Source organism: Sturnira hondurensis, unplaced genomic scaffold, assembly GCF_014824575.4.
Source record: "Sturnira hondurensis isolate 20B ecotype Veracruz unplaced genomic scaffold, ASM1482457v3 Scaffold0008905, whole genome shotgun sequence".
Classification (NCBI taxonomy): domain Eukaryota; kingdom Metazoa; phylum Chordata; class Mammalia; order Chiroptera; family Phyllostomidae; genus Sturnira; species Sturnira hondurensis.
The window spans coordinates 31,068-145,351 of NW_028081536.1; the positions used below are offsets into that span (position 1 = coordinate 31,068).

The 114,284-nt window shown below is 40.0% G+C and overlaps 2 protein-coding genes and 2 long non-coding RNA genes across 10 annotated transcripts; 2 read left to right on the forward strand and 2 right to left on the reverse strand.

Moving 5' to 3' along the window:
• Positions 1 to 17,822: 17,822 nt before the first annotated feature.
• LOC118993793 (uncharacterized) lies at positions 17,823 to 22,058 on the reverse strand. Its single transcript, XR_005067945.1, has 3 exons — positions 21,904 to 22,058; positions 21,532 to 21,590; positions 17,823 to 17,920 (listed from the first exon to the last, which is right to left on the reverse strand). It is a non-coding gene; the product is annotated as an uncharacterized LOC118993793 (long non-coding RNA).
• Positions 22,059 to 32,820: 10,762 nt separating this feature from the next.
• On the forward strand, positions 32,821 to 36,444 carry LOC118993797 (uncharacterized). The gene is made up of 3 exons (XR_005067946.1): positions 32,821 to 32,893; positions 33,989 to 34,144; positions 35,093 to 36,444. It is a non-coding gene; the product is annotated as an uncharacterized LOC118993797 (long non-coding RNA).
• Positions 36,445 to 42,329: 5,885 nt separating this feature from the next.
• On the forward strand, positions 42,330 to 64,938 carry ZRSR2 (zinc finger CCCH-type, RNA binding motif and serine/arginine rich 2). The gene is made up of 12 exons (XM_037056307.1): positions 42,330 to 42,495; positions 42,672 to 42,740; positions 43,155 to 43,234; positions 45,233 to 45,320; positions 48,984 to 49,092; positions 49,302 to 49,388; positions 52,665 to 52,703; positions 53,298 to 53,416; positions 58,507 to 58,720; positions 61,451 to 61,506; positions 62,259 to 62,368; positions 64,426 to 64,938. The coding sequence occupies exons 2-12, from the start codon at positions 42,700 to 42,702 to the stop codon at positions 64,923 to 64,925; spliced, it is 1,443 nt and encodes a 480-aa protein (XP_036912202.1). The 5' UTR covers positions 42,330 to 42,495; positions 42,672 to 42,699; the 3' UTR covers positions 64,926 to 64,938.
• A 2,735-nt stretch (positions 64,939 to 67,673) lies between these two features.
• AP1S2 (adaptor related protein complex 1 subunit sigma 2) lies at positions 67,674 to 96,330 on the reverse strand. 7 transcript variants are annotated; one of them, XR_005067947.1, is made up of 6 exons: positions 96,103 to 96,329; positions 93,754 to 93,932; positions 86,375 to 86,483; positions 85,625 to 85,762; positions 80,940 to 81,034; positions 67,674 to 68,906 (listed from the first exon to the last, which is right to left on the reverse strand). XR_005067947.1 is itself a non-coding variant. In XM_037056309.1 (6 exons), the coding sequence occupies exons 2-6, from the start codon at positions 93,930 to 93,932 to the stop codon at positions 68,859 to 68,861; spliced, it is 483 nt and encodes a 160-aa protein (XP_036912204.1). In that variant the 5' UTR covers positions 96,103 to 96,328; the 3' UTR covers positions 67,674 to 68,858. The 7 variants fall into 7 exon arrangements, 6 of the variants coding, with proteins under 6 accessions (XP_036912204.1, XP_036912205.1, XP_036912203.1 ...); XM_037056309.1 differs by lacking the exon at positions 80,940 to 81,034 and adding an exon at positions 69,731 to 69,739 and having other exon boundaries at positions 96,103 to 96,328; XM_037056308.1 differs by lacking the exons at positions 67,674 to 68,906; positions 80,940 to 81,034 and adding exons at positions 71,620 to 73,046; positions 73,738 to 73,787 and having other exon boundaries at positions 96,103 to 96,330.
• Positions 96,331 to 114,284: the final 17,954 nt, after the last annotated feature.

Sequence of the window (114,284 nt, forward strand, 5' to 3'; positions counted from 1 at the left end):
CTTTAAAGTTTATTATGAAAACGAGAGCATCTAACAGAAGTGGCCCAATGCCCCCAATGCCTTGTTACCTGTTTATAAAGGGTGGCAGACAAAGTATACATAGGCAAGGCTACACACCTTGGGGCAAACTACAATAGGCAGCCTATTAGGTGATTAAAGATCAAAAGTTCTACTAGATTTTTCTAGCGGCAAGGCTTTTAGCTTAGAAAAATAAGCATTGTGTGCCAACACCATGGAAAACTTTCAATGTAACATCCAAGAAGCATTGAGTGTAAATATTTAAGCATCTATGTGGAAATACCAGAAGACTTGTTGTGAGTCTTGCTTTTACTACATGGGAGTCATTACGATTTATTGGTCTTCATTCACAGGATGAGACACACAGACAGGCACACGTACATCTCATTTAAGTGACTGCCCTTTAAATCCCCACTTTGGGAATATAACGCTGGCAAAATTACACTTAATCAGTTTGTGTAATTTTTGTCTCCACATGATAGTGATTAACTTTCACTGAAGTAAAAACATGTTACCCTGTGAAATATAAGCCAAAGTTCCTAATGGTTATGGCTGTTAATTAACCTGCAAAATTAACCAGAATACTCTAGTTTCATAAGATTTGCTCATCTTAAAATAGACCATAAAAGATCAGGATAAGGACAAAAATATTTCAAAAACTTGTTTATGGTAGATCCTGAAAGTGTTTTTTTTTCCTTTTTGTTAAGGAATGAGAAAAAATATAGTGTGCCTCAAGATACTTCATTTATAACACTTTTAGGCTTCTTAGAAATCCAGTTTATGATTATGATTAGTCATTTCAGTTATATTCAACAATCCAATATTGATGGGCCATGAGAATGCAACTCTTATATTATTAAGAATTTTTAAATCCAGCCCTGGCTGGTGTGGCTCACTGGATTGAACACTGGCCTGTGAACCAAAAGGTTGCTGTTATGATTTCTGGTCAGGGTACATGCGTGGGTTGTAGGACAGGTTCTTGGTTGGGGGCGTGCGAGAGGCAACCAATTGATATGTCTATTGCAAATTGCTGCTTTCTCTCCCTCTCCCCCTTCCCCCCTAAAATAAATAAATTATTCAAAAAATTTTTAGATTCTATAATAATTTATTTTTACTTTCCAGCTAGATCTTTTGGAATCATGTGATACATCCAAAGATACACAAACTCCACTTTCGTAATTTAACATTATTATTTAAAAGCAACCTATAAGTACTTATCAAATGCAAGGGCTAAGCACTAGGTACTGGTGAGTGTAATACACGGTGATATTGGCAGTATACATGCATTTTAGTTAGAGGAGTTTTTAAATAGCACCAATGCCATAAACTAGAGGAAAATGAGGGCCTGCAGGACCTCAGTGGGGACACAAGGAGAAAAGAATTGGCTTCCTCCATAAACAGCCTTTGTGGGAATCAACTCATTGGTCCCAAGAGGAAGGTGCTGCAACCATGTAGTCTTTTCTTGTAAACAATTTTCAGCCCTGGCTGGTGTGGCTCAGTGCACTGAGTGCTGGCCTGTAAACCATATGGTGACGGGTTTGAGTCCCAGCCAGGGCACATGCCTGGGTTGCCATATCTACAATTGGCAACCCATTGATGTTTCTCTCCCTCTCTTTCTCCCTCCCTTTCCCTCTTTCTAGGGGTAAGGAAATGAAGTCTTTTAAAGAAAAGAATAGTCAATATTGTTACTTAATACTAACAGTTAAATGTTTACTCAAGAAGGGGATATGTAAAGGCGATAAAATTGAGTATAAATTAAAGCAAGATTTTTTCTTTTTTCCTTTTCTTTTTGTAAATGTTAATCATTTTTTCTTTTTTCAATTAGTTTACCTACCATAATATATTACCTTCAGGTGTATGCCCCAGTGATGAAACATTGTATAAGTTACTAAGTTATCATCCTGATAAATCTAATACCTTCTGACACCATACATAGTTATTAGAATGGTATTGACCACATTCCCTGTGCTGTACTTGACATCCCCATGACTATGCTGTTACTGCCAATTCGTACTTCTTAATCCCTTCACCTTTCACCCATCTTCCAAATCCCTCTCCCATCCGACAACCATCAAAATGTCTAGATTTTTTTCTATAAGTCTTAAACAGAAAAATAAAATGAAATTTTGATTGGACAAGTCAGATAAAGTAAATAAGGGAGGATAACATTAATCAGTTATGGTGGTAATGATCTTGAGATTTAAGTAGAAATAAGATAATAGACTTGATTATTTTACTCTATAATTAGCCATCTTAATAAGATAAATGAACTTATTATAATAATAGATTCAAAATTTAGAGAAAATGATAAGTAATAAGTTTACAATATGTGTGATGAAAAAATTATGTATTATGTATATATTAGACTCATCTCTCATTTAATTGGTATCCCATAAGTTTATTAAAGGGTAATCTTTAGAGAAACATTAGTCCTTTAACTTATTAGCCCTTTCTTCGTACTTATTAGTTGTGCTCATGGAAATAACCTCAAATAAGAAGAATGGGAGTCAAGAAAGGGAGAAAAGATTGATGAAATTTGCAAGTTGAAAAGTTACACAGATGGTGGCAATGTGGAAAGAAACCTTCATAAATATAGAGCTTTGAACAGCTGAAATGCTGTAGTCACCATAGGGAAAACAGTTTTAAAAGAGAAGAGACTTGGGGCAAAATCAAACTTCACTTGCACAAGTAGTGTAAAAAGTTGATTAAAATCAAACTTACTGCATTCTTTCAATATAATACTGGTGTGTCCAAGTTGAGAACTCTTCAAGGTAAACTGCACTCCTAAGTAGCTTCTATACAACGTTAAAGATTGAAACTGATCATTGGTACCTAAGCTGGTAAGGAGAAAACTCACTACACCTACAGCTAGGAGGTTTTCCACGGAATATGACATGTGGCTTATTTATTCATACATGTGAACAATAAGAGTAATGATGTCAATATTGTCACCACCAATTATTGTCTCCAATATACTAGACTCAAGGTTGTTGTTTCTGATATTGGGGAACCAGGAATATGTGGTCCCTGATCCAAAAGCATCTGCACAATGAAAGTAGCACCATTTATTACCTTAAAACAGGGTTCCTCGGACTCAGTGCTCTTGACATCTGTGCCTGGACAGTGCCCTCCTGGGGGGGCTGTACTGTGCATTGCAGGGTGTTTAGCAGAATCCCTGGTCTCCACCTACTGATTAGGTGCCACTGAACTCCTGGCCCCCTGAAGTCTTACCAAGTGAAAATGTCTCTAAACATTCCTAAATGTTCTTTGAGGGGGAAATTGCCTCTGATTGAGAACCACTAGGATAAAATATAATAGGTTTGCTTGCAAGGCAAACATCTTTTATTCACCCAAACGATTATATCTTAACCTGATAATAGCTTAAAGAGAGTAGAATCATGTGTTGCCTCTCTAATTGTTCTGAAAATATTGGGGTAATTACTATAAACCTCTTCAAATTGTTTATTATATATCCATTTAATTCTAATTAAATGGTGAAGAATCAGATTTGATTAATACTCTAAAACTTCTGTTCTAGAAAATTAGTGAGTGGTGCTAAATAACTGTAGTAGATGCTAGTTTTCAAAGTGCAGGGTTTTTAAAATCTTATAAAAAGTTTCTGCCCTGGCTGGTGTAGCTCAGTGGATTGAGCACGGGCCTGCAAATCAAATGATCATGGTTCGATTCCCAGTCAGGGCACATGCCTGGGTTGCAGGCCAGTTCCTAGCAGGGGATGCATGAGAGGCAACCATACATTAATAGTTCTCTCCCTGTCTCCTTCCCTTCCCCTCTAAAGATAAATAAATAAAATCTATTAAAATTTTTTTAAAGTTTCTATATTTAGCTATTTTAATTTCTTTTAAGGTGTCTCAGCCAGATATATTTACAAAAACATAAAAATGTACAAAGTAACATCATATTTTAAATTATTTCATGGTCTACTGTAGTAGATTTGGGTGCTATATGTTTAGTCAATTTTTGTTTGTAATAATCTGGGTTGAAATTAAAAAGCAACATTGGTTCTCATTACCTCTTGTTTTATTATAGGTAAATGAAACCTACATATATGCCCACATGCTTTTACAACCCTGATGAACTTTAAAAGGCATCTTGAGTGAGTAAAAAGAATGACTCGTGTGTTATCTTTTTGGGTGACCTCATATTTAATTTACCCTTCAGAGCAGTAGCTCAATAGTCATGTGCCAAGAAATTGCTCTTCAATAGTGTTGTGGAGGATGAAAAAACATGGAAAAATCTACTTCTTTTTTCTGTCTCAGGAGACTCAATGCCTTTCGTATTGCTCACTGCCACAGTAATCTCAACTTTTTATCTGTGTTCTCTGAACTTGGAACATTGGAAGTCAATAGTAACATGTTCAGAATGATTGAAACTGCTTTATTTGTCACCATTACCACTGCTACTAATGAGTTATTAGGCTCCTATTTGTGGAGTTGCTGAAATGAGCCTTGTAGGAAGAAAGTTACAAGGATATGAATCCTGTGGATATTCACTACTTAAAACTTGTACATCAAAACAAACACTAATTTTGTGCAAGATTTTGAAAAGTGAAAGGAAGTAAAGACAGTACATTGAGAGGCAAGAATTCTAGAATGCAGGTCCATTTTCTATTTATTAGGTTGAGATTTCCATCAAGCTATTTAAAAATTAATTCATTTTTTGTACTTTCTTTTTTTTTTTGTATTTCTAAATGTGCATCCTGACTTTTATTTTTTTATTTAATTCTTATTCAAGTACAGTTTTCTGTTTTATATGTACTTTCTACATGATATGTAACATATGGTATCTCTGGATTTGAAGTCAAGTTATTGACAGTGCCTCATGTTTGTCACTTGAGTTTTTTTCTTTCTATTCACCTGACAGGAACTATAAAAGTTGATATTTTGAGCCCTGGCTAGTGTAGGTCAGTGGATTAAGCACTGGCTAGCAAACCAAAGGGTCACTGGTTAGATTCCCAGTCAGGGCACATGTCTGGGTTGCAGGCCAGGTCCCCAGTAGAGGGTGTGTGAGAACCAACCACACATCGCTGTTTCTCTCCCTCTCGTTCTCCTCCCTTCCCCTCTCTAAAAATGTGTAAATAAACTCTTTTTAAAAAGTTTATATTTTGAATCATGCCATCTTGGGCCACACATCTAACAATTTCTTTTGTTATTGTCAAACAAATCCAAACACATACACATCAGCCCATCACCAGGAATTTGCTTTATCCTAATATAAAAATCTTATACCTTGAGAAATTTTCCATTTTATACTTCTTTCATATTATGATATATGTATATTAAAACAATGTGAAATAGTCACATATAATGCTATTATAAGCATTAGAAATTTACTCTAATGGTGTAGTATTCATTCATGATTCCTTTAAAAAGAATATTAGTAGATGCTTATTTGAAGTTTTTAATGAAATATATTTGAAGATAATGGGCAAACCATATAAACTTCCTCTTATAAATTCTAAGATGAAAAATGTATTAATGTATTTGAGACTAATAAGAACACTATTTATTAATTTTTTATCCTCATCTGAGAACATGATTTTTTCACTGCTTTTTTTGTTTTTTGAGAGGAAGGGAGGGAGACAAACATCAATATGAGAAGGGAGCATTGACCAGTTGCCTCCCATACACACCAGGACTGGAGATAGACACAACAGTTGGGGGGGGTCACATTCGCCCTCAATGAGGGATCAAACCCACAACCCAGGCATTATGTGCCCTGACTGAGAATGGAATCTGTAATTTTGGGGTTACAAAACAACGCTCCAATCAACTGAACCACAACAGCCTGGGCAATGAGAATACCATTTAGAATATAACATATACATATATATTCATAGTTAAATCTCAAAAGTACTTAGAAATTTGGAAAACACTTTTCTAAGTAATTACTGGGTTACAAAAAAACTGTAATTATAATTATTTTGATAATTTATAATAATGAGATCACTGTACATTTTTAAATATTTTATTTATTTATTTTTAGAGTGGGGGGAGGGGAGGGGACAGAGAAAGAGATGGAGAGAAATATCAATGTGTGAGAGAAACATTGATTGGTTGCCTCTTGCACACACATGCACTCTGACTGGGGACCAGACCGTAACCCAGGCATGTACCCTGACGTGGAAAATACCCAATCAACTGAGCTACACAGGTCAGGCTGAGAACACTGTACTTCTATAGTTCTTACATCATGTGGCCAGACCAGTACTCAGAGGAAAATTAATAGCCATAGATGTTTCCATTAGTAACTAAGTCTAAACATAAATGAGCTAATTACTCAATTAGTCAAGAATTATTAATATAATAGCAAAACAAGTTTAACAATTGGAGGGAGGACATAGTAAATGTAAATAAGATTGATAAACCAGAAAACAGAAAGAATAAAAATAAAAGATTAATCGAAGAACACATTCTTTGATAATACAACAACAAAAAATAGCAAAAATTCTGGGAAGTCTAATGAAAAATGAAAAAAAATAATGTATTCACTACCAACATAGCAACAAGTAAACTTTATGGCAAATATTCTATAAATCTCACAAGAATACTGGAAAATCCAAATGAATTAAATAATTTTCTTAGACATTATAAGGAGTTTAAATGGCTTTTAAAAGAAGTGTAAAATCTAAAATGACTAACAGTGAAAAGTTTTCAGAAAACTCCTTGCACCAAATAGGCAAGGTCTAGAATAATTGCCTGTACAGTTTTTATTTCTTATGCTTTTAAAGTATTTCTCTATACCGAAAATGTTGGAAATATGTGCATTCAATTTTCAAGATGGTAATATAATGACAAAAAAGAATCGTCAAGAATTAGCACCTGAAAAGGAGCCCATATGCTATTATTCTTACAAAAATAGATCCAAAAATCCAAGGGAAAGAAATAGCAAAATAAGTAAAGTAGCATGTTAAACATTGTCAAAATGAACTTTTCTAAGGGTTGGATCAATGTAAAGAAATGTATTAGTACAATGCGCCAATTGGTAAAAACCCAATGATCATACTAATACATACTGAAAAGACAAGTCGACAAAATTCAACATCAATTATTGAGAGAAACAACTTTGAGTAAACTAGGGTTAGTACACACTTTTATCTCAAGACACATCTTAATGAAAGTGAGTCACCAGACCCTGTGGAACATCAGCACTCCCATTAGAGTAGAGAAGATGACAAGGCTCTTCACCATTACCTTGTAGTTCTGATAGGGCCACTACAATGAGACAAAACAACAATGACATCACCAGTTAGGTATTACTGTTGAAAAGCAAGAGAAAAAATTAAAAGGATGTGTAGTTGATGTGAAATATAGGATTACTTACCAGGAAAATGCAAAACAAATCATATCGAATTGAAAGGGGGAGCTGATAACGTACAATGTCTGTACACACACATATTGGTGCAAAAATTTTGAGAAAAATGAACACTTTGGCAGAAAAAAGGACAAAATATCACTAAGCTATTTACAAAAAAATCAAATGACCATGTTACATATAAAATGTTCAGCTTTGCATGAAACAAAAAATTTCAAATCAAAGCAATATTTGTGCGCTGCTATACCATTTCTTTTTGAATTTTTTAATCTTTACAGAAACAAGGAGGGAGGGAGGAAAGAGAAAGAGAAATATTAATGTGAGAGACAAACACCTATCAGCTGTCTTTCACATGCACCCCAACCAGGGACTGGGCCACAACCCAGGCATGTACCCTGACAGGGAATTGAACCAGTGACCTTTTGGTTTGTGCCCCTTTGAACCACAGCAGTCAGGGCTCATATATTTATAGTAAGACTTAGGCCAAATTTATTAAAACAGCTTCACAGGATTTTTACAAGTTGAAATATATATAATATTGTATAAGTTTAAGGTGTACATTTTTAAAAAGATTTTATTTAATTATTTTTAGAGAAAGGGGGAGGGAAGGAGAAGAGAGGGAGAGAAACATCAATGTGTGGTTGCCTCTCGCTTATCCCCACACTGGGGACCTGGCCTGCAACTCAGGCTTGTGCCCTGAAGAGAATCAAACTAGCAACCCTTTGCTTCACAGTCCAGTGCTCGATCCACTGAGCTACACCAGCCAGGGCTTAAGGTGTACATTTTTAATCGACATATTTATATATTATGGTTGTCATAGCATTAGGTAATAGTTCCATCATGCCACATAATTATCACTTCTTTTTTGTGGTGGAAACAGACTTAAGAACTAGTCTGTTACCAAGTTTTATGTTTACAATATTGTTGGGAACCGCTCTGCCTGGTTTCAGGAGTTGTAACTGCCCCCCACGGCTAAGGCTGAGTGAGCTACCTCCTGAATTCAAGCCACTAAGCAGACAAAGTTTGTCTCTGCTTCATCCCCTGCCCCCAACACTTGGTCGGTTAGTCTCTGATGGGTAAGACCCCTCAGAGGAGGGGCAACCTAAGCCAGACATGATCACTTGGGAGGCCATCATGGAAGGACTGGGGTGGGGGCTACAATAAAGACGGAGTGATGGACCCTCGCCCCCTGGCTATTCTGACATAGCCCGAGTCCCCATTTCCATCTGGGAGAAGCGCTTCCTGACTCTAATCCACTTAAGCCTAAAAACCTGTGATGGGGGAGGTGGTGCAGCCCCTTGCCTGACTAGAGCGGGATCCGGGTGATCGGGCCTAAGAAAGAATATGTAAAATCCTGTGAAACCTGCTTTGTTTAGAATGCTCTCATTTAAATGATAAGGGTCCAAGCAAGAAGTTGGCTCCTTGAAGTTTTATGGCTCTTTAGCTATCTGACCCTGACTGAGAATAAGCCCTCACAGTTTTTTGGATGCTATCCATTGTTTGATCCTTACCTGTATTCTTGTGCAAACGAACCCAGTAAAAGCCCCTTGAGGAAAAGGCTCATGGCCCTTCTTTTTTGAGAGATCAGCTACCTTTCCTCCCCAAGCAGATCATGTCTTGGTAGTTTCACTTTCATCTGTGGCGGATGGGGGGACTTTGCGGGAAAAGTTGCCCCCACACAATATACTATTGTTGTCCATCATCACTGTACTTTTCATTAGATCTCTGCTAATTGCTGCTACCAGCAATTCTCTTACATGGAGAGAGAGAGAGAGATGCTCTCTGCTGAACTCTCTATCAGAGCCGACAGCTGGAACAACCTCAATGCCCATCAGCAGGGAACAGAGCAAGTCAATTTGCTCTGGGCTGTCAGGTGAGCACTAGCCCACAGGTTCAAGGGAAGAGAGCCCCGTATTTCTAGACTGCTGGGCTATTGAGACAAATAAATCTGTGCTGGGCAGATGTGCTGTGCATTTCAGGATGTTTAGCAGCTGCCCTGGCCTCTGTCAAGTAGTTGTCATCAGGCCACCTCCAGGAGTGACAAGCAAAAATGTCTCCTAGCATCGCCAAATATCCCTTGAAGGACAGAAATCATCCCCAGGGGGAAGCTACCGAACTAGAGCTACCCATTTTTTTTTATAAAGGGATACATGTCAAAAAACGCATTCTTAGCCCTGGCTGGCGTAGCTCAGTGGATTGAGCACGGGCCTGCGAACCAGATGATCGCGGTTCGATTCCCAGTCAGGGCACATGCCTGGGTTGCAGGCCGGTTCCTTGCAGGCTAACTACCAGCAGGGGGTGCACAAAAGGCAACCATACATTGATGTTTCTCTCCCTCTCTCCTTCCCCTCTAAAGATAAATAAATAAATAAAATCTTTTAAAAAAAACAAACGCATTCTTGAATGGAAAAGGTGGGGGTGGAGTGTCATGTGTAGCACTTGCCATTTACATGAATTAAACGATACAAAGTACTTTTGCTGGCACAAGGGAAGAAGCAGCAGACAGGGAAGACGCCATTGGAACACTTGGCCTACATGTCTCTTTCCACCTCAAGCCCCTTTAAATACTAGTCAAGCATGAATTTCATGGTACGTTTCTTTTGAGAGTCAGAGAATGCGCCATAAGCCACGCAAAGTCCCTTGTCCCATGGAGTCTGATTTGTAAACAAGTGGAGACAGAAGACAACCAAGTACATAATGTGCACACTGTGAAGTGGGCAGAAGCACGATGAAGAAAAATAAAACCAGAAGAGGAATGCACGCCCTCCCTGGGCAGCACAGGGGCCCCAGCACTCTCCTGGCTTCCCCTCAGCATGGCACTACACTGCCGCTTGCCAGGAATTCAGATTCGTTACTCTGGGTTTCTTAGCGTGGCAACTCATGCTTTCATGAGCACCTCGGCAAATCAAATCATAAAATATAAATATCGTCTCAACTTGGAAATAAAGATTTCCAAAAGATTAAAATGTAATGCTGAAGACACTGAACCCAACATTTTCAATGAAGTCGTTACTGTTAGACACAAAAAGCCTTGCACTGAAACTCTACAAAGGAAGCTTTGATTGTGAAGATTCCTTCTTGTCATTTGCTCGACGGGAGACAGGGCATTTCATTCTACAGGAGTGACTAGAAAGGGGCTGAGATCTCAGCGTGTCAGTGAAGGCGCTGCTGGTGTTTTGAGTAGGAAATCCCTCCTTACGTGGAAACGTTCTGAGATTGGCGCCACGTTGATTATCTCTGACCCCCACCCTTTACGTGCCAGAACAGTGTCCAGTCACAGATACAACCCAGCAACGTACACATTTCCATTTGCTGCAATACGTGGCCGGGGTCAGTGCCATACCCAGGCGAGAAACGCTTATAAATCTCTTCAGATGTGTCAAGGGCGTGGAAAACCAGGGAAGATGGAGAGACTGTCAGATTGGATCAGCCTAAAGAGGAATGGGTTCTAGAACAGAAAAAGAACATGAGTGTAGAAAAAGGCAACCTGAAAGCGCTACGGTTTACTATTATTGAGCCAACGTCAATTTCTTAACTGTCACGTATCTGTCACGGTTACTTCACATTGCAACATTGGGAAAATGGGTGAAAGTTCTACAGGAGAATTTCTCAACCTCAGCGCTACTACATTTCAGGCTGGCTGACTCTTGCTTGTGAGAAGCTGTCTGTTCTTGTGAAGGACGTATGGCAGCGTCCCTAGGCTGCGCACACTAGATGCGTCCAGACATTTCCAAATATCCTTGGCAGCAGCAGAGGCACCAACGAGCCCCAGGTGGAGGACTACTGGTACCCAGAATCTCTCTGTATCATCTTTGCAACTCTTCTGTAAATACACTTTTATTTTCAAATGAAATACAAACATTCACAAATACAGGAGCATGGCAGTTATTTTTAAAGTTCCCCAGGCACACCGTAATGATCTACAAGAATGAAACAAGGCAATGGATGAATAATGGTTCTTACTGGCCTCATCGATAAAGACAGGAGATATATACATGTGCTTAGAACAATAAGGAAGAGCTGAACCCAAATGCAAAATAACGGGGACAGTCAATGTAAGGGTGTTCTTAATACTTGTTAAAACTTGCTAAAAATTGGTTCTGTTGTACATTCAACTGCACCAAGTATTTGTTACAATACCTCCCACTGTACTAGTGTCCCAGGAAGCAGCATTCCCATCATTTACCCAAGATCGGTATTAGCAAAAAAAAAAAAGGAATGGTTCTAGCTGCTTCAGTTCTTCTTCAGCAGAAGGAAGGCAGCATCCCTCCTTCATGATGCTTCTGCCAGGAGAAGTAAGTCTAAGACATTAAACAAACAAAAGTCAATCTAAGACATTAAACAAACAAAAGTCACTTGTGCTCACCAAACAGCAACCGCAGAATGCTAACTGCATGCACCTGTTTATATTTTGTTCCGATGCAGGCCGTTGAACCAACCCTGAGGAAGCACACCTCCTTCCTAACCTAGCAAGTGGGAGGGGAAGGGCCAGGGGAAGCACCCCACGGCTTCTGGAGGCGGCTGCAAGACCGAGGCCATAGAAGAAGATGGGGACACACTCAGGGACTGGGGCTTCCTCCTGCCTTGCATGATGCTCTGAGAAATCAACTGAAGTCCTGTCTGCCCCCAGAGTATGAAAGCGAGGCTCAAGGAGACAGAAAACCCAGGCAGCGGGGAGCTACTTCGACTATGGCCATTCTCAGTCTTCAAAGATCCAGCACCAAAAAACTCCTGTGACTGTGTATGTGACAAATGCTAACTAGACTTATTGTGGCAATTGTTCCCCAGTATATGCAAATGTTGAGCCACAGTGCTGTGTACCTGAAGCTGGTACAGTGAGGTATGTCCGTTACACCTCAAAGAAACAAACTGAAATGCCATTAGCACAGCTCAACAGAAAATCTACGCTTTGGGGCTACAAACAGAGATGGGTCTGCTGGAGTTCTTTAAATTTACCTCAATGACCATTTTGACCAATTGGTTTTACCCCCCAAAAGAGATTATAACACATACAGGACCAACTTCCTTCAGCCAATCACTGAAAAGGAACAAGTGCCCACGGCCTTGCCTCAAATGTGGGGAGCCCTGGTCTGAGAGGGGGTCTGTGAGAACTGGCTCCCCTCCCCATTTCTCTCCAATGGGCCAGGCGGGGCCAACCACATTCAGCGGCTGCTAAGAACAGGCTCTTGTTTCTGGGAATCAAAAGTACTAAGTAGGAGCTGGGCCATGTCTCTCCAGCACAAGACTGCTAATCCCCTTACCGTGGATACAGGGCTATGTTGTTCCTTATCCCTCATTCAGGGATAAGATCACAGGATTTATCCCTGAAAAACTCGGCAGAGGAGGAAATTCATTCTCTGCCCACCAACCACCATTTCACTCAGAGACAAAATGTCCTCCCCAAATTAGACTTCTACCTCTCTTGCTAAAAAATGACAAATTATCTTAAGGCCAATAATTGAGTAAAGTTTATCGATAAACTTTCCAGTTTATCTGGGAAGTACACTAAAATTGAACCTTAGATTATATTTTCCATAGAAATGACTTTCAACATTTTAAAATTCCTGGGAGACTATTTTAATAATAAACATGGCCTAAATCTTTTTTTATTTATTTTATTTTGATTGTTGTTCAAGTACAGTTTTCTGCCTTTTAACCCCATCCCAGCCCACCCCCCAGCCCTCCTCCCCTCCCTTCCATTTCCACCCCCCCTTGTTATTGTCCATGTGCCCTTTATACTGGTTCCTGCAAACTCTTCCCCTCTTCCCCTGAAATTCCCTCCCCTCACCTCTCTGGTCACAGTCAGCCTGTTCTCAATTTCAGTGTCTTTGGTTATATTTTGCTTGTTCGTTTGTTTTGTTGATTAAGTTCCTATTAAAGGTGAGAGACACTTCTCCAAGGAGGACGTACAGAGGATCCAGAGACAGAAGGAAAGATGCTCAGTATCACTAGCTGTCAGACAGATGCAAATTAAAACCACATGGCCTAATCTTATTGTAAAATCTGGAAAACAAGTGGTTGCTGTTTTCAATTGAAGTTCCAACTTCAAGTACCCTGACATAATGAAACCGAAACTTCCTATCATTAAAATTTTTTTATCCATCTTCCATTCTGCTTTTAAGAATTTCCAAAAATAGCATGCAAACCACTTGATATGAGGATTTGTAAAAACCACATTTAGTTCACCCTCCTATAATTTCTACCAGGGGCAGCTTCTTGGGTGTGGGCCCTGTGCTGTGTGGAACATGCTTTTATCCATCATTTAAAGGACACAGTAGGCTTTCAGTAAAGGTCACTGGATCCTGTGGCCACAACCACAGCAATGCGGTTGAATAGGCTGGCCTCAGTAGACTGTAATAAAGGAAGAGCTCCGTGTTTCTCACACGAATGCCTTTGGAAGCTGCGTCAGCGCTCATACCACCATTCCTTGACAGCATCTGGTGTAGCTGGGGAGCTTTCCTGTCACTTCTGGCTATTAAAATTTCAGATCAGTCTGATCAAACGTCAGATCAAAACTGTCTTCCTGCCTCCGACACACAGCTTCTCTTCCAGGGGTGCTGGCCTGAGGGTCTGCTCCATTTTTTTACTCTCGGTGCTCCATTTCCTCCTGCGCATGGCCCCTCACCACCACCCGCTTCATTCTTGCTCATTTAGGGATGAAAAAGGGAAATGGAGATGGACAGGGCGGGCATCAGAGAAGAAAAAGGCAAAGTTCTTTTTCTAGCCAGGACTCAGGGTGGCCCCTCTCGCTGTTATATACTCCAACTTGGTGGGCGCCTTCATGTTCTCCATCCAGAGTGCGCTTGTGGGGCCTCTGGGGACTTGTTGGGGATCTCTGTACTGCACCTTCCCGGCGTGGGTGATGCACTCTGGCCGATCTGCTCCATTTCATCCTCTGCTCTGCCTCCAAGGTGACTTCCAGCCTGGACCTACCACCTTCTCTCTGCCCTGCAGTTGGTTCTCAGCCCCAGCAGGCACTGGCTCCACCCAGCTCCTGTTGGCAGCCTCCACTTGGCCCCAGGAACACCTTAAGTGCAGGCTGCTTACAAAGCTGCCCTCTGTCGCTCCACTCCCAGGAGGCTCAAGCCAGTCTTGCACCTTTAGACTGGTCTGGCTTAGAGACAGGCACCAGGTTCCACCCCACAGCATACTCTCAATGACTGGGGATAGCCTCATAATCTCTAGAACTGCAGGTGCCGCTACTCGGGTGGTAGCTTGAAGTGTGCTAACAATGTCTCCAAGGAGATAAAATGCCTGTCCCTCCCCTCACAGACAACACTACTCTCTGTGAGTGGTTCTCTACCTGACTTCAGGCTGGCCGGGAAAAGAGTAAGGTTGTCACTCTTATATACAACCCATGGTGCGGCATGGGCACCAACTCGTCCTCATGAACCCAACTGTAAGCACCCTGCCTGGCTGCATGGTGTCTGTGCACCAGAACCCCTCCCTGCCCCTGTGCTATGGGGAACGGGGTAAATGCCACAGCCAGCCTACACCCTCTGCCTGCCGGACCCTCCAGCCTCCTCTTCCACTGCCTGCCTGGGGTAGCGGTGACTGCACCAGTTCAGCTCTTTAGAGAGGCTCTTCTCCTTGATCATCAGTCACAGTTATACTGGATCAAGAATATGCCAGTCATAAGTTTCCATATATGCGAGGACATCCTCAAGAGATACTGAGCTCTGTCACTGAGGGTGATCAAGCTTCAATAGAAGAGATACTGTAGTAAGGACCAGACAAAAGGTGGGATAAAAATGAGAGTATTTATTATTCTGTTTATTTCTTGGCTATCTTTAGTGAGTTCATGTTACATTTTCAATGCATCTCAGTATAGTCAGGTTTCCCGCAACACTCATGGAATAAGCAATAATGGGGTAGACAAAACAATAGACAGCATAAGATCCAGATGGGAATCCCTGAGGCCATCCCAGAAAGGGCTATTTCCCACCCCCAGCATTCACTCTGCCCCACACTGGCACCTAAAGATCTCTGGAAGGCAGAAGGCTTAAAACCTGTCCAAGGTGCCATGCTACTAGTATCTCCCATCCACCCACCACATTGGATGTGGCCGCCTCTCTGCAAAGTCATCTGCAATCCCATCTAGCATTTCGTGATGCCCTTTGCTGCAGGGGAAGCCTCTGCGTGTAAAGATGCAGCCTTTTTTATGGCAGCACTTGTACAAGTAGGCCCGGCATTTGAACTGCATTTTAAACACACCCCGATTCATTAAGCAGACTCCATCACTCAGCCCCTGGCAGCAGTGTGGCTGGGACTCATCCTGCCTCAGCCTTTACAGAAAAAAAGGTTGTTGGTCCTGATCCAGTTCTGCACTTTTTGATTCTTTCCACTGATTTTGGCAACAATACCCTCTGTGTAGCTTGTGCACCCAATTCCAAGGGAAATGTTTTTGTAAGTAAGTCAGGTCAGATATTCCCAGACTCCTACGGTGCCCCATATTCCAAAATTTTTTTTTCTAAAATGAATTCGTGGAAATTAATGTGAAATGTTTAAATGAACTTTCCCTAAGAATGGAACCACCTGATTTAACACAGTCACTTACAAGGTGAAATTTAGGCACTTGAAGGAAATAACTGTACAATGAACACAGTAACCTATAAAACCTGCTGAGCAAGAATGACTAGAAGATGAAAGACTAGTTGAGGGATCAGCACTGTGAGATGACCACTAGCTTTCTTATATTTTTTATTTAGAATTTTTTGTAATACTATAGTCTAATTTTATTTTTAAAAGTTATTACGAATAGCTGTGGAAAGAATGTGTAAGATAAAATATTTTTTTTCTAAAACATCTACAAAATAGAAGTAGAGCTCACTTAGGGCAAAACTTTATTTTACTATAGACCTCATTATTTTGATTTTTTGAGTCATGTGAATATATCACCTATTTTTAAAAGATGTGTGTGCATATATGTATATATATATATACACACACACACACATATATACACATGTGTACACACAAATATATGGACTGTATATTTACTTTGCTCCCCCCAAATTCCACTCTTCCTACTTCTTTATTACTTATAGTCACAGCCCATGCATCATATGCTGTGGGTGTGAGGGAGACCAGTAAATAGCAATCCTCTTTGCCAGCTTCTGAAGCACTATAAAATTAAGACAAAAGAACGAAGGCTGCGATAGAGGATATGACTTTAATCAGCACACAAATTTCCTTTCTAATTTTTAAAAATAATCCTGAAATGAGGTCAATTCCTCTACAGTGTCCCATGTGGAATGGAACTGAGGCAAGTGTGGCCTCGTACTGTAGTAGTATGCAAGATATCGAACACCTTCCGATGTTCACCTACCAACCTAAACAGTCCTCCGCTGTAGCCAGCACACACGGCCTTTCAGGTGTGTGTGCCTGCCCATGCAGGGCCAGATTTGATACTTGCTATAGGGAGCAGCAGAGAAAAATGGCTGCAATCGAGGGCAGGATGGCTCTGAAAGAGAAGGGAACCTATTATGCCCACTCTTTCCTTCCAGCCCACCAATCAGATCAGTCATTTTACCTCTCAAGGGGAAGAGTGTGGGATGGATGAGAGAGGAACCAGGAGTACTACCCTAATCACAGATAGAGATGGTAATAAGCATCACAAGTAGAGAAAATTCCTCTGGAAGAATAGATAAAAAATGAAAAACTGTTAAAAATTGTAGTAAAGCTTTGAAGAAAATAAACAAGGTGCTATGACAGATACCAACAGTGGGACAAAGCAATACATAGTTAAGTTATTTTCAAAATGAGTGCTATGGACTTACTTGTCCCCCTCCCTCCAAATTCATATCTTGAAGTCCTAACCCCCAATGTGACTGTATTTAGAGACAGGTCCTGTGGGAGTTAATTGTGGCTAAATTAGGTCATATGGTGGGGCCCTGATAATACAGAATTAGTATCTTCATAAGAGGAGAAACCAGAGAAGTCACTCTGTCCCCCTCCACTTCCCCCTTAATGAAGAAGTCACATGACCACACAATGATCTGGTGGCACCTGCAGGCCAAAAGAACAGCCCTCAGAATGAAACCTACCTTGGCAGCAGCTTGATCTTGGACTTCCCAGCCTCCAGAACTGTGAGGAATAAACTTTTGTTGTTTAAGCCGCCCAGTCTGTGATACTTTGCTACAGCAGCCCGAGCTGACTGATGCAATGAGAGTAGAGTTCTTACCTATCCTATCTATCTATTCATCAGCAAAAGATATATATACACAACCAAAATGTAGAAAACTTATGACATATGGCTACATTGTTTTAATATTCATTTTCATAGTGTCCACTGAATGAAAAGCATTGTTAAAACAAGATATAAACTGTAAACTAAGCTAGATGAAGCATTTAAAAATGCTAAACAACAATGTAGATTCCTTCAAATTAGATCAATAAATTATTTTCAAGGTCACATTTTAATGATTGCACTATCTCCAATAATACTGCAAATTGTCCATTAAGATTTTTCACTGTTTACTTACTCTGTAGTTCCTCTGTTGGGAACTTTTCTCATGGAGAAAGCTATCATTGCTTTGAAGAGATATTCTTCACTTGCATCCCAGGTATACTGGAAGAGAAGTAAAAGAGAAAATGTAACATGAAGAGCCGCGAGGTTAAAATGATGCATTGGGTTCTCGTTGTGGCCATAGTTTGTTCTCTCTCTCGTTCTCTCTCTCTCTCTTGTTCTCTCTCTCATTCTCTCTCTCTCATCCTTCTCCCACATGCAGACTGGAGACTATGATGAATTATGTCTCCATGATGCATACTGCTCAGGATAGAGTTTCTTGGATAGTCTATCTTTCCAAGTACGGTATGTTTCCTTTTGCATCTTCTTCAGAATCTGCAGTGTTCGTAGCCAGTTCATAAGTAGCACGTTTGGACATCTCATCCTGGACAAATACAGTCAGTTCCCTCCCTCTCTTTCTCCCTTCCCTTAGAACCTCATTCTCCCTCTTGGCTTCCTTTCCTTTATCAACAGCAGTACAATTTTTCTTTTTTATTTTCTTAGCTGGGAACTTGAGTGTATGTGCATGTTATGGGCTGAATTGGCCCCCCCCCAAAATGTATATGCTGAAATCTTATCCCAGAACCTCAGGATGTAATCATATTTGGAGACAGTGTCATTATGGAAGTGATTACGTTAATATGAGATCAATAGGGTGGGCCCTAGTCCAATATGACTTGTGTACTTACAAGATGAATTTTGGATATATAGACACACTGAGGAAGACACGTGAAGACACAGGGAGAAGACAACCCCTATACAAGCCAAGGAGAGAGGCCCAGAACAGATCCTTCCCTTGGGAACTCAGGAGGAGCCAACACTGATGATCCCCCGTCTTGGATTTCTAGCCGCCGGAACTGAGAGAAAATAAACTGCCACTGTTTCGGTGACCCATTCTGTGGTCACCCGTAAACTAACGTGGCTGACCTCACATTACAGGTGAGTGGTCGAGTATTACCGGAGAAAGTCACAAAAGAGGGTTTGTTGGCTTAACTCTAAATTCATGATGACTGACTTTCAAATTGCCTGCAAATCCCTTAGGTTTCTCCATCAGTTTTCTCTGTCTCTCGTGGTTCACAATGATGATTGCAAGGCCCCTTCAGGCCCCCCAGAATCTCTGTGCTTTCCTTCACATCTCACTCTCACGAGATGCTCTTGTTTCATAATTTATAGATACATCTCCAGTCATCAAGCCACACTCCACCATGCTCCCATCACCAAATACAAAAGTTCCTCCAGAGACACACCCTATCCACACCCTTCCCTGAAGGGAAAGCTGTGATCTCTCCCGCCCCAGTGATGGCTGTTCTACCCACCTTCATTAGGAAGACTTCCGTCTGCCTTTCTCAACATTATCAGGATCTCACCAGTATCACTTTTCACTGCCCTGCTGTTCAATGCTGACGAGCCTGTCCATTGACTTTTAGCCACGCTCAACTCTTTCCCACTAAAACGACACCAAAACCAAATCGCTTTACTCAGTCCTCCTTCTTCTACCTACTTCTGTCTCTCTCTGGCCCTCCACAGCCAAAATTCACAAAGGACATATCCATACTTCTGTCCTCCTATGTTCACCGCCCACTTCTTAACCCCCTTTGCTGTCTGCCTTCCGGTTCTGCCATTCTACAGAAACGGCTTTCTCTAGAGTCACCAGTGACCTCCGAGTTGCTAAATACAATGAGCACGCTTCAGTTCCATCTTGCTGGGCCTCTCAACAGCATTTGCCGCTCTTGAAAACTCCCTTCATCTTGAAGCACTCTCTTCCCTGCTGTGATACAAGGGTTCCCTGATTTTCTTCCTGCCCCTGCCCCACTTGCAGGTTCACCCTCTTCGCAAGGGCTGCAAGTTTGGGGGAAACTCTAAGCTCTCTGCTAGGCCCCCTCCTCTTGGCACTCTGTACTCTCCTCCTCAGTGCTGTTATTTACTTAAGCCTTCCATTATCACCTTCGAACAAAAGACTCAGGAATGTACATCTAAAGCCAGCTCTGTCCTTGCCTCTTTGTCAATAACAGCTCAAATACAGTCCCAAACTGAAGTCTGTTCTTATCTGTACCTGGCTGCCTGGCTCATAAATAGGACATCACCCATCCAGCTGCAGAATTAGAAATAAAAGCTTCATCCTTGACCCCTCATCCCTTCCTTGTCATACTCATACCATCCCAGTTGCTGTTGAATCCCTTCACTACCTCTGCCCACCAACACTGTATTTCAAATGGACATCACCTCTCACCTACACTAACTACTCCTATCACCTCTTAACTGCTGCCCCCTTTCTACTCTCATACCCTCCGATCTGTCTTGCACTGCAGTTAAACTGCCTTTCAACACTAATTCTGTCATGACATCTCTTCTGTAAACCCCCTACTTGCTTTAAAGACAATACCAACCCCCCCACTGCCGACACCGTCCACATATTCCTGGCCTGACCCCTCCTTTCTCTCTAAACTCATTGTGTGCCCTGTTCCTCCTCACTGCTCCAGTTCCAGAGACACCTCAGTCTTCCTTCCACCCCCGCTCTCACCAAGATCCTTCATGCAATAACTCTCTGAACGTGCTGTTCCTTCGGCCTTTTGTTTTTGTACTCTCATCTGATGAGAACAGAATGAATACCTGAACTACCTTCTGAAAGGGTTGTTGTGAGGATTAAATGAGCCAGCTGAGCAAAATGCTTGGAAGGGTCCCAGCTAGAAAGTAAAATAGGTTTTCAATAAATGTTGGATAACCTAATAATGATTACTCATTGAGTGAATAAAATCAGATACTGGTAGAGTGGCCTCCAGAGTACCTCTAAGTTTCTTTAGTGCTCCTTTACTGCTTCTAGCCCGGCGCATCTTAATAACACACTATGGGGAAAGCTTTTCACAGACTGGAAAACGGAAACTAGAATTACAAAATACCTTCTTATTAATTTGACACACTATCCTGTTCCTATAACAACATGAGCTCCATGAGTATTTTTAATTTCAATTACATGAGCATATATTTCATATTGTTCTTTTTTAAACCCCACCCAAACTATCTTTATTGATTTTAGGCAGAGAGGAAGGGGGAGAGAGCGAGGAACATCAACGTGAAAAAAACCACCAACAGATTGCCTCGGGTGCGCGCCCTGACTGAGAATCAAACCCATGACTTCCTGGTGTACAGAACAACGCTTCAACCAAGTGAGCCACCCGGCCAGGGCTCATGTTGTTATTTTGATATTTAAGAAGAATTAAAGAAACTTCATGTTAGGATTTGACAATTTTGTGCTATGAAAGATCTCATGTGGGTGTAATACGACCTCTTTTCAATGACTGCAAAGGTGGGGCTAACAACATTCAAGTGACCACAGTGGTAAGGCACACAGCCCAGCCCAAACCTGGCTGCCTGACTCAGGCCCCTCTGCTCTACTGTGCAGGGTTGAAATGCTCAAGGATGTACAATTGTCCTGTGTAATACAAAACTTCACATTTTCTAGCATATACTGTAGATAAAATATTTTAGGCAAAATCATTTTATTAACAATTTCTATTTTAACTACAACTTTTTACTTTAAGAAAATATCAGATGCAAGGTCTTTAGAAGTAATCTATACAACTTCAAGGCAACTATGCACAGAGAGTTATAATTACACAAAGCACAGTGTTATTAGTAAACAAAATTTAAAATGAACATGTAGGATCTCCACTTACTGCTTTATCTCCCAGAGCTGTTTTGATACTAAGTCTCACTTTAAAAGCATTTTTTGCATCTGCCAGGAAGAAAAAAGAGCAGTATAAGACAAAATCTGCCAAAACAGAGTCTAATAAATCCTAATATTTAATGCAAATCAAATAAACAAAACACAAAACTGCAATTATTCTGCCCCCCCAAATTCCTGAAAGTTTAACTGCAATCACCTTAGGTGCTTAATTTTTTCTTTCAAATTCATAAAACAATCACAGACTCAACTTTTAAGCCACAACACGTCTACAGATTTGGAAAAATAAAGAAGCCTTTCAGTTAAAGACTTATCAAACATTAAAAAAACATGAATCTATTTCTTCAGTTTCAAGGCTACATACCTGGTTGACAGAGCTCAGCGTGAATAGCAGTCACCAGAAAAAAGAGCAGCCACAACATTCTTTCAGAGAGGCAACCACAAGGCAAACCAAGGGAAAAATAACCCACCCTCCACTTAAAGCTTCCTTAGCCATTCTGTGATCCGGATTAGAACAGAAGAAAAAAAAGCAAGCCACCAGCTAGAAGGATTAATGATTAACCCCCACCGCTTGGGTTAATACTTTGATAGAAGCAGCCCATCTCCTGTCAGTTATTTACAAAAACCTGCCTGAAAAACAGGTTAGTTGTTCTTTGCAAACTACCTTGAAAGAATGTCTCCTCTGCTGACTCAAAGGCTGAGCCCGCCCCCGCCCCCTTTCTTGTCTTCTTCAGTGTAGGGTGGAAAGGACTGAGTCCTCTCTGGAAGTTTTCCTTGGCACGAACTGTCCATCTTTTCAGGCCAAAAGCATCTGGCTGACACATGAGCTCTCTTAATTTGGCAAGCTAATATCACTCCTTTCTATGTCTGGTGAACAAAGGCCTTGCGAGAATGCCCTTACCTGACACACTTCTGCAGATGAGCAACCTAGCAGAGCTTCCCATCCAAAGGGAACGGTTCTGGTCAGCCCTTAGGTGTGGCACTTGCGTAACATCACAGCTGATGATACAGAGCAGTGCTGTCCAATGGGACATTTTCTGGTGATGGAAATGTTCCATAGCTGCGCTAGGCCACAGGGTAGCCAGTAGACAGGGTGGCCATCGAGCTGTTGCAATGGGGCTAGTGCTGCTGTGAAATTGAATTTTTTATTAACTCAAGTAGCCACATGTGGCTAGTGAGTACATTGGTCAGTGAGGCTATGGAGCAGTAACTAAGAGCTACCTACCTACCATGAACTAGGCCTACTGGGTTCTTGCTGTAATCCTCCAAAGAGCAACTCACGGGTGCTGTTGTTATCATTATCGTACCATGAGGAAATCAAGGAGCTGGCGCTCCAGGCATTGGTGGCCATGGAAGGAGTGGATAGGCATCACTTGAACCCTCTCTCCACCACACTGAGTCACACTGCATCTCGGGTCATCACTGGTAAAACTTAAAATTGCAGCCGAGCCTCAGAGATGCTTGAGGAACACAGTGGAAAAGAATCTTTCCCTAGTGGGCACTCCCTCTAGAGGCCAACAGAAGCCCCCACAGTGGGTTGATGTCGGGGCTTTCCTCTTTAGTCCATTTTTCCTACCATGCTGCCTCCTCCCGAATTTGGCCCCCAGATTGCAATGGGTGCTTGAAAACCATGAGTGCAAAAATTAGGTTGGGTGACCCTGATGCTAAATAGAAAATTTGGAGTATTAAAGCAATAATGAGAAAAATGTCAGCAGCAACAGTTTGACAGTCATATTATTTCCCCCTCCTAGTTAAGGTGCTATTTTAAAATAGAGGACCCACTTCTGTTCACTACCACCACCTGAGGAAGCTTTCCCGCATCTCCTTCACCTTGGTGGCAAGCGCACAAAGTCAGGAAAAGCTGTGCCAGTGGGAGAGACAGCCCAAAGTTAGCCCACTGGTGGCAATGGGAGGAGTGGAACAGTTGGCACTTGAACCTACTCTAGAAATTTCACTATTAGGTAAAATGGAAATTTCCTAAAAGGAAGAGCTCACATAACAAACCCCTGCAAACAAAGTCATACTAGATGAAATTACCTTGTTAGACAAGATGAAGTCATCACAGGAAGGAAGGCCAGTAGATAGACTGTAACCAAACAGATTATTGGCATCAAGGAACAATGCCATGTTAGAGACAGAAACCTGAATTGACTTTCCTTTAGCCTTAAACTTCATAAAAGTATCAAATGTCTCCCTTTCATTTTTACTTAATCACCTATGCAACCAGGATTGTAGACCGTGAAATGTCGAATTGTAGTGTAAGCCATTCATTTGAAAAGAAAATCTTGTACCTTTTGGATAATGATTTTTCCATGTTTGCTGTCTCATTTTGAAAACAATCAAAAAAGAGCAAAAGAAGTTCTGTACAGAAAATACAAAGAAGCAAAACAGAAAAGTACAAAACACCCATAATGCCACCAGCACAGATGACCAATGTGAACATACTTAAACAGTTGAAACTCACCTTCCTTAGCCTTGGATCTCCTTGTGTGACCCTGCTGTCATTTTGTCTTATTGTAGCAGCACTATCAGAACCAGGTGATGTGACAGAGCAACACGGACCTTGTCGCCTTCCTAACTCTAATGGGATTGCTCCTGTTCCACAGGATCCAGTGCGTCACACTAAATTTGATGTGTCATAAGCTAAAGTCTCCTCTTATTTCACTTTGCTAAAAATTTCTTTTAGCGATAATTGATGTTGAATTTTATCAACTGTCTTTTCAGCATCTCTTAACATGATCCTAGACTTTTTACCATTTGGTGCATTGTATTAATAAATTTCTTTACCTTAATCTGTTAGAAATACTCATTTTGATGATTTCTAACATACTTCAATAGCTAATTGCTGCATTCTTCCTTAGGTTTTTAAATCTATTTTCATAGAAGAATATCATGTAGGTCCTTTTCAAGAGCTGATGCTTTTTAAAAATATTTTTTTATTTATTTTTAGACAGAAGAGAAGGGAAGGAGAAAGAGAGAGAGAAACATCGATGTGTGGCTGCCTCTCCCACACCCCCTGCTGGGAACTGGCCTGAAACCCAGGCACGTGCCCTGACTGGGAATCGAACCAGTGACCCTTTGGTTCGCAGGCCGGCGCTCAATCCACTGAGCCACACCAGCCAGGGCAAGTACTGATTGTTTATTTTCTTCTTGCTCCTATATTACCATCTTGAAAGTGGTATAGAAAGATTTCTAGCATTGTCTACATTTACAAATACTTAAAAATGCAGAAAAAAACCCCACAAAACTCAGAGTTGAAGAATGCGGACCATACCCATTTTGGAGGAAAAGTTCTTTACAAATGTTCATTTCTTACATTGTCATTTATTGCAGGTTTCATATTTCTTTCTGAGTCCATTTTGGCTATTGACAATTTCCAAGAAAACCATTCATTTCATTAAGGTTTTCAACTATTCTTGTGGACTTTATATATTTTCCACAAAATATCTACTTCATTGCTTATATCCCCTTTATATTTTCTGGTATGTACATTCTTTCTCATTTTCCATTATCTTGCCAGAGGTTCATTTAGTGTTGTTGTTTAATAAAAGAACAACATCTTGCATTAAATTTTCAATTCTTTTTTTACTGCTTTGTGATTCATCAATCTTATTTACATTTATTTATTAAGTTCTTACTCCTGTTGTCAGTACAGTGACTTTCTTGTTCTTTTTATAACTCTTGAACTGGCTAATAGGCTTATTTATTTTTAATGTTTCTCAGTTAATAATGAAAATATCTGCAACTATTAATTTTCCTTGGAATACTCTTCCGGCACATGGCATAAGAAGTATAGATGTGCCCTGGCTGATGTGGCTCACTAGATTGACTGCCAGCCTGCAAACCAAGGGTTCGTCAGTTCAATTCCGTCAGGGCACATGCCTGGGTTGCAGGTCAGGTCCCCAGTAGTGGGTGCTCAAGAAGCAACCAAACACCGATTTTTCTCTCCCTCTCTTTCTCCCTCCCTTCCCCTCTAAAAATAAATAAAATCTTTTTTAAAAAAAGAAGTATAGATGTACAGTGATCTCATTCTTCTTTTCTAAAAAGTCTATAATTATGGTTTTAATTTTTCTGTACTCCAGTATTTGCTTAGAAACGCATTTGACAATCGCGAAAGAAACAGCAGCCCAAAATGAAATGATTAAAAATATCATTTTTATAGGTCCTGTCAGGTGAATAGTAAGAGGAAAAGTATAACTATAAAGTAAGACATTCACTTAAAATGTGAAAACTCTTACAAGGTATGGATCACTTTGAACGTGCTAAAAATGATTTAACAAAGAACTTGATAGCTCGACAGAATAAGTGGAACACAGAATTAAATACTATTGTTTTTGCCTCTTTACATACTATCTTTACTTTCTTATACTTTTCAAAATATTGTAGCAATTTAGTCTTTATTTCCATGCACAATTTTAAGTATTAAACCTCCAGAGAATTCATATCAAACTTGTTCCATACAAGGCTCATTTTAGCAACTCCACATATGAGAGCCTAATAACTTATTAGTAGCAGTGATAATGATGACAAAGCAGTTCCAGTCATTCCTAATATGTTACTATTGACTTCTGTTCCTAGTTGAGACAATGTAAATAAAGGGCTGAGATTACTGTTGCCCTGAGCAACATAAAAGGCATCCAGTCTCCTGAGACGGGAAAAAGAAATTGATTTTTCTATGTTTTTACATATTCCACAACAGTATTAAAAGCAGTTTGTTGGCACATAACTATTGATCTACTGCTCTGAAGGGTAAATGTGAGATCACATGAAAACATGTGAGTCGTTCTTTTGATTCATGTGAGATGCCTTTTTAAAGTCCATGAGAGTTGCAAAAGCACGTGGGGATATGCATGTTCCATCTAGTACCTTCAATAAAACAAAAGGTAGGAAAAACCAGTGTTGCTTTTAAATCCTGACCCTGATTATTGTTTTATTGTCACATACAGGTATTTCATAAACCTGTAACACCTAAAACTAGTAAACTGTAAAACCATTTCAAATACAACTTTACTCTATAAAATTTTTATCAGGTTTTGAGAAATGTATCTAGATGTGATATTAAAAGAAATCAAAAGTTTAATAGCTAAACATGTAAATTTTATAAGATTTTATAACCTTGTACTTTTGAAACTAATGGTCTACTCATTTACAGTATTTTCTAAAAGAGAGGTTATAGAATTTTAAATAAATGCGATTATTCCTCATTTAAACTGAAATGAAACAGATATTCTATAAAACATCAAGATGTTTATAGTAATTAGTCTAATTATTTTCAGTATAATTAGTAGATAAAAAATTATTCTATTCTCTCTAAATTGTCAGTGTTAAGATGCATGACAAGATAAAGTATTGTGAAAAATAACTATATTTGAACTCAGTGGTTCTCACTGGGGGTAGATTTTTTCTTCCAGAAGACACTGTGGCAATGTCTGGAGACATTTGTGGTTGTCACCAGTGAAGGAGGTGTGCTACATGCATCTAGTGGGTGGAGGCCAGGGTGGGTGCCAAACATCCTACAAACGTTGGAAACATTATTTAGGCCTTCATATGGTACCTTTTTTCTCCATGTATCTGAGTTCATGGAAATAACTTACAAAAAGTACAGCAGGAGATAAAGGCAAACCACATGTGTGTATGTATATGTGTGTAAAATCAAGCATACTATAAGATTTTAACATCATTTGTTCCATATTCTGATATCAGTAAAATGAACTCATTTATCTTTTATTAAGACAGCTATAAGAAAATATAAGCCTGGTTACTGGACCCAGTCCAACAGCCCATGATTAATAAGCATAAACACATCTAAAACTCGCTGTCATCGAATGATGTTTCTGCATTCCTTTGTCCTTCTTCTCCCTGTCATTTACATCGAAGTCATGTCCACATTAAAATCTTCACTAACAACCCAGGGCCTATGTCAGAGCATCTAAACTCTTGAACCTGTAAGATCTGAACCTAATCAGATCTTACATACATTTGGGCTTTCCGGATGTATCAACACTGATGCCACTGCCCCATCTTCCTCTGGGCCACTCTGCTGGCTAGTCTGTGCAAGTGGGCCAGGTCCTACCTCTGTTCTTTGTGTGTGTTTGTTTTCACACTATTTCCTTAACTTGGATACTGTGAGCTTTCCCCTTTTTTACCTTGAAACATATTAGCCATTGTTACAGGCCTATCTCAATATCACCTCCTTTGAGAAATTTTTTTTTGTTTTTATTATAGCTTTTTATTTGCTTTAAACTTGTCCGATCTACTAACTTTCTATCCTCTCCTTCCCCTGCATTCCCATAGCATTTTGTTCACATTCATACAAGCATCTATTGCTAACATGACTTAACTTTTCTATCCCTACAAACTTCAATTCCTGAAGGGTGGGGATTGGTTCAATTCTGCATTTTTCATGGCTCATGAATATTTGATAATTTCATAAAACTGAGTTAACTTACATGAATTATAAACTGGCATTCTAAGAAGCTCAAGGCTGTGGTAATGAAGTATCATGAGGCATCATTGCAATTTTTTTTCCATTCCTAGCCAGAGAAAAACAACTTCCCTATCTTTAATAAACAATCCAGGGCTTTGGAATGTTTTTGTCTGTTTTCATACCGTATGTCCTTTCTAAGATGAAAAAAACTGAACATACAATACTCAAGACAGCTCATCACATTTCATAGGTTAATCAAAAGCCATGGCCACTGTGTACTTTGTCTCCTTTTTTCACAGGGTAACATTTTTCTAGCTCAGAGAAAGTTAATCACTGCTGTGTGGAAATAAAGATTAATTCAGACAAACTGAGTGAGTGTAATCCTGCCAACTTAACATTCTTAAAGTAGGAATTTAAAGGACACTGTCTTCAACGGAATGCATGTGTGATTGTTTGCATGCTTCATCTTGTGCGTGAAGACCAACACGTTAAAATGAGTCCCATGTAGTAAAAGCAAGAGTTCACTGACATTTCTTCCCAGACGTTTCACTCTTTCCAATGTTGCCTGATTGTTACACAAAGAGTATTCTCACAGTTTTGGTAAGACACGATTTTCTTCTAGGCTAAAATTATTGCAGCCATGCTCTCTGGCGTAGCACTTGTCATCCTTGATCTTCTATTTGGCTGACGGTTAGTGTCGCCCAGTCACGGTTAGCCTTGCCTGTAGGTACTTCCTTGTCCAACCTCTTTAAAGAGGTGGAGGGGCCACTGGGCCACGTATCTTTTAGGTTAGATGCTCTTGTTTTCATAAGAAAATCTTAAACTCACCTTGTTCCAGTTGATATGCAAAGCATATGAATGAATCAACATATCAAAGTGTCTGCCCTTAAGCTTCATCCTTCTACTGTCTGAAAATCCTAACAGGCTTACAGTGAAGAAAAGTTGTTTTTGAGGACTGCCTAAAAGACATGCATGCTAGACGTCTATGACTACAAATCTGAAATGTCAGGCAGGTTGTTGCAGTCACTCATTCATCCTGCACCCACCACAGACCTTGTTACTCCATTACAGAACTTTTTCCTTCTCAGCATGGACTCAGCCACAAATCTTCCACAGGCAGTTATTTAACCAGATGACATGTGAGTTGAGACTTAGTTGCCACCATGGGGAATGGTGATCTAAATGCTGTCCCAAAGAAAGCCTGTGATCTCAAATGCAAAGGGAGTGTAGGTGCTTTGTGATTTGGGCAACAGTTTCCATGGAGGATATCTATACAAAGCTTCTTACAGTACTTGGTTTCCTGCTTTGTTCACAGTATCATGCTAAAGAATCAGGATTTCACTATAAGTCACACACACACACAAACTGTGCTTCTCAAAAACAAACAAACATGAACCTGGAGGGTATTATGCTAACAGAAATAAGACAGAGACAAATAACATATGATCTCACTTATATGTGGAATCTAAAAAACACTAACAAAAGCAAAAAAAGAAAAACTCATAGACACAGAACAGATTGGTGGGTTTCCAGAGGCAGGGTGAGGGATGGGGGTAAAATGGGTGAAGGAGGTCGAAAGCCAATTCCATTTATAAAATAAATAAAGCATGTGATATAATGTACAGCACAGCAACTATGGTGAATTATACTGTATTGCAGATTTGAAAGTTACTAGATTTAATTTTAAAAGTTCTCATCACAAGAAAAAAGAACCTGCAACTGTGAGTAATGATATATATCTACTAGACTTAATGTAATCATTTCAACATATACACAAGTACTGAATCATTATGTTGTATACCTGAAACTAACGTTATGTCTATTATACCTCAATTTAAAAAAAAAAAAAAAAACGGCACTTACCAAGTCCTATTCCACCTATTAACCCACCCTTCAGTACCACACCTTCTTTAATTGTCTCATCAATTCTTGTCCCATACAAACTCAAGTAGGGTAACTTTAGGCTGTAAGCTCCTTCTGGTTTTCTTGTCACTAGAGCATAGTACTGCATAAATGCAATTTAAACAAATGAATAGCTGAATGGCTACTGGAAAGTGCCCTGCCCCCAGGAGTGCCGGTTCAGAGATTTCAGGACAGGAAAAGAAGGAGGGGGGGACTGGTAATAACCGCTTCACTTTTTTTCCATTGGACCCAGAATTGTAAATGAAGGAAGTAAAGAAGATTAATCTCGGGGCAGGGGACCATAGACAGAGGTCTAAGTATGGTATTGAAGCCACAGGCCCTAGACAACAGGAGGGCACTAGGTTCCTAGGAAGTCATTTTGAGAACACAGCAAGAAGTATTGAAGCGTGACTGGAGCACTCCGTGCAGCTGCCTAGTAAGTACTAAACGTCAGCTGACGGACTGGTGGGAACGCAGTTCCATTATGTTCCCAGTTATGTTTCCTATCCAGATTCTGCTCGTAGCTGTGGTGTTTGCAGCTGGGAGAAATATGAAGAAAAGTGAATTATTAGACGAAGATCTAGAATCTACAGGCTTGTTCCATTATATACCTGCTGCTGACATCTAGCTCTGAGACCTGGACGGTTTTCTTTGGAAACTCGTGGGCTCTGCCCACTCCTCCGAGGCTTCCCAGGACCAAATTCGCCTGGGGAGGCAGAGCGACAGGCGTGGACTTGGTCTGCAAGGAACAGAAAGTGGGTGGCCTGGGAACCCAGGGAGCGGCCACGACCAAAAGCAGAAAAATAAGCAGGAGTGAGGTGAGCCTGGCCATCGGGTCTTGCCGGGTATCGGAGGCAGAACATCGCAATTGGCCAGGACAGAGGAGAAGGAACAACCTCCACGGGCGGGGCCTGGAACCGTGGGAAGGAGCGCCCACGACTCCGTTGCCAGTAGGGGCGTGGCCTAGGCGGGGCCCAGAGGCAAAGTTGGTTAAGATGGTGGGAGGAGTAAACTCAGGCAGAGGAATTATCTGAGTTAAAATCAGGAACTAGAGCACAAGGGAGAGACCTAGAGTCAGCAAAACCAGGGTGGCTCGAGGGAATAAACGGGAGGTGAAAAGATTCAGAGCCGGGACAGAAACACCTATGGGGAGGCGGAGCCACGGGGAGCGTACCAGACGCTAGTGACGTAACAGAGAGGGGCGTGGTTGAAAGTGAGGGCGCGCCCCTTCCGTGGGGCGTAGCTTTGTCCCTCACAAAGGCGTTACAAGGCTGGTCCCTCTGGAAGGAGGGTTGGACCCAGGCGGAAGGCTGGGGTGCGGCCGCTGCAGAAGCTCGGAGCGACCTAACCAGAGGTGCCATTAGGAAACAAGGCCGGAGCGGGGGTGGGGGACTGCGTAACGTGACTAGCGAAATGACGCAATTGGCGTGAGGGGCGTAGCGAAACGCAAAGGGGCGGAGTCAAGATGGCCGCGCGCAGGACCCTCTTCTTCCAGTAGCCAGCGCAGGGGTTTTCACTCAGAGAAACGTTCGGGGAAGTTTCCACGGGGATGTGGAGCGTGGACAGCAAGAGAGAATAGCTTGCTAGAGTTGCACAGGGACCTTTCCACATATACGACCACACTCTGCGACGCGTCCCGGAGTCGGAACAGCTGTTTACCTCCTTAGGATGGCCGCATTCCGGCCGGACTTCGGAATAATATTAGGAAGGGGGCAGGTAATCGTTTCTTTCCTACTTTAATCCCGTTCCTCCACGCTGAGTGTCACGGAACAGCTACACCCCCTTGGCGTTTGTCCATTTCAAAGTAGAACAGCTGTCCCAAAGGATTTGGGAGCGTGGGGTTGCAGTTCCAGAAACCGAGGTGCCTCAAGCTGGATTCATTCAGACCTGTATTGTTGATCTTTCCCCTGTATAGGGGGCTATGGAGAGATTCACAGCCACCCCCAGGGCGGAAGGTCAATAGCATAGCTGTGTCTTTGGGACAGTTCTGAGCCTTCTCTACTTCTGAATTCTTTCTTTTCTTTTTCTTTTGTACCCCGTCCCGGGAGCTGGAGGGGAAGAACCTACAATATACAAACTTTGTTCGTGGCTGTGATCCTTTGTGGTGTGAGTTAAAAGCTACTGCTCTGAGGCTATTGGGCACTTGTTTTAATAAGTGTAATTCCCCTCGTTCAATTTTGCTGAGAAAGCTTGAGAAATATGGGGAGATAACGAAGTTGTGTACACTTTAATTTGGGTAGGATTTATTCTCTCAGTGAAAACCACGTTGCCTTTTGTTTTCCTTCTTCCTTTACTTACAATCGGGCTATCTTCACTTTGCAATTTAGAGTCGTTGGAATATGAGGGAAGGTCAGAAATCAGTGATGGGAAGCTGCCCCACACTACCCTGAACATCCCTCAGAAAGGTTACTGTACTGAGCCTGCCTTGGCATCTACAGTGAACCAGAGTTCATCCCACCCACCCTTCCTCTCTTCTTTTCCGGCCCTGGTAAAGAGCTGCACTGTTCTTGAATATTTTGGAAATGAAAACCTGCGGCTTTCTAGGGCTCTTCTCCTTTACTCAAAAATTGTAGACTCCGTACCAGGACTAAAATTCGCCTAAAGGCCAAAATAGGACCAGAACTCCATTCCTGTGCCTGTGTACATATACCATGCAAAAGGCTAGCGTCACTCACAGCTGAAACAGTAAAGGTTGTGAATTGTGGCTGAAGATGAATATTTGCAAATTCTGATCGAAAGAGGGAAGTGCATTTCACCTGTCAGCAAACAGCCTGCTCATTTGTTTTGTATCTGCTTTCATTCAATAATGTTTATAACATCCTAAATTGTCAGTTTAGGTGCAGTTTCAGTACTGGGGGTTGTTTTTAGCTAGTCACCAGGTATATGATTTTTATTAGCATTCTATTACAATTGTATGACAGTGAAATGTCAGTTGTTTTAATGTTTTCTCATTTATTGTTCTTTAGCTATATAAACATAAAGAGCTACAAAAATTGGAGTATCTGTTCCATCAATTAAGTACAAGGTAAATATATTTTTTTGTAAATCACTTGAAATATGTTTATGTTTCAACCTCAGACTAGGATACTAGTGAGGCCGTTTGTGTTGGGAGATGTTATTCAGCTCAGTGGATTCCACTGGTGGGCCCTGGCCACTCTGGTGTTGCTGCTGTGTCACTGAGCACTCTGGGACTCAGGAACATAATGGGGTCCCCTCCTCTGCTCCTCACACCTGCTCCTTCTCAGTCCTGTGGAGACCCTCAGAGCAGCCTCCTTAACTCTAGCTACCCTCCCTCAGGCACAAAGCAGAGAAAAGTTGGACTAAAACTTGGTTTGTCCACCTTTAAAGAACATTCAGCCCCGGCTGGTGTAGCTCAGTGGATTGAGCGTGGTGGACCTGCGAACCAGAGGATCGCGGTTTGATTCCTGGTCAGGTCACATGCCTGGGTTGCAGGCCAGGTCCCAGCAGGGGACACATGAGAGGCAACCATACATTGATGTTTCTCTCCCTCTCTCCTTCCCTTCCCCTCTAAACATAAATAAATAAAATCTAAAAAAAAAATTTTAAAAAAAGAACATTCACCTGTATGCTTCAGGATGGGTACCTTTGTCCAGCCCCAAGATCCACTGTTCAACATTCTGAATGCCAAAGGGGCCGCTCCCTGGAAGTCCATATACTCTCTCTTTCCCTCTCCCTTCCCCTCCATCTCCTCCTTTTTCCTTCCCTTTCTGTCCCTCCCTTTGGAGTCCAGGATCCTGGCTCCTCCTAACTTGCATTGCATTTTACAAAGGGAGAGGACTCAACCAGACTCTTGAAAAAGGGGCCACCTTATTTATGCACCAGCCACCACATAATGCCTCCCGACCACCCACTGGAAACTCACTAGAATGGAGGGAGGACACGGGCTCTGCTGTGTTCCCACTGAGGAGTGTCACAAACACACAGTTAATTGCAGGAACAAGGCCTGGCCCTGATTCGGCACTAAAATGCCCAGAGGGCCCAAGGAGCCCCTCTGGACCACTGCTGGTTTCCAGATACTGCTAGCATCATTGCCTCACCATCTGCTTCCCAGTGGTTTTCACCATGACATGATAGCTCCATGACCCCTTCTCTTGGCCAGGATGCCCTGGTAGAATTTGGGTCATTTGACCCTGCCTGCCTGATACCCACCTGCCCAGATTACTGGACCTACTCGGGATCCCTGACGACCCCGCCACTCTCCGAGTCTGTCACCTGGATCATTAAGAAGCAGCCTGTCGAAGTTGATCATGATCAGGTGCGTTCTTTCCACATTTCTGTATAAGAAAATTCTAGTCTGCCCCTTCAGAACCACGCTGGGCTCCGACTTTGGGATTGGTTTTTAGCTTATTATAATGCTTATACATTTGTACTAAAATGTGCTAACTTCTTGTCTAATTTGGGCACAAAGCAGGAAATGCTTCGGTTAACCAGAGAGAAGTTAAAACATATGAAACAAGCTTTCTTCTTCCATATTTGACAAAAACAGAATCGGAAAAAAGAGCAGAAATAGAATCACAGAAATGGAGATCACATCAAGGGTTATCAGCTAGCAGGGGCAAGGGGAGAATGAGGGAAAAGATACAAGGAATAAGAAGCATAAATGGTAGGTATAAAACAGACAGGGGGAGTTTAAAGATAGTATAGGCAATGAAGAAGCCAAGGAACTTACATACATGACCCGTGGACATGAACTAAGAGGGGGGAATTGCCAAAGGGAATGGGGGTACTGTGTGTAGGGTGGCAAAAGGGGGGAAATTGGGACAAAAGCATAATCAATAAAATATATTTTTTGAAAAGAGTTCAGTTAATATTTGAAAAAACGAAACATTTTTGGTGCTGTTACAGCAGGCCTTCCTTTTTCATTTTCTGGGCTGCTGTTCTGCTCATTTCAGGATGAAGTTCCTAGGATCAAAGATGAAGTAACTCATTGTTGGCAAACGGCTAATATGTGTGGGACAGGGCCTTTGACCCCCAGTTCTTGGGTCCCAAGTGCCCAGCTGGTTTCACCACCTCCTGGTGCTCTCTTCACCACACAAGCACATCTTCCTTCTTGTCCAGTGGTGAAGGCATCCCTGCCCCAAAATAAGTTCTTCTGTGTCCAATTTTAGAGGAATGTTTGAGTTGTAAAAATGAAAGTAATTTTTTCATGCAGTGAAGCTGTTTTTCCATTGAAATGATTTATGCTTTCTGTTTTTATTTCTAGCTTGAGCAATTTCGGACCCTCCTTTTCACTTCCAAGGGGGAGAAGGAGAAAAGAATGGTGGACAACTTCCGTCCCCTTCAGCCTCTCATGAATCGCACTGTCCGCTCATCCTTCCGTCACGATTATGTGCTCAATATACAAGTGACACCCAAGCCTACGACCAGCCAAGCAAGCCCCTAAGTGCCCACTTCTAGGTGGTGTTTTGCATTAATACATACTGGCTTTTAAAAAATTAACTAAGACCATTCTAAACACCTGCATTTAATACTAATTATAAATGTGCATTTCTTGGTATGGCAGTGCTCCTTCAGTCTCTTATTGATAATGATGTTTAGTACTGAGATAGCAGCAAGAGACACAAGTTTCTCTTAGAGCAACCTGTCTGACATTTTTGAGCTGGTAAGTCACAGACACTGACAACCCAAAATGCAGGCCTTTCAGAAATAGTCACAGGGCCCATTCTGGTACTTCTTGGCTGAACATTGGCCATGGTTTTAGGTACGTTTTATTTCAAAACATGGATGAGTCTTCTTTTATAAGGCCTCCTCAATGAGCATATTTGCCCTGATCTTTAGTTATCTTACTAGTACATGATATGCTTCCTTACTTATTATCAATTTATGATATAGAACAAATATTCTGCAATCCTAGGAAAACAAGGATTTACTGATATCTGAGGATCAGGTATCTTACTTAAAGGCTTGCTCATATAGAAAGCATTTGCAGTGTAGAACATTTTAAAGATAATGCTTAAAGTGCCTAGAATTTAGAATTCTTTTATGATATGTCTACAGAAGTATTTTTCAAATGACTAAAATATAATAATCTATAGTTTATACTATTATTTTGCATTATCTGTACATTGTTTCATAGACTATGATAATATTTTGCACAATGACACAACTATTTTGGCTTCCCTTGAAAGTGTCTAAACTTTATTTTATTTCATTAGTGCAGTTCTATGCAAGGCAGGTGAACAAAATAAATCTCCCAATTTATACAGTGGCTTAGAAGACTTTTGGTACAGTAGTAGGGGGAGAAACTTGTCAGGCAGGCCAAAATCTAGATAATTCTACATACTCTGGAATCCATGCCTCTGTTGCCCTTGTTTATAAATATCTTGGAATGTTGCTAAGTGCCAATAAGCCTGTGTTCAAGCCCAATATTGCATTAACCAATAGTATTTCTGTAATTAACATGCTAGTCATCTCATCTACGAGATTCAGTTGGATAAATACGTTGTATACTTAACACTACTGAACCGTACACTGAACAAGGTTAAGATGGTAAGTTTTTGTTATGTGTATTTTACCACCATTAAAATAAATAATAATTCAGTAAGAATAAAAGAGTTGGAGTTGTATGTATAAATTTAAGGGGATATCTCTGCTCTAAAGAAGTTTAGAAGGGGGATAAAGGCATTTGCTTCTAGGGTACATGCCTTTTCTGGGAAAGGGAAAGCAAGTATACACTGGGAAATGAATATGACTTTAAAAAATGTTTTATTTATTTATCTTTCCAAAGAGGAGGGAAGAGAGGGAGAAAACAGGGAGAGAAAGATGAACAGGAGAGAGATGTGCTCTGACTAGAGCTGAACCCTCAACCCTTTGTGCTGTGGGACTATGGCCAACCACACTGGCCAGGGCCGAATACAATTTTTAAAAAGATGAATGTGGGGCCCTGGTGTATATGGCTCAGTGGATTGAGCACCAGCCTGTGAACCAAGGGGCCACAGGATGGATTCACAGTCAGAGCACATGCCTGGGTTGCGGTCCAGGTCCCCAGTAGGGGGCATGCAAGAGGCAACCACACATTGATGTTTCTTTCCCTCTTTCTCTAAAAATAAATATATAATATCTTTTATAAAAAGATGAATGTAGGGGAAAAGTTTGTATTAGCTAAATGATCTGTTTCAAACCATAATTATTTTAAAAGGGCAGACATGCAAGATATGCATTATTTTTCTCACACAGGTTTCTGTCCTAGGCCTCTTGCAAACTCTTAATACAAAATTCTATTGCAGTGAGTTTCCAAAAAGGAATGAGAAGCAATTTACAGAACACCTGACTTACCCTTATATGTTAGAGATACAAAGGATGTACAGCTGACCCTTGAGCAACATGGTTTGAAATGTGTGGGTCCACTTATACGTGATTTTTTTCAATAAATCCTTACAGCACTGTGAATGTGTTCTCTCTTATGATTTTTTTTATTTTTATTTTTGTTCAAGTACAGTTGTCTCCATTTACCCCACCATTCCTCCCCACCTCAGCCATCCCCACTTCCCACCCTTGATCCTACCCTCCTTTGGTTTTGTCCATGTGTTCTTTATAGATGTTCCTGAAATCCCTTGTCACTTTTCCCCCATTATTCCCTCCCACCTCCCCTGTGGTTACAGTCATTTTGTTCTTAATTTCAATGTCTCTGGTTATATTTTGCTTGCTTGATTTTTTTGTTGTTGATTAGGTTCCACTTATAGGTGAGATCATATGCTATTTGTCTTTCACCACCTGGCTTATTTCCCTTAGCATAATGGTCTCTGGATCCATCCATGCTGTCACAAAAGGGTAAGAGCTCCTTCTTTGTTTCTGCTGTGTGGCATTCCATCAAGGAAATGTACCATAGTTTTTTGATCCATTCATTTACCAATGGGTGCTTAGGTTGCTTCCAGCACTTGGCTACTGTAAATTGTGCTGCTATGAATACTGGGCTGCATAGGTTCTTTTGAATTGGTGTTTCAGCGTTCTTAGGGTATAGTCCCAGCAGTGGAACTGCTGGGTCAAAAGGCAGTTCCATTTTTAGTTTTCTGAGGAAATTCCATGCTGTTTTCCACAGTGGCTGCACCAGTCTGCTTTCCCACGAACAGTGTACTAGGGTTCCCTTTTCTCCACAACCTCCCCAACACTTGTTTATTGCTTTGTTTATGATAGTCATTCTGACTAGTGTGAAGTGGTATCTCATTGTGGTTTGAATTTGCATCTTTCTGATGGTTAGTGATGCTGAGCACCTTTTCATATGTCTCTGGGCCTTCTGTATGTCCTCCTTGGAGAAGTGTCTGTTCAGGTCCTTTGCCCACTTTTTAATTGGGTTGTTTGTCCTGGAGTGGAGTTGTGTGAGTTCTTTATATATTTTGATATCAAACCCTTGTCTGAGGTATCATTGGCAAATGTTTTCCCATACAGTTGGTTCTCTTTTCATTTTAATGCTGTTTTCTTTACCTATGCAGAAGCTTTTTATTTTGATGAGATCCCATGTGTTTATTCTTCCCTTTATGTCCCTTACTCTAGGGGACATATCAGTGAAAATATTGCTGTGTGGAATATCTGAGATTTTCTTGCCAATGTTCTCCTCTAGGACTTTTTTAGTGTTGCAACTTATATTTAAGTCTTTTATCCACCTCCTTTATGATTTTCTTAATATTTTATTTTCTCTAGCTTATGTTATAGTAGAATACATATATAATATACAAAATATGCATTAATCAAGTGTTTATGTTATCAGGGCTTCCAGTCAACAGTAGGCTATTAGTGGTTAAGTTTTGGGGGAGTCAAAAGTTACACACAGATTTTTGACTGTGCAGGATGTCGGTGCCCCAACCCCTGCATTGTTCAAAGGTTAGCTGCTCAGGGTGGGGCAAAAGTAGGTTTACAATTGTTCATAGGGAAAATAATACAATAATAAATAAATAATAATACAAAAATCAACTGTGTTTTATGTACTCACAGCTATAAAACTACTTTTGTCCCACCTGTATTTACAGGATGTTTCTCAGTTGCCACTTCTGATTTACTTATACCTCATGTTCTGGTATAATTATTAATAGCACCCTCTTTCACTCTCAACCATGTCTTGGTTTGCATGATAAATTCTTGGTCACTTTCCCGGCAGAGAATATGGAAACTTCCTTGGGGGTGTGTGGTTTCATGTCATCTGCCCCCCAAAGGGATAATATAGATTCCCTGGCTACTGATACACCCTCGCAGGAAACTTTTAATGTGTTTTATGCCTCCAAAAGTATTTTACTTGTACCTTCCTAGACCCTGAGGGGGAAAACGGGCTTGAGATCTGTCAAAGGGCTTGAGAAAGAATTTTGTATTTAAATTGCTGCTCATCTTTATTGAATAATACTAGATGAGTAAAAACAATTCCTTTCTCATATTAATATTTATTTAATAACTTTTTCTTACTATTATTTGTTTTGTAAGATGTCTGCAAAATTAGTGAGACATCCTTTAACATGTAGATCAGAAAGTAACTACAAAACTCATAAGGAATTCACTAGAGAAGCAGGAAAGGAAAGAGCCACCTGCTCCTCCTCAGCTCACCTTGTTCTGTGAAACCAGGGCACGGTCTGCTGACATAACCAGTAGGGCAAGCTGCCAGCTCTTTTCTCCTTTCCCAGGGCTACCTGGTTCAGAGTAATGTTGGCTATTGTAAAACCAGGCATCCACCTGAAAACAAGTTTAGGAAGCTGTCTTTCTGGGAGACACATTCTTTGGCACGATATTAGGAAAAATACAGTATTACAATCACTTTAGGTATTTTTCTGTGTCACTGGAAGAATCAACATGATTTACTCGATACCTATTATACTTAATGTTTTACTCCCTTTAATTCAACTTTGTTGGTTAAGTTTTTTTCATATAAGATTTTATTGATCAAAATGGATATAGTTCATTTAAGTGAATATGCTCTCATTTTATCATATAATTAGTACATGTAAATATACCAGCTATGTTACAGATAAATAGTAATGTGCCCTTGTATTTATGGACTTAGTGTTTGTGTACCACCTCCCCTAAGGTGATAATGGTATTAGGATTCAGAGCCTTTGAGGAGTGATTAGATCATGAGGATGGAGACCTTATGACAGGATTAGTGCCCTTTTAAAGGAGACCCCAAAGAGCTTTCTCACTCCTTGCACCATGTGAGGACAGAGCAAGAAGATAGCTGTCTATGAATCAGTAAGGAGGCACTTAGCAGGCGCCGTATCTGTTGGTAACTTGATCTTAGACTTCCCAGCTAGAACTGTGAGAAATAAATTGTGGTTATTTATAAACCACCAGTCTTTGGTATATTGTTATGGCAGCCAGAACTGACTAAGATGTTGTCAGTATATGTGCACTTTTATTCCTGTTTTTTAAATTCAACCAGTCTTCAGAAATGTAGTAATTTTGTTTGGGTTCCTGGTGGGCATATCAGCTCTGCCACCAGTCATTCTCAAACTACCAGCAGTTGTGTTGCTTTGAACTTACCACTATACAAAAGAATCAAGTAATAAAAACTGTCACTGGATAGTTTTTTCCTCCAAAGAAAACTTTTCATCAATTTTTACAAATCAACATTTTTCATATTAATATGCATTCATAAGTACTTTTATCTTGCTATTTTTAAGTTATAACATAATCTGGAAAAGTATATAAGGCCCCTGGCATAGCAATGAGGGTTGGAGAGACTTGAGATTCCATTGCATGTCTTTGAATAAATATAGTACTGAAATTAATCATAGGTAAGGAATGAAACTTTATTTACTTATTTTCAGAGAAAGGGTAAAGGAGAGAGAAAGAGAGGGAGAGAAATGTCACTGTGATTGAATCAATTGCCTCTCACATGCCCCCAGCCCAGGCATGTGCCCTGACTGGGAATTGAACCAGCAACGGTTCAGTTTTTAGGCCGAAACTCAATCCACTGAGCCACATCAGCCAGGGCAGGAATGAAATTTTCTTTCCTGAGGATTTCTGCATTGACCATTGAGTGAATCCTATAACCATTGTCCTACTAGAGCAAGAAATCTAATTGAAAGAGTCCAAGCCTGGCATTCAGAAAGTAGACATTTTTTTCTTGCTATCCTGTTATGCTTACAGTAAACAAAAATACATTTAGGGATTATTCTTTGGTCACTTTATAATAACTAAGACTTTAGTAATAGCATCATCTACTACATTATTTATATGAGTAAAATATTTTCTTTTTTAGATAATCAGCTATTTTCTACTGACAATATAAGTCAAAAATTTAGGCATTTTCCCATAGAAGGGGCATAAACTGAAATATACACATGAGAATAAGTATATGTATTTCAAGCACCAAGGAAAATAGGAAATATATGTTATAAGATCACCTTGTTTTATTTATTGGACTATCATAGCAGAATGTATCTTTGCATTAAATTTTTACATTACTTTTATCTCATGGTCTATCAATTCAAACAGTGGTAACTATAGTTTTGAAATGGAATTGGCTTTTTAAATTAGGAGTACCTTCCTAGAAGACATTCTTTCTTATTATTATTACCTGAAAGTTTGGTGCAGTTTATAAGAAGTGTTACAGATGTTTTCAGAATGACAGTGATTCTCAGCCTAAGTCCTGGTCACAGGAAATAGCAAAATTGGTGATTTGCACAGCCTACATTCTGTGCCAATCAGGGCATTCTCTAGTTTGGGACTATAACTTTGAAGTCTCTACCTTTAAGGAGTTTAAGATTTAGTGCAAGAAGCAGACTTTTGAAAGCAACAAAGTGCAATATAGTGTGTGTGATAAGTGTTATGAAAGGTGAAATACCTATGCTGGGAGCTCAGGCAGGCTGAATACCTAACTCACACTGTTGAGAGGGTCAGAAGTTTTCACGATGATGATATAACAACGAATGTGTCAAGGGCAGTAACTATTGCCAGGCATTATGCCAACACGCAGCATGCCTTTGGAAGTATTATTACTATCTTGATTTTTACAGATGAGAAAGCTGGGGACTAGACATTAAGGAATTTACTCAAGATCAGAGAGCCAAGGCTTGAATTTCCTAGTCCATTGAAGTCCAAGGCCTAAGTCTCTAGTTACTGATGCACTGAGCTGAACAAAATTAATTTGCAGGTGTGTTGCGCCAAGTGGCTCTGTAAGAGGGTGTAAAGCCAGGCTTTTGGCAGATTTTGGGCTCCTGTTGAATGATTCCAAGGAGGTACTAGGGGACGCAGGGGCAGTTTAGTAATTGGGTAGCTCAGTAATTTTGATTTGGAGCAGAGAGTAACAAAGCCAGGCTAAGGAGTTAAGTTCATCCATAGAACCGGTAGGTGTGAATGGAAGGGGTTGAGTGTGGGGCTTTGTGTGAGGCGCTGATAGGTGGAATCTTGGCAGGAGAAAGAGGGCGGGGGGGGGGGGCAGGGGAAGTAGGACACCGAAGCAAGGCAAGCTGCTATAGGTGGAAGGAGGTGTCATTAAAGGGTGAGAAGCAAAGCTTTAACCTCCAGGCTACCGGACGTTCCACTGCGGTGTAGGGACAGGCGGGGTTAAGGTACTGGGGAAGCGCTAGGAGGGAAGAAATACCTCCAGGGAGGGGTAGAAACTGTGCGGAGACATTTATCTGGGCAGGATCTCAGAAGACGAGTCACTCACGGAAATCTCTCGCTGTGCGTCTCGGGTCTTTCTCGGGAGAGGTACTCTCACTCTCCCCGCTGAGAGACCGCGGGGACCTGCGCCTGCGCGCGGCTGCCCCCTCGCTGGCTCCCTCTCTGTCCCCCGCCACCTTCTCTCTCCGACTCGGCTCGTCTGTCACTCTCTCTCTTAACCCCGCCTTTTCCGGCAGCTCTTGTGGGCGTGGTGGCGCTGGCAAGATGGCGGCGCCCGAAGCGTTGATACTTCCGGAGAAACCAAGGTAAGTCGAGGTGAGGGAGGTGGGCAGGCCCCAAGAGGGGACTGAGCAGGTTGACCCTGGATGTGGAGGCTGTGAAAGCAGGAAGGAAAAGGGAGCTAGGCTACCCAGGCGAGCCGCCGCGGCAGCTCCATCCCCCTGATGGGCCGAGGTGCGAACTATCCCGAACGTCAATGGGCTCCGGGAGTCGAGGAGGGGAACAGGTGGCCGGATGGAGAAGACCTGCCTTTCGGGCTTGGAAGGGCGAGGGACGGTAAAGGCATGTTTTGAAATCAAAACACGAAAGCACGGTTTCACTCCCGGGCACCCGAGCGCTTTCCTGTCGCTGTGCACTGACACTGATGAGAGGGGAGCTCGTGCAGGTAGCGCCGCAGGTGCTGTCACTTACGCCGGAGTGTGCTTGTCTCCTTTTTCCAGCCACAAAAAATACAGGGCGGCCCTGAAGAAGGAGAAACGAAAGAAACGACGTCAGGAACTTGCCCGATTGAGAGACTCAGGTAACGGACTCCTTATCCTGTTTTCTATGTATGAAGTTGCTCTCCCCACTCCCACCCTAGCTTGGCCCAGTGTCAGAAGTGTGCCAAGTGCTGTATCTGATACGAATGGCAGTGGCTACTGTCGCCGAAGTAAAGTGGTGCTAGACACATGTCGGGAACAATGTTGCAATACTGAAGAGGGGGAAAAAGGCATCGTGAATCATCACGCACTGATTATATGTAACTATTTATAAAGTATCTAATATTACAGGTGCAGGCATCATGAATTACAGCAGCTAGTACAGCCCTTGTACATAGTAAGTATTCGGTGGACACTTTTCTTTGCAAAACCAGCAGCAGTGGAGGATTTTAGAGATTTTGCAAGTTTCTCCGAACTTGAGTAATATGAAACCCTTTGTAGACTCGTTATTCGTAGTATACTATTGAAATATATAAGCATAAAACCAGTTATGAAACTTTTAACTATAAAACAATGTATTTACAAATTACAAAACTAAGTGAAATGACATATCCAGTAAAAGTCAAACCTCCAGTAACTCAGTGTTACAAATGATGGGAGACAGATCCTCACAACATGAATACAGTGCCGATTGGAGTTTGAAATGCTGCTACTACTACAATTGCCTTGGGGTTATTTATGACTTTTTAAAATTTCCGTTCAAATACTTGGGAACATTCATCTGTACTGGCCATGGGATCACTTGTCCTTCCCATGGCACAATCTAATATTTATATATTAAGCCTGCCTGTTTAATAGAATGAAATTAGTACTACTAACTTAGCTATAAAATCATACTGTAGTTATAAATGTGGGCAGAAGCATTGAAATCACCCTGGAGTGCTGGGTTATAGTGATAGCCATCCGGATTATCCAGGAAATCCTTATTCAATTTTCCTGACAATTCTTGAAGACCACAGACCATGGCCTCAAGGAACTGGGATTCTCAGGCCTTGAGAAACATAGCCATAAAGGTTTTATTTACCAATGGAGTTGCTTAATAATTATTTTAGTGGCAATGCTTGCAGTATTTAGAATGGAAAGAGCAACGTGTTTAACTGCAGCCTTTGTTAGCATCTCCTTTTTTTATTCATTCAAAAGTGGTCCAGTAGAGGCAGGATACATCATCAGGGACAAAAGGAAAAACTGGGTAGATTGGAGTTAATGATTCTCTTAGTGGGCCCCTCACCCTCTTAAAGTCCTCAGCTACCTTTGTTCATTAACCTGTTTTCTTCTAATACTTTTTTTAAAAAAACTCATACTTTTTTCTTTCCACTTTAAATCCCATAACTGTTTGTATTGCATTGATTTTTTTCCCCTTTGACTTTGCAAAGTGTGTTCGGAGTGAACCTTTGTGGAGAGAAAGGCAGATGTATCATGTCCTTTGGCAGTTAAGTGAGTTGAAGGATGCAGTTTAGTCAGTTGAACAAACCTGCAAGTCACAGGTTTGTTCGGAATTATATGGCTAATTGTGGATCTAAGAAGTACTTGTCTCTGGATTACTGCTCCTACTTTTGTCCACTCCAGCTTCACAATTCTTTGCTAAATTATTATTCATGAATACTGTAGCCTGCTAAACACTGCTGTTCATTGCAGCATATATTGGGTGGGTAAACATTACCCTGAAGGGTGCAATATACAGATATTCTAAAGAATTGCTATAAGAGTGAATTGACAACTAATTGGTAGAAACTCCTGGAATGTCAACCTCTCCATTACAGGTAGCCTCTTTAGCACCCAGTTCTACTTAAAATAACCTGAAATGGGTTGCCTTGTCAACAATTTGTAAAACTGGCGGGATTCCATATCTAGTTTACATGTGTTATCAACTACCAATATTGTCATCTTTGTTGCTCACATTGTACCAAATTTGAGCAGTTGGAGCCTTATTAGAAAGTTTTAAAGACAGGATCATACCCTAAGTGTACCTAGATGTTTTCCTGAATTATTGACTAAGGTTTTGTAGTACTCTATTTAATAAATCATTTAAATTCCCTCAGGTCTCTCACAGAAGAAAGAGGAAGAAGAGAAGGAAGCTATTATTGAACAACAACAACAAGAAGAAGAGAAACTGTTGGAGATACAGAGGTCAGCACTGACTGAAACCCTTCTCGTGAAGCCAGTTTTTCGATTTGAGTATTATATCTCTACTAATAAGTATGGGTCTTCTGTATAAGACCTTGTTCAAAATAGGTCTTATAAAATACCCTGGATAAACTCTTTCAATCTCTAGCTGACAGGCTAAAACTAGATGTTCTCTTTTGTTTTTAAGAAATATTTTTATTTCTGATTATTTCAGTGGAAATAATAAATATTTTTATTTCAGTGGAAATATTTTTCACTGATTTTTACTAATTTATAAGTGTTTATGAAAAAAATCAAAATAGCCCTGGCTGGTATGGCTCAGTGGATTGAGTGCCGACCTGCAAACCAAAGGGTTGTCGGTTCAATTCCCAGCCAGGGCACATGCCTGGGTTCTGGGCCAGGTCCCTAGTAGGGAGCATGTGAGAGGCAACAATATATTGATGTTTCTCTCCCTCCCTCCCTTCCCTTCCCTTCTCTAAAAATAAATAAATAAATCTTTTTTAAAAATCCAAATAATTAAGAAGTGTAAAAAGTGAAAGAGCTTTAATGAATTCAACACACTCAGATAGTCACTGTTAAGAATGTTAGAAAGAAAGTGTAGATGTACCGTACTTCTATATTAATATAATAGGATGACATTTATACATATCTTTCTATGAATTGCCTTTTTGCTAAATATGTAGGCCATTTCTTTCAGTGTTGATGCAGACTTAATTCAAGCATTTCAATGGCAACATAATATCCATTGTGTAGATATTACATAATTTATTCTTCATTCATAATTTATAGTTTACCAATGGACATTTAGGTTAATTTCTACGAAGTAACACAATGTTACTAATTGGTTTACATTCAGGTTTTTTACTCTTGTATACCAAGTTGCAGAGACCATCCATGATTATGTGTCCTTGGTAATTGTCCTATTATTTCCTTAGGAAAATGCCTGGAAATGAAATGGTTGGGATCAAAGGATAAATACCTGTACAGTGTAGATGGGCAGGTAGGAAGGGCATCCCAGTTTGCAGTCTGCAGCCCTTCCAACAGTGAATCAAAGTGCCCATCTCCCTATACCTTCACTCACACTAGGTATTATCAATTTTATAAACTCCTATAGTCAAAAGTTTCCAATGTACATTTCTCAATTAGCAGAATCGAATATCTCTTTATGTATTTTCTTATCTATTTGCAGATTGCTTCAGTCTTGTATCATTCTCTTTTGGGATTTTTTTTAAGTTTGTCGTAGCAATGTTGTTACTTGATTAAGGATATTAATTCTTTATCTGTCATATGTGTGATGTGTATTGTTTCTCATTTTTCCTCACTCCTAACTTGGCTTACAGCGTTAAGTACCATAATTTGATTTTAATGTCATCAACTTTCATCGTGGTATCTGGCCTTGGTATCTGACTTATAAAGGCCTCCCCATCCCAGGATAACAAAATATTCTGTTTTTTCTCTCAGTATTTTTATTTTTATTTTTAACTTAAACACAATGATGGAATGTGCTTAATGCTACTCACTCGTACACTTAAAATGGTTAAAGTGATAAATTTTATGGTATGTATGTTTTGCCATAAAATATAGAAAATTTTTAAAAGGAGAAAAAACTTTGTAGACACTCTCTAGCTATTCAGTGTGTTCACTGAAAATGTTGCTTCTTATAATTAATTTATCTACCTAAGCACATAAGTAGGTGAAATGATCAAAATGCCAAAAAGAAAAAAATGTAAAAGTGATTGGGAACATGGGAGTGGATTCCAGTGCCGGCCCTGCTACTTACTAGCTGTGTTCAAGTTGCTTAATCTCTCTAAGCTTTACTTTTCTTGTCTTAAATATGGAAATGAGTCAATCATAGTACCTATATCATAGATTCAGGGTAATTAGATGAGATGGTAAGGGCATAGTGCTTAACATACTGTTAGCAGATGGGAGGTGCTGTGATAACTCTGGTTCTTATTATAGATTTTTCTAGATTATAGTTACACAACTGACCCTTGAACAATGTGAGGGTTAGGGGCACTGACTCTCTGCTAGTCAGAAATTCATGTATAACTTTTGATATTTGCAATATGCCAGTCTCTACCATGGCTAAAAGACATGTTCCTAGAATCTGCAGTTGGAAATGGAATATGTTTTCCCTGTAGAGTATTTGAAATTGTGGTTCGGTCCTCACGCTCGACATAAAACTTTATTTGACTCCTAATGTCGCTAAAGAGATGCAGAACAGGGCCCCTGGCTGGCGTAGCTCAGTGGATTGAGCACGGGCCTGCGAACCAGATGATCGTGGTTCAATTCCCAGTCAGGGCACATGCCTGGGTTGCAGGCTGGTTCCTTGCAGGCTAACTACCAGCAGGGGACGCACAAAAGGCAACAATACATTGATGTTTCTCTCCCTCTCTCCTTCCTCTCTAAAGATAAATAAACAAATAAAATCTTTATTTAAAAAAAAAGAGATGCAGAACAATTTCCTATACTTCATTTCCATTCCCAGGTTCAGTGAAAAAATGCAATCTAGGTTCTAAACATGTATTGGCTGTAAACTTTTGAAATGTAACCCATCTTTAAATTAGAAACTTGTGATATTAGAGGTGTAAGACGCCATTTTAAGATAACATTATAATTGATCATTTTTTAAAAAATAAGCTAGGCACCTGCTGATATATTGTTATAACTGCTTGTCACCTTGAAACCTGTAGCTTTCTTTAGTTGAAAGACAAGATCGTGATGTGGTTTGATTTTTCTGTCAGCAGTTTCAGTGCTTGAGGCAAACCACAGGAGTCTCTTACGTGTAGAAAAAGCAGTCCAAAGGTTCATGGCAGAAGATGCCACTTTTTCCTAGTGCTGCAATCTTGTAATGAGCACTTTTTTATTTTTTAAAGATTTTATTTATTTATCTTTAGAGGGGGAGAGAAGGTGAGAAATATCAATGTATGGTTGCCTCTCATGAGTCCCCTGCTGGGAAGTGGCCTGCAACCCAGGCATGTGCCCTGACTGGGAATCGAACCGCGATCCTGTGGTTCACAGGCCTGCACTCCATCCACTGAGCTATACCAGCCAGAGCTGTAATGAGCACTTTTAAAACACCCAGAATAGGAAGTGTAATTGTTTCTGAATGCGCAAAGCTGATGTGGCTTTGAAACTCATCACTCACTTTATTGGCACCTCAACATCACTATGGTCAACCTCCAGGGAAAATTGGCATGTCATTGTTGTGTGTAAAAGCTGTCACAGACACGAAGTGTAGAGGTTGTGATTTTAAGCTGAAATGTAGTGCTTTTTTAAAAGATTTTATTTGTTTATCTTTAGAGGGGAGGGGAAGGAGAGAGGGAGAGAAATATCAATGTATGGTTGCCTCTCATGCATCCCTTGCTGGGAAGTGGCCCGCAACCCAGGCATGTGCCCTGACTAGGACTCGAACCGCGATTGTGTGGTTCACAGGCCCATGCTCAATCCACTGAGCTACACCAGCCAGTGCTGAAATGTAGTGTTTTTCTAAGACCATTACTCATGTCCTCTGACCCTCTTACTCCCAGTGAACTGCTTTCTAGAATACGTCTTTCATGATAGTTGAATCATTCCCAGACATGCCATTTTTACTATTGCGTGTGTGTGTGTTTGTAGATTAATGCCCATTTCTTCCCTTTGGATACATTATTGCATTGATAGGCAAAAGTTCCATGAGGAGTGGTTGCTGCGGGAGCAGAAGGCACAAGAAGAATTCAGGATAAAGAAGGAAAAGGAAGAGGCAGCTAGAAAACGGCAGGAAGAACAGGAGGTACAGTATTAATCAGGTAGCCAGGCGACTAACTAGTTCCCCAAAACTCATTAACAGTTAGGTATCTTGACCTTTAAAAAATGGGTATCACCCATTTGACCAACACTGTTAAAGTTGTTCATTTATTTACCCTGTGTGTTAAATGTTTGAAAACACGAGTCTGAAAAAATATTGCTTTTCCTTCCTCCCCTCCCTCCCGCTCCATGAAGAGAAAGTTAAAGGAAGAATGGGAAGAACAGCAGAGAAGAGAGAAAGAAGAAGAGGCGCAGAAGCTGCAGGAGAAGAGAGAGAGAGAGGTGATTCCTGTCACAGGAGGATAAACGCACTGCGTATCCTCTTAGTGAGCAGACGTGGCAAGGGATGGGGCTGGAGAATCAGCTTTAGGCATAGCAGGGCGTGGGGTGGTTTTTTTTGTTTTTCTAGGAAGAGTCAAGTTTTTAGTCAAGTACGCACTAGAGTTTCCTTTTGGTGCTCTTGTTTTCACCTGTGCAGTGGTGGACCTTAAATTAAGGCTTTTCTTCAGCTTTACTCATCTTACCCTTTATACCAAAGATTGGCAAACGGTTCCTGTAAAGGGCCAGAGCGTAAACATTTTAGGCTTTATGGTCTGTACAGCCTCTGTTGCAAACACTCAGCTCTGCCAGTGTGATAGATTATCTGTAAAGGAATGGTTGTGGCTGTGTTCCAATGAAACTGTATTATTGTATTTACAAAAACAGACAGCTGGCCTCTGCTTTACACTGTGTACCACTCTAGAGCACATGGTGTTTTTCTGAGGTTCTGTTGTTTGTGAGTTGACTTAAAGAATAATATTTTCTATAGTTTCCACACTTATTTAATTTATGAGAGTTAACTCCTTATGGCATGTCAGCAAGAATTAGTTGATTGAAAGAAATCAGGACATCAAGAAATTCCTCATATTGAGGAATTAGGAAAGTTTTGGGTTATTAAATCTTGACTTCCTTTCCAACTTGGGCTATACCACAATGGTAGCTAACACATGGTTGCTCATTTTAAAAAATCTGTAAGGTTGTATGTACATATCTCCTGTATCTTCAGGATTCTTTTTTTAAAGATTGATTTGGTATATTTTGTTGCTGTTCCTTAACAGCGTATTTATTTCAAAGATATCACAGCTCATCTTTCCTTGACTCATTTGTCAGGATGTATTTTTTCTTTATATTGCTGAGTTTGAATAGCATGAAATTGGGTAGCTAATCATTTTATCATGGGGAAAAATGCATTTATTTACCTCTTGGTCATGACAGGATAGATGCAGCCTCGGTGATACCTGTTTCTTGTGTCTTAGACTAACAGTTAATTCTAGTGCAAGTTTTTAAACACTCTTATTTGAGCGCTGCTTTCCATACAAGGCAAGACTACACTAGGTTTGTAGGGGCACGACAGTTGTTTGGAGCTTGTTATTTTTTAATAGAGAGTAGTTAATTCCCATTTTAGCAATTGAATGTTTTTCAATTGAGGTCTTTCTGGCATTAGATAAAAGTAAGGCTTCTGTCCTGGCTGGTGTAGCTCAGTGGATTGAGCACCGGCTTGCGAACCAAAGGGTCACTAGTTCAATTCCCAGCGAGGGCACATGCCTGGGTTGTGGGCCAGGTCCCCAGTTAGGGGTACACGAGAGGTAACCACACATTGGTGTTTCTCTCCCTCTTTCTCCCTCCCTTCTCTCTAAAAATAAATAAGATCTTTTTTAAAAAAAAGCTAAGGCTTCTTTTCAAAAAGCTAAGGCTTTTTTTTTCCCAAAGGAAGTCTGATGAGACATTAAGGAGAAGCAGATAAAATGAAGTAGATTCCAAGCATGTATAAAGGGATATGTAATCTGTTTTCCTGCTATATGCTAGATAATTCTCCAGTGAGTGGAGATAAATCATCAAAAAATACAGTGTCTGCGCTTATTGAGTTAGTTTTCTACAGGGGAGAGCCAGATGATGAGTAAGCAAACAAATCTCTTGTAAGTGCTATAAGACCATGTTAAGTGCTATAAAGAAACAAAGTAGAGGCAGGTGATAGAGTGACTGGGGTACGGAATTACTTCTTTAGATTGCCTGGTCAAGGAAGACTTCTCCAAGGAGCTGATATGTGAGCTGACCCCTGAGTGCAGAGATCTCGGGGAGAAAAAGGGGTCTAGGCAAAGGGAAGAGGCCCGACTGTGAGCCTGAAAGAAGGTCATGGTGCCTTCATGCTAGAGACCAAAGAAGAGAGTGGCAGGGGAGGATGTCAGGAGGGCGGGCAGGGCCAGATCCTGTAAGGCCTCCTGGACTGGAAGGAGGAATGTGGATTCTGTATGTTAAAGGTAATAGGAAGCCATTGAAGTGTTTTTAAGCAGAAGCAACTTCATGTAATTTATATCTTTACCTTTAACAGATCATTCTGACTTTTTTATGAAGAAGGGGGATTGCGTGGAGGGTGGGGAGTGGGGAGTGAGGATGAAGGAGGCAAGAAAGGAAATAGGTGACCATTTAGAAGGCAGCTCTTCCAGATAGGACGTGGCGGCTGTTTGGATGAGAGTAGTGCTTAATATAGAGAGGTACACAGATGTGGGGTGTGTTGAGGCAGAGTTAACGGGACTCTAGCTGGCAAACTGAATGTACAGGGAGGGGAAGGAAAGAGAAGGGAATTCAAGTATACACTCATAGGTTTTTATATTGAACCGAAACGGGGCATTTAGAGGGGTAAGGAGAGGGAAGAAGTACAGTTTTCATTTGAGCATTTAAGTTACTGAGGACCCTTACACGACCAGGTAGAGTTATGAGGCAAGCAGCTAGACAGATGAGTCTTTTGTGTAATACTTTAAGAGGCTAGGGAAGAGAAGTCTTTTCACCATAATTTCAAAACTTGTTTAAATGCCGGTGAGATCTCATCTACTGGCTGATGGCAGGACTTCCTTTGCCTTATTGAAAAGTTTGAGATTTTTCCATGATCCTTATTACTACTGCGCATGTGATATTTTAGCCTCTGTTAAATTTTTATGGTGTTTCCACTAACATTGTGTTTTATTTATTTTTAAAAGTATTTTATGTATTTTCTGAGAGACAGGAAGGGAGGAAGAAAGAGAGGGAGAGAATATTGATGGGCAAGAGAAACATTGACTGGTTGCCCCTTGCACACCCCCAGTCAGGGAACTGGCCCTCAACTCAGGCATGTGCCCTAACCGAGAATCAAGCTGGCAACCTTTTGCTTTGCAGGACAATGCCCAGTCCACTGAGGGCACAGCTAGCATTGTGTTTTATAATATTCATAATACCTCATCTCAAAAACTAGAACATTATATATATTCTCAAATATACTAAATATGATTGTTACTATTATAAGATGATGTTTTCAATATTTTGCATTTTGAGCCATTAGATGTCCTATTAGAATAAAAACTGAAATGTATATCCTTTGAAATCTTTTCAGAAGGTATGTGGTTTAGAAAGCAAATTAGAAATTGAAGCTTTTTGTATGTGTGGGTTGTTAAAAATTGTTACACATGAGATTCTTAACCAGAGGAACCAGATGTGACTTACCTGACTTCCAGGTTTTCATAAGTCCTGTGTTTGCACCATTTGTAGGAGGCCGTGCAGAAGATGCTGGAGCGGGCTGAGAATGAGGTATTTCTACAACCTTTCCTTAAGCTTTTGAGACCGATGAGCATTTCTTTAAAAACAGTACTTCCTGCGATGTTCATTTTGCAGTTGACTGTTTAGATCATGCCTGAAATACCTGGGGTCACTTTTGTGGCTCTGTGGTTTATGCAACAAGAACCACAAAACTTACTGATGAACAAAAGCAAATGGTATGAAATCGCCCCTGTGGGCTGTACTTGTTTCTAGTCCTTAATGTACAGATGAGCAACAGCACAGCACACACTCTTAGCCCACGATGATCTATCTAACCTGCTTCAGAGTAACCTTGATTTCTCTCAGTGGTGCTTCTCCCTGAAGTCTTTCGACCCTTTCCCAAGTGGATGGACAAAGGGAAACCTTGGCTACTGCTCCTGGTTGCCATAGGGATGCCTGATGATGGGCAATGACTGAGAGCTAAGTGTCTCAGCGCAATTGTTTGTAAAGTCTCAATTGCATGTTACAATTTAAGTGTTTATGTTGTTAAAAGAATCAGTTTTTACTTTTGACCAAAATATTTTAAACATTTAATTCTTCATGGATTTTTTACACCACGAGTAAAGTCTTGGTTATTTTTAACAGTTGGAAAATGCTGCCACATGGCAAAACCCAGAGCCACCCACGGACTTAAGAGTAATGGAGAAAGATCGAGCTAACTGTCCATTCTACAGTAAAACGGGAGCTTGCAGATTTGGAGACAGGTAACTAGTTTGTTTTATCATGGCAGAATTAAGTGCATCAAAATGTTGAGGCGTTTGAGTTCTGTTTTGGGGGGTGACTCGGATTGAATTCGAGGTATTCAGAGTCAGGCGTCTGCTGTGTTCTTGCTGCTTCTCCATATCCCCTGTCCTCTGCTCCCCCTGCACCGCTCACCCACAGCCGGTTTCAGAGAGAGGGAGGGCTTCTTTTGCATTCTTTCCACAGCTTTACGAAGACCTTTTGCTTTTCGTTTTCTCCCCGTGCTTGCGTTAGTTCACATGGGACAACTTGGATAGGGAAATCAACGATTTCAAGGGACTGGAGCAGCCTGGCTTTATTTTTTGCATGGCAAACACTGTGCACAAAGGGGCTTTACCAAATTGGCATGCCTAAAGGGATGACTGTGAAAGACGGGATACAAGTGAGGGGATGAAAAGTATTCTAATTTATTCTCAGTCAGCTCTGACTCGGGAACAGACGCCAGACTCAAAAACTGGCTTTAGTGGCTGTCACTTTGGAAAAGTTACTTAAGCGCGCTGTGCCTTCGTTCCCTCATCTTCCAAATGGGGACTAAAAATAGTACCCCCTAGTAAGGGGTTGTGTGGCTGAAATGAGTGAATGCAAGGGCAGTGGGTAGAACAGTGCCCCGCAAATGGCAGGCACTCTCTGAGTGGTTTTTGTTGTCATTGCCCTGACTCTCTGAGACGCTCTCATTCCCTGCTGCTGTTGCATCAGTGTTTCCACAAGACATTCATGTGGAAAACTAAGTGTTGAGGTCTTCATTCATTTAGCAAATATTTATTTGTGCCAACTGTGTGCCAGGCAGTGGCGATTTTTGTAATTTGGCCTGTTTATGAATGCATGACTCAAATTAGGTAAATAATTCATAATGGTGAGTGAATCCATCCAAGGCAAAACCTAATTATTAGTATGCATTCTGCAAAAGAAAAGATCTAATCACATCCTAGTGTCCTTTTAATCCCAAAAAGGGGTATGAGTAGGCAATTTAATACGTATTCAGGAAAACTGTATGTTGTCTCTCATGTTTATCTTATTCATACAATTATCCATGCTGTGAGTTCATTTTCTTCTTTGAAAATATGAACCTTCTCTATCTTTTTCTGCTTTTTAAATTTAAACCTTAATACTATTTTATATATTTTAAGAACAGTGGTCCTCAACCCTAGATGTGCATTAGAATCATCTAGAAAGCTTTAAAAAATGTATGTCCCACCTCAAATCGAGTAAATCAGAGTCTCTAAGACTTGGGCAGCCTTAGTTGAAATGCCCTCAGGTATTTCTAATGTGCTCCAGGATTGAGAGTCCCCAGTGTAGGGTGTGTAACTCCTTTTATATTTTACATCAGCGTGTGGTTGTCTTTCGAGTGCCCCCTACTGAGGACCCGGCCCTCATCCCAGGCATGCACCCTGACTTTGGTTTGCAGGCTGGCACTCAGTCCACTGAGCCACACCAGCCAGGGCTCCTTTTATATTTTACAGTAGGGTTATATATTCTCAGAAGGTCTGTGAAACCATTTACAGGATCTGGTCAATAGTGAAAGCTTCCTCTTGAGGAACTGGAAACTAGTGAAACTTTATTTCCCTTTGTACATGTACAGGTGTTTTCCAAACGTATGGTCATTTTCACTGAGAAATAGTAATGACTGATGTAAAACACCTCCCCACCAAAGAAAAAACTTACAGTGTAATTACCTTTGAAATACAGTAGAGACTCAATCTGAGTTCACATTTGTGTGGGTGGTTGAACGAGATTGCATTTGCGGGGTTCCTCATTGATGATATAAGCTCTAATGTTTCCTTGAATTTTAAGACTTGTGGTCATCAGATTTTGGATTCTCTTTCTGTTGGGCATAAGGTGGAAGGGGAGATTTCCTAAACAGTTTCAGGAAATCAGCTGACAGTGCTGATTTGCGGAAAGGGAAATGGCCTGTCAGGCTCTCAAAAGTCACCCATGAGAATTGTTTCAAGGAAATACTGATAGTGGTCAGATTAGTTTGTGAACATTTCTAAATATTTTGATAGGCCTGTGCAATTTCACCATCACAACTATCAAAAAAAGAAAACATAGGCCCTGGCTGGTGTAGGCTCAGTGGATTGAGCGCGGGCCTGCGAACCAGAGGACCATGGTTTGATTCCCAGTCAGGGCACATGCCTGGGTTGCAGGCCAGTTCCCAGCAGGGGATGCATGAGAGGCAACCAGACATTGCTATGTCTCTCCCTCTCTCCTTCCCTTCCCCTCTAAAGATAAATAAAACAAAATCTTTTTTTAAAAAGTAGGAGTGATTTGGATATTTTCATTGTATTGTGTTGTGAAGTCAAATTCAGTGAAAGTAGTGGTTACAAAATCCAGCACCGTCCCTTCAGACAAAAAAACACTGTGCCCCCTTTGCAGGGAGCTGCAGGGACGTGCTCCAGATCACATAACTGTTCTTTTCTGATGCGGTCTGTGACATCATCAGACGAACATGTCCCTAGCTTAAGCGTTTCTTTGGTTGTTTTGTTTTTGCCAGTAGTTCAGTTCTAGAACCTTTCTGGAGCTGATATCTTTTGGAGTCACAGTTTTGAGGGCAGTTATTTTTTTTCTCTTCGAAGAATATACTTACTGATGAAAGGTAAAACTTATTGATTGGAGTGGTCATTTATACCTTACCTATTTTCAGAAGCGATTTAAAGAAAACTCACAGTCTCCTGCAGTATATTAAAGTAAAACAAATCGAAATCAAGGAAAGGAGGAGAAAGTGGGTCATGAATGCGCAGTACATTTGGCCCTGGATTTGAATACATCCCGGGCAGACGATGAGCTATATAGTTCTTACCAAAAAGGAAGAATGAGCGGTATCTCTGGAAAGCCAGAGATTTTCCTGGTATCAGATTCTGAATGTTTTTCCCATGAAATAACTGTATAAAGACACTGAGTAAGAAGGTGGGCAATAACTTTAATAAATGTCTTTTTTACCTTGCATATATAATTTTCACGAGAATTTCTTACAGAAGACGATCAATAAGTGATTGAGCCTAACTGCACTATATATCTGAGGATAAGGGTGGGGGTACCTGATGTGTTCCCTCAAAAAGAGAAAAAGAGATGCAGTCAGTTCCCTTTACCTAGGGGGGCATTTGGAGCCCCACACCATTTATTGGCTCTCCTGGGGGTAAGGTAATGTTTAAGTAGGTCATTTTGTGGCAGCCTTACTTGATTCAAGTATCTGGGTAATAATAGGTAAATAGCATCTCCTAAACAAGGGGTTCTCAAACATGGCTGACCTTCAGGACCAGGTGGGGAGTTACTTTGAAAATATGCCCCCCCCCCATTCTTTAAGGTCTGAACAGATGGTTTGGGGCAGGAACTGAGAAATCGCAGTTTTCCCCACGCGATTCTTAGAATCACACAGGCTTCGTACCACAGCATTAGACTGCCTTCTCAATTCTCTCTTGTCTCAGCTGACCTCTCAGTAGGAGCTATAGGGCTGGCCTTGAATGTACTCACACCTTATGGCCTCTCTCCAGGCCAGGGGATTCTGCCCTCAACGGGGACTTTGGCTCTGTTTCAGAACCTACAAACGCTCTTTTAACACCCTGGGAACTACAGTCAAGTTCATTCAGGTATAATAAGCCCGTGAGCAGAATGTTAACCTTGTTAACTTGGTTTCTTGTTTAATTCTGCATGTGCTTCATACCTGCAAAATTCTGATTCACTGTGAACACTGTCAGCCAGGTTGAATCCTTGCTCTGCACTGTCAGCAGCTCTACTTGGGAAGGTGGATTTCATCGAAAGGGCCCTAATCGAGTAATGTAGGAGGTCCTTTGGAAAAAGGAAAATTTCGCATTAGTGAACACTGATTGCACATTTCCGAGCTGGGCACAGTGTGTGCAGGGTATTCTGTGTGCGGTTACCTCACTGGGTGTACGGATGTATTACAGACAGGAAAAGTGAGGAGGAGGTAACCATTTCGTCATTTCAGGGCCATTATCTTCTCCAACACATGCCTAGTTCTTCAACATTTGTTTTCCTTCCTTAGTTCTAGGGGTTTTTTTTTCTAAAAATTTTTTCTTTACCAATTTTTAAACTAGAAACCTAATCAGGAAAATTTTGATGATTTGGAATCTTGAACTACATTCCCCCCACCTCATTTTATTTTAGGAGAAGGAGTAAATAAGAAACTCATATAAAAGATTTTGTAAAAAATTACTCAGGTATTGTCTTGGTCCATTTGACACTATGAAAATATTCTTCATAATGGTTAGCCTCCAATGAAATAAAAATTAATTACATGTAGCACACCATATAATGAACAGGCCATAGGAGACTGTGGGTTAACTCAGATTTCTTAAATCCTCTCTTGCCTGCCACCTGTGTGCGTTGGGGAAGTGTGCTTCTCTAGGCCTCTGCTTCCTTGTTTGCAGAGTGGGGCAAATACTGGCCCCACCCCCAACTGTCCTAAGAGGTTGCAAGGATGAGAGGGGGAAAAATGTAAAAATGCCATGAAAACTATGAAATGCTATACATGTATGAGATTTAAATACTCCATTAGTTGGAAACTTAGATTACCCTATTCTCTAAGCATCAGGTGAGTTGAAGATTGTATAGAAGCACGATTATGTTATTTTCACCTTCCTCCTAAGTCCTACATAGGGTATCTGAATGGCAAAAGAACTTGACAAATAATTTCCAACTTCCCATTGTAATAACATATATTGGTCAGTCTTAGAAGTTTCCTTAAGTGTTGAAATTTCATGTCTGAATGGGTTTTATTAACAGTTAAGTGGAAACTGTCAAGTTACTTGAGTCTCTATCTCCAAATTTCTTTTTTTTAATATTTATTTTTGGAGAGATGGGAAGGGAAGGAGAGGGAGGGAAACACTGATGTGTGGTTGCCTCTCTCACGCCCCCTACTGGGGACCTGGTCCACAACCGAGGCATGTGTCCTGACAGTGACCCTCTGGTTCACAGGCCAGCGCTGAATCCACTGAGCCACACCAGGCAGGTCTCTATCTCCAAATGTAAAGCAAGCTCTTTATATGTAATGTGTAACTATTGGGCTACTGAATGTAAACTCTTGCTTCCTATGCAGGTGTTCACGTAAACACAATTTCCCCACATCGAGTCCCACGCTCCTCATTAGAAGCATGTTCACGACGTTTGGAATGGAGCAGTGCAGAAGGGATGACTATGACCCTGACGCCAGCCTGGAGTACAGCGAAGAGGAGACCTACCAGCAGTTCCTGGACTTCTACGAGGACGTGCTCCCTGAGTTCAAGAATGTGGGGAAGGTGATCCAGTTCAAGGTGGGCATGCACAGTGTGCCTGAAGGGGGTGGGTTCACTCTCTACTGAGGTACCTGATGGGACGAGGGAGCAAGTCCCCTCCATCTAGGTGGGGGCATGTGCAATGGCTCAGTGCCTGGCCCAGTGTCGGCCACCCAGCCACTAGGTGAATGTAACTTCCTTCTCTAGGTAGAGGTACTACTTACATGTATGAGCATGAAGTTCCTGGGTGCCAAGGACTAGATGGGAAAGGCTCTTGGATCTCTTTAGTACCTTTGTAGTCTACCTCTTCCAGCCAGTAGATCTTCTCTGCAGAAGATCCCTACAGACAGCTGTCCCAGCATTCAGTTAGTTAGAGGCCACCTATGGTGGTCAATACCCTCCCTCTGTCTCCCCTCCCTCCCTCCCTCCCTCCCTCCCTCCCTCCCTCCCTCCCTCCGGCTGTCTGTAGCCAGTGTCACCTAGAGCTGCAGTGTGCACAATGTGAACCACTCCACTTACTGAGTTTGCTGTCACATTGTTGCATTACGTTGAAGGTGCCACCCCAGGAGTATGTTCTTTCTTCCGGAGCTATCCTAGAACGTGGATCTTGATTCCCTTTTTTACGTTGTTTCTATTCATTGGATAATTTTAATACTGAACATAGTATACCCAGAGTTACATTTTGCTACAGCATATGGGATGAAAAAGAGGTGTCCAGATTGTACAGAATGATTCTGACACATTCCTTAAGGCAAGAGTAAAGTCAGATGCACTAGCCGCTGCTCGTGGGACCCAGCGGTCGAATCCTCCCACAGTGAAGCCTCCTACTTGGTGATCTGATCAGATCCAATCCGGAAGGGTTTTTTTATGTTAGGGCAGGGAAAATGTCCCGTAATTTAGAAAAGGTTAGGAATAGAGCTGTTGATTTTCCTGCTCACTGGAAACGACAGTTGGAACAGCCAAGAGCAGAACAACTGCTAACCAGCCACACTTGTGAAATTCAAGGTTATGATTTTTTTTCCCAATTTCAAGGCTTTTTAAATTCTTGAAAAATTTTTCTTTCCTTTTTGCCTTTTATTTCTGTTGCGTATGCATTCTGGAACAGGTCACCTGACCTCTCCGTACCTTTTCCTCACCCCCAAACTGGGGGGACTCGACAACATCAGCGGTTTCCCTTGCAAGGTCCTGACCTTCTACTGCTCCACGAGCTCAGTGCTGGAGCCACTTTCAAAATTTCAGACCCATTCGTGGAAATCACATCATTGGCTGCAACAGGCCACCTACTAACCACGGTATATTCTTTTTTATCTTGGTTAGAATTCTATCAGCCAAGCTCATGCTAACCACATTGGCATGGGAAGCTGTTTGTTTAGGAAAATTTCCAAAACCTCACATTTATCATGGAAAATTAATAACAGGGTCTTGGGAACCACTGGCTTGAGTGATCTTTAAGGTGCCTGGCCCAGGTGATGTGGCCTCCCAAGGTATAAACTTGTCGGTCTATATGGATTCGGCCTATTTTTGGGTGCTCTAATATAAATACGCTGGAACAAATTTGTAAAATTAAACATTTATTTTGAAAATAAAAGTTAAACAATGCTATGAATATTTGAGGACCTTTTTATACTGTTACATAAAACCAAGTCAGATGTGTCATTATTGAAGGCTATAATTAAATGTTCAACTTAACTAGTAATAGGAACAGTGCATATTGAAATGAGAGATTATTCACACCTATCAGGCAAAAAATTTTAAATTCCCTTAAAACCAAGAAAGGGCAAGGATGTGAGAATTAGTAAAACCACTTCAGAGGGCAGGAGTTCGTCAGTACCCAGTGGAGATGCAGGTGCACCAATCTGCATGCTTCTTGTGGGCATGCGCGCTGGACAAGTCTGTACACCCACAGACATGTGCTGCAGAGTGCTGGCTGCTGCACTGTTTCTTGGTGAAAATTGGAAGCACTTTGGATATGTGTCATTAGAGGAGCAGAAATATTAACTCGATAATTTGATATATCCCGTATACAGTGGTTAAAATGAGTCCTTAAGTTTATGGGATTACATCTTGCAAAAAGAATGTGGAATAAATACTATAGATATAAAATTAGAAAATGTACGAAGCAATGCTATACATTGTCAATATATATACATGTTTCTTGGCATATGTACACATAAAAATGTGTATACCTGTATATACACAGTAGATATGTATATGTTTTATGTGTGTGTATATTTTATACCTGTGTGTGAGGGTGGCTATAGATCTTTGTGTGCGTGTGTGTGGTGTGTATTTATGTTTGGAATGTGAAGGATACACCCAACCTCAGGATACAGTGCTCGTGTACCTGATGGAGGAGGGAGAATAAGATGGAAGAGCTTCAACTGGGTCTTTAATGTTTTACATATGTAAACGTTCTCAGTCAAAAAGGAAGGGGGTTAGTGTTAATAAGTCTGGCTGGTGTGTGGATGGGCTGGTTTCTGTTCTCTGTATTCTTACGCATTTGTGAAACATTTCATATCTCTGGGGAAGAAAAGGATCTAAATGAACAGAGACAAGATCACTGGGGTCTGCACTTCTGCTGTGTGCTGAAGTATACCTTAAATAGACGTGCATGTGGGGTAGTACCTTGAATTTGGACTTTTCAATTGATACTCGGTAACTACTTTTGGTAGTATTGACCTGGACAAAGTGCATTTGGTGACTGAAGGGCTTCTTTTCCTTAGTGTTTCTGGTTTTTGTTTAACGGTGGAATTCTTCGTTGCTCCTTAGGTCAGCTGCAACTTGGAACCTCATCTGAGGGGCAATGTGTATGTTCAGTACCAATCGTAAGTATTCTGAACATAAGTGTCATATTTTGTCATCAGTGTTGTGATGATGTTGGGGTCTGCAATTGTTTCCACTGCATTTATAACTTTCATATGCATGGTATTTTTGAAAATGTAGATATTAAGAACTGGTCTAGAAAGAGGAAGGGATTTGAAAATAATAGATTTGGATTTCAATCTTTGTATAAGTACATAGTTTTGGATCTTTTATAAATGTAGGTTTTTTACTTCAGATAATTTTAATAATGAAAATACAAACTGAAAGGGATTAACTAGAATAGATAATAGAAAGGTGTAAATCAAGAGTGTAAGTTAGGAATTGCAGCCCCAAGTAATCGTAGTGTACAGGTAGTGTATCATTTCTGCTTGTTTTGCTTTTTGCCTGGGCTGTGCTGTGGCTAATGGGTGAAATTGACTGTTGTAATAAGAACAGCAATCTTAGCTGAGAAACCATGGGCTGTGACAATGGAAAATACTTTTGCATTTTTAATGGTCCAGTCTTTTGATTTAAGAAGCTTTGACTCAAGCCAATTTCCAGGCATCAGAACCTCTCAGAGGGCTGGTAAAATGAGTTCCTGGATAAATTGTGAGCTCCGGGAACTTGAAGGTTCTAACGAGTACTCTTCCAGTAGTACAAAAGCAGTGAGATTGGTGATCCTACAATCAACTAATAAAAGGGTTAATTAACAGCAGGATTAATATACATATTAGAATGTTACTATAAAGTGCGTCCTTTAATTTGTGGTTTGAAGGGAAGAGGAATGCCAAGCAGCCCTTTCTCTGTTCAATGGACGATGGTATGCAGGACGACAGCTTCAGTGCGAATTCTGCCCAGTGACCCGGTGGAAAATGGCAATTTGTGGTAAAATACATGATGATTTCCCCCCAGTTGTTCTACACTTGTATAAAAGGACATTCTTAGTGGGGGAAAAAAACACAGTCTTTTAAAGGGGTGAAGCATAGCTTTGACCTCCGCAGCAGGTGAACCAAGATCATTATATAAAGGACATCACATTTTAGATCTGTGACAGACCTTGGGGTCTGTTTATGCATGACATGATTGCGGTCACAGTGTATTGGTGGCAGATTTGGAGCTGAATTGGGTCTTCTCATTCTCAGTCCTGGGCTGTGTGTCTGACACGTCAGGAGGGCTGGGAAGCTGTGTCCATGGGAAGCTACCTTCCCTTACCACAGTTGCAGAGCTTTTTGCTATTCATTTGCTGCCCTGACTTGAGTTACATTGTTTTCCCCATATTTATCCCTAATGACTCTTTGGTCATCTTTGCCACCTAAAACATTACCCATAGCCTTGCCCATCTTACTTGAAATACATGCTTTTGTGCAATAGGTTGATTCTAACTGTAGGATGTGGTAAGGGTACATTTTGTCAGACTGACTCATCAACAGTGGCCCCGAATCAGGAAATGAGTCAGTTCCTTGAATAGCCAGCAATTTGGACAGCCTTGTTCTTGTTTGATTTGTATTGGATGGGCTCAGCCAAATTGTATTGCTGAGCTACCTGTCAGCAAACACACGGAGCTATCCATGCCTTAAGGGAACACATCTCCGACCCTTTATTTTGCTTTACACTTGCCTGCTTAACATGTCTTATTTAAAAATATGTAATTTAGAAAGTCTGAATCTTTGGCAACCTGGTCTTAATGGATGCTGTCACTTAAGAACCATTTATTCAAGAGAAAAAAAGATTTTGGAATCCCTTGCTTTGGAAAACCAAAAGAACAATTATAGCTTGAGTTAAAAGGCTTGGGGACTGAAAGAAGTAGAACTGTTTTCTTTTTAGAGGCAGTTACTTTTGTCAGTTCCTGGTAATCCAGTATGATTTCCAGTGAGGTGTTTCTGAGTGTGACTGACTCCCCCAAAGCAGGAGGCTGTTTCACTTTTCTTTCTTCAAAATAACAGTTTGGTTATTTTTCCTAGTTACTAATGATGTTGAGCATTTTTTCATGTCCTTGTTATTGGCCATTTGTGTATCGTCTTTGGAGAGATGTCTATTCAGATCCTTTGCCCATTTTTAATTGCATTATATATCTTTTTATTTTTGAGTTTTATTATGAGTTCATGATTTATTCTACAGACAAGTCCCTTATCACAGATATGATTTGTCAATATTTTCTCCCATTGTGTGGATTGTTATTTCACTTTCATGGTGTCCTTTGAAGCACAAGTTTTTTTGTTGTTGTTGAAATCCCATTTATCTATTTTTTCTGTTTTTTGCTTGTGCTTTTGCTGTCATATCTAACAACCCATTGCTTAGCCCAGTGTCACGAAGATTTTACTTGTGTGTTTGCTTCACAGTTTTACAGTTTTGTGTCTTACATTTAGGACTGTGATCCATTCTGACTTTGTTTTTGTATATAGTGTGTGGTATGGAGGTATTTCACTCTTAACTGTTTTATGCATTTGGAGAAATTGCTGCTTTTAAAAAGAAAGTTTGAAAATCCCCAAGAGGATCTCCGAGTTCAGATAGATTTCACTTTTGACAAGAACCTTCCATATTAAAATCACTCGATACATTTAAAAGCATTAAGCCAGTGTTTACCATCTTCTTCTTAAAGTGTTAATTCGGGATTTACATTGTCAGTGAATGGGATGGCGAAACCCTAGAAAGAACTGTGGCCACCACGTGTTCGGTGGCACTGCGCACTGTACTCCGGCAGATGAGCCGGATATCCTGGCTAATTAAGACTTCTGATTTGTTACTTTTCACAGTGCCATTTGTTAGAGCGTTAGAATATATCTCAAATTCTGGGAACCAAAACTGTGACATCCATTTATGTCAGCCCCTTTTAAATAATACACAGGAGAAAATAGTTCTGTCACATCCAACATGAGAACTGTACTTTCTAAGAAGGATAAAATGCCAGCCATAAATGCCGTTTCCTCACTGTGCCATTGCAGGTTTGTTTGAAATACAACAGTGCCCAAGAGGAAAACACTGCAACTTTCTTCACGTGTTCAGAAATCCCAACAATGAATTTTGGGAAGCGAACAGGGACATCTACCTGTCTCCAGATCGCTCGGGCTCTTCCTTTGGCAAGAGCTCAGAGAGGAGAGAGAGGATGGGCCACCATGACGAGTACTATGGCAGGCCCAGGAGGAGGAGAAGCCCCAGTCCGTCCCGTTCCTACAAAAGGAATGGGGAAGCTGAGAGGAAAAGGAGAAGTAGCCACAGGGAGAAGAAATCTCACAAACGCACGGCAAAAAGTCATGAAAGGCATAGTTCACGAAGTAGAGAAAGCAAAAGGGACCGCAGCCGGGGTCGGGGCAGCCAGAGCAGAAGCCGCCGGAGTCGGACCCGGAGCCGGAGCCGGAGCCCCAGTCCCACTAGGTCCAGGAGTCACGGCCGGAGGCGGTCAGGTAGTAGAGACAGAACTATTCATAGTCCCAAATCCAAATAAACTGATTTTGTTTTGAAATGATTGCATACCTTATTTATTACGGCTGCTGCATACCGGGATAGAGGGCTCTGAGTTTAAATGGGTTAGCAAGTCTGGCAGAACCCTATGTCATCTGCAAATCTTAAAAATACTCTTATTCTTTGGTAATTTATGTGCCCTCTTTCAGAAAAGCTGAAATGTATAAACAACATGAATATTACTTGTAATTCTAAACCTTACGGATAAGCGGTTAAGTCCGGGCTGCAGTGGCTCAGTTAGTTGGGTGTGCTGCAAACTGAGAGATCACCAGTTCAATTCCCGATTGGGGCACATACCTGGGTTGTGAGCCCAGTTCTAGCTGGGGACATGCTAGAGACAACTGATCGATGTTTCTCTTTCACATCAATATTTTCCCCCCTCCTTCTCCCTCCCTTCCACTCTCTCAGTAAAAAAAAAAAAAAAAAACCCAAAAAACAAAAAAAAAATCACTTAACACTGGAGCATTACTTTAGTCTTTTTTCTTTTCCTATGGGTGTATAACTTTTTTACAGAAATGTCTGCAGTTGAATATGCTTTTTTTTTCACACAAAATATCATCATATTTCTTCAAACCCTATTCTTAATGTTATTTTTACTCACTGAATAGTGTGGATCTATCAATTTATTCAACTATATCCCTCTTGTTGAATTTTAACTTATTTTAACCTATTAAAGAATCGTGTTGTAAAACAAACAATCCTGTGGTGGATTTCCTTACTTTCATACACCTCTGATTATATTTCCTGAGGATAAATTACATCAAGACATATAAATACTGAAGTATTTCCAAATTGCTCTTGAGAAAAACTACAAAACCACTGTCAATAATAAATGTTGCTATTCCTACACCCCACATCACTTTTCTCTTTGCTAATTTGGGAAGTTTTATGTGTTTAACTGTTTGCATCCATTTGCTCAGTTTTTCTATATTTAGTGGCCATGAAATTTGGTTGTTTGTCCTTTATTAGTAATCTATTGGAATTTTTATGTATAATAGCTGAATACCTTTTTTTACTGTAAAATTTAGTCTTTCAGTTTTAAAGGAGTAAAGGGTAGTCAATTTTCCCCCTCTCCTACCCCATATTTATAGTCCTTCCTCAGCTAGAGGTTTCTCATTAGGGTCACCTTTTTTATAGTGTAATGCAGAGTTCTTTATATACAGGTCATTGCCACTGAATATGCCTAATGCTACAGCAATTCTGGTAAAGTGATTAGAGAACATTCTATTTAAAATGCTTGATAAAATATTGTTCTTAGATTTCAGAGCATAAAAAATGCTGTCATGCTTCCTCATAAATTTTTAATTCCCTTATTAACCTCTTTAATTCCCTTTTTTTCCACCTAACCTCCTTAGGGATCTTGACTTTCAGAGTATATGGAATTTAGCAACTTGGAGATTTGGAAATAGAGACTTAAGAACACACAAAATAGTGAAGGTAACAGAAATAAATAGAAATTTCAAGGCTGGGACTTCTGAGTGGTATCTGTTGAAAATGAGCCCTTTAATCAGTAGTTTATAAAAGGAAGTATGTGGTCCAGAATACATTTTAAAAATTGATTTGTTCCAGTGTTAAATGCCCTAAAATGACTGAGAATGCTCTGTAATTATTTACAGGATTCACTAATGCTAAATAATTATCACTAAATTCAATATTTTTCAATACTTTCCTAAGGACAACCGAGTTACTCAAAGTTGAATAGTCCAGTAGATCGTGGAGGGGACAATGTCATGGAGGACAATCACCAGCTTGTGCTCAAGGTTATTATGAGATGTTGGTGACTTTGCCAAGTGTTAATGGGCAGTGTGCTATGGAGGGGAGAGAAGCAGCAATTTTTAAGCCACTGACTGGTTCATTATCCTGACAAATGTCCATCTCAAACTTAAATGTATTAATGTTTTTTAAACTTATAACCTGATAACTACTTATGATTCAAACCTTCCAACTCTACATTGCCTGCAGGCCATAGGCTTGTTTCCAGTAACAGTGTGTTGGAGGCCCTTTAAAGCTGCAACTTTTCTTCCAGCAGACTAGCAACTTATTTTGATGGTAGTTGTTTCCTCGTCTTAAATATCATTTCAGAAGCCCTGGCTGGTGTAGCTCAGTGGATTGAGCGAGGGCCTGTGAACCAGAGGATTGCGGTTCGATTCCCAGTCAGGGCACATTCCTGGGCTGCAGGCCAGTTCCCAGCAGAGGACTCAGAGAGGCAACCATACATTGATATTCTCTTCCTCTCTCCTTCCCTTCCCCTCTAAAGATAAATAAATAAGATCTTTAAAAAGTATCATTTCAGTTTTGTAATATGTCTGATCTGTAGTCAATAGGAGGTCCCTTAACTAAGCTGGGATTTCCTGATGAGACACTAGATGGCAAAATGAGCCCATTCCGTAGTGTGCTGCCACCTCCAGGTCATGGGGGATCCACTTGATTTGCAATACCTTTGGTTACCTGCAGTCCAGTTGTTCATTCGGAAAGAGTAGAAAAGTCAATTGCCTCAGGTTTTAAAAGCAGCCTTTATTGATTGAAAATAAATGTGTAGATAAGCTCTCAGTCGCATGGAATCCACATTACTTTTTCATAGACTTGAAGTATGTGTGCTTTTAACAACCACCACATTCAAATGGAAGTGAATTTCCAACATTTTACTGAGGGGAAAAAAAGTTAAAATTCTCCTGTTAGCAGCTCTCCACAGTTTGACAAGCTTTTGGAAAGAGATAAAAACACACTATAGTGGTGTACATTGGACATTTATTACAACTAACTGGCAATGGGATAAGACAGTGCACACATAGCCTGAATATTGGTCACAATCACAACAAAGCTTAATCCAGCCCAGCAGATACAAATGAAAGTGTAAACTGTGAGGACGTTTACATATGGGATATGTATAAAAGTGACATTGATACAGCTTTTAAAAATATAGGGCCCACTAATACCATTTTACCTCAGCTCTCACTTTTATATGAAAGGTGGTAGTTTTTATTTCTATAAGATTTCCCATAACTAGAGAATGCTATGGAACGGCAGGAAGCTGCCCCTGAAGCTTGCAGTACTTCTAAGTGGAGGGAAGCAATAAGGGTGAGCGAAGTAAATTTGGCTGCAACAAGCACCCCGGAAGGAACGTTAGTGCTTTAAACGACTTAGGCAATGCTTTGTGAAGTGAGGAACGCATTTTCTGTAAGACCGTCATGAAGAATTCCTGGTAAATCGACATTTCCATTTTATTCGGGGACATCAAAAACAATCCGATGAAAGGGCTAAATGATTGTGGCCACCAAAAATTTACCTCAGAAGTCAAATATTACTTAGCCTTAAAAATAACATGCTATTATGAAATAGTCGATCTGTGTTCATCCCATGTTTGGAATGCCAAAGAAATAATTTTTAGTGTAGATATAATTCCAATTTAGTGATGTGTTTTCCCTTTGTTTCCAGGTATGTAGTTTCCAGTAGGGGTCTTTGGTATAATTTGGTTTTTCAAGTTTCAATCTTAAGAGTTAGATTTGAATTCATTTGTTATGTGATGCCAATTCCCTTTATTCTCATATAAACTGAAGTGTACTGGTCTTTGGTTTCATAAGTTTCCTTTGCCAAAGACAGTATTTAATACACGTATATTGCCTGATTGTCATTTTCATAGATATAATCAGATTAAGGGAAACAGACCTGTAAAACTTAAGATACCAGGTACCTTTCTTTTTCTGTATCACTCACATTCATGTTTTTTAAGTCTCCTAAGTTATGGTTAACCAAAGTTCCCTTTAAAAAAAAACTGTGTAGGCCTGAATGAAGCAGCTTAGCATAACAGTTAATACTGACAAGACGTCATCTTACACCATTAGCTAACATGGACATGAAGGCAGTGACCATCTACAGTGTGTGAAATGCCACAAGAAGTCATCAACAAGGAGGAGACTTATGTCAGTCCAATCTCTTCAAGAACACTACGTGGGGTTTCGGCTTCCTGTGGAGGGAAAATGTGAGACTGGTAAGCAGACCTGGGTGGCTTGAGAGGGTGAAACTGACACAGAAAGGACGTGCAAGTTTCAAACAGCGAGCGGTCAGTGGTATGGGCGGATTCTACTACTGCGAGCCAGAGGTCATTTCCGGTTTTGTGTAGGAACCACAGGATATTTTCAGCATGCATTAAATATCTGTTGACTACTGATCAATGTGCTGGACACTGTTGCTCTAACACAAAAAGCAGCCAAACCCACAGGCGATTTACCGAATCACTGCCTGTCTCCAGGAAAGGTTCTCTTAGTGTTAAAATTCAAATCCCGCCCCCCCCCTCCATAAACAAAAACAGGAGAAACTCCGGGTTCTCCTGATTCTTCACATAATTTTGGTTTCTGTGCTTTTGCGGGGGTGGGGGGGTCACATGTATTTAGAGAAACATCTTCCTCCGAGTTTTTACTCTGTTTTTGACTTAACTGTCCCAGCAGCAAGGCCTCAGAAACTTACCTCCCCAGACCTTCCCAGGGCAACCAATGGCTTCAGTGGAGGCAATGTACATAAAGAATGCTCTGGGATAAAGGATATTTCTGTCCCATGTAACAACCAATACTAACTTTAAACATCAAAGGAAGACAAAGCAGGTATATATCAAGAAAAAATTTTTTTCAAATTTTCCCAAAGTGGCTGATTTTGCACTTCACAAAATAAAAAGGGACCGAGTAGTTCAAATTTCAGTTATTATTAGAAACAATTTTGTAATTAAAAGGCATGGTATATTTTAATGAAGGAAAACAATGTTAACTTTTAGTAGGCAATAATAAATTAACTTACTTTTGCATCCTGATTGTGGTAAAGCACAAAACAAGGGAAAAAATACATGAAACCGTAAGTCCATATTAAATTGTATGTAAAGCACTATATGGAATAATCTAAGTTACACGTAAACACTGTGGTCTGTTTCCTCATTGGGAAAACAAGGATCATAGCACTTACCTTCATGCATAGAGATTAAGGGATAAGGTTTAGTACCCGACTCACAAAATGGCTCAAAATCTGTTGGCTGATGGCATTACACAGTTGCAATGTAAATGAAGTTACTGAGCAGTTAGTGGAAGTACTGTAAACCAACTCTCTACAAAGTTCATATAATGACCTTTTAGTATGCTTGTATACTAATGGGTAAAAATCAGCCTTGGTGACACAGGCTATTTTTTATGAAGTATTCTTGCCCCCCCAAACTTGAACCTCAACCTAGCCAGAGTACAGGTCTAAATAAATATGGACAATAAGAAAACAAGCTCAACATCGCCACAAGATTACAATGAGCCAAATACAGAGTGGAGGGAATTTTACAGCATAGGTGACTCGGTTAACAAAAAGGCAAGGGGGAGAACGCAAAGGAGTTGTGAAAAATGAAGAGAAGCTTACGAGACATCAGCTACATACAACATGAGCCTTGTTTGGAATCCAGTTCTGATGAACCTGTTCTAAAAATATATTTTTCAGATTATGAGGGATGCAGTAACTGCTGCACTAAGGAGGCAGGCTTTTTCAGTTATGAAAAATTGAACCAGAATTACTGTTAATTTCATGGGGTGTGGTACTTATCTTTTAGGGACACATACTTTAAAGATGAAATATCTAGGGCTTGCTCTAAAATACTGAGGCAAAATGTGATGGTGGTGGCTGATGAAATTAGTATACTAATCAAATCAGAGTACTGAGCTGATGGTTATTGAAGTTGAGTGATGTATATACATGAGTATTCCTCATACTATTCTATTTGCATGTCTCAGTTTTCATGATATAATTTTTAAATAAAGTCTAATGGAAATGATGTTAATACTCCCAGGAGTGATGTAAGCCAGTCTTTCATTTTTAATGTCTAGCCTTAAATATAAAATACACTGAATCGCATACATAGTAAAACAATTTTAAATCCTCTTCATCTAATGTTAAATACTTTTATTTATTTTTTAAATAATTTTTTAATTTAATTCTTGTTCAAGTACAGCTTTCTGTCTTATATGTTAAACTTTTTAAAATATCATACTTCAGAGTATTAATTAAAAGGTTGCCTACATCAAATTCTATATATTCAACAGTCTTAGGCTTACCCGTGTAAAAATGTCCCCAATCCTACTCCCTGGAGCTGATTTCCTTTATGTGCTCCCTGCCTATGCCAATCAATCTTATATTGCATTTCTTGAGAACCATGTTGCTTTTCAAATATGCATTATTTAAAATACTGTCTTTTTTAAAAGGCCTAGAGCTATTTACACATTTTATTCCTTTGAGATCTGTACAGATAGTACAGTAGTTCTTTCAAATTGTGTTTATAATATAAAGTGTAATTTTCACAGGTTCGCACCGAAACTGCAGCTCAAAACTGCCTAGGAAAACCATTACCCAAAAGTCAAATTCATAAATACATAGAAGTAGAATGGTGGTTACCAAGGGCTGGGGGAAGAGGGAAATGGAGAGTCATTTAATGGGTACAGTATTTCGGTTTTGCAAGATGAAAAATTTCTGGAGATTTATCACAACAATGCGAATATGCTTAACACTACTGAACTGTGCACTTAAAAAGGGTGAAGCTACTAAATTCTATTATGTGTTGTTTTTTTTACCACGACTAAAAACATTATCTGGAAAAACTAAAATGTGAAACACATTATCAAAAGCGATGGAGAAGAAAAAGTCATTCACATGAGACAAAGTACATGCAATATTTTTATTTTAGACATGCAAGGAAAGCTATTTCAGAATCTACTAATTCAAAGCAAGCAGCTGTATACAGAAAACAAAACAAGCAACATCTTGTTACAACAGCTCAACACACAGCATCCAGAACAAACAGGCATGAGACAATGCATATTTATGCAGCATTAAAACCAGGTAAATAATATATTGCAGGGCAGGGAGAGGGATGGAGGGGAAAATGGAAATGAAAGACCAATGTTTTCCAACGCTTTCAATGTATAATGCTAAATTCCTCATTTGATAGCCCGTCTAGGTGCTATGGTGAATAGTGAGCACTGCTTTGCATGCCTGCCTCATATACATTTTCATAGGTCTTCTTTCAGTGGTAAGCCTGTGTAAGCATCTTCTGAATTTACTGTTTAATGACAGCTTACTGAACTCAGGCTTTAAACACTCTAGGTATAAACAATGAATTATTTGGTACTTTCCTTTTATAATAAAGTATGTTGCATGTTTTACTAAAAGTATACACAATAATGATCAATATGAAAGGTTTTAATATTCAGAAACATAAAACCATAGTTAACAAATCATTAAGTATTTTAAATGAAGACTCTATGATAAAACCATAACTGTGGTAAGATATAAGTATTTAAACTTATTTGAATATTTGAATCTGACTATATCAACTCAGTATTAATATTTTGAAAAGTTACTTACTATTACATATTGCAGGTAAGATTTTTCTGACATATCTTTCTGATAGTTCTTAAAGGGATTGTTTGGTATTGTTATACAGCACACATGTGATTCAATAAATGTGGCACTACAAATCTCTTAAAAACTGTGCGTCTTTTACCTTAAGTGATGTAATTGTACAGATTTTACTAGTATTTCTGAACACATTTGTAATGTGATACATTAAAACACATTAGTTCACATAGACTATAATATAGTCACACTATAGTTTTTCCCCCCAACATTTGAAGCCCAAACCACACTATATATTATGGCACTGGTTATTTAAACCTAGCATTTCAGCTGTATTTTCTTTGGCAAACATTGTAATAACTGCTAGGTTTGCCTCTTACAAGATTAATCACAAATGGTTCACAAATGACATGGGTGTGTTTAAGATGAAATATTACGAAAACATTCATAGGTCACATTTTTTCAGAAGAAAATTAAGCCAGCTGCAAGTACGAGTAAGCTGTATCGAGATCACATATAGAATGAAAATAAAACAGAAAAGAGGAATAAGAACAGGAAACAATTACAATTGTAAAGGTGTTGATTCTGAAACATTCTATTATTATAAGATGGTCACCAAGCTGAGGATATTTTCTTTCATAAGTATATCAGCTTTCTATTTCCTCTGTGAGACTCTGCGTACACGTCGCGTAGTCATTTAGTACACTGGGACATTAAAATATTCATGACGTGGCTACAAAAGAAATGCATATGTTCTTACACACAGTATACAAACTAACAATCAGATTTCTAGGAGGCCTAGTCTAGTGCACATTAAAGAAAACTTAAATGAAACAAATTTTTGTTTTTGTTGTTTGGTTATGTCTGAATATTTTAACTTCTAAACAATGCCCAGGAGAGTTCAGGTTAATCTTTTATTAACTTTACTATATTTATATATAAAATCAAAATGACCTACATCCTAGAGAATCCTACAATATTTTCAGTGTAAGTCATCTGGTCAATGCTGAGTTAACTGAAAATTCAAGCAGAATACTCCCTCCCACCAGCTTATTCAAGTTCATCGGGATTTTGTTACAGCAAATCAAAGAATTTAATCCCTCCATGAAAATCATTACATCCTAAGACAACCATAAACTCTTCTACAGGATCTTAAAGGAAAATCTTTCCCAAGAAAAAGTGAAAAAGTAATCACCCATCTGATATTTTAAGTAGCAACAGATGTTTTTAGCGGCACCCTTAGCTTAAACACACACACATGCATACATCCAAAGACTGCCTTTGAGTCTAGGAATATATTTCTTATTCAACAATCCTTTAAAGAACTGTCCAAACAGATCTGTTAAAGGTCTACACCTACAAAAGTATCTAAAAAGATGTTTCTTACATCAATGAGATAACCTGAGGGGAGGTTTTAAACTGACCTTAGAGTGTCCGGAGATGAATTTCTAGGGACTCCAAGAACCTCCTGAAACTAGAGGCAAAATTATGTGCAGATTTCCTGAGAAGAGGACCCGTGGGATAATACCCCCACACCAAAAGGCTTGTGAACTCAAAAACTTTTAAAGAAGTTTTAAACTGCTTATTTGAGAGCTTTAAAAATATCCTCATTTTAGTATTTATTCAGCTTGGTGCTTTTAAAAATGATAAACTACAAAGTCATATAAACTGTCCCAGTAAAATAAGTAACAGATTCTTATAAAATAACCATTAAAAACAAAAGTATCTGAAGAGAAAAGCCATTTAAATTACACTCCTCCGGTAATTCCTAAACAGTTTAAAGAGGTAATTTCCTTTTTCCCCCCACCCAGAATAGATTATAATGGAATGAAGCAGCACGTTAAAATGAAACCCCCAAATGCTTCATTTCTTCTAGAAGCTCATTTTCCACGGGGAAATTCTACATCTGTATCAGTGGCATCAGTGAGTCACAGTATTTACTAACCCTTTTTGTCAATGAACCTCTTTAAGCATTTTCTGTGTAAAACAAAATAAATCATGGGTCATTACAAGAGCAAACTTCGCTAATATCAGTTAAATGAAATAACTGGGACTATCCCCTGGGATTTAATGTAATTAGACTTTTCAAGTAATGCTAAACTATAAATAATAAACTTGACAAACTTTCCATTACAAACTGAATTACATATCCTACTACATTTTGACGCATGTCAGTATCCCAGCACGTACTCTAGTATGCTTTCTGACACCTCATGCAACTCTTGTTGTGATACATGTTCATTCTATTTTCTGGAGAGAGAATAAGAAAAGTTTAAGTCTGTCAAATAATCTTTCACCTATGTAATACCAAATCTTTGAGCATGTATATATCATAGCTTTTAACCCTTTTGTTTTCGCTCATAATTTTATACCACAGAGAGCATATGCCCACTAAAAGAAGTTTCCCAAATAGTACACAGCCATTCCTCCCCAGAGGAGACTTAACTACCAAGGAGAATAAATAATTCTATAGGAACATTTCTCAAGGGTGGTAGACCTTCCACTGCTCTTAGGAAATGGTTGATGACAAACCAAACTATTTTTTTTACAGCCCGTGATCCAGATTGTACTTGAACAAGAAATTAGCATTCATCAATTAGGAAGAATAGTCTTCATAGAGAGAAAACACTGTATTGGGAAAGCATCCTTTGAGGGGAAAAAAGCCTAGAAAATAAATTAATTCTTTTACTACTTTCAAGTTGCTATATTTTATTTTTTAAAGATTTTATTTATTTATTTTTAGAGAGATGGGAAGGAAGGGAAGGAGGGAAAGAAACATTCATGTGAGAGAAACATGGACTGGGTACCCGGCCTGCAACCCAGGGATGTGCCCTGACTGGGAACCAAACCAATGACCTTTTGGTTTGCAGGCTGTTTGCTCAACCCACTGGGCCACACCAGCCAGGGTGCTGTAACATATTTTAAATAACCTTCCAGTTTAGACTGATAAGCCTGAAAATGTTATGCTATAAACAAATGCTTTAATGACCACTTAATATTTAAGGTTATTTCACCATGTTTATTGATTTTAGAGAGGAGAAGGGAAAGAGGGGGAGAGAAACCATCGATCAGTTGCCTCTTGCATGTGCCCCGACTACGGACAGAACCTGCAACCCAGGAATCTGCCCTGACCGGGAACCCTCAACCTTCTGGTTTATGGGATGATACTCCAACCAACTGAGCCATATTGGCCAGGGCTAAGATCAATTTTTAACTAAATGATAGATATGCAGATAATTACCTAAGTATTAAACATAACTCTAGTATTCTGGGCCCTGTACCACCAGTACCTCTTAAGAATCATGGAATAACTGTATTTAGAATTGAGCAAGGTGAAAGTAAACTGTCTCATAACATACAAGAGGCCCTGTGCAGAACTCGACCTGCTATCTTCTACCACCCAGTAAACTGAGTTTTTAGATACACTAAAACATCACTGCTGTAGATTACATGGGAATATAGGCCAGAATGAAAATAGAAAACCATTTTTATTCCAAGTTATATTACAAAAATACAAATCACAAGTTTCCCTTAGTACAGACTCTTGCAGAGCTCTTTTTTGAATAAAGATTAGACATTTATTCTTTGCAATCTGAAATGGGCCTTCAATCCTGGTCAATCCTTTTGCTCATCACTGATTCGCTCTGTTAAGTGTGTTCCAAACCCTCGACATTTTCCTCAAGTTTGCTACCTTTCTTTCCTCCTCAGTTCCTAGCAGCTCTCCACCAGCTCATGCAGCTTCTCACAGCCAAGAAAATGACAACACTCTCAATTTCATTTGCCCAGCTCATGAGAAAAAAAAAAAAATCTACGGCTTTCCCAACATTATTTCCTCAAGAAAGGAGGAAAAACTCATCTTGCCCAAGACCAATGTTTGATTCCATTCCCATTCATCTTCAATATAGGTACTTTTCCCTTTATTCTATTACTGTTGTTCATCACTCTCTGCATTAGCTCCTTCTCCTTAGTATGCATATTATGCTCAACTTTCCTCCATACTAAGAATAATCTTTTTCTCACCCCCTACAAAAAAAGGACCAGATGTAGTGTGAAGTGTAGGATAACAAACATTTTGAGGAATTGAGTTACACCTGTTCTCAAAAATCACCCACGTTCCTTAAAAAAGACAAACTCATTACCTTAAAAATTCCCAGGCACTCACCATACAAGGGTTACATGACACAAAGTGATCTGGGGAAACTACAAGGAAAACTGGTAACGCCAGCCATTACCTGACAGCTTAAGTCCTGTTGATATGAGAAGTGCCTAGGTCAACTAGTGGTGGTGAATCTAAAATTGGAAACCTAGTCTCTGATTTTCTTTTTCTAGTATACAATGTAGTCAGAGAAAATAATTCACATTTAATAAAAAATAAAGAAGTGTAATTTGAAGTTACAGCTCGACTCCACTTTTTCTTGCAAAGGGGCTTCATTTATTCCTTGCCATATAAAGTAGTGTCCTTTGTCCTTCGTGTTCTAGAAATACAGGGGTCCTTTTGATTACCCCTCACTGAATGATGTAGTAAAGTCCTTACTAACTCTGAAACCCTATTCCTGTGCTGAAGGCCAAGAGGCCAAAGATCCAGAAAGTATGCAAAGTCACTGAGATCTATTCTTAGCAATGAATAAAAAAGAGAATTAAAAGCACTTTTTAAGTATCTTTTAGATGACAAAGCTCACAGTGTCAGTGCTATTTCATAACCAATTGTGAGGCACTAGATTTTTTTACATTAAATTAGTAATGAGTGGCAAGAACAGTAATTGTTCCAGGTGGTAGAAATGGTAAAGAACAGACAAATGCTTGCTTCACTGTACATGCTGCAACTTTCTTTTTAGCAAAAGCTACTCTAAGTTTTACCTGATGGAGTAACACAATGTATACGCTTCCATTCACACAGCACTGTCATTAAAAAATTACACATTAGAAAATTTTATACTTTTAAATGTACTTATAATACATGCTTATTTTTCACTTCTAGAAAGATGGGGTGTCCTCAAACGTTTTCAGAGTTAATGCCATTAAGTTAATGTCTGGCTCCTAAATCTTTTTTTAATAAATACTTTATTTATTTTTAGACAGAGGGAAAGGTAGGAAGAGAGGGAGAAAAACGACTGGTTGCCTCTTGCATGCCCCTAACCAGAGACCTGGCCCGCAACACAGGCCTGTGCCCTGACTCAAAGGGGCCACCTTTTGGTTTGCAGGATGATGCCCAACCCACTGAGCCACGCTGGTCTTGGATGGCTCCTAATTTTTTTCTCACTTGATGTACCTTAAGTATTTTTTTCTGTATCGTTACATAGAAACTGATCTCATTTCTTTTACATGCAGATATTTGCTTTGATCTTCCATTTGGATCATAACGTGAAATGTCCTAAATTTAATCAGGATTTTCCAAACAAAAGACTTCTTGGACTCACTGAATTTCAAATATTCCAACTCTAAATATCTTTACTGAGTAATTTCTTTTAAGGCTAACTGGGCACTCCCCGCCCCCCCCAAACAACACCCCAACATGTCTTTACACAATAAATCTGTACATGCAGATTCCGACCATTTAAACTATTCCTCCTTTAAGAAATGATCAAATCCCTAAGGTGGATAAGGAAATAGGCAGAAAATTTAAGTGTTCTAACTGCCTGGAGGGTATATTCAATTCTGTTTCCTGGTAAAAACTCAATTACCCTAATAGATGTTAACAGATTTGGTGGTTGCTGAGGAAATTAAATTATATAGTGACATCCCACAAGCTTTGTTGTGGGTCACATGCTGAAGTCAACCATGGATTATCTCCCCAGGCACTGGTTATTGAGTAAAAGTAATTTCAGTGAATCAGATGTAATTTTTCCAGGAATTTACGTGTTCCTAAGGGTATTTCTCCTCCTTTACTAATATTTAGGGGTTTTTTTCCCTTGTTTTTCCTCTCCTACTCTGATTCATTTATACACTGGACTATACACAGGGTGGGGTAAAAAGTAGGTTTACTGTGCTGAGCACGCAATAGTTTACTGTACTAGTATTTATGAATTAATGTATTATTTTCCATACAAACAACCATAAACCTACTTTTGCCCCACCCTGTATTATACTGAAAAGATGTAGCAGTCTTTAATGTAAATGCGATCTATAAATGGAATCTTTATATGTTGCGTGGTATTAAATTAAACCAGGATTTCTCAACTTCAGCACTGTTGACACTCCAGGCTAGATAATTCCCGGGTATGGGAAGGCTGTTCTGGTCACTGTTGGATGCTCAGCAGCATTTTTGGTCTTAACCCACTAGATGCCAGTAGCAACCCCCCCCCCTCGCCAGATGTGACAATCAAAAATGTGTCCAGATACTGCCAAGTGTGCCCTGAGGAGGTACAATTGCCCCCGCCACCCCAGATGAGAACTAATGAGTTAAGTAAATCTAATAGTCTCTGGTTGGTGGGTAAGATTATGTCCTACTGTGCTTGCCTGTATTTGTTAATTTTCCTATAATGGGAATTTTTATTGTTTTAAAAGGCAACAGAAGAAACAATCGAAAAAAATTTAAAAGAATGTGTCAGAGCAAAAAGAAAGAACCCAAAGCCTAAAATCGTCCGGAAAGTACTTTGTAAAGAAAAACATCATCACCACAGCTAACAGTATGCTCTTTTGCAGACCCCAATCCTAGGGCTCATGCAAGCAATTTAGTAAATCAGGATCAGCACGGAAAAAAGGAAGAATAGAATAGAAAATGTGAGACTGCAAAATAAGAATATATTACTTAACAAAAGGGTTTTTTTTGGTGAATCTGTATGTAACTATTGTGATATAAAATGTACTTGTTACTGTGGGTTCTTGTCAAATGCTTTTGAAAATCAGATTTACAGTTACTGAATATTTCAGGTTATTCCAACTTTTCCTTATTACAAATAGCCCAGAGTAGCAAGAGTTGGCTCAAAATGAGTTAAAAATAAAACACCAGGGAGGGGGATCCTCAAAATTCTGAAAAGCAGACAAATAAAGAGACAAGGAAATAAAGAACAACCCGACAGTAACCACAGGGGAGGGGGAGGGAGGATAATGGAGGAAAATAGGGGAAGGGTCATCAAGGAAGATGTATAAAGGACCCATGGACAAAGCCAAAAGGGGTAGAATTGAGGGTGGGAGGTGGGGGAAAGTGGTGGTGGGAAAATGAAGACAACTGTATTTGAACATTAATAAAAGAAATGATAGAAAAAGAAAAAGAAAATGAAAAACTAAAGCAAAAACAAAAAAACAAAAAAAAAAACATAAACATACAGCAAAATGATTACAACCTGAAAACTAGTGACCAGGGACACTGGCCAAATTGTTTCTTATTAAATGTAAAGGGAATATAAGACAGAAAGCTGTACTTGAACAAGAATTAAATTAAAAAATTATTTTTAAAAAATGTAAAGGGACAGGCAAGATTTGTTCTCCCTTCTGTATTTTCCATTTCAAGCATTAATGTAACCAATTCTCGCTTATCCAGAATTTAGTTTAGCAGACTCTGATCAAGTTTACCTAAAAAAAAATTAAATATGCTGGCATAAAAGACTATGGCCTGGTTAACTTTCAACCTAATTTAAAAGTAAAGGGTTTAGGCTTAAAGGTTTTAACATAAGCAGTGGTCACTGCAAAGGAATTATAGGAGTTTGTCTAAGAGGATTTGTATCACAATACTTTTTCCTGTTAAATGGTATTTTATGTATTGCATCTGCTTTTTTAACTTTATCTATTTATAGAGAGGGAGAAGAGAGGGAGAGAAACATCAATGTGTGGTTGCCTCTCATGTGTCCACTACAGGGGTCCCAACCTGCAATCTAGGCATGTGCCCAGACGGGGAATTGAACCAGCGACCCTTTGGTTTGCAGGTTGGCACTCAATCCACTGAGACACACCAGCCAGGGCAGCATCTGTTTTAAAACAATGTAAGATTCTTGAGTTTGACTAGCATGGCCAAATATTCTTAATTAGCAAGATGTTAATTAAAAAAACAAAGAAATACTGAAACTTATTCAAAGAATGAATTATTAAATATCAAGAAACACCTATTAAAATAATTTTAAATTACAAAAGATTTATTTTTCAAGAAATCAGTCTGTCTACTAAGACTGTTCCCTTTACCTTGCAGTCTAACAGATTACTATTTCTACAAAGATACTGCATAGTATTAAGATATATCATGTAGCCCCAGAACTAGAAGAAATCAGTTTCAGCAGCACTTTCTAGACAAGGCAGATTAACAATTGCAACTCTGGTAAATCTGTTCCTAAAGTGCATCATATTGAAGTAGAAACAAATTCATGAATGTAATGCTTGCTCTTGGTACCTCACTTATTTTCATTTCTCAGATTGCTTTAGTGAGAAACAACAGCAATAGCAAACAAACCTCAAAAGGAAACCCCCACACTTCAAAACGATGCTATTAGTATAAAAAAGAAAGGCTGCCGCATCTCAAAAAGCACTGGTCCACACCATCATGCATCCACAGCTGAGGGTTAAAGCCCAAAGCCCAGTAGTTTACTACTTGACCTTCATGGAATCAAGCGAGGACTTGCTATCATCTCACGTGCAACAGTCTTTGCATAACACCCCATTGCATCCATGCCACAAAAATGGTAAATGCAGTAGTTACCAATAAATAAGTTGGGGCTCAAAGAGACTAAAGTCTTAAACTGCTCTTTATCATAAGACATCCTCAGACAAACCTCCCCATTCTTCATTCTGGCTCTATAAAATTAAGGAGCAAAGAAAAACTGTTAAGTGCCTTACTTTACAAAGAAAATGCGCTCTATACTCCTTTGTTGTATATGTGCATAAAATAAATCCAACTGCATCACTCCCTCTTGCACACTCCCCCCTCAAAAAAGATTAGCTGAAAATAGGTATTCATGTGGTGTGTGTGTGGGGGGAAATGTTCCAACCACAGGAAAGAATGTCAGTTTAGTAATCTCAGCATGTTGCACTTTAATTCTTTAAGAATCAAGTTAAGTATCAGTGGCATGTTAATAAAATGTTTTCAATTAAAACAAATATTAAAAATTGGATAATGGACAGATTTTTTTCTGGGCTTTACCCCCAAATCAAATTATGTATTCATATAAACGAATACCAAAAGGAATAAACAGAGTTCGCTCTACAAATGTCAAAACTAAAACCCTTGTTTACCAAGTAATTAAGTAAAATAAAAGATATCTTTATTACATAATCACTTTGTCTGATACTTTAACGATTATTGAGTATACAGTTATGTTAAGGTCTCATTACTATTATATGCTAATAGAAAATCTACTTTAGCCGCTACAGTCTGCCCTGTTTGCTGATAAAATGAAGGATTACCTACAGAAAACAAGGATTACCTACACAAACTATGTGACATTTACACAAACTGGGTAAAAGGTAAACTTTAAAGAAATTGATCTGAAGAAAATAAACATTCTTAAGGATAGAAATGTATACTTTACAAATTTTAAAAGGCCTAAAATCAAAATCATTCTGTGATTTGCATGTATCTTTAAACCATCAAATATTTTCATTATAAATTAGAAGCCACCTTTGATGTTTAGAAGTAAGTGATTCAAGCAATAAAACCTGACACTGGAAAGAAAAATCACAAGACAGCTGACCCTTGAACAACTCAGTGTATGTGTGGTGGTGTTGGGGCCAGCAACACCATGCACCCAAAAATCTACATGTAACTTTTGACTCCCCTAAAACTTAAGTTGTCCCTCAGTATCCTTGGGGAATTCATTCCAATATCCCTTGTGGATACCCAAATCTGCGGATGGTCAAGCCCTTATATAAAATGATGTAGTTCACTGCACACAGTCAGCCCTCTGCAGCCACGGACTCCCCCATTGGAGGGTTGAAAACAGTAACGATATTTATTGAAATAAAAAATGTGCATTTAAGTGGACCTGCATAGTTGAAACCCGTGTTGTTCAGGGTAAGCTGTACATGAAAAACTAGGTAAACATTAATTAATTAAAACTTTTACAAATTTAAGGCTGCATTTAAATAAGTGTCTTTACAACTATATTTACAATTTTGCCAGCGAAATCATTTGATGACACAGACCAAGTGAATACTTATCCCAAAGTATAAGGCCCAAAAAGCTACTATAGATCTTGGTGTTTTAAAAGATCCAACAAGAAATAATTTGAAATATATGATTTATATCTATATATACAATTAAAAAATTCCAACTACTGATAATTTGGAAAATGAAAAGTTCCAGTCCAAAAAGTAAAAGATGGCTATCAGCCTTAGGAAATCTATTCTGTTCAATACAAAGAAACTTCCAGGAGAATGTCAGTTTCTTTTTACTATATTACTGAGAAACACAGAGGCTGGTATCTAAAACAGAATGTTTAAAATATACATATCAAGACAATACACAAGTAGGGGGGCTGGGGGAACAACAAAGTAGGGTTTAAGATTTCACACAGCTCTGGAGTCGCATAGACTTGGGTTTGGAACCCTGGTTTTGCAACTGCTACCTAGGCCCTCCCCAAGCCTCTGCTCGATTTGGTACAAAGGCTCTCGTGATGCTTTCTGGGGGCATCCTGGGCATCAGGATTAGCAAGGCTGCCTCCTACGTAGGGGCTCAATAATAGTTCTCTTTTATTGTCATGGTGTCCACACACAAACTTTTTCTTAGTAGTTTGTGGGATGCTTTTTCTCATCTTGTCCCACCGTTATATGAACAAAATATTCAAATATTCTTCCAGAGATGTAATCATGATTCATGTACCAACTAATAAATAAATGCATTTTAGGAAACAAAGTGCTCTGTCTCCCCTGGATTTCATGTGACAGTGTGTTGGTGAATAACCTGAATAACAGGTTAGCCTGTTAACCTACCAAAGCCTTACTGCCACATACAGACCAGCTTGGCTTCGTAAAGGCCTTAACCTGCAGTGTATTATAACTCACTCGAAATTCATAACGGACCAGCCGCCTTCTGCCTTCCAAGAACTGAATGGTTAAATTAAGAAAAATGGTTCACTCAGACCACTGAGTAGAAAATGTCTTAATGTACTATCACTTTGGTTTACATACAAAACAATATAAAGGTAGTCACTGATGAGAAATAGGACAAAAGCTCTCTTCTAAAAACAAGGTACTGTTATTAATGGTCAATTTTTTTAAACTAGCACGAGATGAGATCAGAATCATAGACATCCTATGATTCTCTCTCCATTCCTACTTTCCCAGTTAAAGATATAAAAATACTACTTCAAAAGGGAGACATTACTTAACTATTACAATACTTTAATAGGAGGGGTACACACACACAGTGTCTCACAAATAAATATGAACCTGTAATAACTTTTTTATCCCCTAGTACATTAAATACTCACAACACATGCTATAAACTTAGCATGTTTGTCATACTGCAAAGTCTAGCAATTTCCTAGTAGTTTTTTCCTATCCTTTTCTCTCTATCCTTTTTCCTAGAAGGATAGAGAGACAGATGGATGTGAGAGCAACTGGGAACCAAACCTGCAACACAGGTATGTGCCCTGACTGGGAATTGAACCAGCAATCTTTGGCTTTGTGGGACGACGCCCAACCAATTGAGCCACACTGGTCAGGGCTCCCAGTCAAGGTTTCAAAGCAATCCAGACACAAGGAGATATCAGTACCCTAAATATAACTCTCCAGAAAAAAACATTAAAATTAAAAGTTGAGCTTCAATACTTTTAGAAATGTTTTAAGGCAAATACAATTAATTAGGAAATGAACTTGGAGGAAATACCAGGACCTGATAGAACAGACTATAGTTCCACAGTAATGCAATACAAAAGTGATCAAAGGAACGGACAAATATGGAAAATTCCCAATTCCTGATTCTGGTTTCGACCTAATTTTTAGAAAAGTCTGATTAGTAAACAGCAAAACAAGGAGCTGCTGATTTAAAATCAACATTACAAGAGTGGACTATGAGCTTGTAGTCAGCATATGTGATGTGTAAAACAATTCTCCCCAATGACATGTTTGCAATCAATTAATAAACCGCCACAGCAAACTACACATGCGGCTAAGGGACTAAGCTCAATTCACTGCTGTGGCATCAGGGCAGCCAACAAAATGCTTCACTTGCGCAGGTACTTAACCATTGTCTTGGTAACTCAAGATCACTACATGTACAACACACTGTCTCATATTTTATAGATGTATGGCCCAGATGACGTCATCCCAACTTTGAGCAATCCCCACAACTGACCCCATCAGTGAATAGTGCAGAGGGATTAGAGAGAGCACCTCCCTCCCTACAGAGGCCAATGGTTGTTATAATGGAGAAGAGATTTACTCTTCTTCCCAACAGAAGTGCTTAAAAATTGGATTTAAATAAAACAAATGAATAAACAAAATAAAACATCCATACACACAGAGAACGGCTGATGACCACCAAAAGGGAGGGAAAGCTTCCTCTAATAAAATTAAAAAGCACTTACCTTAATGAAAACATACTATATTTTTATATTGACTAGTCCCTTCTTCTTATGCTATAAACTTTGATTAAAACAATTATCACTAAAGCATAATCCAACTTGGTACCTGAAGTAAGATATCATTAAGTTTTTAGAAAAAGGTAGCCTTACCTATGAAGTTTTAAATGTTAGAAATCAAAGGTACGGAAGTATCAAATAGACAATTAACCCAGAAGAACTGCAGAAATTAGAAAGGGAAGGGGGTTTATTAATGACTCTGGTGATATCAAGAGAAGATAAGAATGTAATCAGTCATTTGACAGAACATGGTTACCTAAGATCAAGGGAAAGGAAAAATACTTTTTAGTTAGTTTTTCTAATGCAAAATTAGAGGGTTCTACCAAAAGTACAATTATAACACTGTTAGTTGCTTGGTTACATTTGCACTTAATGGACATGAGGGGAAAATAAAACTGGAAATGAAAATGCCATAATCTCCATCAACTCCTGATTATCTACATTAATGAGAAAAGGGGTTAGCTTATGTAATTCAGAACAATGGATGGAGAGTTCTCAAATTATTGTTAACTTTTCATGAATCTTTGCCCTTTTTAAAGTAGCCTGTCGTCTAGAGGTTTAGACTGTAGTGTTTTGGGGTCCAAAATGGACCATCAATAAGACAGACCATCTTCAAAGCAAATGATCCATCCGTAGATAACGGAATTGACGAGATTGACACATATTCAAATCAATAAACGGAACACGAACACCCCATGCCAAGCATGCTTCAGAGTAATTTCTGCAACTGTAAGAATGAGGGAAGATGACTGACACTTCCTAAGAAGAGCAAAACATGCTAGTGTCTGGAGAACTCCAAGCTTACCTCCTGCAGTAGATCAGCCTGCTCAATTGCTTTAAGGACATTTTTCTTGGATGTCTCCTGAACTTCCCCTCCCAAAAGAAACTCATCCAAAATAAAATAAGCCTTCTCAAAATTAAAGATGATATCAAGTTCACACACCTGAAAAACAAACACAATAATAATAATAATAATAATAATAATAATAATAAGCAAAAGGTACCTCTCAACTATCGGGTAGTGAAATAAATCTGACCAGAGTGAATCCATCTACAGTCTTTCTAAAAAGGGCAATCTTGCCAAGCATCATTGATTTAGTCGGCTTTATTTTCAAATCTCAAGTACTTAAAACATAATGTCTCCACGCAAAGACCCAACTGCACAAGCTCCCAACACGGGCACCTTTTCTACTCATAAAAACTGATCTTTGAAAATACCTCTTTCCTGGGTAGTGAGATTATAACTGCCAACAAAATCTAAATTCTTCATTAAGCACTTCTAGAATATTACTCTTTGCAGTTGGACTCCTTTCTATTCCACAATTTTGAACCTCACTCTCACCACCATAATTAAAGAGGTAGGACTGTGGGGTCAAGCAATTTTGGCAGTTAACTGATTGACTAAGCACACTGACAAAAAACAGTCATTCTTTCCCCCTCCCACAGTTAATTTCAAATAGTCAGAATCCAAGACAATCACATAATAAACTTGTTATAGAAAAAATGTAAAAAAAAAACTGTGACACTCAATTCCCTAAAACAAAATATTACTCACACTGCCAAAATACTTGTCAAGTAATTCCACATAACGATGAATTATTTCCAGGGTAATTAGTTCATTGTCCTGATCCTCAATAGCACAGCAAAAATACAGACTAGCATATCTGAAACAAAAAACAAACGTGAAAAACATTTTATCCTATAATCATGGTTCCTTAAATATATTTTCATATCCTCTTGTGAAAGACACCATGTGTATACAATTGATTTCCTTTTTTTCAACAGTACAGATAATTTTATCCTAGGCAACAAAAGAAATAAATGGATAAAAGAAATTTAGAAAAGTATATAGGCAAGCAAAAAAGAAAAAAATCATTCGATCACACCTCTAGAAAGAGTAACTATTCTTCCTTTCTGGCTCCTTTCTACATGGATTCCAAAACATAAATGACTCCAGTTGTTCTGACGTTTACTTAATGAAATAAAATGCACTGTATGACTAATTCAAACTACAAGTAAACAAAGAAAATAAACTCTCCAACTGAAGGAGTTATCGAAAGTATTGTCAACGTGAAGTCAATGTTCTAGAATGTTTTACTGAAGTGTAATATACACACAAAGAACACAAGTCATAAATGTGTAGTTTGTATTCATTTTTAGAGAGAGGGGAAGGGAGGGAGAAAGAAAGGAAACATCAATGTGTGGTTGCCTTTTGTGTGCCCCCCCCCCAGGGACCTGCCCTGCAACCCAGGCATGTGCCCCTATTGGGAATCCAATTGGCGACCCCTCAGCTAGCAGGCCAGCACTCAATCCACTGAGCCACACCAGCCAGGGCAGCTTAATGCATTTTCAAAGGGAACCTACCTGTGTACCAGCACCCAGATCAAGAAGCAGATTACTGAGCCCCTGAAACCCCTCTCCTACCCTCTCCAGGTCACAAACTCCCACCCTCACAGGGAATCAGTATCTTTTCTAACAGCATAAAACTATTATTTTTAAAATGGAGGCTTCTGGGATTGTGGAAAAGACCCCAAGAAAAAAACAACAGTTCCAAGTTATCACAGAAGGTGGAGAAAGAGAACAGAGGAATCGAAGGCCTCTCCCCCAAATTTCCAAGTTTAGGTTCTCACCCTTGAAGAAGGAATAAGGTGGGAAGACTCATATCCTCCTCCAAATTAGGATTTTAGCACACAGTGATACTTAACCAAAGAAAGCCAAAATTTATTAATATGCAACTCTTCAAATCATAGCAAATGGTGACCAGGTCCTTTTAGGAGGATTAAAAAAGTATTTTTAAATGGTTTAAGTTTATTTAAGGCTTTTGGGAAAAAAATTAAAACCTCAGGCAGTCTAAACAAATTTCAGTTGAGATTATAATTTTTTTTTAATATTTTATTTATTTATTTATCTTTAGAGGGGAAGGAGAGAGGGAGAGAAACATCAATGTATGGTTGCCTTTTGTGTGTCCCCTGCTGGGAGTTGGCCTGCAGGGAACCGACCTGCAACCCAGGCATGTGCCCTGACTGGGAATCGTCAGTTGAGATTATAATTTTCACTGAGCATTTAAGTGATTTTTAGAAAACACAATGGGCAATTGCTGCTCACAGCATTAACGTAAAATATTTAAATGCACGCAATCTCGATTCAATGAGTTCCTGTTCTTCAGTATGAAAATAACGACCATTTACATAACAATCTACTAATTTCGACATTATCAAAAACATTTCGTCTGATTTGAGCTTTCCAACAGCATGCACCATCATCCTTGATTACAGAAGACAAAAAAAGAGGCCCAAGACTACAGGGCCTGCCAACTGGTTGTCCTGGGACAAGCAATCTGACCTTCAGACCTTAACTCCAGGTCCTCCCATCTACCACACCAACATCCCTTGTCAGACACAATGTGACTTTTTGCCATGTCCATGCTACCTGACTTTTATGGTTTACTAAATTATTGAAAATGGTGAGTCTCCTGCAGTCCTAGAGAGGAGGCAGCTGAATGCATTCATTTATCATAAAGAACACAACAGGGGACCACCTCCAGCTTTAGCAAAGAGCTTCCTCTTTCTCCCAGCACTAACTTGTTTTTGTTTATCTGCTTCAAAGGCAATGGAATATTACAACTCCCCATGCTCCCAAAGCCATGCTCACCAAAAAGTTTTGAATTTGGGAAAATTGATACAAATGACATATTAAGATGCCCTGAATTTAGAAAAGTAAAGACTAAAGGTACTGATATTTAAAATGGTAGATTAAAAACCAGACATAGCTAACATGAAGAGAGTGCTAAATGATTCCATTAGAAAGAATCCACTAATAGTTTTAGATAAAATTCCTTTTAAGATTTTTTTGTTTTTGTTTTTTCACTTCAATCAGTTTATATTCTAAGCTTTAAAATGTACAAATTCTTTGCACCCCCCAACCCAGAATGCAGAAATAGTAAAAGTGCAATATTTAAATCATTACAGTGTAAGCATTTGGCCAAAAGGACTTTTAAAACTAAATTTCAGGGGAGTGGTGGGGGTAAGTGCAGACAACTGTACTTGGACAACAATAAATATTTTAAATAAACTAAATTTCATCTAGTAATACCCTACAGCTACCAGTATATTAACAGTAGATAGGAATTTAAAACAAAACGAATGCAATCTGATCAAATCCATAATTAACAGAAGCTTTCATTTTATTCAGTGGTGAATAAAATAGCAGCCATTGTTTTATACAATGTACTACACGGCATCAACTTCAGAAGGAATGATCTGCTTAGTTTGTGCAAAACAAGAACAGCTTACCTTCTGTTAAAAGGATATGAGCCTTTCAAACTTCGTTTTTTTTTTGGTCATAATTTCCAAATAAAGATAAAGTAAACAGCTCTAGCTCTCTATATGACTATGTCTTCCACAAAGACATCATTTAGCCACTTACAGACATGATCTTTGGAATATTCTATAGTTTAAAAGGTGTTGAAAGTCTTGAGAATACACATTTGTTATTTTTTCCTTCCTTTTGTCTTGTTTGCTTCATATATCCATTGCATCAAATTGGACTCAATGATTTAAAGATGTTTTCAATGTTACTGGTAAATAATCGAATACTTGCACCATCCTTGTTCCTTATCCGCCATACTGCCTCTTTAACTTACAAATAGCCCTTAAACATTAGTCTAAGGACCTCAATTATACAACTCATTCGGAAATAATTTAAATATCACCAGGACTGATGTGTCTAAACACCAACCAGTAATCTCTCTCTCTCTATATATATATATCCAGATCTATAGATATAGATATAGATCTGGATATATATACATCTATTTTAAGGCACATATCTAAATGTTTGCACCCGCTCAGAATGGAAAAAGAGCGTCAAATTAAATACATTCTTCATTGTAAGTGAACATCTACTTATCAGGCTTATAAGACGGTACCTCTTTCCAAAGAGCTTAGGGAAGGCATAGAAGCATAATAAGCACAGGTAACATTCATTGAGTCCTCGTCTTTTACCATTTTAACTCTCACAACAACCCTTCCAGAGAGATATCATTATCACTTGCATTTAAGAGACCCAGGCTTAATTGAACAACCTCCCCAGGAAGTGATTTGACTTCAGAGCCCAAATTTTCAATTAAAAACTACAGCCAGGAACTGTATTAAATAAAGTAATCCTGCACCTGGCAAAAATTAAAATATATTAAAAGCAATATTTTAACAGGTTTGAATTGGGAGAGATAAAAACTGCTATACTGATTTAGTAAAAGATTACCAGGAGAATGTGAAGTATACCCCCTATTTTTAGAAACGGCTTTTAAAAATTGAATAACGAGTTCATTTTGTTCTCTTAGTGTGTATTTGTAAGTCTAACTCTGAAGTAAAATTAATAGTAGACTAGTAAGAAGAAAGGTATGTTTGGTTATTTTTAGCAGAGCGGATTAAGGCTTACTCTAATTACTGGCACTCAGAGAGAACATCTGAAAGTTCCTATTCTTATATTCAAAACACATGACTTCTCCACAGTCAGCTAAATATCAGCTGACGGTGGGTGAATGTAGCTAAACTGTTCTCAGTACCCAAGGAGTCATTAAAAATTCTTTTGTTAGTAAAGAAAATCAGTACAGTGTACTCTCTGACAAATTCTCAAGTTAGTAATCTGGAGATGCATGAATTTTTTTTTAATTTTAAGACTTTAATCCAATGCCTCTTCCTTAACATGCTGCGCAACAGGAATAAAAAGCATGCAGTATTCTGTCTTCAAAGAATCTCAAGAGCATTTCTATTAGAGACGAGGAAACAAAGGCCAAATGACTTGTTCCCAATCATAAAGCTAGCTAGTAGTACAAATGGAAGAGAACTCCAAGTCCTCAGACTCGGTGTATTTTTTCAGCTAAACTAATTTTATCCCCGCCCCTTCCCACCACTCCCTCAGGCGAGAGGGAATTGTCATGCAAAATGCTCTGGAGGGAGAAAAGCGGGAGAGGACGAGTGGAAGGCCGGGGCAGATCACTTGCTGATCTGGGACAATCATAGTTCTAGTTCAGATTTCTCCGGAGCTAAGCGGTAATCCTTTTACTTAAAAGGTCTTGTCTTCCAGCTGGATAGGGAGAGTCACCTGTTCCTATCAACAAATAAATATATCCTTAATACAATAGGTGAGATTTTCAATATGAAATGAGGGGATGCATGGAAAGAATGAATAAATTCTAACTTTTGTAGGTGCATTTTATCTCAATAAAGCTGTTTTTTTTAAGCGCACCTTTTATTTATAGGAGCTCGATGCAAGTATCAGAGTCAGGTTACATTAACCTTTATAACCTTTAAAAGAAAAAGCAGCGGCCCAACATGGGGGGCTGAAAGCTGCATGTAGGAACACCAACTTGTGCTTTCCATTCTTCCATTTAACGGGCCATTGCCTTCCGCTGCAGGAATCTCCATTCCTGGGATTCATTCCCTTGCTGGTATTTTCATTCTCCACACGGGGGACTCCTTCCCCTATCTAATGAGCTTAAGTTTCTCATACCTTTTCTGTAAACCCTGTCCCCCACTCCTAGGGTCTATGGGTGGTTAGTACCTCTTCTGTCCTTCAGAGCAGAGCTCCCCAGACAATCTACACTTTCTGTTTGATTGTCTCCACCTCTTCACCATATTTCTTTATGAGTTCTGATTCTACTATTCTATTGAAGATGTTCCCACAAAGGGCATTTTATGAAATGCTCACGGTGAAAATCTCATCGATTCTTTCTTCGCTTTAATGGGGCTTTCTGTAACATGTGGCACTGGCCACTCCCTCCTCTTCACCATGTTACTCACCCTATATGCTTACCTTCTCCCGCTTTTCTTCCGTCTTGCACCTGGGTGATCTAACACATTTCGCCTAATCTCCCCCCAGGCTTCCATGCCTATGCCTGCCGCAAGAAAACTAGGCATCTCCACATGAAGTCACACAGGCATGTCTAATTCAACTTATCTACCACCTCGCCATTCAGCCTGCCAGTGGAACCAGAAATGTGGAACCCCTCCACTCCTCCCCTTCTTTCCTGCCCTGCTCGCTTCTAGCAGTGACCAAATATTATAAAATTGACCTACGTAGCGGCTCTCCCCACCCCTCCGCAAGGGGCTGAGAACACAGCAAGAGGTCTTCCTTCGGGAACTCATCAAATCTCCTAACAGATCCCTCAGGATCCAGTCTCAGCCCCTCCCCACCCATTCTCTCCAATTACAAGGATCTGTTAAGACAAATCTGTTCTTTTTCCATCCCTGTTTAAATCTTCTGTTTCTATGCTTAAAATCTGAGATGTGGCTCCTAAGTCAGGTACTAACTAGCATATGACCTTGGACAAGTCACTTCCTTCCAAATTCTCGGTTTGTTTGTTCTTTTTTAAAAATAAATTTGAAGTATGATTAACAGCAGTGATTTTCAAACTCAGGAACCACCTCCTATGCAGAGGGTAGAGGCCAAGTGAGTGGGAGTACAGGAGTCCACTCTGCATTTCATAAGAGCAACCTCACTTCCACTTGTTTCATTTAAGGTTCTATTCCCTGGGGCAAAAAGCATTTTTTTGAAAAATCACCTGAAAAGTAATATGTTATATACCAATTGTACCTCAATGTTTAAAAAGTCACTTAAATCACTTAACTCGATATTTTAAGACATCTCCCAGCTCTAAAATGCTATGATTTTTCTCATCAAGTACTAAACTAAACACTGGATGCAGACTCATCCAAAGATGACTAAATTCACTTTATTGGAAACAGGAGCCTACAGTCTTTTTAAAATTGTCAATGTCCTATAACCTCCGTTACTTCCTCTGCCATTTCCCCCACAAAATACACACCATCCATGATCTACACTTGGAGTGCAATACAGGAGAGCTGAGACAAAACCTGGGTTTCTCCACAACCCTCCTGGCAGCCAAAATTGTTAGTTCCCTACACATCCCCCATAGAAGAAAGTTTTTCACATGCAGAAACCGTGAAATCGTATGTTAAAGACTGTATGTTATTCCTAAGGGTACAGAAAAGGGTAAAAAAAAAAAAACCAAAGTAAATATATTTATTTTAAGATGTTTAGAATGAACTTGAGAAATTTATTTAAGGTGTTAAAATTTTCAGATATTAATTAAGATATATGGCATTTTCACAAAAGCTTAGTGCTCTTCAAAAATTTTTAAATCAATTCTTGTGAAAATAATCTATCAGATCTAATCACACCACCATCACCACAGCAACAAGTGTACATCAAATTAATAAACACTACAAGAGATCCTGTATAGACACAAAAATGGTCTATGTGTTCAAGGTGTTTTAAGTGGGTGAGATTCTAAAAATCGGATAAAAGGTATGTCATTTGTCAGTCGTTTGTAGATTTTCGGGAATGGGGTGGGGGAGATTGCTTGTCTAAATTCAGAGAATTACTCACACAACTTTAAATACTGATCCTAATTCCTCCTGCAAAGGAATAAATTCTTTGAATTTTTCTTTTTTTTCCAAGATTTTATTTATTTATCTTTAGAGGGGAAGGGAAGGAGAGAGGGAGAGAAATATCAATGTATGGTTGCCTCTTATGTGTCCCCTGCTGGGAACTGGCCTGCAACCCAGGATGTGCCCTGACTGGGAATCGAACCCTGGTTGTTTGGTTCGCAGGCCTGCGCTCAATCCACTGAGCTACACCAGCCAGGGATGAATTTCTCTAAAAAGACAATGAAGCCATTAATTACATAATTAGTTGCAAAACAACTTGCCAATTTTATCTCGAAACTGGGTAATCTATCAAAACAAGTTATTTAAAAAATACAAAGCTTTATCTTAATAGCTTTATCATCCATATCTTTGTTAATCAGGACCTACAAATGTTTTCTCTCAAAAGTCTGCAACTTCTACATTAGAAATGACCAAACATTTGCTTCTGCCATTTCACCTTTCTGAAAGAGAAAAATTATACCTCTTGTAAACAATCTTCAGATCTCGCCACTCAAGAAAGCTGCACATTTTAGGTTTCCGTGCTAAAACAGTTTGAACAAGTTCCCTTGTGATCTTTTTCTTCTCTTTGTCTGATAATGGGATATACCACTTCTGCAGTCGAAGCTTTCCCTGACGGCTAAAAAGCAACATAAACTGCATCTGTTAAGATAAACAAATCAAAATTACACGCAATACTTTGACACAATCAAGTTAGGATTAAGATATGTCTCACAGTGAAGCTTTGGGGGACACGGCGTTTAAATGACCAATGATTAGTAGCCGTCAATATTTCTATGCCACCTAAAATAGCAGGGCATTCTTGTAGAATGATCTTCCAACCAGAAGCAAATCTCCCCACCCCACCCAGTTCCATGGACGTTTGGAGTCTGCAGAACAAAAAGAAAAACAGGCATTAAGTTGAAATGAAAATCTTCAGGTAAAAGACAGACAACTCTTGCAATTTAAGTAACTGTTGTCTATCTGTGCTATACATTCCACACTCTCTATATGCAGCAAAAAAGAATTGTTAACAATAAATGGTTCAGGTACATTTGAAAGAAACAGAAGACCTGCTATTTTTCACCCTGAGGCTGTTCTTGTCCCAGGAGGAACTACTTATAGGCAGGCTGCTATCTCTTAGAATGCTCTCTTCAGTTTATGCTTACACATTTTTTTCAATTACAGTTTACATTCGATATTATTTTCATACTTACATATTTTAAACAAAAGACCTAAAATATTAACCAAAAAATCCCATAAACGCACATTTTTCTCAATAAAAGCCTAATTTTTAAGTATCTCTTCTCATCTCACTTTAAAAAAATTCCAACACAAATATGCACACAATAAAGTGGTAATTATGAGAATATAAACCTTTAAAAAGCCAAAATAAGAGCTACACACATTCAGAGACATTACACAAAACACTTCATTTAAAATTTTCAAAAACAGCATTTACAGGTGAAGTGGACGCTGAGTTCTGGGGTATTTTTAACATTCACACTATTTTGTATACATTTATTTGGAATCTGCTAACCTGGTGATTAGTCTACATGTTTGATTTTCAAGAAAACCTTCTTGTAATTCGACTGGTCTTAAGTGCAAACAGATAAGCATTGTTTCTACGAAGGTAATTTAAATGTGGAATTCAGACAGGAATTTTTTTCTCTTAACTATAGTTCCTTTAAATAGTATTACTGCAAATAAGATTCCAGCATGATTCTTAATATTCACCACACCATCTCGAATTTGAACGTGGGGTAGGAGAATTTACACAGCCAGTTTAGAATAACATGGGCCCTAAATCTCGCTCAAAAATTATTGCCACTTTTTGTACTAATCCAAACAGACATCAGCAAGGTATTTAGAAATTTATAACGCGGCAGTTTAAAATTGGCTTATCGCACCTTACTTAAAACACTTTACTGGCACAAAATTAACGGATAATATTCGTGGTATCTAAGTGCCTCCCATACAAGTCCTGTTAATGTTAAGATAGCGGCATTCGAAGAGGACAGCAAGTAAAGCGTCGCCCGCACAACATTTAATATAAGCCCATACTGCAACTTGGAAAAGAACAGACCCGTATTCCAGGATCTTGGTCACCAGGAGGGGTGGGGGGTTGCCTTCAAAAGGAGTATGGGCTTCAAGGTTGTCTGCAACATGGTCCTATATACTCCCCACCACTTTCTAGCATGAACAAATAACTCACTCTTTAAAATACCGCAAATGATGTGCTAACACGGGACAAATAGCAAGGCACAAGTATTCTCTCCCTCTTGTTAAAAACAATGCTTTGATTTTACCGCCAATCACAGGGCACCTCGATTCCTCCAGACTAGTATTAAAAGCAACGGGCTCCGCCGCGGAACGTGAGCAGGCTCGGGGCCAACGGTCCTCGGTCCGGCGTCTCCGATGCCTCTCCACTGCCCCACGGGGCGGTACTCCATCACCGATCCAGCCCCGGTGAGGTGACAGGCAAGGATTGGGGCAGACAATGGCATCCGCCGCCGAGCAGGGGGCGCCAAGGGTCCTCCGCCGCCGCCGCCCGGGACCGCGGGCCCCTCCCGAAAATGCCCCACAAAACTTGAGGGGATTCCCGGACCACAGGTGCCGCGGGACCGCCTCGGAGTCTGGGGCTGTGACCCCCCCCATCCCGGGACGCGGACGCTGAAAGAAGTGAGTTGCCGGGCGCCGCGCCCCAGTAGCGGGCCGGCAGGACACCGGGTGGGGTAGGGTCCTTGGGACGCGCGCGGGGGACAGGGGGCGCGCCCAACGCTCCCACCGCACTCCCAGTCCCCGGCATCCCAGCTCTTCCCTCGGGACTTACGTTGGCTGCGGGCTGGTGCGGCGGTGGTTGGCCGGCAGTGGATGAGGTTGAGGGGAAGCCCCTGTCGCAGAGCTGAGAAGCAGAAGCCGTGTTGCTTGTGAGGAGGGTACCCGGTTAGTGGAGGGAAGGCTTAGGCGGCTAGGGGAGGGCGAGCCGGCAGACCCCGCCCCGGGGGCCGGACGGAGGAGGAGCCGGGGATGCGGCGAGCGCAGGGGCGGGCCGGGTGGCGCGCGGGAAGGAGCTCTGCCGTCGCCCACAAAACCGGAGACAGCGCAACTGACCGCCCAGTCCAACGAAGCCGATTGGCCAGGTCTCTACGAAGAGGGGTGGTCTGGACCGGAAGCCAGGCCACGTGACCCGGAAGCGGCCGTTGCTGGACTCTTCGAGCCTGCGCACTCCTGCGCGTGCCTTTGGGATGCGCGCGGGCGGCTGCCCCAGCTATTCGGTGTCGGGAAGGCAGGGTTCCGTGGTGTCCTTTGTTGACCCCAGTGTGTGGGGTAAGCAAGATGTGGACCGCGAAGAGTCTTGTTCGAGCTCAGATAACTCCCGTGTCCCAAGGGGGTGGAACAGGGAGGCGTGACAGCCGGTGATGGTAATGAGGGGAGAAGGAGTACTGCAACTGTGGGGAAAACAAGTCAACCCCTTCGTGGAGCTCGTGCATGCTTTCAGAGGGCCTTCTGCAATTATGCTGGCACTAAAGCTGTATGGAATCTGGCCCCTGCTTCCCATCGCACTGCTACATTCCTAGACACTTTTCACCTCAGTCTGTACAAGGCTAACAGCCCTGAGCTTTCCTCTCCCATCCTCAGTGCTGTGGACCTGATGACTTACTGCCTGTTCTCTGCGGAAAAGACCAGAGACAGCAGCTCATCTTCGAGATCCCGCTTCCTGTACATGGAGACGTCCCCTTCCCCTGCCCAGCTGGGTTCCACTTTAGCCTTGCTGACGACTTGCTCTGCCTGGCATGTCCTTCCTCTCAAATGTCACATCTCTTAGGAAGCCTCACCCTCAAACCCTGTAAGAACAAATCCCTCTTTCACCCACATGCCCATTAAGCCTCTGTTTAGCTCATCTTGAATTTTATTCATTTTCCATCCTGACCTAGTTCAATACCTGGTATATATAACAACTAATAAATGTGAGTTGACTGATAAGCACTATAAAATGATAGGTTTGTTAAGAGCCTTAGTGCTGAGCATCGTGCCTAGCACATAATGGATGTCCATATTTTTTTCTTTTGAATGAAGGAATGGATGAATCATCTAGTTCAACTCATCTTTTACAGATGAGGAAAGAGGAGCCCCACAGGATTAAGTGGCCTTGTTTGAGCAAACACGGGATTCTCATGCTAAATGTTATTCATTACCTATCACCTAGGTTCTTACAAAAGAAGCTGGAAAATTGCTTTTGTTGAGTTATGCCCTTTTTGCAGAGGTTCCCAAATAGTCGCCAGAATTTTTTAATGGCCCAAAGTGAAAAAGAAATGCTAAGTTTTTCATGAAGCTAAATTTAATCAACCTAAAGGAATCGTTTATTAGGGACTGTGTTCTTTTGTGTGTTTAAGGTAGTATATAATAGGGATTTTAATGCTCTTATTTGGCAAAAATATGTGTGTGTGTGTGTGTGTTAAGCACTATTATGTTGCTTGGAAAATTTCCTGCTAACATGTATGATTAATGTATACTGGAGTATTAAAGAGCTGGCCTACTCCAAGCACAGGGCTGGCTTTCTGTAGGTCTTCAGGTCCCCTACCCAAATTTCTCTGTTCAACTAATCATGCCACAAAGGTACATGTTAATGTCCCATTTCTCCCCTACTACACAAAACAGATGCCATGCCACGAAAACTTGCCCTCTAAATCCAAATTGCCTTTTTCTTTTTCACTACAGAATGTATATATCCTGAAGTCTCCTCAGATAACCATCTCCAAGTTTAAACTCATTCGTTATGCTCCTAATGTTGGTCTCTTGTTCTGAAAATAGGGACGGGAAACTTGCTGATGACACATTAGCAGTCTCTGGTGTTCCTAGCCAAGAAGAAGTGGGGGTTGGAGGTAGAGAGGAGAAGGAATTATGGGAAAAATAATTAGCAACTGAAAGCAGCTATTACATAATCTTGGCTGCTTATTAATTTAGCAGAAGGAATGGCTTATTAAATTCTAATAGCAACAGCACAAATGCAAACAACCTAGCAATTAACAGCACAGAGCCCGTTATTTTGTTAGTATGGTCTCTTCTTTTGGCAAGTGTATAAGAACAAAATTTATAGAAGCAGATGGTCTTTTTCAGTAGATTATAGATGGTTTATTCCTCAGTCTTAGTATTAAGTGCTATTTGCGCATTCACCGTGAAAGACAAAAGAAGCTCTGTTACTATCTTTGTTAGTAATTAATCACTTGACTTTGATTCCTACAATTTTTAAATTGTGGGCTTTGTTATATACATGTTTCTTCTCAACTAACATGTTCTTCATCTGTCATGTTAGTAGGGTATCTTTTTCAATCTTCTGCTTTTTTTATGTGGGTAGTCCTGATTTCTTTGTTGTTAATGATGGTCCAAAAATTATTTTTTATGAAAAGTAAAAAACTCAGGTTCTGTACTTGTTTCTTTTTTTTCTGTGCAACAGACCTTTATTACATAACCATTTTTCATGGAAAAAGAACATGTAGTTTCTTGCTGCAAGGCTGCCTGATGTTTCTGGTTTCAATGGCCCTGGTAGGTGAAGGAAAACTCAACAACATCAGAAGAGAGAACAGATTTGTCCTCAAGTAGGAAAGATAACCTTGTCCCACGTGTACAGAAGGGGAGGAATTGAAGTATATTTGGTAACTTGCCTTCCATTTAATTTTTATTGGGATATAATTGACATGTAACATTATGCTATTTTCAGATGTACAATACAATGATATAGCCTAGCTTTCATTTATGCTCAATGTAAGAGGTAAGGGTGAGATGAGGAGTCTACCTTCTAACTATAAAATCTTGAAATTTTTTATGTAATCTTTTAAAAGTTTTCAAGAATAGTTTTAGTTTCCTGTTAAATGTGTAATGGCCATATGCTTTCATCTCCTTTCCCTCTCAAAACACCATGAAATGGGGGAAAAGGAGAGAAATGTTTAAAGTATATATCTACAAGGACAATAAGAAAAGGGATATTAGCATGAGGATCTCAACAAGGATGTCAGGGTACGCCATCACTCATCATTAAACATTGACAATTTAAGTAAAAACTGTAATATGTATATATATGGAGAATATGGAAAAGGAGAAGTGAGATGTTGAAATATTATTGCTAAATCCTCATGTGTTTAGTAAGAAACAGTAACAGTAAGAAAACAGATAACATCTAACATAAATCAAAAAATACAATTTTTAGTGTATTCTTAGGTACCAGGAAGTAAATTTCAAAAGCAATAATGATTCTTTTTTCAGGGACTGAATCTTGAGGTAGGATGTAATAAAGGTTATTATTGCATTTGATTTTGCTGCAGGTTTCACTTAATTTTAAAAAAAATTGTAATAAAGTAGATAAAAACCCTTCCATTAGTGCTAACATTGTATTATGAACTCACACAGAGTTCCTTTAGCTAGTTCATGCTATATTATTTAGAAATTATTAAAGAAAAATGCTTTGTAATGGAATTCAGTGCTGAATCAGTATAGAAGATCACAATAAGTGTAAAACATGCTTAGAGTTTGTGATTTTGCATCTCCAAAGATAAAGTTGCTCCTAAGAGAAAAGTGGCCTAAAATGCCAAGGATTTGTTAACCGAAGCATTTCAAAGGGAGAAAGCTGTCACTGCCAAAGTCCTCAACAATGAGCTAAAGACAAATGTGGGACATAACGCTCTTTCTTGAAGCCTGTTTCTAGAGCTTTGAATAAAGTGCAGGGAAATTATTTTTCCGTTTTAATACTGAGCGATAGCCGTGATTCTCAACTTGGGCAATTTTGCCTCACTCCATCCCCAGGGGACACTTGGCAGTGTCTGGGGACATTTTGATTGTCACAATGGGGAAGAGGAGGGGCTTGGAGATGCCGCCGCAATGTACAGGGTAGCTTCCACTACAAAAAGTTCTCTAACCCAAAATGTCAAAACACTGAGTAAGTTAACATGCAGTAACTGAAGGCTTTTACAGACATTTCAAAAATGGAACACATGCTATCTTCATATGAGTTGTTTTTCTCTCTTAGAGGAGTTGGAGGCATTATTCTTAGTATTTGACATGTAAAATCAAGCATAGCCTTCTCTGCTGAAGACACTAGCCACGTACATAAGGCAGTCAGTATTCTTTAAGAGTAACTCGAATAAACTATTGAAGTGGGATTTCTTTCAGTGGCCCCAGAATATTAGTAGAAGTTACTTCAGAACCTGAATTCATGAGATGACTGTTTCATCCATTCATTCATTTAAACATAAGGGTTTATTTTGTATGTGCTATGTGCTGGGCACTCAAGAAGGTAATAGGGTTATAAAAATGAGTGAGACGTTGACTCTGTCCTAAAGCTCTAAAACTGTTTCTCCTGACAGAGAATCCCAAGGTATTTGGAGACAAACCCTGGGCAGTTAGAGGCAATCCCCAATCAAACATACGAATACATTGTCTTTTAGGAAACCCCTAGAGATGCTTCATAGAATCTTAGATATCCGGGACTGACAGCTTTAAGAACTGTTTGCCCCAATAAGCTACCAGGGCTCTTAGCAATCTTTTCATTCTATGAGTTTTCTACAGCATTCTTCATTCACAGCAGTTTAAGAGAGATGTCATATGTTTTCAACAAAACAATTTCAGACAGTATTCTTTCGACCTCGTCCCTGAAATGAAATGTTTCAGCACTAAGCTAACCCAACTAACCCAGCACTTCTATGATAGTCTCTAGAGTAGGGGTATCAAACTCATTTTCACCGGGGGCCACATCAGCCTCAAAGTTGCCTGCAAAGGGCCGAATATAAACTGCTCCTTAATAGTTAAGCGAGAGCTCAGTGCTGCCCTCCGGTAGAAACAAGGTGCCAGGCCGGATAAAACAAGGTGGAGGGCCAGATTTGGCCTTCGGGCCTTGTGTTTGCCACTTCTGCCCTAGAGGACTTGTGCAAACACAGATTGCTGGGCCTCGTACCTCTTAGAATGTACTGGGACCTGGACCTCAGCCACCACCTATGCTGAAACAAAGAAGGTATACATCACCAGCTAAATACCTGACCAGAAGCAACTGAGGCATAGCTGCTGGCATCCTGCCGGAAGCTGGTTGAATGAATCCTCACCGCCCCCTCTCCTCTCCCTCCAGCTTTCTACAGAATCAGCCCTCCCCACATCAGATACCCAGGACTCCTGGAGCAGATCAGCAGGGTGACTCACCCTTCCCAGGGGGTCTGCTACACATCTTAAAAGCCTTTCTATGGTTCTCTTTGGGGCTGCTGTCAGTCAGTACCCAGCAGGCCTGACCAGCCTGATCACAGTTGTCCCGCCTTGAAAAAAAAAGCCCTTAATTGGACTTTTGTGGCTCTGGGTCCTTTCTTAGCCACCTCGCCTACCTAACAATACCCAGAGTTTCTGATTCAACAGGTCTGAGGTGAAGCTTGAGAGCTGCATTTCTCGCAAGTTCCCAGGTGCTATTGATGCTGCTGGTCTGACCACCCTTTGAGAACCACTTCTCTATACCAAAAAAAGCTATGATCACTAACTGGAAAGTTCTCAAAGCCAGCAATTGTGATATAGTTTTCACAGACAAAAGATCTAAAGGTAATTTGAGATCCGATTATTTTTTATAGCTGACCTCACTGAGTCTGATAACATTAGGAGATTAATATTCCCAGTGATATGAACCTGAAGCTAAACCTTTAGGGACCACCCAGAGTGGTATACAATGATTATATGCCCTGTACAAACTAATAACAGTGTAAGGTAGAAATTAGAGCGCTTAGGGAAACCTGAAGTTTGCACCATAAAAATAAGATATTTACTTGAATATCACTAATCTAAAAATATTGTCCAACTACTCTGGCCAAATAGGAATCACCTCTGAAATATTTTGTCAGCAATTATAAACTTGAGGCAGAAAGAAGAGGGTTTAGAGGGAGCAGCTAGACAGAATCAATATCCCTGGAGATACTGGCAGAAACCCAATGTGGTCATCAAAATCTGCCCTTTCTCGTCCTTGGCACACAGTTAGACCCTGCTCCTCAGCCACCCCTGCAGTTAGTTGTGCCAGTGGGCCTGAGATCAGCCGGTGAAATTTGGATGCAAGTGATGTCAGGCCAGGCACAGAAAACCCTTCCACAGGAAAGCCTCTTCCCTCTCTCCCTCCTGAACTTCGCCTTTGCCCTGTGGATGTTAACACTCAGAGTTACCTTGGAAGTCAGGCTTTGAAGATGGCTGAGTCTCTCTGTCAGCCTGGGTTCTTAAGTGACTACAGGGAGCACACGCGTGCGAGCGCGCACACACACAACCACATCATCATTCCTACCACAAGTCTTCGTGGTTGTGATGGGTGGTAGCTAAGGGAAGTTTTCCTGGAGCATACTGCTTTTAGGCCAAGATTTTTAAAAAGTAGGAGTTAGCTGAGAGTAGACAGGGCAAGAGTATTCCACCCAGGGAGAATAGCGTATGCAAAAATGAAGAGATGAGTGTATTACTGTCTTAGGGACCTGAAGAGAAGGTCAATGTGGCCAGGTACTCATAGGTAAAGATGAGTCTGTAATGGATAAGAGGACCATATCATGCAGGACATTTTAAACAAGATTAAAACAGTTGGACTGCATATAAAAATATTGGGAGACATTGCAAGATTTTAAGCAAAGGCAGTGCCATAATCAGATTTGAGTATTGGAGTTTCAGAAAGCTTACTCTGGATGAAATGTGGTTCATTGTAGTCAGAATTTAGTTGCAGGTAAAATAAGCCATTGTAACTGATACAAACAAAAGCAGCCTAAAAGTGGTTGAAAGAGCTGGAAGAGAGAAATCTAGGATGAGTTTCCAGGAAAACTTTCCAGAGTAGCACTGCAGCACTTGACTGCCAGGGAACTGCTGTGCCTGCCACCAGCAGTAAGCTGGAATATTAAGAAGCTGTTTCCATAACTGCTGGCTTCAGGCCTATACCTACTCTGTTGCGATCGAGAAATCAGGAAGCTGCTGCCAGCAAAATGGATGCCATGGGTCTTGCCTCTGTGGCCAGTAACTGGAAACTGGGCTTCCACGCCAACTGACACTGAGGGCCAAATGTTTCCATAACCATACTTGCCAGCAGAAACAGCAGAGGCAAGGCCCCCTGTTATAGACGTATCATTTCTCCCTTCCGAATCTGACGTGGGTTCTTGGGAGTCTACATCACAACCAGAAGCCTAGCTAAGGAATGTAGTTTTGTGTTTTGTTTTTTGTTGTTTTTTTTTTTAGATTTTATTTATTTATCTTTAGAGGGGAAGGGAAGGAGAGAGGGATAGATATAGCAATGTATGGCTGCCTCTCATGCGTCCCATGCTGGGACCTGGCCTGCAACCCAGGCATGTGCCCTGACTGGGAATCGAACCATGGTCCTCTGGTTCGCAGGCCCGCGCTCAATCCACTGAGCTACACCAGCCAGGATGGAATGTACTTTTTTATTTTCTGGGAGTACCACGAGGAGATTGGAATGGATATTGAGCAAGCAGATTCATCATGTGCACTGCAGAGGTCCAGACTGGTGGCCAAGAGACCATCTGAAACACTGTTGCATAATTCACATGAGAGGTGGAGGTAGCTTGGAAAAGAAATAAAGAAAAAGGGAATATATTTGAGAGGGTTTAGGAGGTAGGATCGATTGGTGCACGTTGCTTGGATGTGGGAACAAGGGGAGTGGGTGTAAAGTCAAAGGTGATACTAGGGGATTCCCTGAGAAACAGAACCTAGAAAGAAGGCAGACTGGTGGAGAAATGATGAACTCATTTTTCAGCCTTCAAAATTAGATATCTGCAAGGCCTTCAAATGCACAGTAAGAGTTGTCAACACAAGTTCAAAGGCTCAGGAGTCAGGTTAGGACTGGAGCTAGAGATTTGTGAGTCATCAGCATAGAACTGGTAAATAAAGCTGCGTGGGAAGATGAGATCACTCTAGAAGAATATATGCAACAATAATATTTTGTTTAAAGTACTGTTGAGAACAGAATTTTAAGATGATTTCCACGACGTTCTCCACCTGATGTTACTCCCGTGATTACATTAGGTTCTCAGGCCAAAAGGAATTTGTTAATTGAGATTATAATTAAGATTACTAATCAGTTGACCTTAAAATAGAGATTATCCAAGTAGGCCTAACTTAATCCTATGGAACTCTTGTAGAGAAGATATTTGTCTCTGGCTAGTAGAAGAAATCAGAGAGATTTGAAGCATAAGAGGGATTCAAGGAGAGGGGTTTCTTCATTGGTGAGATGCGGGGGCTGGGGTGGGACACATGGAGGGACCTGAGAGTAGCCTCTAGGAGGTCAGAATGAACCCAGCTGACAGCAAAAAACCAGGCACCGCAGTCCTATAGCCACAAGGAACTGAATTCTGCCAACAATCTGAGTGAGCTTGGAAGAGGACCCTGGACTCAGCCCTAGCTAATCCATCACTGGACTCTTGACCCACAGAAGTTGAGAGATGTTGGATGCTGTGTTGAACTGCTAAGTTTGTGTTAATCTGTTACACAGCAATAGACCATGTATACAAATACCCAGGACACAACTCAGGAATACTAACTTTTAGAGGCAGGCAGGGGAAAAGCCTCCAAGGAAGACAGACTGAGAGGGAGTGGTCAGGGGTATGGGAGGAGATCCAGAAGTATGTGGCAACATGAAGCTAATGGAAGAACGTCTGATGAGGAGAAAGTTGCCAAATATTGCTGAGAATTCAAGTCGAAACCGAAAGGGCTCTCTGGATTCAAAAAAAGCCTTTTGAGTGAAGAGATGTGTGGAAACACTGCAGCATATGAAGAAAGAAATGGAAAGGGAGAAGTAAACACAGCTCTTTCAGGAAGTTGTATTTAAAGAGGAGAAAAATAGAGAGGGAGCTAAAGAGGGGGTCATGGCATCGAATTAGAGATACTGTTGTTGCTTAAGGAGAGAAAGACAGCCTGATGGGTAGCAGTCAGTAGACAGGGAGAGGTGAACGATATGGGGGAAAGGAGTAAACACTCAGAACTGCAAGGACACCGAGTAGTGAGGAGGTGGTGCAAGCCGGAGCACAGGTAGAGAGATCAATAAGAGAAGGGACATTTTTTTCCATTTTGCTCAGGGCGATGAATGGTGGGAGAGGAAGAAAAAGATGTAGGTAAGCACTTAGTCTGGTGATAGGGAAGGAGCTTCTTCCTCCCTGGCTTAGAAGAGGAGGTAAGATTATCTGCTGGGTGTGAAGAGGGAGGTGAAGCTGGGTTGAGAAGTGTGAGGCAGGTTTTCTATTAGAGCCTGTGGAGAACTGAGCAGAGGCTCCTGGAGCAATATGAAAGGATAACTGAGGGTATGGAGAGTACACTGGAGATGGAATCAGTGACTGGGTCATTCTATACTTAGTTGCACTGATGGCGGGTTGAGATGTGCCAGGTGGTTAAGATAGCAGGAATTCAAGCCAGACAATGAAAGTGGTGACATTGAAAGTGGGGAGGGAGACTGTGGATGATGATAGAGCAAAGAGATGAAGTAATGGGGTGAAAGAAGAGGAAGACCTTACATCGATTAAAGCCATATTATACTTAGAGTAGCTGAATGACAGACCTGGAAGTATTGGAAGATGTCTATGTGAATGCATGATTTCAGAGGCATGAAACAAATAAGGCGGGAATTGGTGGCCAAGTGGAAAGGAGATCATTGGAGCAGAGATAAACCAAGGAAGGGACGCACTTGAGTATTGAGCAGTGAGTCATTTAAGTGGATGTCAAGGTCATTCGGGATGGTAGCAGGACCTAATGGAAAAGGTGACAGGAATCCAGTTGCTAAAGACTCCAAAGAAGGACAGGGAGTGGTGTATATTGGCAACAGGGTGAATAGAGTGTGATTTCAAAAAAAACAAAAATGTGTGATATAATTTACATGTCACACACTCCACCCATTTGTAGTGTACAGTTCAATGGCTTTTAGTGTGTTCACAATCATGCAACCATCACTGCAATCAATTTCACAACATTCTCATCACTCCAAAAAAAAAAAAGAAGAAGAGCCCATGCTACTTAGTCATCGCCATCCTCTTTTCCCATCCCTCCCCAGCCCCTGGCCGTCACTCATCTGTTTTCTGTCTGTGGATTTGCCTATTCTGGCCATTCCATATAGTAAAAAGAAGCATACAATATGTGATTCTTTGTGTCTGGCTTCCTTCACTTAGCATAGTGTTTTCAAGCTTTATCCAAGTTGTAGCATGCAACAGGATTTCATTTCAGAGGATGATTTTAATAGATGGAAGGAACGACGTCAAAAAGGCTTGAGGGAGGATGCAAGGCAAACACTTCCCTTGGACATCAAGTCAGCTCTGGTCATTAACATTCAGCGCTAAAATTGCTACAAGAACCTCTTTCTCTTAGGAGTAGCTAAAATAAGTCAATAATAAATGTGAATGCATGCTTTTTCCCTCCCCACCCCCAGCAGTAAATAGGACTGGAAGTTTAATTACAAAAACTGAGTCAGTCATTGTTTCAAAAAACGACTTGCCTAAGTAACACATTCATCTTCTAGAGGAGATAATGAGCAAAACTGACAATGTCCTAATAAGCTCTAAATTAAGCACACATAATGTACAAAATAAAAGAATCAGCAAAAAATTTTTTCTACATATTGATCATTAGTGTTAATGAGAAGAGCAGCAAGTGGCTTTGTTCCTGTTCACTTAGAAAATATAAAAACAAGGTAAGCACGCAATTAGGAAGTTAATGTGAGGATTCAGTTTTCATCCTGTTAATGGAATAGTTTATTTCCTAACCTATTGACTTTAAAAGCCCCGGATGGCTTCATTTTTTCTGGTCTTTGGCTGATTTTCAACAATGTTAGTAATAGAAATTGTGACAACGGGACCAGGGCCCACTAAAAGCAATAAAACCGAAAGGATGCATCTACCTGCAGGAAATGCCCATTATAAATACGCATAAAGGACTATTGTCTGTATGGAGGGACCAGAGCCCCTTGTTAATACTAGTGGAGGAAGTAATCCAAGAAACTAATCGTGCTGATGAGAACGGTAAGTCTCTCAGAGGAGCTCAGTTTGTAAATGACACATGAAAACCTGGGAGGAAGGAGATAGCAATCAAAGACTCAAACCACAACAGCACAGACCTGTAACACTAATGCAGGAAAGACTAGCGAGACGGAACTGAGACTTGTTGAAGGATGTTTGAACTTGAGGTTTCACTGCTGCAGTGCAATTTTTTGTTTGCCCATTATCCCTTACTCCTTCTAAATTTAGTACTTCCATTCCTCAGGGAAACTGTTTTTCCCCCCATGGCCATCACTCCCATTCCAAGGATGCAAAGGCAAAGAATACAAGTCTGCAGGTTTCGACAAATCATATCTAAGAATATGAAAACAATTTTCCAAAGAGATTTGTAACATATCATCTGCAATCTATGGGAAATAAAAGTGCTTCCTGAAGACAGGAGATGGGCAAAAGTCTTAGTTTTCAAAAATGGGGAGAAGATAGGTGATGCAAATGTTAATGGGGATTTCACTATTGATTCTTAATTAAGAATATTATATGGGTTGTGTGTGAGCTCCCAGAGAGAAGACGAGGTGATCCTTAAAGAAACCAGCAGGGATTTACCAAGAAAAGACAGCCTGACAGACAGACCTCAGTTTATTTTGTGGTTTGTTTATTACATCAGTAGATCAAAGGAATCCTGTGGACGTAGCATTTTCTGTATTTCCACAAGGCATTTTTTCGAAGATGTTCATAGTATCCTTGCCGAAAAGATGGAGAAACTGGATGGATGATAAGATAATTTAGCAGCATAACCATTCTGTCCTAAGAATGCTGATTCATGGATCTATCTTTGTCAAATCTGGCAAATTTTGTCAAACGGCAGAGCTGCTTTCTTAGCATGGTCCTTTTAAAGTACCTGGATACGGGCTGAGTGGATCTGGTTATCAGTGTGTGGAGAACAGGAAGCTGGGAGGGAGTGTGAATAAAGCAGATGACAAAGCAAGTTCCAAACTGGCATTGGCCCAGGCATGATGTACCAGCCAGTATCTTTTGGAACAAGGCAGGATAAATGTGTAAATAAATGCATGCATGGCCATCTTTCCTAAAGTGAAACTGAAATAGGAGAAGTTTTAGGGTTCCATCCTTGGAACCCAAATTAAGGACTTAGGGAGAACTAACTCAATAGCAGCATGTGGGAAAGGAGATGGGAATTTTAGTGGCCTAAAGCCAGTAAGAGACAAGAATGTGATGAGGCTACAAAAGAAAAGAAAAGAAAAAACACCCAAAGGAATCTCGGGCTGTCTAAATAGAAATATATTATTCTGCTATTCTATGCTTTTGATCATCAATCTTACTATACTTTGATTTATTACGTTCAATTCTGAGAAACATATTTTCTGTTGTATGTAGACCAACTTTAACTCCTTCGTGGGAGTTATATCATATAGTGCTATAAATCATGACGTGTGAGCCACAGCCAGAATGAGTGAATTTCGTTAGCTCAGGGAATAAAATATTTAGGGGCAAAAGGCTGGTTCTCTTACAACATTGAAAGAGATAAGATATGAGACAGAATTCTGTTTAATTCAAGAGGAAAACAAGGATCGGTGCATGAAAGTTACAGAGTGGTAGATTTCAGATAAAATATAAACAAGTACTAATAATGAAGAATCTGGTATAGAAGCAGGTGAACTCCCAGTTGTTGGAAAGTCAAAACAAATGACCTGGCAGAGTGTACTTTGCTACACGAAGGGCTTGGCACTCAACACCTGAACCCTTCTTTCAATTCTGGGATCTTGAAAAGCCCACCTTAAGTCACTCTTTGTTTGGGGATGTGTTTCTCTCTGTGTGTGTGTTTGGTGTTGTTGCTCTCCATCCTAAACAGAAATGAAATATTTTCTGAGTTGCATGTCAGAAGCCTAGAATAGTCAGGCACAAATGGGAGAGAAGGCCAGTGTCTGGAATTGCCCTTGGCTGTCCTCCATAATGCCTAAGCACAAGCACTCAGTGAAGGAGCTGTTTTCTCGAAGCTTCTCTGTATTTCTCATGAAGGTGCTTTCTTATTTTATACCCTCATTTATCGTCATGATTTAACTTTGCATTGAGGTGACTCTTACATAAAAGTCTTTCCTTCAACTGCTTTCTTTTTGCCTGTGGATCTCTCCTAGTTTAAGAGCAAAGAATCATGCATTTTCACTACTAAAGAAACTGCACCCCCATACTGTGATTTCCATCATTGTAAATTCACATCAAGTAAAAATAATTTCCTAATCCTCATCTCATTCTCTCTTCAGCACGACTTCATTTGAGAAGGTACTTGGTATTTGCCACAACAGCTTGAAAAAGTTTTCGAGAGCCCCATACAGAATAGTATGCCCTTCAGGTCAGGCCAACTCAGGCTCTCAATATTGTCTTTTCTGCATACCTTAGTCAGCTTAATTTAATCTTTCAGAGCCTCAACTTCCTCACCTATTAAATGAGGTTAATAATATACATATATATTTCAGAAAGTTATCTTGAAATGAAATAAAATAAAGTGTGTCAAGGACCTACCATAATGCTTAGTACATAGTAGGTATACACTGGAATGTGAATATTATTGATTCTTCACAGTGTAGCTTTCCAACAATTCTTAGCTCTCCTTAAAGTGTGTGTGTGCCGGTCAGAATGGCTATCATAAACAAAGCAACAAACAACAAATGTTGGAGAGGTTGTGGGGAAAAGGGGACCCTAGTTAACTGTTGGTGGGATTGTAGACTGGTACAACCACTATGGAAAACAGTATGGAATTTTCTAAGAAAACTAAAAATGGACCTGCCTTTTGACCCAGTAATTCCTCTGCTGGGATTATATCCTACGAACCCTAAAACACCAATCCAAAAGAACCTATGCACCCCAATGTTCATAGCAGCACAATTTACAATAGCCAAGAGTTGGAAGCAACCTAGGGGCCCATCAGTAAATGAATGGATCCAAAAACTGTGGTACATTTACACAATGGAATTCTATGCAGCAGAAAGAAAGAAGGAGCTCCTACCCTTTGCAACAGCATGGATGGAACTGGGAAGTATTATACTGAGTGAAATAAGCCAGGTGGTGAAAGACAAATACCATATGATCTCACCTTTAACAGGAACCTGACCAACAAAACAAACAAGCAAGCAAAATATAACCAAAGACACTGAAATAGAGAACAGGCTGACAAGGACCAGAGGGGAGAGAATTTCAGGGGAAAAGGGGAAGGATTTACAGGAACTAGTATAAAGGACACATGGACAACAACTAAGGGGGAGTGGAAACGGGAGGGAGGTGGGGAGCACGGGAGGTGGGCAGGGCTGGGAATATAAGATAGAAAACTGTACTTGAACAATAATTAAATAAAAAATAAAATAAAGTGTGTGTGTGTATGTGTTGCATGTGGTGGAGTTGGCTCTAACTCCTGGTGACTCTGTAAATGAGTGGTGTCCACAATGTCCTGTCCTCAAGAGCCTGCCCAGTTCTTGTGAACTCATGCCTATGGAATCTTTTAGGGCATCAATTAATCTCATATTTGGTTCTCTTTTGCTGCTGCCTTCTATTTTCCCAGTATTATTGTCTTTTACACAGAACCCTCCCTTCTCATGATATACCCAAAATAGGACAAGTTCAGGTTTGTCCTTTTTGCCTCCAAGAATGTTTCAGGTTTAATTTGCTGAAAGAGCCACTTGTTTGTCTTTCTAGCTGTCCACAGTACCCATAGAATTCTCCTCCAACAACATATTTCAAATAAAGCAATGTTTTTCTTTTTTTAAAGATTTTATTTATTTGTGGGGGCTCAAAGCAATGTTTTTCTTATCAGCCTTCTTCACTATCCAACTTTTTTTACCTGTACATATTAATTGGGAATGTGAAGGGGGTGGAGGGTCAGCCTGAGTCTCTAATGACACATCTTTGCTCTTGATCTTTCCAGACTCCTCCTTTGCTGACCTCTGAGTCTCAGCCTTCTCTTGATTTCTTGGCTGCAGTCCCCATTTGAATTCATGACTAAACCAAGATAAGCAAACTTTTTAACAAGTTTGATATCTTCATTATCAAAGTAGTATATTTCTTCCGTATGGTTCTTTCGTCATGATGTTTGTCTTTTTGACAAATGCAGTCCTGCTTTGGCACTTTCTTCTTCCACTTTCATCAGAAGTTGTTTCAAATCATTGCCACTTTCTGCCAGTAAGATGGTGTCATCTGGATGACTTAAGTTATGGATATTTCTTTCACCAATTTTCACTCCCTTTCCTCTGAGCCTAGCCCAGCTTTTCATATATGTTCTGAGTACAAATTAAACAAATAAGGACACAAAATGCATACTTTTCTAACACCTTTGCTTATAGAAGACCATTCTGTGTCTCCATATTCTGCCTGCACAGTGGCTTGCTGTCCACAATATAGGTTATGCATTAAGACAACAAACTGCTGAGGAACAATCATTTATTTCAGAGCAACCCATGCATTTTCGTGATTGATGCACTCAACAGCTTTACTGTAGTCTATAAAACAGACTCAAATTTAATTTCTTAACACTATAATATTCCTATTTAAAAGACTTAGTGCCAGTTGTCGATTTCTTTCCCTAATCTAATCAGTTAACTACAGCTAAAATGTCCTAATTTCATAATCATTTATAGGTTTGTTTAAAATGGCATGATAGTAACCAAGGTCAAGGCATGTGTTTATCATTAACCTAAACTTTTTCTACTACCTGTTCTGTGTCTAGGTCTGAAGCTATGGTTTTCCCAAAATGCCTGAAGAAAAGCAGTTAGAGGGTTTCTGCCTCTGTAGCCTGCTCTAACCAAGCCCAGGGCCTTGCTTGGTTCCTTTCTGTACTCGGCAGAAATTAGCCTCCTGTTTGACTTGAAGTCATGAATCTGAATCACAGTGAGTGGTACACTCTGCTTAATGAATCATCAGTCGGACAGAGCAAAAAACAGACTCAAATACATGCTGGGTTGGTTGACCAGCCTATTCCTGAACACTGTGCTGCTCCAAGCTATGCTGAAACAGGGAGGCTTTTGTATAGCAATGATTCCTTCGCCAGTAGTCCTGTCTGTTGAACCTAAGATGCATAGTCTGCATTCTTGATTGATTTTAATCTGACTTGGCAGCTTTCTTAAGTATCGTGGCCATCTACAAGCAGGAATAATGAAGGCTTTGTACAAACAGCATACTTTCTGGGCTCCCTGTCTCATTTCCCCCTGTCTGTCTTCTTGACCTCATGTCCCATCACATGTCAATGTCAAACTCTGCTTGGTCCTTTAGGGTCAGGTTCTTGGCACTTGCTCAGGAGGTGATAAGCCCAAAAAGTAAGGGAAAAGAGAGTAAGAGACAGATAAATGATAAACGAATAATCAGATGATGGTAAGTGTTACCCTCCTAACTCCTCTGCCTCTGGAGCTCCAGCCTCAGAATATTAAAGTCCCTTGAATGAGCTAAGTTTTCTCCCACTTCAGTGGCTTTGAACACCCGTGGAAACCTTCTTGAGCTTTCAGAAAATATCCTTTTCACCTCTTCGGTGAGGCCTCCTTGACGTCCCCATATCATGGCCTCTCCTGTGACTTATTATTGTCTGTTCACCTCTAGTAGTCCAGGAGGCACTTACAAGCAGGAACCATGTCTTATTTTCTGTAGCTCAGAGACTTTGCAAATGCATGGCATGTAAAGATTGCTCAATACTCTTGGTTGATTGACTGAATGGGTCAGAAGAGCTGAAAGCCAATCTTGATTTATTATATAAATAGTACTTAACGCCCCCCCATGATATCCCAGGGTAGCCATACAATCACACAATACGTAAACACATAACTCTGTTAGTGAGAAGTGCCAAGAGGTGAGGGAAAGGGAGTGACAGTAGAAGACACACAATAAGCAGATAAACAAATAGGTCAGGAGGTGATAAATAGCAAGGAAGAGAAATTGCAGGGAGAGGCCACGGGAGTTGCTATTTCAAATAGAGTGGTCAGGGAAAGCTTTCTTGGTAAAGTGATATTTGAGCACAGATCAGAAGGAAATGAGGGAATGAACCAGTGGAATCTGGGGAATAAGTCTTCCAGGCAGAGAGAGAACAAGTGCCAAAGCTTAGAATTTGACGGGAGAAAGTGTGGCATATTTGATGTAAGTAATCAGAAGGCAACTAGCATGGCTGAAGTAAAGTGAGTGAAAAGGAAAGTGGTGAGAAGTGAGATTTTAAAAAAAAGAAAGAAAAAGAAAACAGATAAGAGATGTGGCATTGTCTCTCATTGCTGGGGTTTGGCCCCAGGTGAAAATGATAAGCCATCAGAGAAAACTTACAAATGAGACCCTGAATTCCTGTGGTTGGAAAGTAGGAGATAAACCAGAGAAATGAAGGGGATGTGGGAGGAGGGGTCCTAATTTCACCCCTAACAGAAGGGGTGAAAAAGGAGACAATACTAAAAATAACAATCTGGTATACTTAATGTTCTTCCCAGGTAATTGATCACAATATTCAAAGAATAAAATGTAAACACCCACACAGGAAATTATTGAACTGGAGCTAGGATGATGGGGTAACAAAGAACAGCACATCAGTCATCAGATTTCCTTTTACTTGTACCTTCACTAATGGTGTTAGGCTGGTTGATCAAAGTAATGTGGTACAAATAGTATACAGAGACTTCTGCAAGGCATTTGGCAAGGTCTTAGTATCCTTGTGGAAAGATGGATAGGTATGATTTGAATGGTCACCCCGGTAGACAGATGGCTTTGTCCTTTTTTATTACTGTCTCTCTCTCTCTCTCTCTCTCTCTCTCTCTATATATATATATATATATATATATATATATATATATATATATATAATTTTTTATATATTTTATTGATTATACCATTACAGTTGTTCTATTCCCCCCTTCATTCCCCTCCACCCACAACCTCCCTCTCCCACCATTCTCCCCCCCTTAGTTTATAACCACGTGTCTCAAGTTCTTTGGATTCTATATTTCCCCCACTATTCTCGCCCTCCCCCTATCTATTTTCTACCTACGGTCTATGCTAGATTCTGTGCCTTCTC

Coding starts and splice junctions, on each gene's coding strand:
- ZRSR2 (XM_037056307.1), top strand. CDS start 42,700: ATGGCGGCGCCCGAAGCGTTGATACTTCCGGAGAAACCAAG. Junction 45,321..48,983: donor AAACTGTTGGAGATACAGAG/GTCAGCACTGAC, acceptor TTGCATTGATAG/GCAAAAGTTCCATGAGGAGT. Junction 53,417..58,506: donor GCTTGCAGATTTGGAGACAG/GTAACTAGTTTG, acceptor CTTCCTATGCAG/GTGTTCACGTAAACACAATT.
- AP1S2 (XM_037056308.1), bottom strand. CDS start 93,932: ATGCAGTTTATGTTGCTTTTTAGCCGTCAGGGAAAGCTTCGACTGCAG. Junction 86,484..93,753: donor CTGAAGATTGTTTACAAGAG/GTATAATTTTTC, acceptor TTTTTGTTTCAG/ATATGCTAGTCTGTATTTTT. Junction 73,047..73,737: donor TCATCTCCGGACACTCTAAG/GTCAGTTTAAAA, acceptor TTTCTTTTGTAG/CCACGTCATGAATATTTTAA.